The 144,179-nt window shown below is 36.0% G+C and overlaps 1 protein-coding gene across 2 annotated transcripts; it reads right to left on the minus strand.

Annotated features, from left to right (window-relative positions):
- Positions 1-61,750: 61,750 nt before the first annotated feature.
- On the minus strand, positions 61,751-120,175 carry ScsbetaA (Succinyl-coenzyme A synthetase beta subunit, ADP-forming). Of its 2 annotated transcripts, none has more exons than XM_081769550.1 (9): positions 119,991-120,160; positions 91,304-91,566; positions 83,764-83,926; positions 81,203-81,305; positions 79,255-79,416; positions 77,689-77,832; positions 76,258-76,418; positions 72,444-72,563; positions 61,751-66,385 (listed from the first exon to the last, which is right to left on the minus strand). In XM_081769550.1, exons 1-9 carry the CDS (start codon positions 120,054-120,056, stop codon positions 66,221-66,223), a joined length of 1,347 nt encoding a protein of 448 aa, XP_081625676.1. In that variant the 5' UTR covers positions 120,057-120,160; the 3' UTR covers positions 61,751-66,220. The 2 variants fall into 2 exon arrangements, with proteins under 2 accessions (XP_081625676.1, XP_081625675.1); XM_081769549.1 differs by lacking the exon at positions 61,751-66,385 and adding an exon at positions 68,216-68,677 and having other exon boundaries at positions 119,991-120,175.
- Between the last annotated feature and the right edge of the window lie 24,004 nt (positions 120,176-144,179).

The raw sequence follows: 144,179 nt of genomic DNA on the forward strand, positions 1-144,179 counted from the left end.
GTCCTAAAACAAACATGCATAGGAATATTTTAACAAAAAGTTATCATTCTTTCTCACACTTCTGATTCTAAATCAAGCATATTAGCCTTGGTTTCTTCACTGCATACACATCAATAGTTTAGTTTACGTAATCTTCAGTAGATTAGTGCCGTGTCGTGGAAAATCAGCGCTTGGCGCGAGAGTATACGACGGCACCCCCGTATATTTGAGTGAGGTCGACAGACCAGCCGCGAAAGGTGAGAAAATTTTAAAAAGTAAACCCTGCTTTTCCTTGATTTTGAGCACTTTTCATTACTTTTTTCCTTTCATTTTATGTATGTGCACATGTGCACATGTGTTTGATTCCTCTGTTTTTCTTTCCTTTTTTTCTTTTCTTTTTCCCTCCCGAGTTTTGCGCCCCTTACTTCGGCTTCCGGGGCCGTCGCCTCGCTTGCCCCTCCCCCATGGCACGGCACTGAGCAGGGTCTTCATCACCTTCAATAACAATCTTTCACTTATATACTACTATCATGTTGATAAATTCTATATAAATCTCTAACCCAGGAGGGATAACTGTTCCTTCCTGATCCTAGGGGTGTTCCATAAGATTGAGGACCTATCGAACTTCGGGAGTGAAAATTTATCGAGTTGTCATCGGTTACTCGAAACCGATCGAGTATTTGAAATTATCGAAGTTTCGGGTATTATCGACATTTCGAGTGTTATCGAAGTTTCGGGTATTATCCTTTCCTTCTACCTCAAACGAGGTTTTTTTTTTTTTCTTGAAGGCACAGATCTTGCATCCTTGATTGCCTATATCCTGGAATTGAGATAATAAAATTTATTGTTAAATAGTATGTTTAATTTTTAAGGTTGAACACTATATGACTGTGTAGTGATGGACAGTTCGGTTCCTTCACCTCTCCAATGATTCATTCTTGCAGCCAAACTAGTCAAACAACTTTTTTCATCTGATAAGATATTGCAAAGTTGTATTTGTCGAAATCATATGTAAAATTTATTTTTCTGTCTGCCCCGTTATTGGCTCAATCGGCAAAATGACTATTAGTAGCCTAATGGTGTCTTGGATTCCAATTCCATTCCGGCCGGTGATGCATGTTTTCTCTTAATCTTTCTCTCTTTTGACAGACTGATTAATACTTGTACAGATTGTGGGGAAAAAACTTTTCCTTCACTTCATTGCTAAGGAGAGAAGTTTTAAAACGAACACCCTGCATATATCTAATACATATTATATACAACTATGATAACCTCGAATACATTGTTTCTTCCGAACACTCCGATAATCCCAAACTTTTCAAAATATTCAAGCGACTCGACAAATGCGATCATATTGATATATTTCTGTATTTGCTGGTTTCAAACAATTCGAGACTCTCGAACAGTTTGAGTGTCTCGAAGTTGTCTAGTGTTTCTTACATTTCGAGTGTCTCGAACACTTCGAGAGTCCCGAACATTTCGGAAGTCTCGAACATTTCGGGAGTCTCCATCATTTCGAGAGTCCCGAACATTTTGGGAGTCTCGATCATTTCAAGAGCCTCAAACATTTCGGGAGTCTCGAAACTTCGATAATTCGATAAAATTAAAATTATCGATAAAACGGTTTTGAAATTTTATCGAATTCTTATCGATTACTCGATTATCAGAGCAGCCCTACTTGATCCCTCTCAATGACGCCCTCTGAATCTCGCCCTTTAACTGAATTATTTTTAATTAAAGAAAGGTGTGTTTACTTTAACAATCGTAAAACACATTTACGTCTGTTACTTCCGATGCGAGAAATGGAATTTAGGCGCCCTATTTCAAATAATGCAAGGACTGTACATTTTCAAGAACTGAAGTCTGCTGAATCAGAGATCATATGGAATGATCGTAAGATCTTCCCTATCTTTCCTTTCCTGTCAACAATCTGTGCTAGTGCTACCTACTAATATGTAATATAGGGCGAGAGTATAGTACCTACTAAAATACAAACCTTTCTTCAATAGTTAACAATTTCATGTTCTGCCAAACTCGGTCATAGTGTTAAGAAATACAAGTTTTATTGACTATTTAGTATTCTACCTTAGATGTTACATGTTTAATATTTATATAGAATGGGTCTGCGTCATTTATATGTATATTGAGCGATCGGATTTCGTCTGCACGTGCACGGAAAGAAAGCAAATAATTGGGTGAAGTAATTTCTACATTTTGTGACTGAAATTTTTTGAGTTTCTCCGGGGGGCAATGAATTTTCTTCGGGGGGGAGATTCCCCCCGGGCTACCCCCTGAATTCAACCCTGCAAACAAGATGAAACATGAATTTTCCTCTTCGCCCCCCTTCGTCTTCATGCATGCTCAGTCATCTGTATTCATAGTGTCGTTATTCTGTGTTGACCAGCTATTGGAGTAGCATGTCTTTGAGTGCTTATGCATCAACTATGTATACCAAGAAAGAATACTTGTTAAATGTGGAATATGGTCTTAATTCAATGAAAACCAAATTAATTTGTATTGGACTGGATAGTGATACATTTGAGCCAGCGATTCGTGTTGGTAAAGCACTTGTGTTTGGAGTGGAGTTAAATTTGGCTGAGTGGGAAAAACTTGTACAAGGTCTGTATGATAAGTAATGAGACTCGCCGCGCCGCGGCGCGCGTGTCGCTGGAGCGGGTTTGTCGGTGATGGAGGATGTAGGGGGGGGGTCCGAGCAAAGCAACGCACCGCGCGTCAGTTGGCTCCGAGCCTTAGTGGAGCGCGGACAAGCCTTGGACAAAGCCCTTGTGAACATTCTTGTCACGGCGGAAAATCAACAAACATGGAGGGTTCCATCGAACAGCGTTATGCGATCAAATTTTGCGTTCGCCTGGGGAAAACGGCTACTCAGACGCTTTCTCTCATCACGGAGGCCTACAAAGAGGAAGCCCTATCCAAAGCCCAGGTGTTTCGTTGGCACAGTGCGTTCCGGAACGGCCGGGAAAGCGTTGAGGATCTGGAGAGGGCTGGACGCCCGACAACAGTGACTACGGACGAAACTGTGGCAAAAGTGAGGGATCTCCTGAACTCAGACCGTCGATTATCGTTGAGATTGATTGCTGATGAACTCGATATGAACCACACAACAGTGCACAAGATTGTGACGGAACAATTGGGAATGAGAAAAATCTGTGCGAAACTGGTGCCGCGAGTGTTGACTGACGAACAAAAGCAACGACGTGTTGATTGTTGTCAGGAACTGTTGAACCTCATGAACAGTGACCCTAACTTTGAAGATGACGTCATAACAGGTGACGAGTCGTGGGTGTTCCAGTACGACCCTGAAACGAAACGTCAAAGCGCGGAGTGGCACACTCCTGCGTCCCCGCGCCCCAAGAAGGCCAGAATGTCGAAGTCAAAGGTGAAAACAATGTTGATTGTTTTTTTTGACAATGTGGGGGTGGTCCACAAGGAGTTTGTACCCCAAGGACAAGCCGTCAACGCCGCCTTCTACAAACAAGTCCTTGAGAGACTGCACAGGAGCGTCAAGCGGAAAAGACCGGCGATCGCTAGCCGGTGGAAGTTGCATCACGACAATGCCCCTGCCCACACCGCCTTCTTAGTGACCTCCTTTTTGACCCGGATTGGGGTGGAAGTCCTTCCACAACCACCCTACAGCCCAGATGTGAGCCCGGCCGACTTCTTCCTCTTCCCGAAGCTGAAGCCACGCTTGAAAGGAACCCGTTTTGCAGACGTCACAGCCATCCAAGCAGCCGTGACCACATTTCTAAAGGACATGCCGGCTGCTGACTTCCAGGGGGCGTTTGCAGCGTGGAAACATCGATTGCAGAAGTGCATCGACGCAAGAGGAGAGTACTTCGAAAGCTTTTAAGTCCCTGTACAGATCAGATCAATAAAACAATGTTTCCAGACCTGGTCTCATTACTTATCATACAAACCCTGTACATTTGACCCCGTTTGTTACGGACTATTTAAATTCTCAAGTGGAAATTACATTTATAAAATCTCTTGGCCGAAAAAAATGAACTGACGGTACAAAAACTAATGGGTGAAAAATTAGTGATGTTATAGAAGAAAGGAACACTTCATGCTCCTCGAAACACTGTGTACTAACTTCAAGTGATTGGCTTTATTTCTTGGAAAGATTACCGTGCATTGAACATGCTGTGAAAAACAGTAAAGTTTGCAGTGTTGTGCTACATGAATATTTTGACTTGTGTACAGATACTATTCGTAATCACGTACAATCGCAGTGTATTACATGCAGAGGACTTGCCGGAATCCATACCTGTGCAGATGAACAGAGTATTATTAATGGTATGAACATCAGTTTTCCAAGTGTCCCTCTTGATAAGAACAGTGATGTGAACATTGATTGTGAAAGATTAAAATTGGAAATGAAAGTATTTTGCAAACAAAAGCTCATAGATTCAATTATGGCTGATTTATTTGATAGTGTACAGACACAGCCATGGTGGGGGGAAACTGATACTCAACCTTCGGAGGGTATCAACGAAGTGAACGTCTCTTCATAAAGAAGAAGAAAATTGATTTGTTTTTATGTATACTAAACAACGTAATAATAAATGTAATAAAAATATATATAGTGAAAGTGAACTGTTTTATTTTGTTTTGTGTTCGTTTCATACATCTCAATATGATAGGATTTTTAATTAGTGTACTAATTTTCTATGATAAGAAAAAAATCCTAACATTTTTTCTCGTATAGTATAAGTGATATGTATAATAATAATAATGAATTCACATTCTTGAAATGAATGCTAAAATGAAAGTTAGTATTTGAAATTATTATTATAGAACTCTGTCTTAAGTATGATAGGACTTTTATTTTTTAAAAAAGAAACTAAAATAATTATTAAATTTTTAAAAACAAAAGTCCTATCATAATAATATTGAATTCACATACCTCGTTTAATTTACGAAAGAATAACTGATTAAGTATGTGAATTCATTATTATTATTATTTAGTTATGTATTACATCATTGAATTAAAAATCAGTTTTAGATTTTTTTAAAAAGCAGTATGAAATTCTTTAATTCAATGAGTTTAAAATATGTTTTATGATATGTGTATTTAATTACATAATTGATCATAAAACATATTTATTAGGAAATGGAAAAAATAATAAATAAAACATCTGTCTTCAAAGATTACAATGTATAAGAATTTTCTTCTTTGTAGCTATCCACAATTTTTTAACATTTGAAAACGATGCAGGATGTGAAGGATTGTAGTAAATCTTGCTTAACTGTTTGTTTAGGTTTCCATCTTGACCATAATGGACGTTTATAGGCACGTTTCCTTTTCCTTATAGGAGATACTACTTTTTCCTTTTCTTCTTCTTCTTCTGCTTCTTCTTCGTCGCCTTCTGGAAACGATTTCAGAGGTATTTTTTCCCTTGACGATTATGCTGTTGGTGATGCTTTAGTTCGTCGGAAAATATATGACAAACGTTTTGGATTTCCAATAAGTTCTTAAGGTGTGTTATTAGAAGATAAATAATTACAAAATTTCTCCCATCCCGGTGGATTTGTATGTTTCCGGGGTCGCGACACATCAGAAATTAAATCTACAATGTGAGATCCTTCTAGTTTATCACCTCTCATGTAAACAGTGACTTTATTATCCCACGTGATATTATCATCATATTTCATTCTATGTAATAGTAATTCAGCTCTTTTGCGAAACATTTTGGGTATAGATAATAATACCTCTTCTTCTACTTCACGCTTCTCTGATTTAGTTGACGTAATCGAAAGTGTCACAGGTTATTCTTGTTTTCGTATTAAATGTAAATATTTTTGAAGAATATTATTATATTGATTCCACTTTTCTTCATCATTAAGCGATGATAACTAAAATCTCTTGCATTTCTTGATCCAAATTAGATTCACGTTTCTCCAGGGCTGATGATGATGATGATGATGGAGTTTGTATACGATTAAGAACTTCAGGTGGAACTAAAATCATCATCTTTGCGTGTTCCATTGCACTAACGAAATAGTAAACTTGATAATGCACCAGTTAAAATAGGAGCTAATAATGTCGGTAGGAGTCCACCCTGCTGCTGCACTAATAAATGCTTCTTCTTCTTTTGGATGTAGTTTCCTTTCTTCACAAGATATCTAAGCGTCCTCTTGTATCGCTTTAATCTTGCTTTCTGTGACTTTGTAAGAGGTACATTCCCTTTTAATCAGGGTGGATTGATTTAAATCAGTCTGATTTAAATCACGATTTTAATCAAGATTTAAATCACTTGATTTTTTTAATAAAAATCGTTGATTTAAATCAAATTCCGAAATGAATTAATTTAAAATGAAACTAAGTAAAATCCCGTTTCTCTTCTGTTATTTCGATTATGGAAGATAATAATCATAATACAATGAGACTCAAATGTATGTAAGCACAGTATGAAAACGAGTATTATGTAGGGAACGATCAGGGAAAATCCCGTTTGAACGGGTTACGGGTGAACCCTGCTTTCTTCTTTTTTTAACACAGGGTTTTGAAATTTCTATTCCAACGGGGGAATCACCATGGACATTTAAGATGAAAACTCTTTTGTGTCCACGTCTATTTGTTTGTTTCCAGATAATATGGGCGTATTTAGAGGGGTCCGATCCCCTCTCCTAAACAAAAAAAATTTTAAATATAAAAAAATAGATTTTAAAATTTTGGGCGAAATTTATGTACTAAATACATAGAAGTTCCTCGGGATAGTAATACGACAAATTTTGGATGCGTTAAAATATCGAATAATACTTTTGATAAAGTGGATACTTGACCCCATTGCAGAACATGCCGAGATCTGCGATGTGATCGCAGAAAATTTGCCGCGCCTGTGCAGGAAAAATTGTCAGAGGAAATAAAATAGCCAACAGAAAAGTATAAAAACGTGCCTGCTATGTATAGATGTCTTCAATGCACGAACAACTCGCATTTGAACTGTTTTTCACGTCACATAAAGCATATTTTTAACAATCACAAGTGTTTCTTCTGCTGGAACTGATCTTGATTTTAATTTTTTTTTATTTTGGAATTCCTGCAGAAAATTTTTGACTTACAAAAGCTCATCGCATAAAGACAAAGAAAGTTCTGCCATCGGCTAATGTATAGGATCAGAAAACGATATTCACGAAGTAATTAAATATAGACTAAAAGCAGGGAATTCGTGTTATTATTCAGTTCAAAATCTTTTATCGTCGCGAATTGTGTCGAGGAATTTGAAGCTTTAAAATATATAAAACGATAATTATGCCTTTTGTGCTGTATGGTTGTGAAACATGGTCGCTTACGCTGAGGGAAGAACGCAGACTGAAAGTATTTGAGAATAAAATTCTGAAACGAATATTCGGAACCCAAAGGAACGGAAATGAGGAATGGCGAAAACTTCATGATGAGGAACTGCATAATTTATACCATTCACCAAACATTGTTAGGGTCATCAAATCTTGGAGGCTCAGGTGAGCAGGACATGTAGCGAGAATGGAAGAAAGTAGGACCCCTTTCAAAGTTTTAACTGGAAGTCCAATCGGAAAACGACCATTAGGAAGACCTCGGCACAGATGGGAGGACAATATTAAGATGGATCTCGCAGAAATAAGAATAGAAAATAGAAACTGGATTCAGTTGACTAAGGATATAAGTCAGAAGAGCTTTTGTGAACATGGCATTGAACCTCCGGGTTCCATAGATCATAGAGTGAATTAGTTAATTTTAGGCGAAATTTATGTACTTTATATTTATTTCGTGCCGCTAGCTAGTTCCAATTGTTTAAAAATATGCCCCTGCCAAATATCAGTAACCTTCGTGAAAAGAAAAGTGTCATGTTGATATACATTGCTGTACTTTTTCCTTAATGCTTAAGAAACATTGTTTGGGATTGAAATAGGTTAACGATTGGGAATTAATTCAAAATTAAAACCCAACACTTTCACTTAAATGGCATAATTAACATTTAATGCTAATTCCTAATGTTTTTTCTTCAGTTCGCGACTTGTATTATACGAAGAAAAAGATTTGATTTAAATCAAAAAAATCGATTTAAATCAAAAAAATCAACAAAAATGATTTTTTTGAAAAAAATCATGATTTTTTTCCACCCTGCTTTTAATACATTATAACAACATTCGCAAATACTTCGAATCACTGAAGAGTCTGCATTGACCACTATAGCTTTACGTAATTTGGTATTTGCTTTGCTCTGCGTACGAAGATATCCTGGTTTTACTCTTGGAGACATATTGTCAGAATGAACAAACACAGTTTAAAACTAACATTATAAACACATCTATTTCGTTGGAACATAAACGTAATGATAAATATCATCAGGAAATATATTTGTTTGAAAACGGAGTTCATCTGGCGTATTCTGTTTTAAATCAATAAACAAATATCCATATGGTAACTTTGTTGCGTCGTTGAAACTTTCTTGAAGAAATTTTGGATTCTCAGGAGTTTGTTGATAACTCAAATGTTTAATTTGTGATTTATCTCTTGGGTTTTTAAATAATACGAGATAAGAACAATTCAAACTCTAATCTCTGCTTCCTTTTCCCTGATGAAATATGTTTTGTCTAATAAATAGTACACTAAAATTTCTATGATGAGAACCCTTTGTAAAGAAATATTGCGGTTCACTTCACACATTTGATCATCAATAATAACAAGATGTGGTCCAGTTTCAGGTAAAAGGTCTTTTGTTCGAGGTAATCCTTCAATAAATTGTATTTTTGTCGAAATTTCTCTGTATGCATTTTGCCATTCTGCATAGTACCAATAAATATGAAGAAACAATGTATTAAACATACGTGAAAAATTGGACAGGAATCGTATTACAAAGGAAGTTTTTCCACATCCACTTTGTCCGGCAACTATACATGAAAAGGGATGTTTCCACGTCGTATCCATGTTAAAGAGTATGATCATTCTTTCTTCATACGTATATTTATAAAGGGCCTTATTACATTTCTCTTCTTCTTTTGCTGGAAGTAGTATATCCATATGGAAGAGTATTATATCAATTTGGTATTCTACGACGTTTTATATAATTTATCTTATAAATTTTTGTTTCGGGCATGCTGACGATAGTATGGTCTTTCCTGCGGCAAATTTTTCTCATTGGTAATTTTGACTTCAGTGGGACGAGATTCTTCTTCTTCTTCTGCATCCTCTTGATTATCTACTATCATTTTCTTCATTACATCAAAAATTAGGTGTTTTGATGATTCATAGTTTAATGAAAAGCCCCGTATCTTGCATACTTGAAACTCCTTCTTCGTACTGGGATCAAAAATATGTAACCCATAGTTCTTGGGTCCAGCCGAGACGTATTCTGAAATATAGGCCTCTTTACCATACTCGAGTAGTTCATTTGTTAAATCGCCTAAAAAGTCACCAGTTGGAATTGTATTTTCACCAGGTTTTTGCGTATAAATGACTGAATCAATATCAAAATACAATACTCTTTCTTGCAGCTGATCTAAATACTTGTACAATTCTAATCTTGCTTGTGCTGTTGCGTATGCGACTATGACGACGTTTACTGTTGGTAGTGAAACAGGAACTTCATCTGTGTATTGCCAATATACTTATATCATATCATCATTTACTGGAAATATTTGATGAACGTCTATATCATGAGATGTTAATTTCTCATATAATTTCTTTGGATCAATAAAAATGCTTACATGACCCATGTTCTCAAGTTGTTCCAATCTTCCCCAAAATGAATTTAGCATTAATTTAGCTAAACTCCTAAGTGCTGGATTATGTTGAATTTTATTTTCATCTAGACGTATTCCTTCCTTTCCATAAAATTGCTGAATGTACTTCTGCTTTAGCTCATCTGTTTCACAACATGTTGGCCATCCACTAGCTTCCGTTTTTGCTTTCAGGAAGGTGTTTATATACTCTGAAGATAAGCCGCCACTTTTTGTTTCTTCATCATATTGAACAACATCATATGTCCAGATTTCATGAATATCTATTATTTTTTATCCTTTTTCTAATAGTTTTCTTACTTCATCTGCTACCCAGGTACCATGTAGAACTCGGTATTCATCTCTGTGATTACAAGATGACTGGTTTAATTCATCACATGTACGACAAAGTTGAAACATCAATCTATCATTTGATTTGTAAGGGAGTACTGCGTGTAAGCGATTTTTTGTAGGTAGAATACTTAGTTTAACTAATCCTTCTACTTCTTCAATGCTGGGAATATTTGAATCTCGAGGCAGATAGATAGTAAGATGACGAATTGGAAATTTCTTACTCTTACAGATATATGGATAAAGTGATATAACATCCTTGTATCCTATTGCTTCTCGTTCAGATTCTTGTGCTTTATGATACAAACGTATGGCATTCACACGTCCTCCATAAAATGCGTCACGAGGATTTAATGGTGTTTCCTTTGTGTATGGATGATTACTAATATACTTCTTCATCTCTTCATTTCCTGCCAATTGTTTTTTAAATTCACACCCCCATATTTCGTGCACTTCACAGCCAAAATCTTTTAATTTTTGAATTTTCTTCTTTGTTGCTTCATATCGAAATTCCATGGTATCTGTAGCATTCTTATAGATGGGTTTATCTCTGTCGTTAGGGTAACAGAAGATACAGCCATGGGTAAAATCGCCCTCATATTGCCACACGTGTACTCTTCCTGTGTTGGGATCTGTCCATACACCATCTACTTTCATTGATGCAATTCGTGCAGCATTGCCTTACTACGTGCAGCATTGGTAATTTGTATGTTTCTTGTTTTTTCTTCCCAAACTATCCATTGTACTGCTTCAACTGATTGGACATCTCTCCATCGATACCCGTTCTTTGGTATGATACCAATCGTATTTTCCTTTAAGAAATTTCTTCGATACACCAAATTACATGCACTCACAAAAAACATGCTGTCAAGCTTTCAATGACGTTGTAATCGTTATCTACGAAGAGTAAGTTTAAAGGTGTTCTTTCATTATCACTTGATGGTGCTTCAAACATAACATCACTTCCTGAAAATACCCTATACACTGTGATTTTATAATCCATTAAGTATTTCTGGAATTTACGAATTTCAGGAATTCCACCACCATGACTGAGATCTACATTAGCAGATTCACATAGGTCTTCTGCTTCTTTTTCAAATATTCATTTATATTGATTTACATATCTTCTGTATTCGGCTTGATTTCTTCCCTTGTATTTTTTTAATCCAATGCCAACGACGATTGCATGTGCTAAACACCTTGTACCTTTATTCTTAATTGTAACAATACCACGTTTTGCCTTTACATATTCCTCAGTATTCATAATATGTTGTTTTAATCCACCTTGTACTCTCGGCATGCGTACATGATGAAAATTCACAATGGAATCCTCACTTATAAGAAAAGCCGCATTACTTTGCAGTACTTTCTCATAACTTGTTCATAGAACTTCTGCTGAGAGACTTCTTGCTTCTCTAAACGATAACCAAAAAGGGCGATGTCCTTCTCTTTCGTTTGTGATTGTTATTCCTACGTAATCATTCTGGTCCACATTACGTAGCAAATAATCCATTAAAGCCCGTAGACTTGTTTCAATTGCAGTAAAAGATTTTCACCTGCACGCACGGGGGCTAGGCAGAATCTTAACATTGTACCCTCCATATTGTATCTTCTGTATTGTCTTCTGTGTTCTTCTATTATATGAAATCTATTGTTTCCATAATTACGCCTGTTATTTCCAAATCCTACTTGTACATTTGAGTTTCGTTCTGCATCAAAAACGGATAGCAATTCGTCCATTCTTTTTTCTATTTCGTCTTAATCGATTTCTATTTCTGTATGTTCTGTATTAGCCTCTGCTAATATTTCCATAATTGATGGATATATTACTTCTTGTTCTTCTTTTTCAGGATTAGGAAATAAATTGTTAATCCATTTTTCTAGTTGTTTCGTAGCACTCATCTTCTTCTATCTTCTCTTCCACATTGTAAGTCTCTCCTATTATTTGGGAGAACGTAAGATTTAGCATTTCTTCTTCTTCTTCTTTTGTTCTTTCTTCGACGTCTTCTTCTTCTTTTGCTCCTTCTTGTAACCATTTTTTAATTTGGGCAATACGGTCGGATGCTTCCTCCTCTTCTTCTTCTTCTGTTATTCTATTATCTGCACTTTCCAATATTTCTAATAGTTCTTCTTCTTCTTCATATTCTTCTTCTTCTTCTGCAATTTGAATTTCATTAGCTGCATCTCTTTCTTCTTCTTCGGTATTGATGATCATCTCTTCTTATTTTCTTCTTCTTTTATGTGTTCTTCTTCCTTTAGTGTTCCTTTCTTCCTTTCATCTTTTTCTTCCTTCCTTTCATGATGGTCTTCTTCCTCTTCTTCTATTCCGATTACGGCATCTATTTTTCGTAGAAGAACTTGCGTGTCTTTATTTACTACGATCTCCTCTTCTTCTTCTTCTTCTATGCCATTAATAAATGCGGTAATCTATTTTAATAAATCTTGTGTACACTTGTTTTCCATTTTTACCCCCAGATGTATATACGTAATGCAAAAAAAAAATCCAATATGGATATGTAAATAGTAAATAGAGGATATATAAGTATTATTTAAAATGGAATATAAATAAAAGTGGTTTAAAAGAATATAAGAATAAATAAAAAGGGGTATATATAAGTAATTAACAAAGGAATAATAATAACAGTAGGGATAAGGAAAGAATGATACACGTATCTTTATTTGTATTCAATGTAAAATAAAAAAGGAATGCATATCGTTACTTATAAATATAAACTCTCTCTCTCTCTCTCTCTCTCTCTATATATATATATATATATATATATATATATATATATATATATATCAATTCGTTATATGGAAAAAGCAGAAGGTTCAAGGGGAAAAATAGCATACCTTTTAAGTAGTTAAAATGATTTGTAACTTTTTTCGTATTCCATGGGAGTGAAACAAATGTATGTTCACAGTTTGCTTCAAGTGTGTCGTCTAATGTATAAACGTTCTGTACGTGAATATTATACTTATTCTTTCAGAGCTTCATCGACCACGAAAAATATGTATTTGACACTAATGACGTCCATTATGGGGTCACAGGTTCAAAATCCTGTTCCCACCAAGAGAACTTTGTGGTGGACGAACATCGTGTACGTGGATTTCCTCTGGGTTCTTCAGTTTCCTCCCACCTTCTTCATTCCAACATTTCATTCATTTCTCATCATTATCGTCTCCAATAACATAGCCGACAAAACTGTGGGACGTAAAACTTAAAGATTTTCCATTAACATAATCGTCATTGGCATTGGACGTAAAACTCAAAGATTTCATTTCATTGTTTCTCTCGTTCCATATTTTTTATTCTATCATCATTCACTTAGGGAGACACGATGGTTTAGTACTTGGTGGTCCTTGATTCAATCTTAGCTCGAGGGCATTGTTTCTGAACATATTTCGACGCCTTTTCATCAGGGGCCTCTGTGACTCAGTGATGGAACGTCCACCTCTGGTGTATGGGGGTCAGAAGCTCAAAATCCTGTTCCCATCAAGTGAACTTTGTGGTGGACGAACACCGTATACGTGGAGGGTCCCAGGTTCAAACTCCTGTTCCCATCAAGTGAACTTTGTGGTGGGGATTTCCTCTGGGTTCCTCAGTTTCCTCCCACCTTCTTCATTCCAACATTTCATTCATTTCTCATCATCATCGTCTCCATTAGCATAACCGACATAACTGTGGGACGTAAAACTTAAATATTTTCCATTAACATAATCGTCATAAGCGTTGGACGTAAAACTCAAAGATTTCATTTCATTGTTTCTCTTGTTCCATATTTTTTATTCTATCATCATTCACTTAGGGGAACACGATGGTTTAGTACTTGGTGGTCCTTGATTCAATCTTAGCTCGAGGGCATCGTTTCTGAACATATTTCGACACCTTTCCATCAGGGGCCTCTGTGGCTCAGTGATAGAACGTTCACCTCTCATGTATGGGGGTCACAGGTTCAAAATTCTGTTCCCACCAAGTAAACTTTGTGGCGGACAGACACCGTGTACGTGAATTTTCTCCCACTTTCTCCGTTCCAACATTTCATTCATTTCTCACCATCACCATCTCCATTAGCATAGCCGACATAACTATGGGACGTAAAACTTAAAGATTTTCCATTAACATAATCGTCATAAGCGCTGGACATAAAACTCAAAGATTTCATTTCGTTGTTTCTCTCGTTCCATATTTTTTATTCTATCATCATTCACTTAGGGGACACGATGGTTTAGTACTTGGTGGTCCTTGATTCGATCTTAGCTCGAGGGCATCGTTTCTGAACATATTTCGATACCTTTTCATCAGAGGCCTCTGTGGCTCAGTGATAAAACGTTCACCTCTGGTGTATGGGGGGTTACAGGTTCAAAACCCTGTTCCCACCAAGTGAACTTTGTGGTGAACAGACACCGTGTACGTGGAGGGTCCCAGGTCTAAACTCCTGTTCCCATCAAGTGAACTTTGTGTTGGACAAACACCGTGTACGTAGATTTCCTCTGGGTTCTTCAGTTTCCTCCCACCTTCTTCATTCCAACATTTCATTCATTTCTCATCATCATCGTCTCCATTAGCATAACCGACATAAGCGTGAGACGTAAAACAAAACTTTCCCATTAACATAATCGTCATAAGCGTTGGTACATGGAAGGTCCCAGGTTCAAAATCCTGTTCCCGGTGGACAAGCACCGTGTACGTAGATTTCCTCTGGGTTCCTCAGTTTCCTCCCACCTTCATTCCAACATTTCAATCATTTCTCATCATCATCGTCTCCATTAGCATAACCTACATAATTGTGGGACGTAAAACTTAAAGATTTCCCATTAACATAATCGTCATAAGCGTTGGTTCATGGAAGGTCCCAGGTTCAAAATCCTGTTTCCATCAAGTGAACTTTGTGGTGGACAAACACCGTGGACGTGGATTTCCTCTGGGTTCTTCAGTTTCCTCCCACCTTCTTCATTCCAACATTTCATTCATTTCTCATCATCATCGTCTCCATTAGCATAACCGACACAACTGTGGGACGTAAAACTTAAAGATTTCCCATTAACATTATCGTTATAAGCGTTGGTACATGGAAGGTCCCAGGTTCAAAATCCTGTTCCCATCAAGTGAACTTTGAGACGGATAAACACCGTGTACGTGGATTTCCTCTGGATTCTTCAGTTTCCTCCCATCTTCTTCATTCCAACATTTCATTCATTTCTCATCATCACCGTCTCCATTAGCATAGCTGACATAACTGTGGGACGTAAAACTTAAAGATTTCCCATTAACATAATCGTCATAAGCGTTGGACGTAAAACTCAAAGATTTCATTACATTGTTTCTCTCGTTCCATATTTTTTATTCTCTCATCATTCACTTAGGGGGACACGATGGTTTAGTACTTGGTGGTCCTTGATTCGATCTTAGCTCGAGGGCATCGTTTCTGAACATATTTCGACACCTTTCCATCAAGGGCCTCTGTGGCTCAGTGATAGAACGTTCACCTCTCATGTATGGGGGTCACAGGTTCAAAATTCTGTTCCCACCAAGTAAACTTTGTGGCGGACAAACACCGTGTACATTGTGGCCAAACACCGTGTACGTTGTGGACAAACACCGTGTACGTGGATTTCGTCTGGGTTCTCCCGTTTCCTCCCACCTTCTTCATTCCAACATTTCATTCATTTCTCATCATCACCGTCTTCATTAACCTGGCAGGCATAGCTGTGGGACGTAAAACTCAAAGATTTCAAACCATGGAACGTAAAATTCAAAGATTTCCCATTAGCCTATCTGGCATAATTGTGGGACGTAAATCTCAAAGATTTCATTTCATTGTTCACGCATAGCCTAGCTGACATAACGTGGGACGTAAAACTCAAAGATTTCATTGTTGGCGCATTTAATGTTTGCTGCCCCCGAGCACATACTAAGGACAGAAAGACAGACAGGTAGTCATGATATTGTCAAAATTAAAACACATACTATAGCTCTTCTTTTTATAATATTATTTTAACGTTAAATTATGTGATATGACTTTTCGTTCACTGTCTGATTTATACAAGTCTCCAGACATTTCTTACGTCAGCTGTAATCTACTTGCAATGCGAGTCAGAAAACATTCAAGAATTCCATCTTATCATTTTCTCAGAATTCAACGTGCAACGAGCAGAAGCATCATACATCATACAGGCTCGCTTATATGTATGTGTTTTTTAACGTTAGAATTTCATCTCATTATCAAATACGGAAACGCAAAGTAAATACACTGTCTGGAGTGCATTTATAGTTAAATGAAGACATAACATATTGTTTTATTCTATCAGGGATAATCATAGACCGTAATATTTTTAATAATATATTTTTTACTTACCTATTTTAATAAAAACGTCTGATGATAACACTTATTCACAGCTCTAGTCATCCAACGGATCAAACACACACAAAGACACACACACACTATTACAAATATGAAGTGAAAAACAACGAAGACTAATTACAACTTCTCTCTGCTAACTCTAACTTACAACTATTCTTTTTTCAGGTCTACACACACACACACACACACACACGTGTTTGCTTTAGAGATTCATGTCAGAACAAGTTCGATCATGCCTACCATAATCGTGATCGCATACTAGTCATCGAAAACAAATCTCGTCACGGTTTCAATACATAAGATGATATCTTTCACATCAAGACCTGGGAAAATCATTTTTTATTTTGTTTATACAGGCATATCTATGAGAATATGACAGATTTTCATCCTACGTTGTGAAAACATTATCAAATGATATAGGAAGCTTCCGTTATTAGATTATGTTCATTCAATGGAATCCAATACGTTTTAAAACATTCATATCCATCTTAGCACCCCAGGGAACGTTCCCAGGGCTAAAATTTCGCACCGTGATCCAATCACTTAGCAACATGCATTTAACAATTTTCATATGTAATACAAGTATACCCTGTAGAGTATGTGTATAAAGATTTTCATCCTACGTTGTGAAAACATTATCAAATGATATAGAAAACTTCTGTTATTAGATTATGTTCAATCAATGGAATCTAATACGTTTTAAAACAATCATATTCATCTTAGCAAACCCAGGGAACGTTCCCAGGGCTAAAATTTCCCACATGGGACTCTAACACTTAACAACACGATTTTGTATGGGTATGTGTTTCGATATGAGACTCATAAAGCATTTCTCATCCAACGTTTTTTTTAAAAAAAAATATGAAATATAATATTTACCTTAGCAACTAAGACCAATTTCATACAATCTGCTGAGAACCTTAGATCATTTGAATATCACGTCTTCAGTTCATAACCTACAGGCATTTCGTGGAAATAGGACCAAGGAGCTAAATCGCTTATGCTCTTCGGCTTTCCAGGAGGAGCAGGGGTGGCGGGGGTTCAAATAACTAGACAATATAAGACGAGAAGACAAAAAAGGCATCTTTCATCTTGTTTCTATAACTGGTAGGCGTCCAAGAGTATACTTCCTTATTCTAGCATAGCAATATATTGGTTTAGGCCTCTGATAACGGTTTTAGGGCAAAAATTTTCCCACGCTGATGAACGCCGGGACATCTACTAGAGGCATTAGGCCATAATGTAGAGGAACTAGCAATAAATGGGTCTTCCATTCACCGATGCTGAGAGAAAATCTGTAGTGAAGTTGCACAGAATTACCAGAAACAATTTCAGAGTGCATCAAGTGCGTTAGTTGTGCATTGGAACGGAAAACTACTGCTGAATTTGACTGGCAGAGAGACTGACGGCAGGTTATCAATAATTATTACAGGAGATGGTCATGAGAGGTTAATTGGTGTTCCCATTTTGTCGTCATCAAGAGAAGAACATATTGATTCTACTATAGTACATTCGTTTCAAGAATGGAACTTGGCAAAGTTCGTGCAGGCAGTTTATTGTGACACTACTCCTTGCAATATGGATCTTGTCAACGGTGCTTGCATTCTGCTAGAGCAGTAGCTCCAATATAACCTTCTACACCTTCCTTGTAGACACCACGTTTATGAATTGGTTTTAAAATGTGTATTTGATAACTGTTGTGTTTCGTTTGCATCTGGACCGGACATTCTTCTATTGAAGTGTTTTCAGAACGAGTGGTCTAGAATAGATTGCACTAACTTTATTCCAGAGTTTGATGACGATGATGTAACAAACAATATTTCCGATGTAAGAAATGAAGTGTTGAATTTTGCTATCAAACTTGTAGAAGCAGGACACTGCAGAAAAGATTACGGGGAATTTTTAGAACTGACCATCATATTCTTGGGTGACATACCTCCTTGAGGAGTTTTCTTTTGTTTGCCTGGAGCAATTCACCATGTAAGGTGGATGGGAAAAGCAAGCTACTATTTAAAATATTTCTCTTTCGCCAACAATTTCGTTTAACGAAGCAAATAGAAACGGGTCTTCGGAGAGTATGCACTTTCTGATCCGAATATATGTTCACAGTTGGCTTAAATCCAAACATCCCATTCACCATTACAAGATCTACAATTTTTGAAAGATTTGTACAGTTAAAGACAAATAGATGCTGAATTATCTGAAATGGCTCTTTCTAAATTTCCACGCCGACTATGTTACTTGACGGAGGAACACGTAGTATTGGGGTTTTTTGATGATGGAGTTACCATAATGGAAAAGCAGAAATGGTTGAAAGAATTAAAACTATAAGGGGAAACCGTGAAGCAGCAAAGAGGCTTGACGCAAGAGATGATACCATAAAAAATCTTGTGAAAAGAGAAATCAGTGATTTTGTTACAACAAACAAATTTTCCTCGAGAGATTTAAAATACCCAAAGGGTTTCTTGAGTGTGATCCGACTTCATGGCCAAATAACAATGACTATCTTCAAGGAAAGACAATAGTTTAATTCATCCACGTAACAAACGGTGTTCAGAAAGGGAAGTGTAACTAATAGAAGATTACAACAACGTTCTTACGAAAAATGAGGAGCACAAACAGTTTCCTTTGCAGATAATAAAGGCTCACAGACAATCTTTTCCTATATGCGACAAAGTGAAAATATATGCGACTTTCCTATATGCGAACTATGCGACAAAGTGAGTAGCAAATAAGATTCATAACTTACCAAAAAGATACTACATAAATAAGGGATATTTCAATTTCTTCCAAGTTATAATTTTTCTTTTTCCTCATAATGGTCTATGAATCATCTTGATGAAAAAAAAACTTATTTGTAGTTCAAAGCGAAACAAGCAGTTTGTTTCAGTTTATGTAAAAGACTTCCAAAATTCTTACATATCTGTGTTCCATAACTGCAATAAAATAACATTACATGAAGCATTTTGTTTTTCACACGTAATAACTCTTACATAAATATAGGTAACTTGAAAATAATACCATATTTGTGCATCTGGTGAAATGCTACTTCAAAAAGATATGTCACATGACCCTCTTCCTATTTAAAAATTTTGATCTGAATTCAAGATGGCGGACTTCAAGACGGCCGCCATGATAACGTATACAAGAGTAGTTGGTCTCTTCCTCTAGTTCCATTATCCGAGATATCTTTTCATTCCCTTGAGCTGTTTCTAAATTACGAGAGTTTATTCCAGTTTTTCCCCATAAACTATGTATTGTAAACGCATTCAAAATTTTAGGTCGTTTGGGGCACCATTTAAAATTATTCAATGGATCTAATTTTTCTCCTGGCTTAATTTGGTTCCATATGGAACCATTTTAGGGGGTAAATCCAAAGAAATTCCTAAATTTATTTTCCCCATATAAATTTGGACCATCCTAATATATATATATATATATATATATATATATATATATATATATATATATATATATATATATATATATATATATACAGTGGTAGGTAACTCCACGGACCAACTTTCGGAGGCGGTTTCTTATATGAAATGAAAGAAAAAAGTTCTAATAAACATGGGGCAAAAAATGTCTCCTTTCAGAGTTATGAACCGCCGAAAATTCGAAAAATCATGTTTCGAAACGCCCTGCCTTAGAAACTATAGGACCTATCCCAAGCGGCTTAAGAAATTACAGAGAAATTAGTATGCGATCTGTCTAAATATCCATGTTTTACCACCCTCCGTTATCGGCGAAATGAACGCGCCATTAGTACTTAAAGGAATATCCCTATACCTCAACTTCCTTTTTACAGTTTGTTTTGCCGATAACGGACCATGGTAGAACATAGATATTTAGATAGAGCGCATACTAGTTCCTTTGTAATTCCTTAAACCGCTTGGGATCGGTCCTGTAGTTTCTAAGGCAGAGCGTTTCGAAACGTGAATTTTCGGCGGTTCATAACTCTGAAAGGAGATGTTTTTTGTCTCATGTTTATTAGAACTTTTGTCTTTCATTTCATATAAGGAATCACCTCCCAAACTTTGTCGGTGGAGTTACCTACCACCCTGTATATATATTATGCCTTATATCTGGATTACTACTTATGGTGTAGCCAAACCCAAACTATCAGTTAATTCAGGATATGCTTATTTCGTAGAAAATACGAAAACTCGAGTTAGGGCCGTTGAAAAATTTTGTGGCCTCTGATCCTATTGGCCCAAAAGATCCAATACATTTCAATCAAAAAGTTTCTTGTAGACCTGGAGAATTACATATAGTGTAGCCAAACCCAAACTAAGGCTAGTTTTAGACGGAAGCATTTATCGAAGCATTTCTCATAGTAGATGTGCTGCCACAAATCTCGTATAATATTCTATGGCATCAAAAGTGTATGGTGCTTTTACACGGTAACATTTTGATAAGCATCTTGTCGTGACGTAGCAAACAAATCAATGGAGAAGAGCGTAATTATGGCTCCGAACAAAGCCCGCTATTTCTTCTAAAACCCGTTGTCGCATTTGCTTATTATAAAATAAAGGACTTTTAACTTTGTATATACATCGCTTTGCTCACTCTCTTAGCTTGGTTGTTCAAGATACTTTAAGAAATGTGACAGGCTGTCGAAATGTCCTCAACCTGGTTAGGGAAATAATTGTTTTTGTAAAACATTCCCCTAAGAGACTGGGGGCCTTATGCAGAGTCGTTCTGAAACGTGATTAGTGCCACACTAAGGAGTTCGACTTATATATGTTTCCTGCAGTAGTCAGACTTTTAGTATGTCTCTAATCAAACGTCAAAACGACTCTGCATAAGGCGGTGGCTTTCTTTCAACTGCAAAGTGAAAATGATAAGTCGATTAGTTTACGACCGTTTTGTCCAACAAGAATGACAGTACAGTATGTCTCTCTTCAGTCGTGTATGAGCTTATGGATTTCATGTCAGAGCAATCTTTATCAGATAAGTCAGACGCTGGTGACAAAGCACATGACTTCCTCGTTCAAATGCACTAGTTTGATTTCTTTTTTCATCTCGCATTCCTAATGAAGCTGTTTTGTCACATAGATAGCGCAAATACATCAATACAAAAGAAAACTTTATGTATTCAAGACGCTGTAAATATGATTTCAAGCCTACAGCTCACTTTGTAGAATTTCCGAACAGATACTTCCTTTGACACGTTCTGGGCAGATGTAGTAGGAAAACGAACTTGGGCTTTTAGACAGCTCTCCCGCGACCAAGAAAACTTCCAAAACGGATCAATCAAGGTGATAATCCCCATGAATATGAAAACCCACAGTAGCTATATCGTCAACAATATTTTGAAACTATTGACACAACAGTACAGTGTTTAGAATCACGGTTTGATACTAAAAGAAAAAATTTTCTAGGGCTCTGTGTACGGTTTATATTGGTGAAACAAATTATGTTAGTGCTATAGATGAATTTTACAAAGACGATATAGATATCGGACGACTCAAGCTGCATCGTGATATGCTACTTGATATTCGCAAAACACAAACTAGCTCCCAACCTTTCCGAAATTTCGCATGTGTTCTTGATTCTTAATATATTTTCAAACCATATTGCCAGAAATCGTTAAGTTCGTTCGATTATTTTTGACGCTACCATCCACTACTTGCACAGCGGAGAGATCGTTTTTTTTTCTTTTCTTTAAGACGACTAAAGTTCTATCTACGATCTACCATGGGACAAAAATGGCTCAACGCGTTAGCAATTTTAAATTGTCATAAGAATTTTTTGCAGCACTCGATCTTGATCTTATTTATAATGCGCACTGAAATTCGCAGGCAAACCTTTGCTATGAGGTAATTCTCTGTTTGCCACCTACAAACCTGAACCTGGATGAAAGAAAATCAACTAAATACAAGTAAGTTAATATTAACATAATATTACAATTTAATAAGAAATTTAAAATTTGGTAGTAATATCTTACTCTTTCATCTATTTTATTGTCTTATTGTATCATTCAAACATTGCAAATATTCAAACTTTTTTTTTGTGCCTCCCAGCAAAAATGTGTGTATTCAGTATTGTTGCGGGAGAGAACATTCCCTTTTACAGATACCTTTCATATACGAACAAATAGTCATGCCCCATCATTGTTGCCACAGTCCTAGCTTCGGAGTGGGCTGAAAAATAGTACCAGATTGAAACAAAAAGGGCTGAATTCATTATTTAACCAGTGTAATACATGGCTCTATAACATGGAACTAAAAGAGGTAAAGTTCTAGAGCAATCCTCCCCCTTCTTCCAAGAGTTCAAATCAAGAAAGTGCTCTTTTTAAAAACATCCAAATAGGAGGACCCCGAACAACCGTGGAAGTCGATGAAACTTTTCTCGCATTTAGGAAGTATAACCAAGGCCACAAATTAAAAGGGAAAACAGTTATCATCTTTGGTGCGTATTGTAAGGAAACCAAACGCGCCTCTATTTCAAAGTGACCAATAAACCAAAACGGTATTATGGCCATATATGAAAAATATATAAAATGAGGAACAAATCAATCATCTCCGAGTTCCTGTGTAAACAGTATGTTATAATAAAATATTAGTCTAAAATATAAATTATTGCACCTTATTCTAGCTTATTTCACGACAGAAGGAGGATAATAGACTGTAAGAAGTATATTATGCTTCTTTTTGATTTTTTGTTTCTTCTTTTTGTTCATGCTAAAATTTCCACCACACTGCTTCTTTCTCGTCTCCTTCATGTGCGGCGCAGATGCGCCCATCTAGCGTCATTTGTTCCCCTGCGTATTTCGAATTACGAATTTTCCACACAAAGTTCCTAGCGTTATGCGGTGTAATATCAGGGAATGAATGTTCAACAGCATTTTTTTAAGTCGAAAACATAGTATGAGTAACGTGAGATGTAGGAAAAGTCTTACTGACGTTTTTAAAAGTGTGACAAGTATTTGTTGAATGGTGCTGAATTGGGTAGAATCAGTGTTGAATTCAGACATTTTCGCCCGGGGGGGAATGTGGACTCCTCGGGGGGAGGGTTGTTTTTCTGTATTTTTGCAAGAAAGCAGCATATTTAACAATTCCATTCACATGCACGTCTTACCTAGTATTGAGACTAATTGCTAATAAATATTCAATGTGAGATTATCATTTAAAAAAAAGCAATCGTTTAATTTTATCTAAAACATTAAATAAAGACTGGCAAAAATATTTTAGACTAAACTTTAGCTGCTATTTACAGTAGCTACTTTTGTTATTATTTCCTATTAGTTACTGTTTGTTACTAATGTAGAAGTTTTTAAAAAGATTTAAATTAACTCAAATATTTTTTGAGTTAATTTAAATGTTTTTAAAACTTCTGATTCTAAATCAAAAAATTCTTTCTCATACTTCTGATTCTAAATCAAGTATATTAGCCTTGGTTTCTTCACTGCATACACATCAATAGTTTAGTTTACGAAATCTTCAGTAGGATTAGTGCCGTGTCGTGGAAAATGAGCGCTTGGGGCGAGCGTATACGACGGAACCCCCGTATATAAGTGAGGTCGACAGACCACCTGCGAAAGGTGAGAAAATTTTAAAAAGTAAACCCTGCTTTTCCTTGATTTTGAGCACTTTTTATTTTTTTCCTTTCATTTTATATATGTGCACATGCCCACATGTGTTTCATTCCTCTCTTTTTTCTTCCCTTTTTCCCTCCCGAATTTTGCGCCCCTTACTTCGGCCTCCAGGGCCGTTGCCCCGCTTGCCCCTCCCTCATGGCAGGGCACTGAGCAGGATCTACATCACCTTCAATAGCAATCTTTCACTTATACACTACTATTATATTGATAAATTCTATATAAATCTCTGACCCAGGAGGGATAACTGTTCTTCCCTGATCCGTCTAAATGACGCCCTCTGAATCTCACCCTTTAACTGACTTATTTTTAATTAAAGAAAGATGTATTCATTTTGATAATCGTAAAACACATTTACGTCTGTTACTTCCGATACGAGAAATGGGATTTAGGCGCTCAATTTCAAATAATGCAAGAACTGTACATTTTCAAGAACTGAAGTCTGCTGACATCAGAGATCACATGGAAAGATCGAAAGATCTTCCCTATCTTGCCTTTCCTATCTCAATCTGTGCTAGTGCTACCTACTAATATATAATATAGGGCAAGAGTATAGTACCTACTAAAATACAAACCTTTCTTCAACAGTTGGCAATTTCATGTTCTGCCAAACTCGGTCATAGCGTTAAGAAATAAGGTTTTATTGACTATTTGGTATTCTTTCTTAGATGTTACATGTTTAATATTTATATAGACTGGGTCTGCGTCATTTATATGTATGTTGAGAGATAGGATTTCGTCTGCACGTGGACGGAAAGAAAAGCAAATAATTGGGTGAAGTAATTTCTACATTTTGTGACTGAAATTCTGGGAGTTTCCCCAGGGGAGACAGAATTTTCTTCGGGAGGAGATTCCCCCCGGGCTACCCCCTGAATTCATCCCTGGGTAGAATTGTACCAACTTTTTCACAAAAGGGGCTGAAAATGCCAGCGTGGTACCAACGGGCCGATGAATGACAAAAGGGGTTGAATTTGGTACAATTGTACCAAGTGTGGCAACACTGTGTCCCATTGATGTCCGTTACTGAGGGGTTTTATACTTGCAGAAATTAACTGAACCTACTATTATGAGATAAAAGGCTAAACAGTTTATTGGTTATAGTGAATTTTTAGCCACTATCGTTTCTGAATTGTTGCAACTGTATTGTTGATTTGACTTGATTATCACTCATCGTATCTTTTCAGCAGCAAGGCTATATGAGACGTGGATCTACAATTTAAGCTGAAATCCGACCCACTGTAGTTCAATGCTCTCCCACCGGGAATCGAACCCGGGACTATGTGCACCAAATGCACGCGCGCTAGCCACTAGACCAGTGGAGAGGGCTGCAACTGTATTGTGACGAGCTGTCAGTAGTCCATTATTGACGCACAAAAATGGGGAACGTAAATAGTGAGAAAGTGAATGAAAACTGTTAACCAGAACGAAACGGGGGGGGGGGGGACTTAGGCTATAAGGTGTCTAAATCCACTCTGATTAAAACCAGTTCATTTTCAAACAACTAACGCTACATGCATTGTTCCTATTTAAAGTAGTTGAGCACCCCCCCCCCCGTCTAATGTTTTCTTCGTGTCGGCGTGTATGTTTATACCAGAGATGCAAATAACGACTTGGCCGGGGCGAGTGGTTCATCAATGCCGGTGAGTATTTAATATCATACCGAAGGTAAGTAAATGATTTCTATTGTGGGATGTGGGCTAGTAGCTTTTTTTGGGCTAGTAAAATTTTGTTGCTTATTTGCATCCCTGATTTATACTGTACATTACTCAAAATAAAAGACTGCTATATGCTACCATACACGAACGACTTTTTAAAAATTAAATAGCATCACAGTTACTTTTCGTAATTAAAATGAATGGTCCTTACTGTAATACGCTAAATGCATTTCAAATGTGTAGGAATACCCAGAACTTTTCATATGGGTTTGTGTGAATGTAATTAAAGCTAATCTGCCCTTTTATATATAACATTTTTACGTTTTATTGAGTTTTCAGCATTTTAAAAGAAAAAAATATTTCAGTTGAAAAATACAGATAACATTTTAGAATATATGGCAATTGAAGGGAAAAAAATAATCACATAGGGTGAACACTGGTATATCCAATATATACTCCTGTGATTTTGTTCCTTGGATTTTGTCCTCGTCAGAATTTTCCTTGAATTTCAACTGCTTGGATTTAGTTCCCGCCCTCGTTACTACAGCTATCTTATACAAGAGTTTCGATCAGCATACAAACACGCTAGGAGTCAAGCTTCTCAATGCTGCATTTCCCTAAAAAATTCCTCCTCGCACAGAATTCTCTGTCTCGAAAGATTAGGTAGAACGGGTATTCCCCCTTTACCTAAAGATAAGATCATTTAAAATATTTTCTACTGGAGTTCCATTAGGCAGAACGAGAATAAATCTTTTTTAATATTACACCCCCCTACTGAGGGGGTGTAAGGAATTTATTTCCAGGAGGGTGTCCGAAAATTTTAGGGGGGTGATGGGGGGTGTTAGTGGCGTAGATAAATTACTGATTTTAGGTAATTAAGAAAACATGAGAAATATATACTGGGTGCTTGAAAAGAACACCGACAACCTTTGCGAGGTGATTCCTGACACCAAAATAAGACAAAAAGTATAGACCAACTTGAGTGCACAAATGCTTACTTTTTGAGTTATAGGCTGCCGAAATCATGAAAAATTGAATTTTAAAGGTCCATAGCTCCAAAACTATGGGACCTACCGAAGTCGGGTCAAGACTTCACTTAGGAACTAATATATGCGCTATCCAAAAATCCATGTTTCAATATCCTCCGGTACTTCCGCAACAGTTTTTATAGAGGGAGTCTGGCTGGGGGCATATAATTTGAAGTACTCAGCAACTACCTCTATAAAAATTGTTATGGAAGTACCGAAGGACTCCGAAACATGGATTATTGGATAAGGCACATACTAGTTCCTAAGTGAAGTCTTGACCCGTTCCGTCCCATAGTTTTTTTTTTAAGCTATGGACCTTTAAAGTTCAATTTTTCATGATTTCGGCAGCCTATAACTCCGAAAGGAAGCATTTGTGCACCCAAGTTGGTCTATACTTTTTGTATTATCTTGGTGTCACGTTGTCGGTGTTGTTTTGGAACACCCTGTATATAATTCGTAGCTAAGACATTTTCAACTGATCTGCAACGAACAAGGTATGTTTCATACGACATGAATGGTGATCATACCAATGTTTATGACTCTTAAGACTCTTAAGACTTCAAGGTAACTGTGTACAGACAATCTACCTTAACTAACACTATACTTTGAAACTAAAGGGAGTGCGACCACTTCTGGACCACCCTTTATATTTTTTCTTTCAGTTTAAGTCCTGCCATGTTTTATTAGTCCTATGGTTACGCTATCTTCTCCACTGCCTTATTATTCTTCAGTTTATTAATAATATCATCTATTTCTTTTTTCGATGGTGTTGCTTCAACTTCTTCCTCAGATTTTCCTTTCTTGTGTGCTTTAGCCATCTTATATTTGTCTATTTGCTCCTGTTGCTACTCTTCCACCTGTGCCTGAGAGTTCAATAATTTATTCTTTAAAATAGTCTGTCCATATTTCCATTACTTTTTTTCTTTATCTCCTTCTATTTCTCCTTTCCCGTTTTTGTATCCTTTCATTTCTGGCTGATACCCTCTTTCCATTCTCTTCATTCTTGCGTAACATTTTCTAGTTTCATTTTCTTTATTTAAATTCTCGATTTCATCTACCATACCTTTTATCATCTCTTTCTTTTTTATTTTACAAAACTTTTTCGCCTGTTTCCTCAGCTCTTTATATTTTTCGTAGTTGCTTCTTGTCTCTCTCTGTAGCATTTTTCTTCTGGTTTCATTTTCCCGGCTAATTATTTCTTGAAATTCTTCATCAAACCATTTTTCTTTAGTCCAATTATTTCCGTCGCAGCTTCCTTTATTACTGTTACAACTTCGTCCCATCTCTCTTCCATCGTTGAGGTTACTTTTTCTATCATTTTTTCACACTTACTTTCAATCATGTTCAATTTATCAGCTTCTTCTCTGATTTTTAATATGTCTGTATTCCATTTCTCATGTGTAACTGATTTCTGTTGTTTTCTGCATATTCTCTGTCTTAATTTTGTTTCAACTAAAAAGTGATCAGTATCGGGGTTTGGATCCTTTCGGCTCTTAACATCTATTATGGAGTGTGTATATCTGTGGTTGATAAGGACCTGATCTATTTGATTTATCGTGTTATTATTAGAAGATTTCCAGGTTCCAAAATGTATCTGTTTGCAGCCGAAAATGTTTTAATTAGTGCATCATAATCTAATATCTAAAGATGGGCACGAGCGAGTTCGAACGAGTTTTCATTGAAATACGACTCGACTCGAGAACTCGGTTCGAAAAATTTCCTCCAACTCGACTCGAAACTCAACTCGAATTTGCCTCGAGTTTCGAGTCGAGTCGAGCCAAAACGAGCCAAATCCTACATAGACAATATAATTATTATCAATGATACTACTACTTCTATAACATTATTATTATTATTATTATTATTATTATTATTATTATTATTATTATTATTATTATTATTATTATTATTATTATTATTATTATTATTATTATTATTATTATTATAACACTGTGTATAAACATGAAAGATAGGTGGTTTGTATCTGAATACTAAAAACTAGTTGACCACTGACCTCGGTGGTCGTGAAGTGTAGGAGGCAAGGACATCGTTCACGAGGTTCTGGGTTTGAGTTCCGGAGGAGCAAGTATCCGGGCTCGAACCAAAAATCGTTAAAAGTTAGAGAGCGCCGGCCACACATGTTCAAAACTGCTTGGTCCGGGTTTACGGTTTTCAACGGCTCGAGCGGCTCGGCTCACAACTCATTCCCTATCGAGCCGACCAAAAGCTCACCCACCCAAACCGATACGAGCCGAAAGAAACCAAGCTGATGGCTCACCCCAACCGAGCCGGCTCGAGATGATGGCTCACCTGAGCCGAATCGGTGCCTTATCTCATCCAAGCCGGCTCGAGCTATTCGCTCAGTTGAACCAAGCTAAGCCGGTTACAGGGGCCGACTGGCAACCATAGGGCCCACCCTGCTAAACTGAAATGAGAGCCCACTGTATAAAAATGTAAAAAATGTACTTGGCATTCTTCATATGTGTTACATATAAAAGTCCATCTTCGAACCCATAAATAGTATCCCATATATTCATACAATAGCAAAACATTAATTACAAAAAATCTGAAGTATCAACATTTTAATAGTAACTCATACAATGTGTAATTGGCATTATCATTTTTTATTGTAAACACACACAATACCAAAATTGGTGCTTTCAGTTATTTATATAGTGCTATTGTTTTTTTATGTAATGAATTTAAACCATTTATTTAAACAAATGAATGTCATGTTTTAGAAAACCCAAAATATATACATGTGCAATAAGTAAAAACTAATCTCAAGTCAACTTCGAAACACTAAATAATTAAAGCACTGACAGCAATAATGTAAATTTCTTTCCTTATAAATCAGTTCTAATATCAAATTGGTTGAAATTTTCTACTGAATTGCATACTGTAACCTAATATAATATAATATTAATATGAATGCCAGAAATGTATTCTAATATTATCTTCATTATGCCCAAGTTACACTCACAATTTCAAATATCTACCTAATTCTTTGGAGCTAGATACAAGATCGTCAATCACTTTGTCGTAATCAAACGTATATGATCTTTCTATGTATAAAAGAATAAAGTCTTCCAACAAATCTTGTTCAAGTGATGAACGCAACCGATTTTTGATCACTTTCATAATCGAGAAAATTCTTTCACATGATACTTGGGTACACGATAGAGTTAGAACATACGCTTTATACAACGATGGAGTTCAAAAGCGTTCCGGCTCCATCTCCACTTTCCATAATAACAATATCTACGAAACTATTGTTTCTTTAAAACATTGCCACTCGCCGGCTTGTAAAAGGACCGGAGTAGGCAATGGTATTCAAATCCAATAACAGCCTGAAATCTACTGTGTTTCTTATATTTAAAAAAGTAGTAGTTAACGTGCTCGTTTTTAACAGCTGCTGTATCACAAACCCCGCAATGTTTTAGGGCCTGATTGTCTCATAGACGGAACCTTTTCAAGTCGATAAACGTGAAGAAGAATAAGGTCTGTTCATGAAAGTTTAACTTTACGTGTTTTTTTTATGCAAAACACAAGTTTGCGGGAGTTACCCTGCCATATTTTTGATGCTGGTAGGTTTAATTGAGCACATCTTTTTAAAATTGGTGGAGGGGCCCACTGTTTGGGGGGCCCACCCTGCATTTGCAGGGTAGCAGGGTGGGCCAGTCCGTCTCTAGCCGGTTAACATCCATCCCTACACGGGTTGGGCTTCTGCTTCGGCTCAAAACTTTTACCGTGCAGGTCTCAGCCTTGGTGGTGAGAACTTCAGTATATACTTATGTTAGTGCTCACGACATTTGAGGCTGTCTCGTTATAAAAATCCATTGTCGTCTTGTTAATCGAGACGAGGCGAGATGCGAGCAGTGTCTCACCTCGTGAGCAACACTAAAAATATTCCACATTACTGCTTACATTTCTCATAGCTTTCGCTTTCCAGTCTAAACAGGCAATGATTTCAAAACGAGTTAAAACGAGCTAAACGAGCGAGCCATTTTTCAAGGTCGACTCGACTCGAAACTCGACCTCAAAACAGTGACTCGGTTCGGAACTCGACTCGAGAAAATTACCTTTGACTCGACTCGAAACTTGACTCGAATTCGCTTCGAGTTTCGAGTCGAGTCGAGTATAAGCTCAACTCGTGCCCATCCCTACTAATGTCGATGAAATATTATTTTCCATTGACAAGATTGCAATGTTGTTGAGTGTTTCTTGCGAAAGAGTAGATCGTAGGTAGGTTTTTATTAATTTTAATTTTGAAAATCTTTGCTCCGCCGATGCTACAGACCATGGTATTGGCAGAAGTATTCGCAAAGCTATCCACTCATTTACATAAGCGTCTGCAGATCTAGGTTCTAACAGAAAGTTCAGCGAGGTGTTTTCCCGCCTAAAATCAAACAAAAAGTAATTAAAAGACTGCTTTTTAATTTTGAAAGTTAAAAAAAAAAAAACTTTGAAAAAGTAATAATTTTGTTTGAGCCTAAAACAACTGTGAATTAACCAAATAATAAATCAAGATGATAATTTTTTTTTTTTTTTTTGGTAGCTGAAACGTTAAAGTAAAATATACCTTTATTTGGCATGAGGTTTTAAATAAAGATCAGTGCTCGCATAACTCAGCTCCTTTGATGTCACTCATGTTCATCTGAAAGGATGTCTTCTAAGTCTTTGTATTTAACAAACAAGTGCCCTCTGTTGGGCAATTCATGAAATTTAAAATGGAACTTAACTTTTGACATTTTCGCCTTAAGCTGTTCGAACCTCGCTTGCGCAGCCATTTAGACAGTATCAACAAATGTATATAAAAAATCAACTCTAATACGCTCTTGGAGGCCAATCGGTGCTTTATCATTAGCCTCGTAATCAAACTGATTCTTCTTCCTTTTAACCCGGGATGTTTTGAATTTTCCTTCGACTTTTAAATCTTTAGCCAACTCTTTGGCTTTCACTAAACAACCAACAAATCCATTTTCGTGAAAGTCTGTCAAAAAATCGCCAACGGGCTTCAAAATAGCTACAGCTTGAGGTAAGTTGACGATCTTTGATTGCAATATTTTACTAGTAATGAATGTTTATTTGAAACAGAATATCATACCATGCAGTCAATGGCATTCAGAAACTCAAATCTTCAATTGTTTCGAACAAGGAATTTGCCTCACTTCTAACCTTGTCTTCACATGATGCATCCTTCGTGCAGGTCCCATAGTGCTTATCGGATAATGTTATTAACGTATTCGGTTTGCATTCAATATGTTATAATTTAAATTTTTACCATATTTATAAAAATATTTTTTCTCATTTCGGCACCCCTCTCAAAATCGCATGTGTGCGACCACACACGTCGCACATGCCTTAGGCCGGCCCAGTGTCTGTATGTGGTACTTTATTTCTCGATGACTACTAGCTGGATCTGAAACATATTCCGTGCTCTAACGTCTAAGGAATCAAGATCACTGTAGTTGGTAGCCGAGCTCCAACAGGGACAGGCTCGTTTTTTTTTTTTTTTTTTTTTTTTTACCATTATGCTTGAAACGTTTCATAAAATTTTCGAGACCGGTATCTATTTCTGCCACTTATCAAATTACTTTTATACTAAGTTTAACTATAAAATTTTCTTCTATTGAAGTCGATGACGACATTCTCACTTCCTCGCCGATTAATATATAGATATTTTTTTTCTTATTTTCAATTATAAAGCTGTATCCTTTTTTCCTTACCTAAATCCTATATCTATCCACCGACATCATGAGATTCTCTAGCTTTCAAATGCTTTTGCAAGAGGAGGGGGGAGGATTTAACACTATCTAGGCAACAGTAAGTTCCTTTTTGTGTTTTTAATAATGATACACTTTTTCGAGAACTTTTCAGCATGCTTTCCTCTCATTTTGTTCTTACAGCTACTCTCAAAGAGATTGGGTTCCAGTTCAACGAATAATTTGACCAAGTCAACAAATGTGCCTTATGTTAATCGAACCATAACTTCAAATAAGAGATAGGAAGATGAAATGCGTATATATTGTTTTATGATAAGTTAATGTTCGCGGTGTATCTTCTATGAGCATATAACGGAAAAATGGGGTGTGTTAACAAATCTCTGCGCATTTCACGACACTTTCAATTTCGCACAAAGAGAACACACGAACCCACCCATAATATAGACGGATGGGTGGGTTCTTTCAATTGATCATCATAAGCTTTTCGTCTTGCAGAGACGGTTACACATGGGCGCCCATGCAAGGAAGAGGAAGAATGAGGCTGGAGCCCTGTCTCTGCGGCCCTCGATTAGTATACGTTGTTCTGGGTTAATAATAAGGCATTTATTCCGAAGTTGGGCGTCCGCTTTCGCCACGTTTTTTCGCTGTTATCTCCTTTCCACACTTTCTGCAATTTGTTATTAGGTTCATTAATCCGCGCTCTTCACAAACTTTTAAAATATTTTGCTCGTTATCAACGTATTGCTTCACAAATGTTAAAACTGTTAGTTCATTGCCCTTGTACATTTGCCATGTTGATAATATAAATACTCGTTTCTTTCCCACAATGCAACTGTTCGGTTACCTTGCGCCAAGTAGTTCCCTCCGCTCGCCGTATAGTCCCATGTTTTTAACCGCTTATATGTAACAACAGATTTTTCGACACTCTCATATATTATCAAGCACACAAACGATCAAATTATCCATATCTTTCCTGTAAATTTTAAAAATTTTGCTGGAAACGGACGCCCAACTTTGGAACTTAACCCAATAATAATTAAATTTTTCGTTGGTAATTGTGGAATAAATAGATTTGACAACGACCATCATGGTATGTAAACGAACTTACATATTGTGTCTCAGATTTACGCCAAAATAGACTGATATATTGAAAATATAAATTAACTTAAAGGCTTCGAACATTCTTTTCTCTGTTCATGTCGTATCTTACCAATATATTCACTAGTAGTACTTTAAAAAACAGCTTTAACTATATCTGATAAGATTGATTTCTGGCGTTACCTTCCAATAATTCTTTTTTTTTAACTTCTTTTCGATTATAATGCCTGGCGAACTGAAGCTTAGTTGGGAGCGAATGCTTGATAGTCCAGTCCCTAGCAATACCTCTGTAGGAATTTCATAGTTGACGACATTTCTCATCATATTCATGGAAAACGTGTTTATTTGAATAAAAAATATGAAGTAGACATCCCGGGCATAACTTCAGAATCAGCCATTTTGGAAAATGGCCGATTGACGCCCGTCAAAATTCGCAGACATGCATTTTAGCGCCTCTTATAATTATCCGATTGTTATAAATAATACATCGTTTGAAAGCGCATAAAACACAGATTCAAACGATATATAACTTGTGCTCATACTGTCTAAATTTTAGAAGAAGAAAAAGAAGAAATCTTAAAATTTAGGAAAAAATATGTTTTTTTTTTTCATTCTTGGGCAGCTGGCAACACTTACGCTTACCGTACGCCGACAAAAATAATCCAGAGTTTACGTTAGATATTTATGTAAAACATACGCAACAATCATGCAGATCGGTGTAAACAAAGCAAGAAAAAATCAGAAATCAAATCTTGCCAATGAAGCACATTTATTATTTGGCTTATCGAGCCCCCTCCTCTTTCCGTACTCCGTACTTCTCCACTAGCATTACGCAACTGAAACTAATTTGTCCATTTTTACTATAAATGTTGTAGCGTCATATATGAGGAAAAATTTAACATATAACGTATGATATAGTTCACGTATACATTCGCAGTAATCAAAAGTTTGTGACACGTGATCTTCATTTATTGTCCTTATTAGCACAAGTCATAAAGCATGCACAAACTGAACAGGATATAAAATTTTTACGTTTACAAGCACATCTCATATTCGAACAACCACATTTTGAATTGGAATACACTTCCACCACTTTTACACACGTAATATTGGAAGATTCTGTCAGGAATGAAACTAATGTTCTGTACAGACATTAAAACCCCATCGTCCAAGTACCATCCATATTCCACTGGATTTAGCCTGTGATGATTGATGCGCAAGGGTGAACAACATAGTAACAACGATTTAGATGAGTAGACGGAGAATATGATGTAGGAAGCAGTTCATTTACTGATTGCAACAAACTTTTGTTGTACATGTAGCATCTCCACTCACCTCATGTTTTTATTTCACACTTTGGTTTAATAACTTTAACAAGGAATTCTTCAGCTTGAGAAAAACTCTTCTGATTCGGTGGAAATGACAGCTCTAAATCTTGTAAATAGAGTTCTGGATGTGCTTTTGAGACTGAAGTTTTAGTTCCAATCTTACTAGTGACATTTGAACCAGTTAATATATGAAGAGGAAGTAAATATTTACACAAACGTTTACCCAAGCGTTCGGCTGTTGTAGGAATGAGAATTGTTCTAATGATGACTTCATCAACCAAACTTCCTGCATTCCATAATAAATCACCATCTAATAAAAGTACAGAGGCAGTATGGCAACATCTGCATCAGATGACATTACAATGTTTATCGATGCAGTGTGATATAATTCTAAGATCTGCATCCTCAATGTCAAATTCCAATTCAAAATGTGATTTTATTACAGAATTACAAATGGATATTGCTGGGGTCCTTGTAGAATTTGCTATTGTGCCACTGATGTATAATACCTAGTATGTTCAAAATTCTAATTCTTATGCCTTTGCAATTATCTATCTATTAAAATGCTACAATAGCAATTAAAAACGCTTAAGCTCCAACTTTGGCTTTCAAATCTTTCATTTACGGTTATATATGATTTCACGTTTAACGAAAACAAACATTTTAAGTATGTGTACTTAAAATAAATTATTTATTAAATAGATCTTTTTCATAAAGTTTATCTTTTAAAATTATTGTTCAAAGTCTTTGTATTTTAATAAGCTTTCTCCAAAATCAATCCAAATGAATTGTGCATCCATCTTTGGAGTTGCTTTAGACTACATGTTTGTGGACGTTTATATGTTTGTGGCCAATCATTTCGACAATGAGATCTCGGAAACTACAGGCTTTAGAAAGATGACATTTTCCCTAGTCGATTGCAAATTTTGCGTAGATTGTCTAGTTCTAATTGAATATTTTTAAAAAATACATGACCATTATTTCTTTATTACATTTTTACGGGTACACTGGAAATGTTGGAATTAAAAAAAAACTAAATCACCATATCCTACGCATTATACATTCCAACACCACATAGTTGTATGTTGGGGTTGTATATGTATCAGGCGATTGTTTCATGACCAAAGGAAGGATAACCATTTCTCCAGTCTGAGATGAATATTTGTGGAGTTTTTTGTTCAATGAACACCATATATAACTGACATTATAATTAATTGTGTATGTAATGTTTTTGCTTATTACATACTGCACGCAAGAAGAAAAAAGCACTGATCATACATGAATTAGAAACTCCTACACAAAGTAGGCTCAAATCTTGTAAACGGTGCGAGATATTGAGAAAAAATAATCGAAATCTCCCCTTTATGATACCCCTTGGTGATATTTTAAAATCAAGACATCTTTCACTTGTGACTGTAAAGGGACATGTACAGATGTTGCGAGGAATGAGGAGATTTATGCTCTTATAGAAATGATGCGCTGTGTAGAGAGCGCAGGTTCATCTAGTTGTATCTTTAAAATACTTTTGCAGTAACTCTTTGTTCCTAGAAGACGCCCAAAATGTTTCAATCTGCACAGGACAGTATGTGGAGCTATCAATTGTTAAGAGTTCATTGTATCAGCCACCTTTCTTCTCTCTCTTGTTTCTTGCTTTAATGACCCTTCTAGGTACCTGTCCAACACAAAGTCTACTCGACATGGTTTCCTTTTCTTTATAGATATATCCAAGACCGTTGGACACATTTCCTGGAAAGTTTTAATTTCTTAGTTGCTTCATCACATCAACAATACAAAAAGTACAGTAGCTGGTACAGTAGCAAACATACAATCATCAGCAGGGCCCGGATTTTGTTGACAAGTCAACTTTTTTCTGTTACGCATAAGACAAGGCAAGTTCTAATAAAAACGTTATCCATCAACTCTAGGTTCTAAAAATATATTTTTTTAGGGTCAACTTTTGGTCACTTTTTGCCGTTTTGAAGTTTCAGGTCATTTTTTAATATTTTAAGGTAACTTTTAGGTCACTTATGGTCTTTTTATTCTTTTTCTTCTACATAAGGAAATCTTTAAATGAACACTGTTTACGGATGTGAAAAAGACGAAGATAAATAAATCTCTTTTCATGCTTCCTGACCATTGGGGTGGAAAAACTGCATTCTTAACAAACTAATGAAAACTAAGCTGTAGCCGGTTGACGAAAGGTGGAGGTTGGTAGGTGGCCGAACGGATAGTTTTGGTTTGTTGACCACAAAAGATGTGATCATATGAATAACTAAAAATGGATTAGAAGGCGTACAAGGATTTTAAACAGGGTTTTTATCTATTATTCTCATGTAGTCTACACTTGCGAACTTTTATTGTTTAAGAGTGCTTCCTAGTTTCAACTCGGGAGTGAATTGACGCTTTCAGTACGTACAATGCCGTACAATGGACTGATCAACGAACATAAATGATCAATGGACTTCAACTAACTGAAACAAAACTTTTTGAATATGAGTGACAAACGATAATTAAAATCCAATGGATATTTAAAAAAATTCAATATTTTACAAAACAAACATTTAAGAAAACGCAAGTTTTAAGGTCAATTTTTGTGAATTTTAGGGGCATTTTACAGGAATTTTAGTGTCATTTTATAGGTCACTTTCTAGAAAATTTTAGGTCAACAAGATCCGGGCCCTGATCATCAGGTACCAAATTCTTGAGTAGCTCAGATAAGAGTGTGTGTTTCGCAGTTGCTAAAGTAAAGATATCTGAATAATAATTTAAAAAAATGAACATTGGAAAGTGTGATATCGTACTTCAAAATCACGTCAGTATCATAGCCTCTTTTCTTAGTAATTTCAAGAATCCTCTAGCATTTTGTGTTTTCCTTCAAAGTTAGTTTTTTTTTTTTAACCCTAAGATTGTTTATCTTACTCGTTGGTCTCGTTTATATCTTGGTTCCTTCAATCTTACAATAGGATCAGACAGCAGTTTAGATTTATTTACAAATCTATCAAGACGAAAATCTTCGTAAGCCTTGACACCTCTATCTCTTTCTCTCTATCTAGAAAACTCAAAATTAATTCTGAATCTTCCGAACTTCTTCAGTGTAAAAAGTTACGCAACTTTACATTTCCAGAATGTGGTTCATACGGATTGCCACAGGGAGTCTGCATAAATCGTAGAATAGACTGAACGTGAGATTCAAGCTGAACTGCAAGACTTCTTGTCAGTTCATGATGTAAGTCAAGCTCGTAAGTGATCAATGTGGTGTTAGTCAATTCCCTAAAAGTATTGCATACGGACAGAACTTCGTGGTATACTAATTCCCATTCTGCAACATATTCTTTTCGCCGACTTTCTCTAATTATCCCATCACTGATTTTTTCACTCCGGTTTATAGTTTGTTCTAAAGTCATACCAGTTCCACAGCGCTGAATTGAGTATTTGCACGCCGAGCAACAAAATGATCTTCAATAAATTTGGTGTAGTTGTTTGGATGATCACTGCTCATCAAATTCATACTTCCCAAATACAATGAACACGATCTGACATAATTAAAATATAATTGAAAGTTCTAAATATTGGTAATAACTGTTGTACTATCTCAAATGTAGTAGCCACAGTCCTTCCCTGTCAGCTCGAATGAGATTTTTTTTAGAAGTGTTACGTGCGAAAATACATTTCAATAACGAGCCATTTAATTTCTTTTCATGCAATCTGAGACAATGGGCCTTATGTAGAGCCGTTCTGACACTTGATTAGTACCATACTAAAGAATTCGACTAACATGCTTCCTGCAGTAGTTAGGCCTTTAGTATTACGCTAATCATACATCAAAATGACTCTGTATAAGGCGGAAAAGCTCTTAATTTGTGACGAAGGTCAGAAATTAAATCATTCAGCTTTTGATGCTCTTGAGCATAAGGCTTGTTCCTATTATGCACTTTATCTAAAAGGATTTTTGCCTCATTTTTTAATTTTTAAAACTGCTCTCCAAACTTCTGAAAAAATAATTTCCATTGTATACGTTCAATAGATCTGCTACCATTAAAAGTGCTTTTAACGAGCAATTGTAGTTGTTATATTTTATAATTGCTGACATGATGTTGACACTGAATACCCTTCTCTGTAAAAGTATGTTCAGTTCCAGGTCCTGACAAATACTTTCCAATGCATTTCATAACAATTTTGGACATGTGGAACGATCCTAACATTAAAATACTATCTTTAAATTCATCTGGGTTCAGGAGTTCTACACCTAGTTGCAGCAATATAATAGATTCCTTCATCACAAACAGTTGGTAGTGCTTCTTGTCGCAGCAGTTTCCTTATATCTTGGAAATTCTTCATAACTCTATACACAGCTGCCTCATTTGTTACAGGATATGGAATAATTGGAAGAAATCCTACTTTTTTCTTTGGAACGTTGGCCGAAAATATAACATCATTGAAGCTATTCTATGTAGGCACAGTGTCGTGCCTTGTCCTCGACATGAGGCAAGGCTCGACACAAACTGATAATTTTCTCTTTGTTACTAACTTGCTCTCTTCATATGATGTTCGCAGGTTTTCTGGAAATTTCATTGTTTCTGGGAGATATAATATCCTTTCAAGATGGTGATAATTTCTAAAGATTTGGCATGGTAGGTGCGTTGGCATTCTCTTGCTTTTATTATCTAAATTAATGAGTGAAACACTTGGCTTTGTCGGAAGAGTCTTAACGCATCTTGAAAGAACACAATGATAATGTCGTGTGTTCTATGTAATCCAGATAAAGTATCTTTCTTATGATCAAAATTTCATACTTGACGACAATTCTCTTCATATTCATAGAGATCATGATTGTTCAAATTAAGATATCTGAAGTAGATATTCTGCGTACCGGGCGTAACCTCGCCCATAATGGGAAATTTTGATTACTGTGAACTATATGTTAAATCCCCCCCCCCCATATATAACGCTACATTATTTATAGTCAAAGTTGAATTACATATAGACAAATAGTTTCAGTTGTGTAGTTGTAGTGGAGAACAGTACGAAAAGAGGAGGGGCTCCATAAGCCTATTAATAAATGTGCTTCATTGGCAAGATTTGTTTTCTGATTTTTCTCTTGCTTTGTATTACACCGATCTGCATGATTGTTGGGTGTTTTACACAAATATCTAAGGTAAACTCTGGATTATTTTTGACGGCGTACGGTAAGTGTAAGTGTTGCCAGCTGCCCAAGAATTAAAAAAACAACCTTTTTTCCCTAAATTTTAAGATTTCTTCTTCTAAAATTTAGACAGTATGAACACAAGTTATATATTGTTTGAATCTGTGTTTTATGCGCTTTCGAACGATGTATTACTTATGACAATTGGATAATTATAAGGGGCGCTAAAATGCATGTCTGCGAACTTTGACGGGTGCCAATCGGCCATTTCCCAAAATGTCGGATTCTGAAATTATGCCCGAGACACAGAGGGCCTTATGCAGAGTCTTTCTGACGCGTGATTACTGCCATACTAAAAGTTTGACTAATGTTTGTTTCCTTCAGTAGACAGGCCTTTAGTATGACGCTAATAATACGTCAAAACAACTCTGCATAAGGCCCAGAATGTCTACCTCATATTTCTTTATTCAAATAAACATGTTTTCCATGAACATGAAGAGAAATGTCAACTATGAAATTCCTACGCAGGTATTGCTAGGGACTCGATTATGAGAAATTTCCGATGTAATATAGAAAATATTGCCTTCTTGATTCACGTCACAGCAGAATTAAGCGGTCAAATTTGCTATAAAAGTATAAATATGCTGTATTTTTTCTCTTTCAGTTAAGACATACAATTCTTTAAATTTTAAAGGCATGACCAGGGCCAAAAGTGTGTGGGATTGCGTGAGGATGCCATTCTCCCACTTCCAAGAAAATATATATGGTGTTCCTTCACTTCCTAAAAATTACAATGTTAAAAAGATTGTCACGGAGTACGGTGTGACGCCATCCGTCCCTCGACCTTTTCAGATCCACATTTACCCGTGGGCATGTATTTTTTTCAGTTAAGACATACAATTCTTTAGATTTTAAAGGCATGACCAGGGGCAACTACTTTAACATTTTTTAGCTTAAAATATTTGTTCGGATTCACCCCCCTTACCCCTCAACGTTGGATACGGAATACAGAAACATATTTAGATTTTGATTATTGATTCCAGTATATTTTAAGCGTCATTTCACGGATCTAGGCCCATGCGATATATCGATATTGCCACATATCAACATTCGATATCGCAAATATATCAACATCGATATATATCCATATCCTAAATTTTCGATATCGATCTTGGGGGGCCCCTAAGACGCGATGGGTGACGAAACAAAATTTAATTTTTACAATAATGTCTTTCAATGACAATTTCTTTATTACCACAAATAGCAATGTAAATAAATCCTCTTGCAAATTTGCAATATTATATTCTGTAATTTCTTAGGCGCCAAAACTTCTCTTCCTGAAAACGAAAAAAAAAACGTCAAAAACAAGTGCTTCGAACTTTGATCTAGAATTTATCATAAGTAGGGCCCGGATAATTATGTACTAAAAACAATGAAAATATGTACACCTTGTCTCAAAAAGGTTGAGCGCATTCTTTATTGGTGTTTTGAGGCAAAAATTTTCTAAGTCCAGCTTCGGGTATCTTCGGGAAAAAGTAAGCCAGGTTCGAACCTCCAAGCCAGCCTTTGCAATCGGGAAAAAGTTTGCAGATGTGTTTTTCTTCTTTTAAATATAATAAGACTTGTTACCAAATGTTTAAAAAAGCAACATTGATTGAAATACTTAATGATACACTATTTCGAAACCTTTGCACAAATGTGAGCACATGCTTGTTTGTCATTTAGCTTTCTATACGTAATGGAACATTTAAATACGTTAAAGAATCTTTCCATATGTAAAAGAATGCTCAAAGTTAAGAAATAGAACATAATTATCGCCTGAGTACTAAAAGAAAAGTCAAAGTAGAACAGAAACAGCGTTTGTAATGGATATGAATGTCATAATTATCTTGAGATCCGTTATACATCGCTAGAAGCTTAGTTGTAGAAGTCCTTGTGTTAGCTCATTGGTAAGCTATCGGATTTCAAATCATAAGGTTTTGAGTTCGAATCCCATCTGGGTCAATAGTTTTATTAAAATTATATTTTCCGCAATGCATGAAAAATTATATAAAATAATTACATTAAAATACATAAGTTGTTTATATATAACATAATAATTGCAGAACATAGTAATTATTATGTTTAAAATATAACATCTGAGATAATTTTCACAGTAGGTCGTTATTATATATGAGAATGTTAAATACAAATTAGGAAAATCGTTTAATAGCAATAAATAAGTTATGTAGTGTATTTATTTGCAGCTATTTGTCATACAGATTTAACTTCTCAATATTCTCATTACAGTATGTTATTTATATTCGTGAAATACAGCATATTCCTACGGATATAGAAAGTGTATAAACAGAGTATCCAAAGTCGTATCCTGCTTCAAGACACATAACTTTTCCCGATCCCCCTAACGTCACGGGAAGAAACACAAATTCTCTTTTGAACGGAATGTCGTTACTTAGAGTCTCATTCGAATACGTTGAATATGCTTTTGTGTATTCATCTCTCTCTCTCTCTCTCTCTCTCTCTCTCTCTCTCTCTCTCTCTTTCGCTTTGTTTATGTGTGTGTGTGTGTGTGTTGCGGAATATCCCAAGTTGAATACAACATTTGAAAAGTATATGAGCATCATTGTCATCGAATACCAGAAATTGAAAGTCGTGTTTCTTCAGGTTAGGTTTGCGTGTTCATGTTAGCTCACTGGTAGAGTACGGACTTGCCACTGAAGAGGTCTTGAGTTCAAAGCCTACAGCTAATTATCATTCTTTTGTTAGTAGGATTGCACAGAAATCGGATACAAGGAGTGGTTTACTTCTAGAAATATTTTCAGAAGCGTTTAGGTAGCCCTGAAAAGGGCTGTTTTCGGGAGTTAAGGCGGGGACATTAATATTGTGTCCAAGACCCTTATGAATTTATTACACGCTCCATTCTTCTGGGCATGGAATCTATTACATGGGTGACAAATCTATCTCCTTCCCCTACCTCCAGCCATGATTCGGAAGCAAGATGCCACAGGTCATCCTGAGTTCTTGGTGGATCTTCCTCAGGCCAACTTTCCCTTAGAGTACGCTTCACTTCTGCCCACATATTTTCCATGAGATTGAGGTCTGTTCCACGAGGCGGCCAGTCGATTAAATCAATCTCAGGGTGCCCTGCGAACCATTCCTGAACCACACGGGAATTATGTATTGGCGACTGGTATTGCTGGAACTGAATTACACCATCAGGCTGAAATACTCGTACAGATGGCACCATGATATTACTGATAATGTCTAAGTACTGAGCATTGTCCAGATGTCCTTCAATTCTATGAAGCTGTCCTGCTCCGCGACTGGAAATCCAACCCCAACATAAAATAGATACATGGCCACTGCGATTGCAAGCAGCCACATATCCATGGTCATATCGGGTGCCTCTCGGACGATACACAAAACGGCGTCCCTCCTTTGATGTTGTGAATATGGATTCATCTGAGAAAACTACGTTTTCCCAGTTGAGACCCACATTCGCCTGTGCAAACGCGAGACGGTAAATTTTGTGGTCGTCTGAGAGTTTTTCCTTCACGGCAGCAACACGGCCACGTAACCCAGCATGACGAAGCCTTCGCAGAGCTGTATGCTTACTACCAGGAAAGAGAGAAGCTTCCCTTATCTGTCTAGACGTCCTTAGTGGGTCTAACCGGGCTTCGTTTACTAATCTCGCATCTTGGGCTTCGGTTGACACATGCGGACGACCAGGAGATCGTAAATTACCAGTCTGACCTGTAGCACCATATTTCCGAATCCATTGCCTTCCTGTAGAGGCCGGGACACCTACTCGCCTGCTAGCTGCAGTTGCAGAATAACCTTCCAATTCCCATAAAGTAATTACTGCTGTACGTCTATCCATAGTTACCAATGTTCTGAGCTGTGAGAAGAAAGCAATAGGTAAAAGCTAGTACCTGACGTGTGATTGGTTACTTGCACGACACGCCTATTGTGGGGAACAGCGTTGCCAGATCTAGCATAATGATGCTAGATCTAGCATAATTTGCATGTCTCTAGCACCTAGCATCTTGCTTTTAGCATCCTGCCCAGATCTAGCACAATTTCTGCAAGCACAAATTCAAAAAGCCGTAAAACCTGGAGAAGTTGGTCGTGGGAAGAAAAAGAACGGCAGAAATGTATCCTCTTCCATTGATTCATACACTCTGTAAACCATACAGGCAGTCTTATTTTCCTAAGTAAGTTCGGAACGGCTTTGGGCTTTTTTTTTTTTTTGTGGCTCCACCCAGGGTTTTCTAATCCTTTAACTCCGAGGCATGGGCGGAGCTATGGGGGCCATTCTCCCCCCAACTTTTTGACAACTTCACCATCTTTACTTCTGACTTCATGATCATATTTATTCCTGAAATGACAGCTCCGAGACCGACCAAAAATCTTCCACCTCCCCCAGCAGACGATTCCCAACTCCGCTTATGCTGCGAAGTAATTTTCTTTCAAAATATGTAAACAAAAACTTTGCATTCATTTATACGATATATACGCCATTGAGTTTGGCAACGACTGCAGTAATTTAGTTGAGTTAAAATTTTGGTGCGTGAAGTATTGAGTTCTATCCATGAGTTCTATTCTTGCTCTCTGTGTATTTTAAGTTACGTTATTGTATCTCAACTTTGTTTTTTTTTTAAACTCCTGAATTAGTAATTATGAGGATCTAGCATAATTTGACCGAATCTAGCATAAGTTCGATCAGGTTTTGGAATAATTCCGAGCTGTGAGTCTGGCAACGCTGGTGGCGAACGACTTGGTCAACGACTCGCGAAAGAAATCTGAAAATGGTGCGCCGTAATAGTAATAATAAAAACAGTTTTTATAAAGGAATATTAATACATACGAAAAGCTGTTTAAAGAATGAATTGTTATACTGACTTAACACGTATAAAAACATATACCATATACCAAACAGATTGAGCGATATGATTATAGCTGTTTTGAGACGAACACTTTCGAAGTCCAACTTCGGGTGTCTTCGGAAAACAGTAAACTAAAGCTGCTGGTTCGAACCTCCAAAGCCAACCTTAGTAATCGGGAAAAGATGTACAGATATGTTTTTCCTTCTGTTAAATATAATAAGACATGTTGAAATGGTATTAAGTGTAGAAAAAAAGTAACATTGATTGAAATACTTAATGATACAATATTTCGAGACCATGTATTCACACTCTCGTTTCATCATTGTGATTTCCATACGGAAAAGAGCATTTACGTATGAGCTCAGTTATATTTCAGAAGCAGCTTCCGAAAAGCGGTCATGTTAGCTCAGTGGTACACCACCGAGCGTTTAAATCGTGAGTTCGATACCCGTTCAGGTGAGATTCCTTTATGATATTCTACTTTCCTTAATGCATGAAAATTATGTAAAAGAGTTACATTACAATTCATCAGTTGTATATATATTTTCATATCATCAGTTGTATATATGAGTTGAATATATATATTCATATCATCAGTTGTATATATCAGGTGAATATATATATTCATATCATTTCACGACATAAGTAATTCTTATCTTTAAAATATAACATCTGAGGAATTCACAGAACGTCGGTGTGTTATGTGTGAATATTGAATACAAATTTAAAAAATCGTGTAATAGCAATAAATAAGTTATGTAATATATTTATTTGCAGCTACTTTCATCGCAGATAACTTCTCAATATTCGCATTACAGCATTTAGATAGAGCATATCGAAAATCGGATCGTGGTTCAAGACAAAAAACTAGCTAGCCCCAAACTGTCACGTAAGAAATTCACGAATCGCAAAAGTAAACTGAAGAGATTGAGAGCGGTAATTCGGTAATTCCTTAATCGCTCTCTCTCAAATCTCTCTTATCTGCATTTATACATATAAAAGTGTATGTATGTATGTTCCATCATAACTCATGTATGCTAGAACAGGGTTTCTCAACCTGGGAGTCGCGGCCCCTAGGGGATCGCGAAGATAGGCGGAAGAGATAAATATAGTTAGAATCTAATACCAGAAATTATTTTTAAATATTATTTTTAATTTTGTTCTGATAGGCATACTTTTATTTTTTATACACACTGTAAAGAACAATAAAAAATAAGTCTACTGAACATTTTCAAAGGGTGTAGAATTCGTGTTACTATTCGGTTCAAAGTCTCCTGTCGTCGCGAATTCTGTCGAGAAATTTGAAGCTTAAAATATACAAAACGATAATCATGCCTGTTGTTCTGTATGGTTACGAAACATGGTCGCTTACTCTGAGGGAAGAACATAGACTGAAAATATTTGAGAACAAGATCCTTAGACGAATATTCGGACCCAAGAGGAACGGGAATGGGGAATGGCGGAAACTTCATAACGAGGAACTACATAATTTATACGGTTACCCAACATTGTTAGGGTCGTCAAGTCTAGGAGGCTTAGGTGGGCAGGTCAGGTAGCTAAAATGGAAGAAAGTAGAACGCTTTGAAAGTCTTGACTGGAAGACCAAACGGAAAACGACCATTAGGAAGACCTAGGGGCAGATGGGAAGACAATATTAAGATGGATCTCGCTGAGATAAGAATACAAAGTAGAAACTGGATCCAATTGGCTAAGGATAGAAGTCAGTGTAGTGCTTTTGTGAACGCGGATTGAACCTCCGGGTTCCATAGGCCATAGAGTTAGTTAGTTAGTAGAGTTGTTTAAAAATGAATTTAAATCAAAGAGGTATGATATAAAACTAATGAGAACTGTATATAGAAATACTAGAAAAATACACATGAAACAAAACCTGCACATTGAAATACAATTAAAATTAAAACCTAATGAGATACCTAAGCATGGTGTAATTTCACTAGTGCAGCAATGCCCGGTTTAATCTTCATGACGAATATTATCAAGCCATTTTCAACTGATAAGCGATTTCTTATCTTTGTTTTAATGTTTACCATAAAAAAAAAAAAACACTTTCGCACAAGTACGATATAGCAAATGGAATTATTACTTTTAAAGCAGCAATCACCAGACCAGGATATTCTTCTCTCCTCATCAGGCAGAACTTGTCCAAGTCTTCGTTACAGAAAAACGTTGCAAAGACTTGTCGCATGATCATTCTATTATTTGGTCAAGAAGTTGTGGGCTTAGATCGGATACGTTAATGGCCTCTTCAATGAAGGAGTTTAACATCCACCTTGAACCAGCACCTTCGTCGTTGGGAATATAGATATTACAGTTACTGAATCCACTGTCAGTGCCGGGCGCCGAAAAGAAGGGCCACACATTTCGGAGGAAGTGTGTTACTCAAGTTAGGAAAGTGCATGTGCACATGTGTAAAATAGAAGGAAAAACGTATTAAAATGTGCTCAAAATTAAGGAAAGGTAGAGTTTATTTTGAAAATGTTATTGAGCTTCGTGCCAACCATGGTGGCGCTTCGTAGCTAGTCTGTCGACGTCACTCATATATACGGTGACATCGTACTATACTCTCGCCCCGAGCAATGATTTTCCATGGCACTGTTCACTATAAACAAAAAAATGGATTCTACTATTATAGAAATAGGTATGTTAAAAATCCAACACAAGCTTATTATAAAACAAATTATAAAAGGGTCACTGGCAAGAGCGTGTGATAAAAGGGGATCGTGATAGGAATTAGATTGAGAACCACTGGCCTAGAGTAATTTTAACCACATTTCTTATAGTTTCAAAAAGAGTGCTGTCGGGTTACCTATGGTGAATGGGAGGGGGATACATATAAAAGATTGCTAGAAAATGATCGATATTAGATTCATAGTTTTCGGGGTCGCTTAGATAAATAGTGAGACTTTCAATTTCGCTTAACTCCGATTAAGCTCTCATTAGTAGGGATGGGCACGAACGACTTTTCTTTGAAACTCGACTCGACTCGAAACAGACATCTTTGAGGTCTACTCTTGGACTCGGCGCGAAAAATATCTTCCAACTCGACTCGGATTAGAGTCAAGTCGAACCAAAACGAGCCAAATCCTGTGTGTAGTCCTACCTAGACAATACATGGACAATAATTATTCTATCATCAATTATACTACTGTTACTACAAATAATAATAATAATAATAATAATAATAATAATAATAATAATAATAATAATAATAATAATAATAATAATAATAATAATTATTATTATTATTATTATTATTATTATTATTATTATTATTATTATTATTATTATTATTATTATTATTATTATTATTATTATTACAACACCGTGTACAAACATGAACGATAGATGGTTAGTAAAGGAATACTAAAAGCTAGTTGACTGCCAACGTCGGTAGTCATGAAGTCTACAAGGCAAGGACATCGTTCATTACCCTAAGCTGTAAGCGTCGGTGGACTACAGATGGTCAACTATTAACCTCTCGCCAGAAATTGGTGGCCCCGCAGCGACGATCCGTGATGGCCCAAGTTCCATTTTGAAAACTTTACTACCAGCGGCAGAGACGCGATGAAACGCCAACGAACCACAAAATTACTCTCCCAAAATATGTTAAAATGCCTATATGTGTGATTTGTTTATATTTAGGTGAAACAAAAAAACACAAAACAAATACCCCGGGGTGGACGCGAACTATCAATATTACGATTACTAGGCACGTGTTCTTCTGACTTCCCCACGGAAACGATCATAAAAAGCTTGGTTGTTGAAGGATAAATCATTGACGTCTTAATTTAGCCAATCAGACAAACCCCTACACCTCGAGTTCTAGGAGGTCATACCGTGAACCGTTTCAGATTTATTGCTTTCTGGTGGAGTACTATCCATGCGCAAAATTTGAGCATAATAGCCGACATGCATCTTCGGTGCCTCTTATCTTTAGTACAATTTTAACCAGAGATGGTGTGGGTCAATGAAAATTTGATCCACGACCCACTATGACCCACCACCCAAATGACCCATTGGCCCACTCTGACCCATCAACAATCGTGATCCACTCTGACCCACCACCAACTATGAACCACTCTGAACCATTGCGACCAACTCCGACCCACCAAAACCCATCGATATCAACTCTGACCGATGACCCACGTCCTCCTCTCCATTGACTAAAGAGATTACACTTGTAATAAAACAAGACTGTGAAATTATCACTTATCGGAGTTTGAATTTCTACCGTCATTGGCTCAAGCACCTCTTTGTTACAATACTGGTGGGTCTGACCTTTACGATATATAATGGCAAAGTGTTTCTCATCTTCCGAATTAAAATGAATTTAAATTTATCATATGTAATTATTTCTTTGTTGCCTTACAGACACATTTCAGTAGAAAATAGGGTGAAATTTAAAAGTTTCGAATCAAGGAAAAGTAGACCAACGTAAAAAAAAAAAAAAAAAAAAAAGAAGAAGAAGAAGAAGAAGAAGAGAGAAACTAATTTTCTATATAATTAAGTATGCCGTACTAATTGAAAATGCCCATGTAATTAAGTTTAGAATACAAATTTTATGGCCATTTTTCTCTAACTTTATGGCTTGATTGCCTTATGCTCGGAACGCTCCATATATTAAACACCAGCTTCAGCAATTATAAATAGAAAGCAGTGGGTATAAAATTCAAAAAGAACTTTAGTTTGCATTACTCAATTTTTTTCTCAACTAATATCAATTGTTTTCGATTATTTTTACAAATCAACCCACTACCAATTTCCAATATATAGAAAATGCACCCCCGTCCCCCCGCTCATAAAAGACAATTTTAAAAAATGCCAGGGCATATTCTCTTTATTTTTAATAAAGAGTTATATGCTGAATTTCAGCTCTCAGTTGAACGGCTTGTGAGATACTAAATTTTTCGCAAAAATTCGGACTTCTACTCCCCCTAAGGATATGTATTATAATGAAAGTGACACGCGTATGATAACTTCCCAGTTGGGATTGGAGCCTGATTATATACCAAACGTCAATTCATTTGACTTTGCAATTTGACCGTGATGATTACGCAGACATAGTTACTTTCAATTTTTTATGATACATATCCTTATTTCATATGTTACAGATGATTCAAAAATATTTTTTCAAGCAGTTAGCTCCTCTAGAATCTCACAGGCTGCATCCCAAAATCCAACTCCTACTATCCTATGACAATCCAAAAGTGACTGAACTTTTTTTATTAGGAACAAATGACAAAAGAAAAATGGAGATCTTGAAAGTAAAATGTAGAAAAGCTCGGTGCCCCCAATAACTCCATATTTCTCCGCCCCTTCATTCCGAACTTAAAAATAAAACTTAATTCGAATATGGTTAATTAGTGAATTTATTACAGTTAAATTCCACTCACTACATGCTACAGCTACAACTATGTAAGAAAAAATAACAACTGTGAAACATGTTCTGAATTACTATTACATTTCTTACGCTATTATTAAACATATTAGAATAGTAAAAGAGGATTGTTCGTGAAATAGTATATTTGCTCATGATTTTTAACTTTTTCATACGGAAAAAATTAAAATATTATTCAAGTTTTAAAATTTGCACTCTGCAAATATGTTGCCCTCTAGGCCAGCGTTTCCCAACCGGTGTGCCGCGGCACACTGGTGTGCCGTGAATGGGCTACTGGTGTGCCGCGAGGAAATCGAAACAAATTATTAATTCTATAGGAATCAAATTGCAAGACATAAAAAAATGTATATTTGTATTTCACATTTACTATGAACATCTACTATGAATCTACAACTTTAAGTTTCGTACCGTGTTACTTTTTTGTATATTTTTAATGTTGAAAAAAGTATTTGTTATCATTGTTATGACTATTATTGCTTCTTTATTGTTGCAGACTATTTCGTAGCTTGAAATTTTAAAATATCATTCAATTATTTCGACAAAGCAAACGCATACAAATTATCTACACTTGTGTTTCAAAACCAAAAGAGATTTGTTTGTTCATTCGTTATTTAGTGATCTTTCTTCTTAGTGAAGGTTGAATACAGTTTTCGAAAAAGAAAGCATAGTTTTAAAAACCTGAGTCCAGTATTTCATTGCAATTGTTTTCTATTTTTAAATTAGAATGTAAAATAAGCATAATGATTTACCATGGGGGAAAACCAGTGATCGAGCTTTCTTCTCTGTGAGATCAGTAATCCCAGAAAAAAATACCACGGTGTTTCATATTTACAAATAATACTATCTATGAGTGTGCCGCGAGAATTCAAGTTACACTCGTAATGTGCCGCAAGTTGAAAAAGGTTAGGAAACGCTGCTCTAGGCAATGGGACTAATGTGGACTAATGGGAAATGCTGCACTGTTAGCGGCGCTGAAAACTTACGATTCGATTCTAATATCGGTTGATTTCGATATCTTTATGTCGCTACGTAACCACCCTGGGTGCTAATGGGAGCTTAATTGGACTTCAATTGAAAGTAGAGCTACTCACCTAAGCGACCACGAAACTATGGATTCAATAATAATATCGACCCGTTTCTAGCATTTTTGATATGTATCCCGACAGTACTCTTTTTCCAGACTGTAAGAAATATAGTTAAAATTGCTCTAGATATATCAGAATTATGTTGAAACACACACATAAATCCACTTTTATATTCTGTATAAATAGAGAGAGAGTGAGCGAGCGAGCGAGCGAGAGAGGGCGACTCAAGGCATCACCACTTCCACATTGCAAAAGCATATATCAGGAATTGAATTGAAAATCCATGTAAAGACTTTCTGCTGTGGCATGCTTCATAAGGACAATTCCAGTCTGCTCACGTGACCTTTGGGGTTCATGAATTTTTTTGCGAGCGTTCCGACTTTGGATTCTCTGTTTATACCCTCTGTTTATGCATCGAATAACTTTTCAAGAACATAAATGACATTCTATATTATGAATGTTGAGAATTACTCTCTATATGACAAATAGCTGCAAATAAATACACTACATGATTTATTTATTGCTATTGAACGAGTTTCTTAATTTGTATTTACATCCTCATATATAATACCGACCTACTGTGAAAATTATCTCAGATGTTATATTTTAAACATAATAATTACTATTTTCTGCAATTATTATGTTATATATAAACAACTTATGTATTTTAATGTAATTATTTTATATAATTTTTCATGCATTGCGGAAAATATAATTTTAATAAAACTATTGACCCAGATGGGATTCGAACTCAAAACCTTATGATTTGAAATCCGATAGCTTACCAATGAGCTAACACAAGGACTTCTACAACTAAGCTTCTAGCGATGTATAACGGATCTCAAGATAATTATGACATTCATATCCATTACAAACGCTGTTTCTGTTCTACTTTGACTTTTCTTTTAGTACTCAGGCGATAATTATGTTCTATTTCTTAACTTTGAGCATTCTTTTACATATGGTAAGATTCTTTAACGTATTTAAATGTTCCATTACGTATAGAAAGCTAAATGACAAACAAGCATGTGCTCACATTTGTGCAAAGGTTTCGAAATATTGTATCATTAAGTATTTCAATCAATGTTGCTTTTTTAAACACTTGGTAACAAGTCTTATTATATTTAAAAGAAGAAAAACACATCTGCAAACTTTTTCCCGATTCCAAAGGCTGGCTTGGAGGTTCGAACCTGGCTTACTTTTTCCCGAAGATACCCGAAGCTGGACTTATAAAATTTTTGCCTCAAAACACCAATAAAGAATGCGCTCAACCTTTTTGAGACAAGGTGTACATATATATGCACATAAAATCTCAAAAATATGTAATAAAACCCTTCCAAAAGAGCAAAATATGTAAAATGAAAATACCAGCATTTTCTATTACGTTTTCTACATTTAATGTGGTAAATACACTATTTATTCAATTACAATGTTTACTACCTGTTACTTTTCCAGCATGATCTCCGCAACACTAAGAAACAGAATGAGTTTCAAATTTTCAGTCAGAAAACTTATCTTGTTATCGCGTATAAAAGAGTTTCTATGCACTAAATGGTTGTTTCACTTCACACAAAGTCTTGCTGCATATTTATACTTTCAGAAATCATCCAAAGATCGTTCAACTATACATTACGGGAGAATTCTAGAACACTGGCCCGCCTACCTGTACAATAGATACTAACCTAACCTAACATAGCCTAACCTCTCTAATCTCTAATTAACCTTAATTAACCTTATTTAGGAAGGAATTTTTACGAAAACTTTGTTTATGCCATTGTACTTCTAATGGGCATGCAGCGTTATAGAACCTTCCCGTACATTACACACACAAAACATTTTAGTAAAAAATATCGTGAAGAACAAAACATTCTCAATTAGTCTCTTCACTATTTCAACAGACAATCTCTGTAGCAGTAAGGAACGAAAATGTGTTTCAAATTTTCAAACACAAAACCTCTCCTGTTATCACGCAACAGAGATTTGTATTGACTAAACGATCGTTCAACATCACACGAAGTAATTGGTGCATACTTAAACTTGCACAAATCAGAAGGTGTGCATTCAATAGCCACGACATCGGATTTAGCTTCATTTAACACTCCACTAATAGCACTTTATTGTGTTATACCCTGGACTTTTCTCCAAAACGAAAGCTACCTTCTTATTCACTGCATCCCCAACCGATCCTTTCGCACCTACCAGAGAAACAACTGTTGAGCTAACAATTTCAAGATTGTCTGAAAGGCTAGATGATGATTTCTCCAAGGATTCAATAGTATTACTGAGACACGAAAAATTGCTCTGAATGTAGGCAATACCATGCTTCAACTTCCCGTCATCACCCGTCATCAAACATTTGTTTCGCTATTTCTATGGAAGATGCATCTTCAGAATCAAAATATTGTAACGCTTGTTTCACTGCATCAAAGTTCGTAGCATAGTAACACACAGCATCAATACAGCTTCCCCACCTCGTTAGTACCGGTTGAGGAGGAGGAGGTAGTTCAGGGAACAGTTCTTTAAATTTCTCAACTCTACTGGGAGCCTTCAAAAATACCTTCTTTGTATTTGAAATTAATGCATCTACATGTGGAAATCTAGAACGCACACATTCTGCAACACGATAAAATAGCAAGACAAGTTAGATGTAACAGCTTCGGATACAATACTTGCAACGCTTCTGCAGCTTTGCATAGGTACGGTGCTGCATCAGTCACTAGAGGGAAGACATTGTTATGCTTGATACCATCAGGCCACAAAAGTCCCATAGCATCATTAAAGAGTTTTGCAATGGCTTGATGGTTGCATCGCGGCAACAAATTACTAGTTAACAGGATAGGCTTGCTGACTTCATATCTTTGAACAAACCTATTACAACATTACCAACATGTCGCCCCTCTACATCAGTTGTTTCATAAATTGCGACCCAAGTAGGACCATCACCGATTTCCCCACGAATAGAGTTCATTGTATCCACATATAAATCAGGCACGTAATGCTTTCTGCTTCTAGATTCATCTGGAACTATTTCGTGTGTGCATTGTTGTAGAAATTCACGAAGTTCTGTATTGTTTAGTTTCCAAATAGGGATATCAGCACATACCATAGCACGGCACAGATCACTTGAAAACTGAGACTTCCGTGGCCCTGAACTACTTTGAGCTTGAGATTCAGTTACTAGCAACTGCTTTTGTGGTTTAGGTTTTGAAGCTCGGGTCTGATTGCGTGATGTGGATATGTGTTGCACAACTTGGGAACGTTGAGCGCATGAGACACCCTTCTCACAAACTTGGCAATAAAGCACTTTTCCATCGGTGAAAAAAATGCTCAAACTCTTCCGTGAAATACTTAAATCTTATTGACAACGGGGTTTTGGCATCTTGGAAACAGGATTTGCTGACAGCACAGGAGATTAAATATTCGATAAAATAACTCACACTTTCCCTACGACATGCGTTGTGGCGGCAGGCGCTTCACTTTTGTCAATCAAGAGTTCAGTGTTACGAATTGCGTGAATGCAAACTTCCCCATCTGATTTAATATTTTTCGCCGAAGGAAAATATTAGTGGGGCGAGTTTGCGATAACAACACGATAGGCAATCGTAAAACTGCGTTGCGATAGTAATTCGATTGAATTATTAATCTCACGTAAGGATGTGGGCGCTACTACCGCGACCGAGAGTGTAAGATTGCTAATCAAATCAGGTTGTGTACAACTCTCCCTATCAATCCGCCAAACTATGCTTCAATACTATTTTAAAAGGGTGTAACGCAGTGAAACAATAAATAAATAAATAAACAAAAACTAAAAATTAAAAATAAAGAAAGCACTTTGAATTCAAAGAGAGGAGAGTGTTTTCTTCTTTTCACTCTATTGTTGAACAGTTTTTGTATGAAAAATTTCTATAAAACATGAAAATATCAAGAAATATGTAAAATTATGTGCTCATGAGTAAAATATGTAATTATATGTACATAAGTGTAAAATATGTAAATATATATACTTTCAAATGGGTGTTTTTAGGCACTATGGGTCACAAATGACATTATTACACTGATTTGGTATAAAAATATAACCCCTACAAAAATATGTAATTAAATATTTATCCGGACCCTAATCATAAGAAAGTGTTTTTGTTCCTCTCTCTCTCGGAGATTTCCATCTGCTTTGGTCGTTGAGACCGCTCATTGGCAAAAACTGCACACATGACTGCTATTTACAGACATGCTCTTAGGCAGAATCAGAGATTGGGAAAGGAAAGGAGTTTTCAATAATAATAATAATAGTTAGGTTTACAAGTAGGGTCTCATCTGTTTACCTGCATGGGAGGCCTGCAAATCTGCTACGCTAATGGTTCCTTAGTCTGTTTACCTCTCTTTCCGTTTCCTGTGCTGTTAGGCTTTTATATTGAACTTTTACATTATGTAACCTATTTTCTTTTTTTCGAGTTTATTTTGAAAAAGGAAAGAAACTACTTTCCTCTGATATTTATTTCTTACCATTCATCTTGTTTCGAATGCTCAAGTAAGATCATTTTGAAAACTTTTTTGTTATCCATTTCTCTCACTATAATGAAACCGTCATTCTTAACAATTTACTTTATTCTCTGTTTTGCAGTTTGCCACACTGATATATTTTTAATAGAATTGAGGTCTGGTCCAACGCCTTTCGAATTCTCAACCAACAGAACGACCGTGCTTTTGGGTTGGCTACTATTGCAGAAAAAAAAAGGGTTGTAGGTGGTAATGCACTTTTGGAGTTGTGTATACGAGTAATTGTTATTTACACAAAACTTATCATGTAAGTATATAATAATATGCATGTATGATACAGTACAACATGTCTTGACACTGCAAACTTGACTTTTTTGTTTGAAATAACAATAAACAACATAAGATACAGTCAAGAATATATTGCCAACTCTCCCTGAGACCTATTACTATCAGTCCTAAAATGAAATGAAATCTATGTGTTACGTTCCATGGTTATGCTGTCTAGGCTAAAGGAGACGGTATGATGAGAAATGAATGAAATGGTAGAATGAAGAAAATGGGAGAACCCCGATGAAAACCACGCACCCTATGAACCAGAGATGGACGTGGTCCTTTCCCCCCCCCCTATCAGTCCTAATACTGCCAACTCGGAGACATATTTACATTTTTTACACAGAATTCTGTTTTGCTTTCAGTTCTTGAATTTGTTCTACGAGAGCGTCTTGTTTTTGTTTGTAACATAATACCATTTGTTTCTTCTTTGCTTCGAATTTCTTAACTTATGCACTTAGTTTTCTATTTTAACCTTTGATTTATACTTTCCTCTGCACTTTTGATTCGTTTCTGTTTAAGGTTTTCCTCATAGCGTCTCCGAGCTGAACGAATTGAGAGAAGCATTCTTCGATCAACAGTAACAGCTTCTACACTTCCACAGTGCATAATTGAATCATGCACTCGCCTCTGTGCTACCAGAGAATGAAATGAAATGAAATCTTTGAGTTTTACGTCCCACGGTTATGCCGGTTAGGCTAAACGAGACGGTGATTATGAGAAATGAATGAAATGGTGGAATGAAGAAAGTGGGAGGAAACGGGAGAACCCCGAGAAAACCCACGCACACGGTGTTTGTCCACCACAAAGTTCACTTGGCGGGAGCAGGGTTTGAACCCGGGACCCTGTGCTACCAGAGAGTCTTCGATTTGGTTTTATACAAATAAGTGTCTTATTGACTAAGAACCAGCCCTCGACTGAGACATTACCGTGGGATGAAATTAAACATTTTCACAGGATTCCACAAATCAGAATATTCTTGTTTCTTGGACATTGCCGTTGCAAAGAAGCCATCTAACCTGCTGCTGCCCATTTCTTTTTCGTATTCTCTGTCATGAGACCCCTGAATTTCAGTACAGAAAGACATAAATTGACACTTTGCTTTTCAGCTACAGAATCAGATATTCTGTTATGCTCACGCATAGTTTGTAGGATGAGTTTCATCCCGGTCTGAACAAGTTCTGGATTGTTCTTATGTAGCCTGGGATTAAAAGCTGACAGAGAACATACCAGTTTGTACTTCAGAGAGCTCCTTTCCACAATCTTCTTGATTGTGCCCAGCAAAATGTTTCAATAGTCAAGCCTAAAAGCTAGTTGATCTTTATCTGATTGTTTCAGTATTTTTCTGTCTTAAAACCGACGTCCACGAAGATGACAAGTCATACTTCGATTTCCGCTTTTATATGATCAATTATCCCTCCTCTCTGTCTCTTTCTCTCTCACTTACACACGCACACACAGAGTACCTCACTCCCTCAGCACGAAATAGCAACACTGCATAATTGTCATCATGGTAATGCTGTATTGTGGTCCTCTTCACATGTCAAACTGTACCACTGATAGAGAGGAAACAATGTTGGATTGAAAAACAACATGTTCACTTGCACATTTACGTTCCCTGACTTTCCATGACATTTTACGCAAAATGCATGATTTCTCTGATTTTCCAGAATGTGGGAACCCTGTTACTTATAAAGTTAATGAAAACACCTGACGCTGGAAAGAAATGAAATGTCTGGGTTGATTGGTTGCTGCTACTGTGTTAGCGCGAACTCCATACTACGTGAGAAACAGTAGAATGGCAACGTGTATTGAACTGAGCAGACAGTGATAGTGCAAATGGGCGAACTTTATGATTTCTGAAGAGAGCAGATTCTTGGTGCTCGGAGAGGGCAGTGGCTCAGTGGTAGAGCGGTTACCTCTGGTGCGTGGGGTCGTCCCTGATTCGTTCCGCGACCAAGTTTATGGTGGACAACGTAGTCTCCGTGGGTCTTTGAAAGACTATATTTTCAAAAGTATTACACGTACAAACATAAGAAATAACCACAAACTCTCCACGTTTGTATTGTATATTTCAGGTGGCAGCACGAGTTTAGTATATATCCAAAATGTAGGTAAAGAAAGGAAAAGGTTTTTGTGTGCTAGAATATACCAGATGTTCTGTTATAGCAGTGCAACGCGTTTTTAGAATAGAGTAAGGAAAATAACTGCCATGTCAAGGATGCAGAGAACTTACTGAGTTTGTAGTTATTTTCATATGAATCTCACGTTTGTACATATAATACTTTTGAAAATACAGCATTGTGAGAAAGAATGAATCATTTATAGTAGCCCTGCATTTCTTGGGGTCAGTATTCTTAACATTCTAGAACGTCAATTACTTTCTCTGAAATGAACATGTTGAAAAAAATAAATATAAGATTATTAACAAAAAATTGGCTACTTACCAATGAATCCTCCCTTGAAAAATTTAAAGGTTTTGACGCTTCGGAACTCTCAGCTGGTTCCTTCCTCAGTGGCAAGGTAAAAAGGATTAATACGGAAAGGAGAAAAAAGGAGTAAAACCAGGAATGCATACCACTATATAAAAGTAACGTACAAAAAAGATCCTGAGATGGATAGAGCAGAATGAAAAAAGAATGAACTGAATAAAAAAGAACGTGGTGTCTATGTTAGGCCACTATTGCCAGATCCAAAGTATGCAACAAAGGTAGGTACCCAAGTTCGATTAATGTTGCCAGTATCAAGGTTCAATGCAGGTTTGTATTTATGAATAAAGAACGATTCTTTAATTTCCCATTGTTTTTTGATTTTGCTGAACCTATTACCTTAACCTGTTTTATATTATGTGAATGTTGTTTTAGATGAAGCGCTAAGTCCAACATGCCTTCTTCATGTGAGTTTTTTGATTGTCTAACATGTTCCTTCACACGCGTGTTAATATTACGTTTAGTTTGGCCAATGTATGAGGAATCACATTCGCAATGGACACGGTGAACGCGCGCCCATGTAATTATAATATAAGATTATGTTTACTTTACAACTAACAATATACTTTAGCAAAACATTCGTACAGGATAGATGTAAGTTTTGTATACGTATAATGAGGAGAAAACTACTTGAAATGAAAGATGTCGAGCCTATGGTTAAGAAAAATAGTGGCGATAGTGGTGTGCTACATAGGCGTTCCCTAACACAGAATCGCTGGCTGGTCGACTTCGTGCAAAGTAGTTTACTTTAGAACAATTTTATAAATAAATAATGGGGTGGTATAATTTTAGCACCAAAGGGAAAGACTGCACATAGCCAACATTAACATCTTTATTTAACATACTTCATTAGAAGATACTGTTCTTGCAAATCATCAGAAATATCTCAAATATGTTATTTTTAGCATGTAATTCAGCTGAAATTGATCAACCTACAAAGCTGAATTAGAGAAATATGATTTTTGGATTCTTTCTCTGAAATTATGCAAGTTAGATGACATTTGTAGTTCGACTTACCTTATTTAACTTTAGAAGTCGTTGAACTAACTCCGATTAATAAAACTGACCTTTCTTCATCCAATTATATTAATTTAATTTCTTAAAATGCACCTTCCTGTACATCATCATCCAACCATCTTGAAAACTCTAATCTTTCAAGCGCTTTTTGAATGAAAAGAGCATGCAATAGCGTGATAGGTCTAGATCAGAATAGGGTAAAGATTATTAAACTTCGTGCTTAACTGATCTAATTTCTCCGTTGTAAGACGAGGGTGTTGAGTTTCAGAAAGAAAAATAGTTTTCTGCTGTATTTGGTCCCGAAAGCTAAATGATTTGAAAGGTCTCATATTAAATACTAAAGTCGTACTTAGGAAAAACACCCAGAATACAATTCTACCATGAGCATTTCGGCAAATGGATATTGTCACCCTCAGTATGGATCCTTTGAGAAACCTAACGTTGTTAGATGAACTACATCACTGTTCGTCAACATTTCATGTATACAAAAATTTAAGCACTTCCAGTAGTAATATATCATTTCTACATCTCATATTCCTATGCACTTACCAGTATCTTGGGTTTTAAAGCAGATATTTCATTTCTCATGTACCGGTAAATTAACATGTTCGAGCACTCGTTTTTACAGATAATGTCTTCATTCCAGTTTGTTAGTGAACAATGAAGAAACACCTTTCATTTCGAAGTTAAGAAAAGTAAGGTGCTAGTGAGGCTTTCTGCTCGTAGTCTGTTGGTCGCGGTTGTCGGAATGAAACGAGGAGGACATCAGAGAGAGTTGGTCAAACATGGGAACTGGAAACAGTGTTAAATGGGTATGCTTTACGAGTCGAAATTGAATACATACACTAATAAAACGAGAACAACATTGTACCAGCCATTCGGTACAAATGTAGTAATTAGTACAACGGTGGTTCAACAAATTTAAGAAAAGCGATCAACCTTTCCAGGCCACACTACAAACGGAACATCCACAAGGCATACGTAAACAACTACTGAGCTCAACAACATATAAGAGACTGGATTGGAGTTAAGCGTCCTCTTCAGCACCGACGATATAGACGTGGGCCTATAGTTTACGATGAGATATCAACCACCGTAATGCGTTCAAATCTTATGCCTCGTCCACCAGGAATCTGCCTCGGTACCCTGTGCACCAAAAGCGTTCGCGCTAGCCAATAGACTATGGGACAGGGCTATTTGGAATTGAAACAAGCACTCTATTGCCATGGGGAAGCCATTCGCTAACACTTGCATCAGCTTCGGACACAGTATAAAGTGAGACAATGGGTCCCAGATGAATTCATTGCATATCTGAAAATGACATCAGCAAAGTCCTATGTCTCTTTCGTGTCTCGTCAAGGAATCCATTTCTATGCGAAGTTCTGGCATTCAAATGAGAAGTAAATTCTTTATAAACCTACCTCCGAATATCTAAAACTAGCAGCCTATGAACAGAAGATGGTGCTCTGCTCGGGGTTTTGTGAACTTCAAACTACTGCTACCAAGTCAGACGATCTATACAACCATATAACTACAGCACTTTGAACGTGAACACAAAAACTGAAAATCTTGGAATCAGTATTTGTAAATTGCAGTTTTAACTCTTCTCCAGGGCAACACAAAGGCACATATTTTTAATGTCACGCGTGAAAACACTATCCGAATTAGCTCAAAAAAGCTATTTCCCCATATATTCTCGATAATGATCTGTACGATAGCCATTTGTTGTATTCGTTAGACAACCAATTTCGAATCATACAAGAGGTGACCCACGACTGGATACACTTCTTTGGTTAACGATTCGTTGGCATCATCTACCATGGGATCCAGTCTGCCAGGCAACTGACATGTTATTAATGCTGGGGATTATTTCTGATTTCCAAGGCTCGCCTTTCTTTTTGCAGAATCAAAATTCGATAGAATTATTTGGACATTTCATAAAACTCAGCAAGTAGCATTTTATACTTAAAATTATTTCCCTGTATAACTGAAAGACTGAGCACATGAAAAAGCAGCCAAAAAATAAAATAAAAAATTGAATAATAGTTTTTATCTATTTTTGTTAAGGATTAATGTTTTCAAACCGTAGGTTGTCGTCATTATACAATTCATTGATTTCAGATACAATTACTTAGATGTTGACAACTTTATCTACCTTCTTACAGCGTCTATCTGGTCTAATTTTTAAAAATTTCTTGAGCACATACAATAGAACGGTAGCAGTTATCATGAGTATTAATGATATCAAAAGCTCTGAAAATACTGATATGTTTTCGATTGCATCAGAGTCTATATAGACTCAAACAACAATTAGGAAAGAACACTTGAGTATTACGTATACAATCGATACAAATGTCACAGTTTTTTTTTTTTTTTTTTTTTAAATACACATTTATTAATAATAACAATTTCAATTCTCTGTAATCGTATAGACTTGTCTTTAGCAAGTAATTTTTGTTTTACAACTGTCTTTCGTAAGAATTATACTGCTCACGATGTTCATAAAAAAGGGACTATAATAATACTTTCAGAATATGTGTTACCCATTCCACAAATAGAACAACATATAAAATAACAAAAATTGAGTAAGATGAATAGCTGACAAATTCATCTAAAAGTATAATTCTGTTAAATTTATTATATCTGTTAAATCTATTATGTACTGTACATCTTTGTAACAGCATACAAAACAATAGTAATTATTCGGATTAACATTTAAAACATATATAAATGTACTTCATTCGTATTTAGTTCCCAGTTGAGTTTCTAATTTTCATGTATCATATCTAAACAAATAATTCTTGAACTAAATTCCGGTAGAAATTTAATACGAATGTAGTATGTAATTTTCTATTGCACTCTCAGGATCCATACTGTACATACTTAAGAGTTCAATCAACAGCGAAACAGGACACCCGTAATGTTCAAAATTCATTAGTAAAAAGCTTTCATTAACAATTGAGGACGGTAGCAAACATATTTACTACACTTCGTTAGTGATGTTAGTAATGATAGTGTTCGGGAGAAAAGTTTTTTTTTTTTTTTTTTTTTTTTTTTTTTTTTTAATATCTGTACAAATTCATTTCTCATCCTAAAACAGCTATCAAGCACATTACACATTTGGTACAACTTGAGAAATTCTTGCTTCAAATTCATTGTCCAGCAAAAAAAACACATTTTGCTTTGTTAATTATGCAAAAATACGACGTATTATTTAGGAAGAGAGGTGTATGCCGGTTAAAAACAAAAATCTACAAACCTATTAGATATCCATTACCTTCTTTCAGCTCAGGGTGTACGCATTCTTTTCATTATCGAATAAACTGACACCCTTCTTAAATAGTTCAAAGTATTCTACTCATTTAATTCTTTATTTAATTGTTGTCTTTTTTCAGCTCATGATAAAATATACACCTAGTTTAAAAATCAGATCTGAATGCATACACTCACTGAGAACTGACATGGGACTACGCGCATTACCACTTTCGAGTCTTAATGAAGCGAAATATTTCAGTTTTACGTCCCACGATATGCCGGCTAGGTTCAAGGAGACGGTGACGATGCGAAATGAATGGAATAAATAAAGTGGGAGGAAACGGGAGAACCCTGAGAAAATCCATGCACACGGTTTTTGTCTACCACAAAGTTCACCTGCGTGAGATGGCATCGAACCAAGGACCCCACACACCAGAGGTGAACACTCTATCACTGAGCCACCGCGGCCCTCTTCGGAGTCTTAAGTTACTAATCTACATCACCACCACGAACGCGAGAATGTTATCTATAACTTTCAGAAATAAACTTAACAAGATTTTCGAGTTATACCAAACGTATTGCAATGCTTCTAGCATCTGCTGGCGATATATTTTGATTTTGTTTTATTTATGCTTATACAGTATTCTAGCACTTGACAAAATATATAACAACTGTTTTCAGTATTGTTATTATTGCACTTACTCAAAAATAACAGACAAAATTAATCATAATTGAGGATGTTGCATAAAATTGTTAGAATTGTGCTCCCTTCACATCAGCATTGTCACAAATTTTTAGTTCCTTACGAAAAATCTTGATTTTCCCATCATATGTACATGAACACATTGAAAAGAGTTACAGTTATATATGTATCTACAAACTATCACTAATATGCAAGTAATGCTCTAAATTATGCAATTAACTAATTAAAAAAAAGTTTCGAAAATATGATCTTTTTAAGTTTTGAAATATTACTCACAATTAGTAAATTGCATTTCTTTTACATTAACAGTGCATGAATCTACAAACACATATATATTTATATACCTAAATATATACAGCAGAACTCAGTATTAAAAAATAGTACGGCTCAGGGACAGAAACAACAATCTTCGTATGTTCCAAATACAAAGAGGGTGCGTTTCAACAACTGTCACACAACGAAATAGCCTACATGTCAAATCTAATCAACTGTATTACCACACAAAAGAAGTACATCAATTTGGAAACTGATCTACAGTCTGCTATATCTCAACAAATGCAACTACAAGTTGTTTCAGTGATATGTTACACTGGTGTTATCTACTGTTATACTTGCTGAAATATTTAGATATTAGTAAAGTCTGACTTCATTCTAAACACAGACACTATCTTCTGACCGATAGGATGTACTGAATCAACATCCAACTATGGAAATTAACTCAAATTACAAGTATCTAAACGAAATTATATCTTAAACATGTAGCAGTGATCAGTAAAACTATAATCAACCTACATTTCCTTTGGTCAAAAACTTCCTGAAGAACAGATTTTGCTAGCATACAAGGATTATGCTCTGTCAGCATTAAAAGAAAGATGTCGACCTGCTTCGAAGTTATTGAGAAAAAGAGCGTTGGTGTATTTTCTTGCAGGTAATTATGCATTTAATGACTCATAGAGAGAGAATGGAATAAATATTACTACATAAAATTAATACTAATCTTTTTTATTTTTAATTTCTAAAGAAATAATTTTCACCTATTGCAATTTATTATTTTTTTGCAGGTAACTGCGAATATATTTATCCACTTCCTGAAGTAATCTTCAGTCTCCTACATGCATGAGTGCATGAAGGAACTGAATATTTACACTGAAATCGAAGCTTTAAGCAACTGAAAATCTTATTGCTGAGTATGTTCTAAGCCTCTACAGTCCTTGAAATTGCATACTTAATAAAGTATCAGAAATAATGGATATTATTTCTTTGGAATACATAAAAAAGTCAGTACTAATTTTACTTGACTATGCATTTGTTTGACAGGTCTTGTCTCAAAGCACAAAGCTAACAAATTGAACTACAGCTACCTCTGAAACAGAGCTCTATTTCAAATATGCTGATTACGGGTCTTCACTACAGCGAAATTAAACTACCGCTAATTTTAGTTTTTCTGTAATATCTTCAAAACAAATAAAAATATTCAAAAAGCATAAACGTCGTGAACTAGACAATGCGATTTTGCATGTGATATCGTTATCACAACTCATCTATCTGCTTTTGATTTGCAACTGTAGACAGATTTAGCATTTTTTGCGGATTCTGTAAATAGCGGCATACCAAAAGCAAATAGGTGAACTGTGGTAAAGGTGTCACAAGCAAAATCGTATTGTTTAGTTCAGTACGTTTTTACTTTTCGAATATTTTTATTTGTCTTGAAGATATTAAGAAAAACTCTAAAATTAGCGGTAGCTTAATTTCGCTGCAGTGAAGATCCTTAAACCCTTTGCTAGTTGTGACAACTACATCAACAAATTCGTAGTAATATATCGATAGTAATACAGGTTCGATGATTATGATAGTCCGAGATGTTCTCTGGTCCATATCTACTTCATACTATGAACTATAGGAGTCGTACGGTCGCATTAGCTATGATTTTTCACCATAAGATGAACACACCTCAACTGATAATGTTTTCTAGGTTGTGGCGATGCCAGTCATTTCCCAGACACATTCTTTTTATTCTCCGAAATTCTTCGGACTCATGCTTTCGTGTGAATAGTCATATTTCTGAATTTCTCAGAGATCCTGAAAGGCTCCCTATCGTTTTCGAATGCTTGAGGCATGATTTGGGAAAGTGATGAGGATTTTATAGACACTAAAAGCTGGCTTGTCCCCGCTCGAGAAAACAGTCACTACGTGAGAAACGACGCGTGCAAACGAAGAGCTTAAGAGATTAATATGTTTTGATTAGATTCGCGACCATAGTACGCTATTTTATTTTGAGACAAGAAGTTGAAAACACCTCAATCACAGAACTACGATAGTACTATCTTCTTCAAAGATACAACCACAAAAAGTGACTAGAAATGAAAACTTTATCCGAAGGACAAAACCAAATTCTCATACTTCATGAAATCATTAAATCAAAATGATCACATAATAATACATCAGACTTGATAAATTACCTTATTACAAAATAGGGAAACCGAAAACTTACTCTAGCTACAATATTCTTTTTCTTTTTTTTTACAAATATACACATTTCTACCACATTATAAAGGTATCTCAAAATTAACATCTACATGGGCTGATTTAGCAAGCGACACTATACTAGACAACTTGACTACAAGACGCGCTGCTTCATCCAAGTTATCAGCTGTTATTATCTTCAAACCAGAACTACCAAGCAGCACTTTAGCTTCGTCAACGTTCGTACCCTGCAATAAACAAGAACGGGTCATTTATATTAATCTTCTCTTTACAACTAATTTTAAAAATAACTACGAAATGATACTAATTTTACTTCTAGAAAATCTAGCAATAAGCACTGGCTAAATGACAACATTATTGTTATCAAGTAGTATGATACATTATCCAATTACTACGAGAACAAGATTTTTTTGCGATAAATGCTGTAATAAATTATAATACTCGTATTTCGTTTACATTTTATGCGACTATTTCTCATTTCTTTACACAGAGGACAAACAGGGTGCTCTTTTTCTTTTAAGTGGATACACATATTTTGTAGGAAATTCCCTGACTGGATCAAAAGGTTGGCAAAGAAAACGCAGCGAGACCAAATACTTCTCAATGGCCTCAAATGACCTTATGAAAAGATGATAATATAACAAAAAAGAAAGGGGTTCACCAGATGACATGCAACGATTATAATGTAGAATGGTTTTTAGAATTGAGAAAGAAAGAAAAAAAAAAATAACATGATGGAGTTTGGAAGTATAATAATAATAATAAAAAGAAAAAGTGTTCGGAGGGACTCTGTAATGAATATTTCATGTGTATCATCGAAACACGTATTTCATTTTAATGTAATATTAGCACAACAGATTACATCAAACAGCAACTTTCGGAAATCGGCTAACCAACCCATATCATCATCTATCTGGATGATTCCTCCACCCTCTTTGAGTACATACTCTGAGTTGACGACATTGTAGCAAAAGAATAGCAGTTCCCAACGGGAAAAGAAGTATGGCGAATGACTATGTAATAGTGTGTTTACACAAATTTAAAACGGAATGTTTAAAATTAAATAAATAATACTTTGGCTGACCTGTGTTTAAGTTAATTGACGTCTCAAAGGGAGTCAGTTGTCTTTGAAGTGTCAGTTGAAATAAAATAAAACACATACCGGCTGAAGGTGATGGCTAGACGTAAAAAGAAGACGAAAACATAATATGGCATTTAACCTACAGGACCATGTTTCGGCGCTTGGGTCTGGTAAAAATATGATGATGTGACAACACCGCATGACGCACTAAAGGTAAGTATCCAATAGAAAAAAAAAATAACATTGGGTGGAGTAACGAGCGTAACAAGTCATTTTCATTACCAACCACGCTAAGCGCTCTACAAGAGTAACAACTGAAGTATTGTACTTCACTCAGTGTTGTATTCTTAATTGTATTTTTTTTTTTTCAAATTCTATATACATTAAGCTAATGTTCTATAATTCAGACATAATGCAAGAAATTTAAACAGGGTTATGTACACGAAACCAAACTGCACATCATTCACTCTACTTAATTCCTAATTCCTTTAAAAAAAAAAAAAAAGTTTAGAAATAACAATTCGTAACTTACGACTCTTTTTTTTAAACATTTCTACTGTTTCAAACATTATTCGGAATTGTATTTCAACTAATATCTTTCACTGTAAACTACCTACGTCTATCCTATTTAGCTAACAACGAAAACACAAACATTACTTCAAACTGTGGTTAAGTAATTCTGAACGATAGCATCTTCCAATAGCACCGTTACACAAAGCACAGCTACATTTGTAATATTCTACCCTATATTATCAAGTTAATGTCAACTTAAAAAAAAAAGCTTACCAAATTTGAAGTTCTTGGAACATTCCATATTTATGCCACAGTGTATGATTAATTATTGTGATTGCCTTTAATTAAATTTTTATTATCGTTTTCTTTCCGTACAAACAGTTACTCATTAACTTTACTACAAAATTATAATAATTAATTACTATTGATTGCAAATTATCTACTTCCGTAAATAAGACATCAATGGCAGACCATCTTCATCATTTATTCATTATCCATGAAGTTTATGACGGTTTATTTAATACAAATAAAATTTACATTTTTTTCTTATTTATCAAATATAAATTATACATTTAAAGTCAACATAAATATTTCCGCAATTTTGTTTCGAAAACAGTAGAGTAAAAGTAACGCCGATAGAACGAAATAGAACTATAAATTACAAGTTCTTGTTTCTGATGCTATTCAAGGCAACAATTACAGTTTTAAAAATCAAAGAAATATATTCAGTCATTTCGAATTCTGCGAAAAATTATTCTGATGCGGCTGGAATTTCAAAATTAATTTCTATTGGTATAGATCGGGCAAGAGTGACGATCTGGGCTAATTTTACAATGAGAGCCGCTGCATCTTCAAAACCATCATTAGACAAAATTCTTAGGCCTGAACCTGAAATCAAACGCTTCGCCTCCTCAACATTTGTTCCCTGGAAATATTATGAAATTTTATTTAATTATTCACCTTAAAATTACTGTTACTTAAAAATATCATCATAGAGCAAGAAATATCTACTTTTATTGAATTTTTATATTATTTTATGGAAGATAACAATACAATGAACTGAAATTTTTAGTTTAACGTCCAACGCGATTAGCCTACAAGTTAAAACTTTTTTATTTATTTTAAGGAGTTACATTTCTGGGTACTGCCAGCACCTGTTTTAACCTCTTCTTTCTTCTCTGTTTTATCCAATATATTTCTCCATACATCATGTACATTTAGTCCGCTATTCCAATTCATAAGTTTCTCGCTTCCTTTCTTTCTTATCCATTCTGCCTCTTTCCATTTTCTTATAATGCTTCTTTTCTCCTTTTCCAGCCCCTCTACGCCTTCCCAGTCTATTTCATGTCCTGTCTCCCTTACATGTTTATATATAGCGTTACTATCTCTCTTCAATCGAACGTCGTCCCTGTGCTGTTTAATCCTTTCTTGTAACCTCTTTCCTGTTTCCTCTATATAACTTATATCACATTCTTTGCATTTAACTCTATATACAACCCCTTCATCACTTATTTGAATCTCTGTTACCTTTCTTTTCCTCGTTCGCAACGCATCTAACATTCTTCTGCTTTGTTTGCTGAAAAGTTTGTTTTTCAAAAGTGAAAGTTATTCATACACAGGTGTGCCAATTAAAAGTTTAGCTCTTAAGTGAAAGTTGATCATTAAAAGTTGCACATGTATTAATTAAAAATTGTTAAAGGAAAGGACGAATATTGGTTCATGGAAAGACCTCCTCTCATTTTAAGAAGTATATAAGCTGTAATCGTAGAAATTGTATTTCATAATGTGTCTGATGAAGGCAAAGTTAATTTGCCGAACGCTATTAATTGTTAGTTAATATACGCTTTGGTCAGAATTTGTCTGTTAATTTAAAATTACAAAAACTGTATATTTTATCTCATGTCCGCGCAGAACAGTAAAATACATAATAATAATAATATCCTTTCCTGCCGAAAACGCTACGCAAAATTTATATTAAAGCAGTTTGGACAGAGATAATGAATAAGCAAACTGGTATTTCAATATTCGGTGCAACCATGCAATCTCAAGACAGTTTCACAGCTGAAACTAGAGCAGTTACGTTAGTGTAAAAGAAATGTCGTCTTCTCTTTTTTACTCAAGCTATGAGTATAGCACTTCTTTAGTAGCAGTCGTTTGGGTAATATTTTCGCCAAGAAAATATATTTTAAAGCATACTGAAAAGTTCTAACTATAAATTACCATTAGTTGCAGTACCCGCTAAGTTAATAACGATTTTTTTTTTTCATGTATACTTTATGAGCTTTGCTGATTTGTATATACTTAATTTTCACATGGTTCTGCATAGTATGTGTATGATTCTGCTTTAAACAACTTCCATCCCTTTGCTTTCTGTTTGCACGAATTCTAAATTGGTTTGTGATTAAAAAAGAATTCAAACAATATAAAATAAACTGAAAAGCTTTGTTACCAAGTTCAGTTCGTGCTTTTATCTGTATGACATTTTACACTAAAACTGTCTTGAGATTGCATGGTTGCACCGATTATTGAAATACTAGTTTGCTTATTCATTGTTTCTGTCCAACATAATCACCAATATATATGAATAAGCAAACTGGTATTTCAATATTCGGTGCAACCATGCAATCTCAAGACAGCATTTCTGGTATGATATAAAAAGTTTAAAACAGAAAAGATGTCTTATGATTATACTCCGAAGCTAAGGGAGATAATGATGTTGAGACGGCAAATAATGGTGGAATGAAGAAAGCTGGAGGAAATGGGACAACCCCGAGAAACTCATGTATATTGTGTTTGTCCACCACAAAACCCACTTGGTGCGAGCTGGTATTGAACCAGGAACTGCACACACCAGAGGTAAGCGCTCTGCCATTAATCCAATGCAACCCCCCAAGAAAGGTGCTCCTAAAATGTATTGGATCTTCACACCAAGACAAAGATAACATTCGGAATATAACACACAGGGTGTATGCAAAAAAAAAGTGATTCATGACGCAAAATGCCTCACTGAAATTTTAGGGAATGCGAGAACATGAGACATTTAAATCATTTAGCAAGTTAATTTTTGTACAAAATTTATTTAATTTATAAAAGAACGTTTTTAATAAATGTTAGATTATGAAGAGGCGATGGGGTTGTTATAAATGAAATTCACTGTGAAAGTTGGAAGTTGAAAGCTGGAGTCTCTTTTTGAGGACTCAGGAAAATTAAAGAAGAATACATCATGGATCTTGAGGGAGTACGCCTGCTTAACAGATGGTTAAGAAAGTATGGTAAACGAAGATATAACACGTTGCCCCTCCTCCCCTTCTTTACAAGCAGCATTTGAATTCGATTTTCTATATATGAAATTAAGTGAAATTTTAGATTAATGTTACTCTGTCATAGCCTTTAGCTTAAAGATGTTTGTACTCTCTCACCGGGAATCGAACTGGTACCACGTGCACCAAAAGCACTAGATCTGCGAGGAGAGCATTTATATATATAGGTCTCTTTTTGTGGAGATCTGTGTTGAAGTGGCCCTCACATCGTGAGTTGAATGCGAATGGAGATAAGGCGAAGATCAGCTGTTGGAGTGGGTATATCCAACATACTACCTGGTTGTGACAGTTCAGTTACACCGTGAACTTGCGTAAGGAACATCGGACCTCCACAGAGCGTTATAAAGGTGTGTATGTTGTGCGAGTTCAAACTGGGGTCAAATACCGCTGCAGCGGGGTGGAAGACATGCCAAGGATTTGGTGAGGGTGTTGTGACTACGTGGAGTGCGGCGGTGGTTTTTAACAAATTTAATGACGGTGACGAAACGCACCACGTGCCGGAAGACCAACACATATACAAAATGAAGATCTTCAGGCAGCAACTGATGCGAACAGTGGGCAGACATGTGAAGAACTGTGTGTGCCATTCGCCAGCATGTCGATGGGTCCCACATGATCTGACTCCGGACCCGAATGCAACGCGAACAGACAACTGTGTTTCTTTGCATACTCGTCTGAAGAAGAAGCTGTTTCTGGACAGAGTGTTAACATATGATGAGAAGTGGGTCCTATACGAAGTTCCACGGCGCCGTCATCGTCGGTTAGCACCCCATGAACCGGTTCTGAAACAGCCGAAACCAGCACTGCACCAGAAGAAGGTCCTCCTGTATGTTTGGTGGACTGCTCGCGGCATCATGCATCGGGAACTGCTACCAGCTGGTCACAGTATCAATGCAATTGTGTATTGTCAGCAGTTGAGCCGTATTCAAGAAAAACTCAAAACTCTGGAGCCAGCACTTCTGAATCGCAAAGGGGTCTTTTGTTACAGGATAACGCTAAACCCCACGTGACTGAGATGACCCGTGACACCATTCTACGCCTTGGATGGGACTATTGCACCGTCTGATTATTACCTGTTCCATTCCTTGGACAATCACCTTAGAGGACGCCAGTTCAAATCCCATTAGCGGTGCAAAATGCACTTGATACCTTCTTCGCTTTATGGACTACCAAGTTCTACCGCGATGGAATCCATGGCCTTCGAGAACGTTGGCAGAAGGACGCTGATGGAGACTACTTTTGATCTTTGAGGCACGTCTTAGGTGGTAGAATGATGTTCGCACGTGGTGAGTGAAAAGTGACAGAACTTTCTTTGTTACCTTTATATATATACGTATGTATGTATGTGTTTATATGTACGTTTGGACTTACCTGTAATCGAACAACAATAGGAACACGTAAATTGAGTTCTTTGGCTGCAGCAATAATACCTTCAGCAATTATATCACATCTCATAATTCCTCCAAATATATTAACCAAAATAGCATCTACCTATAAAGAAAAACAATAACATTTTATTAAAAACAAGGATGTTTATTACCTTAACGGCACACACCAATTGCGTATTCTGACTTACTTACATTTTATGTTTGGGTGTTTCACAGTGATATTTGCTGGACATGAAGGATTTGTAATTTAGTAATGCCATTGATTATTTCATTTCTCGGTGAGAAAGAATATAAACATTATTGGAAAAACATAGAGAAACATGACCTAAAAAAATAGGATTGAGGGGAGATATGTTCCTAATTTCCCGCTTATTTAGGTGGCTACTCTACCAATACAGTTTCTTTACCACTGATTTCCCTGAACTTCCAGGACTGAGTGAGCAAATTTTTCCTGACCCCGAATAGCACGAGCAGTGTTTCATTTATGATACGTTTAGGGAAAATAATAATAATAATCGGCCCCCACCATCCCTCAGATGTCCAGCGCTTTTCTTTTTTATATTTTAAATACAATATAAGCTTACTTTCTTAATGTAAACGCTATTATGAGCAGCCATACTTCATGTATCTTGAGTACATAGAACACTTGTACTTAACAATAATTATGCATTAACGATATCTTAAATACACTCATAGACAAACAAATAAGCATATGGACACCTCCATATCCCTGCAGAGCTCAGGGCTCATAGTATCTGGTCTCTTGTAAATAGTTGAAAAGTGACCACAATCTCATCATGTCCCTTTTTCCTTTGTCAATTTCTCCATCACCTCTCTCTTTGTTTATTGTTTTGTTTCATCTTTTCTTACTTCTTCTTTTTGAGCTTACTCCGTTCTTAGGTTTTCTAAGTATGCTTTGTACTTACGGTAAACAGATTTAGAAGATGTAAGAAGCTTCTGAGTAAGTGGAACCAGTTCTGGCCTATTTCCGAACTTCTTCATCCTAGACATTATATTTAACTTAGCATTGAGAGCTCTCAAAACCATGAAATATTCAACTTCATCACCTACTCTCAAGGAGAACATATAAGAAGCATAATACAAGACGAACATGATTACCCCCCCCCCCCCCCCACACGCACACACACATGTTGAGCGGAGCGTTAAGTATTACGAGAGAAAACTAAAAGGCTATTATGATAGAAGAAAGAATAAACACAAGAGTGCTCTCAACCCCACCTTGAGAGCTTAAGCATCTACCAACCATCCACTGTGCTTTAGAAAGAATAAAAACTGAAGTGAGAATATAGCTGACTGTTTCACATGAGGCAGCAAGTACTGAAGCTTTCAGATGAGTAATGAGTAACAAGTTTCTGCCTCTTTCCATTTATTTTTATAATATTTTACTTAGAAAACTGCCAATACAAAACATAAATCACACGGAAAAGTCACTTTACCTCCCCAAAAAATAACTTTTAGTGACAAATTTGGAAAAAAGGAACTTGTAGTGACCAACTTGAAAAAAGTAACTTTTAGTTAAAAAAGTGACTCACTATGAGTCCTGAGAGCTTGATACGCCTCCATGATGTTGCGTACCTTTTCAGCCAAAACGGGAAAGTAAGCTGCTGATTTTGGCTTCTTCATGCCACTTTTAAAACAAATTTGTCCATATAAAGAAAAATAAATTCATTACTTTTTAACAAATAAAATAATAAATTTCATGTTTGATACTGAAATTCAACAATCTGCATACCTGAAACTGAATTGTAGTAATACTTTAGTTTATAAGTAACATCACTATGATTAATTTCTTAGCTACATAATCCAACAAAACCATTAATTCCAACAAATTATATACTTATCCATTTGATACCGTATCTTATTTTGACATATATATATATCACCAATTTCATTCCAAAGGTAAAAATGTCTGCCAGTTTCTAATTCTTCCAGTAATTCACTCACTAATTTACTCATTTATGGTTTAATCACATACACTTGGTTTGTAAGTTTCACTTCAAAACTCTGATATTACATTTTATAAATAACACGCCTAGGTTATATCACAATCATAACTTTGAAAGATTCACTTTTTCCTATTAAACAATTTAGAAAACGTGTTGGTACTTCATTGTTCGTACCACAATCTGACGAACCGTTTCGCTTGTCTTCTCTACGTAAAGAATGCAGATGGCAGCACTTTACTGACTTATTAGTAGCTACAAGGCTGAACAGTCAAGTTTAAGGTCGTCACCTTGACAACTTACAATCAGATATACCAGTACGCATATTTTTCTATGACAATTACATAAAATCGCGTAACAATGTCCTACTTATCCACTTTAGCAGTTGCGGCTACACAAGCTGGGAGCCCTCAAGCACACTTGCCTGCAGAGCATTATTGTCCACGTACCACTTCTTCCTGATGTGTGATTTGATGATACTCCACAGGGCACTGTCTAGTGTCGTAAGGTCCCGACTTGGAGGATATGATGATGATGAATTTGGAGACCCACATTCCATCCACCATCCAGGGAAAAATGTGTTCAGGCTTTCACAAACAGCATGTGAGAAATGGGAGGGAGCTTGATCAAGTTGGTAAACAACCATGTCGTTGATGACCAGATTCTACAGTTGTGAAGAAGCCAATGATTCAGCATCTCCAAATAAGTAACCTGGGTCACAGAACCCTCAAAAAAGTACGAACGAACGATGTGTTATTCAGTTATTCGCGCCCACAGCATGACGTGCGGAGGATTGTTCTCAATTTCTTGATAAAAAATATGAGTTTTCCTTTGCTCATATGAAGACGTTTCTATCCCGTGAACTCCAATAAATAGCACATTCATCAGAGAAAAGAATGAACTTCCGAACAGGAATGAGTGGGAAGGCCTCCAACAAGATCCTGTATGCTTCCTGCCGGCGGTTTAAGTCACTGTCGGTTAATTCATTGATGGCTTTTGGCCGGAATGTGAGCAGGCCTAAGTCCATTGCCATGTGGAGCTACTTTGTGCTCCTTGCAATTTCAAGTTTTACAGAATGCTTTCTGATCGACTTGAGGGTGAACACATCACTGACGCACTAACTTTTGGTACATGTTTTCTTTCGGGTTGATGGACGACCAGCACGAGGGGCACCCAAAACACTTCCCAGGCGAAAAGTTTTTTCACCCACGTGATCAAAGTCTGAGGACTTGGTGGCTCCTTACCGACGCGTTCACGAAACCTATCCATCACCTGTGGCATATTTTCATTGTTGTGCTTCCATTTATGGAACCACACACTTGCAACTAACTGCTACTCCAAATGAAGTCACTGGTATGTGCCACTGTTGTTCACCAAACACAGAAAGACGAACCAATGAACTAGTTCATGCACAGACTTTATTCTCCTCTCTCCGCGGGTAGTTACGCCGTAATCAAGTGAGGAGCACTGTTGGCATATCAATGAATAGGATGGGAGGTTCAAATCTTAAAATATCTTAACATTTTACATTGTTACACGTATTTTGTTCGGGTGTAAAGGGACTTTCTGGTCCACACTGTACTTAGTATATTAGGTACTCTAGTATATTTTGAGCTCCACAACAGCATAAGGCCCACCAAAGTAAGGAGTGTAGATCAGAAAGATATGACTCGAAGTCTCTAGTAACAATTTACGAAGCACAACCATTTACAGAACTTAAGGAACACTGATTTAAGTTAATTTTACTCATCTCCACGCTTCAGAAGCATTTAAGTATTTAGCTACTACAAGGAACATAGATGTGGGCAAAGTTAATTTATGACGTATTTTTACCTTTGAATCTGATGTTATGATTTTAAATGCCTCCTTTACTTGAGATGCTGTGGCACCTCCTCCGACATCCAGAAAGTTTGCAGGATCTCCACCGTGCAACTTGATAATGTCCATGGTAGCCATTGCCAGTCCAGCTCCGTTTACTAAGCAGCCGATTTGTCCTTAGAGAGAGAAGCAAAATAAGACCGTTAATTTGTGAAGTTTTACAATGTTTCAACTTTAGCTTTCATTCATTAACACATTTGAACGAAAAGGTGCGATTTTTATCATTGTACTGAAGCGATCAGTATGAAATACTGACTATATTTTGTGTTAAGTAATAATGAAAGAAAGCGATTATAACATGAAAATAAGCTACGTATGGTATCCTTCTGACGAAGTAAATATTGTCCGCTGAAACCCAAGATCAAATTCTTTTGCAAGGAAGCACAATATTTCCCGTTAAGAACGACAAATTGAAGTTTTTCCTGCTTATCTGTCCGTATCTTTATCCTTCAGAAGTGATGATTTTATGTAGACAATTTAACAGATTGCTGTAATTACATGTATCTCTTTGGTTTCGATACGAAGTAAAACAACACGAACCTCAGAGCTACGATTTATCATTCAAGGATTAGAGTGGCCGCAGCAAGGAATAAACCACTAATTATGACATACAATTGTGCTACTTACATCTGAATATTATAGAAGTTTTATATGAACAATAACGTTGTTTTACAAACATTTCTACGGTATTCATGTACTAGTCAAAATTCATCTTAATTCTTTAACATTCTTTTATTTTTTGAACTATTGCAGGATTTTATTTCTTTCTTACAACGATTTACAACCTTTCTCAATGTGTTTCATGTTGCATACACGGAAGAAACCGTAAGTTTTGCTCTAGCACGGTTTTTATTATTGCACATAGTCTTGCGAACTGGCACTAGGTATACCAATTCAAATTTTTAAAATTACTGAATAAAATAGTAAACAACACATATGCATGTATGGATGAATACTATGTAAGCCAAGTTCAGTACTGGATCGTGGCACGATGATATTAATCCTTTCATGACCAAGAGAGATATTTGTCCCATTTCTTTAAACTGTCCTAGTGGACCCACGTAGCGTAGTCGCTAACGCTCTCGCCTTTGATTTCTATTACACGTAATCATAGGTAACAACAGTTAGAACATCGTATGCCATCACCATTATTTTTAGTTTTATTATTTCTGATTAACTCAAATATCACTCCAATTGCCTCATAGTGCTGGATGAAGGTTCAAAATTGTCACAAACGGGAATCCAAGTTGGGACCATGACCTAAATAGTTGAACCTGGGCGACGATTATAATTGTTCACTGATTGACTGAATGTTGAATTGAAACAAATAAATAAATATATAAATAAATAAATAAAACAGCAACCCCAATTGTATATGTAACTCACCATCCAAAGCAATATAGTTCAGGTCAGACTTCGCAGCTTCTACTTCCTTTTCGTCCTCTTGGGTCCAGTCTCTCAGGGCAAACAATTCCTTTTGCCGGAATTCAGCGTTGTCATCGAATCGGAATTTTGCGTCTAAGCAAAAATCTATTAGGGAAACAAAGTTAGATACAATTCTACACTTAGATTATGATTAAATTTATGCTTTATTTTTCAAAATTTATTTTTTATTTATTTATTTTTAGAAAAAAGAATCTATAAATTCTTTTCAGACTTGGATGAATAGTAATAAAATGATGGAACCTCATCTTCTTGAACTACAGACAGTTTTTTAGTATGATGGTATTTCAGACCGTCGAGCAAAAATTAAGATCATCCTGCGATATAACAATAGTAATTCGTGCCATTGCCAACAATGTGTCGGAAAACATAGTGTGTTAATTATGTAATGGAATAGAAGTAATAGAATGTGAATGTCGTGTTCAGACGTTCCAATTTTAACTAAAACCTAAAAATTATAAGAATTCATTAGCATATTATTCATAATTATTTCGACTTACCAAACGTAACTTTCACATAGCTATATGAATTTTGAACTTGTTCAGGATTGTTCTCGTCTGATTACTCTAGTAAAATCATGGGAAATGTTACGGAAAGTGTAATGCTATTGACCATATTTATAGCATACTATTTTGGAAGAACATTTTTATCTATTTTCGACCTGAAGAACGTTACCCAATCTAGTTACATGCATTCACAAATATTAGGTAAGTGTTACTGGCTATTCCTAATATAGACTCTGTGCGCACTGCGAAGTTTAAGGTAACACTCTCTACACAAAAACTATCACAAATCATCATATATATTTACTCATAGCATATAAATGATCCCAACAGCAGCATAGAAGAGTGATAATGACTCCCAGATTGAAGCCGAACATTTTATTAAGAGTACCTGCTTCAATATTTTATTACGAGTATCTGCTCCACAGAACTTATGTTTTTAATTAATAACGTTGCCACCTCCATTTAATGTAGCTACTAGCAGAATTGGTACCGGACAGATATGAAACTGATATATATTTAACATGTAGAAAAAGTTATCTTTGAATACGTGTAGTTTCAACAAGTACTTTTGTCTTTGTCGGCGGCTTTGAAACTGAAGGATAAATTGCATCATACAACTACTGGTACAACAGTATTCTTAATCTGGCCAGTATCAATAAGTAATAAAACATGACATTGTTATATTATAGGATGCGATATTAAAGTTTACAGCAAGAGTTTCAAAGTTGCCGAGGAAGACAAGGCTGGTTGAAAATGTACGGAAACGGAAAATGTACATTTCGAGGTAATTTTTTCTAACTGGTACAGTAGTAGTCTGAACCAAAATAGCACACACTCAACCAGCTCCTACAATGGAGTGTCAGCTTAATTAAGCCGAAGTTAATAAATAGAATAATTCATGCCCCCTATTATTACATGTATTGGAAGGAAAATTAAATTTCTGACAATTTGTATTGCTCTTTGATTCTTCTAAGATTAATGAATTATAATAAAAACCACTTACAGTTTCCTGACGTGTCTTCGGCATAAGGATTGACTTCCACCAGCAGCGCGTCTTTTTCAAGGAAGAGATTGTAAAGTTTCAGCAGGATGTCCGCTGTCTGAGTCTTTTTCTCTTTTAAGCCCATTTTCTCAGCGATTTTTTCTGCATCTTTCTTTGACAATCCTGAAAGAAAACGGAATAATGTCAAAAGGAACAATATTTTGTGAATTTTGTCCGTTGGTAATGGAAGAACAACCTTCTGTTTGGCTTGGTAATTAGTTCAAGTTTGCTGGATAACGTCGGATCTAATTCTAGGTTAAGATGATCCCTTTTGGCTCCAAAAATTTAAAATACTATGTAATTTTGGTGCTTGCGTTACAGGATGGGTACATCTTATTGAAATTACTTTTGAAGCCAGAGGCGATTCACGTTTCCTAGTATTTATCTCATCACGTAGTAATATCCTTTTATATCTTTCTTTAAAATTATGATGTGCATGAAACGAAATTTGTGCACAACGACCCGTTAGAAACTATTCTCATTGTAACCAATGATTTTAAACTTGTATTTGTTTCCATGTCTTGTGTCTCGCTTTTTCTGTCAGTAATACTACTCAATTTGTCGGAGCCAGTGGAGTGATTCTGCAAAAATGAAATGAAATCTTTGAGTTTTACGTCCCACGGTTATGCCGGTTAGGCTAAAGGAGACGGTGATTATGAGAAATGAATGAAATGGTGGAATGAAGAAAGTAGGAGGAATCGGGAGAACCCCGAGAAAACCCACGAGCACGGTGTTTGTCCACCACAAAGTCCACATGGCGCGAGCTGGGATCGAACCAGGGACCCCAAGCACCGGAGGTGAACGTTCTACCACTGAGCCACCGCGCCCCCGAGTGATTCTGCAATCCAGCTGTAGGTTGAATACGGCGGGACGGCCCTGTTCATCCACCAACTGCACCACATTCAAATCCCGGTGGTGATTCGGAGCCTATGTTAATAGTAGGACTCTGTCCTTCATAAATTCGATGTTGCTTATGAACGCAAAGCACAAAATCTCGTAAATACACAATTACAAATTATGTACAGTACACTACAGGCCATTACGATACGATATAACAGCATATAGTAACGAACAGGTATATCCTTTACATAGCAAACATGCATATTCATATTATTTCTCCCTTCATAATTACGATTCATAAACTGACCTGTAACCCTGCTTTACAAACACAACTACCTTGTACTCTTCAGGAATTCATCGTTTAACAACCAATTACTTATGTCTATTACATCAACATTTTAAGAAGTAATTGCTGATTTAAAAAAGTCCTAAGTTAAAGAACATGTAAACATTCTCTGCAAAGCCGAAGCTCTTTATTTACCATCTAGCAATAGGAAAGAACAAGATAGATTGCCAAAATCGTAATCAGTTTGTGTGTGCTGAGGTTTCATTTGGAATACTAATTATACGCATATAAATGTATTGTAAATATTTTCTAATGTCAAACGTACATATTTATATTTTTGCTTAATTTTTTATAGTAAATATTGCTTAAATAAATGATTATATATATATATATATATATATATATATAGTTTTCAAATTTGTTAGTATTTTTTGTAATTACACACCATTGTACCTAACTGAGAGGCTACTTTTATATAAAGATTTTTTTTTGGGGGGGGGGTCTACTACTACGATCGATTGAACAGCTGCTTTTCTTTTCACTGCAGGGAAAAGACTGACGTCTATTTTGAACTAGATACAAATGGCTTACTGCAAGTGTTTATTTACTTCGTCTGTTATGTGAAACTATGTAGTAAAAGAAAACGAATTTGAGGTATATATAGGAACTTCATCTACATATTTTTTAGTAAAATAATAAACTGTTATCTAAAATAAGTAGCTTGTATGTACATGATAGAATTTCGCATTGCTTCTACAGAGCTACAAGATAACGATTAAGTACCTTTCATAATGTCAATAGGCATGGTAATAATTGCATCTGGATTTTCCGCTGCCACTTCTTCGATCTCTACTCCTCCCTGTGACGAAGCAATCAACACTGGGCCCTGTAATTAACAAACACAACTTTGTTAATTAACACTTATTAGTTGCAGTTGATACCTGATATAATCTATATACATAAATCTCTCTCTCTCTCTCTCTCTCTCTATATATATATATATATATATATATATATATATATATATATATATAATCTTCAACCAATTCCCTACATGTAATGTTTACATATATACTAATCTTTCATTTACATATTTAAGAATTTCTTGCTTCGGCTTTCCCCCCGTCCCACCCACCCACACAAATAGTTGCCATGATTTCTGCAGTGATCCTAGTATCTATTAAAATTTTAGACACGTTTAACAAAAAAGTATAAATATTAACTTTCAAACAAATATTCCTACTTTTAAAATGTAGTACATAATCTTATCTTTTAATTCATTGCAAATATTTCACAATACACAACAGACTTACAATCACAAACTGTCGTTATTTGGCACGCGCCGAGCAGAAATACATTCGCTGTACACGACTGGATAATCACTAGTAATATAGATTCTCTGTTGATATGCATCAAAAGGGATGATTCTCATGTGACATCAATGCTACTGAACTAAGTAGTAACATGGTTCAATTTACTGTCAATTGGAATTTTCACTTCAACTTTCGCCTATCTTTTCGACCAAAATACCTCCACTCTACTACATGTCCCCAAAAACAAACCTCTGCTTACAAAGCCACACATTAACAGAGACACAATTGAGTCACCGCCATGTGAAATGAGCCATTACACTTATGGAATTATGAAACAGCGGTCGACAAGACACGGTTTACCGTAAAACCAGCAGCCTACGATGAAATACTACGGCATATGTGTCATGATGTGGGATGGAATTTGGAAAGGTGGAACCTCATTTCTGCAATAGACATATCAATACTGCTGAATACATCGAGATAGTGCAAGATTGATCGTTACCCTTCTTTGAAAATGCAAATTTACATGATGTCTCAAGGCAAAGTTGACTACCCATTGAAAGAGGCGAAATGATGTTCAAACTTTTTGTTTTTTAGTTAAATATACCACGATTGTGTGCTGATGCTAAGGGAAAAGGTATGATGAGATGGATGGTAATGATGAAAGGACGAAAGTAGGAGGAAACGGGACGTATCCGAGAAAACCCATGCACGCGGTGTTTGTCCACCACAAAGCTAACTTAGCGAGTTCACTTAGGGACCCCAAGTGAAAGAATAAGTTCAAACTTTGTTGGGCTCTAACAATCTCCGAACACGAATGCTTGGACAACTAAAATTGCACCAATGTCCACACAGACCCGCAACAAACAATAGCTATTTCAGGAACTCTTATGACAAATGGTACCATTTGCAACGATGCTATCGATGATTTACTGGATACTATGTCCCGTAAGACTGAAATTTTACGTGCTCCCAAAGGAAGATTCACTATGAAGTAATAACGCCATCAGGAATGGCATTTTCTGTGCACTGATAGTAGCGATGGCACACGTTCATTCCCAAGGATGTCTTACTTACTTATGTCAGAGTCAGAGTGGTAAATTACTTTCAATTTGGTAAACAAATTGCTAATTAGTAAATAGTAAGTTCATCATCAAACAACAAATAATATCAATATTCCCAAAACTGAGAAAGCTTAAAACTTACCTTGTACCTCCGTCTTTTTCTTCTAACTAAACATTTCCTTCCTTTCTAAGAGCGTCGTTAGCATCATTTTACCGGATCCTTCCCTTTCCATCTCCTATTGTATTATTTGCTATCTTGTACGGAACAATTTGTCCGGAATATTACGTGGGCCTAATTTCGGTTTTTAAATCCTCTAATGTTCGTCACTATGTTTTAGCAGTTCACTGAGTGTTTCTGTGAAAGTATTGTTCAATTTAACGATTCACGTGAAATTCCACCATCTTGTTTTGTTGTCATTAAATTCACTTTTTGAGTGAGTGAATTGCTAAAATTCATTGACAAACATTTGGTGAGTTACAAACCAAAATTAAGGCTACAGAATATCCTGATAAACTGTTCTTTATATGACAGAAAATATTATTGTACAGTACAATAGGAGACGTAACGGAAAGGTTCCGATAATGCAGCAGATATGGTACTGACTACATTCCCACAGAGGGGGGAAATATTCAATTAAAAGGAAAAGACGGAAGTTGTTAGTTTTGTTATAACTATGTGCCCTATTGCTTCCATCAGTGGATATTTTCGTAAAAATGCTTTACCAGACAAGAAAGAAAACAAAATAATACAGAAAAAGACCAGTTGCAAAGAAGTTCCTGAATTTAAGCCACAATGACATTCAATGAGTTTTTATTTAGTTATTTATTGTCTGCATATTTTTAAGTAATGTCTCTCGGTTATTTATTAAAAATTAATAGAAGTAGAACTGTGTCTTAAATATATATTCTAGATATTAAAATCTTAAAATTTACCAGGTCTTCATTAGTCATCAGAAAATAAACTTACTCCGAAAGATCGCTCCATCATTATAGCCATGTAATATTCTTTCCTCGGGAATTTGCGTTCTGTAACCATGACAAGATTACATATTCGTCCTTTCTCTCCTGTTTGTCTGGTAACCAAATATTGTCCTATCATCTTGCTAGCAATATCCTTCGCTTCTTCTGGGCTAAAAAGAGAATTAGTTCAATTAATGCCGATTATCATCATTATTATATATATATATGAACACTAGAACGATGAAAATCTAACTTTGTTACGTACTTTTTCAGAAGTGATTTTTTTTTTTTTTCCAGAAGGGTCATTGAATAAAATTAAATGAAATTTTGGTTAACATCCCCACGGTCATGCCCTTTAGGATCAAGGGGACAGTGATTAATGAAAAAGAATGATTGTGAAATTAAATTGTGTTCTTCCACCGGGACCACATGCACCAAAGGTACACGCACTAATCACCAAGCCAGTGATGAGGCCTAGAGTGTTATTGAAGTCATTGATGAAGATGTCAGCGAATATTAAAGCCGTATGAAAGAAGTTTTAACTCTCCGGATATAAGGTAAAATCATCTTTATTTGAATTATTCAATATGCATCCTACAGTGACTATGAATACTTTATAGCACTTAGGAGACAAAAGCATTCCGGATAAAATAAATTATTACTTTTAGGTTTTGCAAGTAATTGTTTCATTGCCAAAGTACAAGAGAAACAATTGAAGAAAAGCGTGTATCAATTTCACACTGTTGGTCGTGTTTGTAGAGCCTGAATATTTTGGCGCAAAATGAGAGCAGGTCAGTAGGCATGGGCGCTCGAATACAATTTGGGGGGGGGGGCTTAAATCACTCGTTCCTATATTACGTTTGGCATTTTTATTTGTATTAAGAAAATCTTAAGAAATTTAACAAATTATCGTGACCGGGGAGGGAAGGGGCTCGAGCCTCACCCTGCTCTCCCCTTCGGACGCCCATGTCAGTAGGTGTACAGATATGAGAAAATATGCAGGAAAGAAGAGGGCTTGTGCGAAGAAAGTCACTGCAGAAAAACTGATATACATTATTAAAAAAAAAAAAAAAAAAAAAAAATCATCGACAAGACACAAAATCTGCATACAGTTTCAAGGCACTTCTCCCCTCTTCAATCATCAGTTTACTGAGTGATTCATAATTCACGGCCGTGAACTGACTCTCAGGTCAAGATCGTCTACTGTGTGTTTGCTATTACGTTGGTGTGAATGAAATGATGGTTTTGACGCGCCTGGTGCGAAAGTCACCTCAGCAACAAAATACACGTATGAACTCAGGTCACGCGTATAATATCACAAACTCTGTACACGTCCTACGAACAGGCTGGTGCGCTCAAATACCCAGGACGCAGTGAGTTGTTGAACAGAGTCGTATGAAAGTGCATTACAGAAAACACACAACTGCGTGTTACTTTATTTTAACAAAAGAAACACTGACCAAAGCTTAAAACATACTTTATTTTAAATTATAATAACGGTTTCGGATATCTAATGTATCCTTCTTCAGACAAGGATATTATGTGAAGAAGGATATGTTAGATATCCGAAACCGTTATTATAATTTAAATTAAAGTATGTTTTAAGCTTTGGTCAGTGTTTCTTTTGTTAAAATAATCAATCCAAAGCCATGGATAGTCTTACTTTATTTATCTATTTATTATTATTTAACGAATTCAAACGGGACCTTTTGCACATAAGAATCACAAAACAAATTAATAGTAAATTTTGGACAGGAATGACGAATGAACGCACTATCCACCGTGTATTTGTTGAATTTCGTTCCAGTGACATAGCACAGCAAAATGATCCTCTCGGGCATCGACCAAAATCACATTCAGTTGAGCTCCTCAGGAACATCATAGAAGCGGACCGTCGGAAAAGTACTCGTGTCATTTCAGACGAGTTACGCATATATCGTACCACTGTAGTTCGGCGGCACCGTGCAATTGGTAAGGTGACAACATTAGAGTCATGAGTCCTGCATGAAATGATACTGACCGACAAGAATCGCCGTCTACAGGTATGCAGTTCTCTCAGTGTAAGGAATAACTGGGAAAGTTTCCTATATCAATTTGTCACATCAGATTTAAAAAAAAAAAAAAAAAATGTTATGACAATCGTAATGGTGAGGACAATGGTTGGATCATGATTAATGTTTAGGACGGCTTCCTAAACTAGCTCCACCAACAGGTATTGTTGCTGGTAGTTTTGTTTATGGTAGAAGGAATACACTGTGTCTTTCTCAGGCGAGGTGAAGCACCAATGTCGATCGTTCAAGTGATTGACTTAATTAAAACTCGCACGCCACGTTTACCACGTTACCAATTACCACGTTTTCTGGCATCTCGATCACTTCATCGGAGAAAATATCCGGTCGGTCAGTGCAGAATGTGGTTGAGAACTTACAGAGTTCTTAGGACACGGAATCCAATCGTTAACTAAACGATGGGAAAAGAGTATGGTTGCAGATGGCGACTATTTTCATTAACCATATTTTCCTTTTACTTCTTTTCCTCTTTGGAAATTATGTACATGGAGTGAGTTTTAATTCTCATCAACCTCATTTTGTAAGCTTACATAGAAATGCATAGAAAAGATTTTCATTACATTTCATTACATACAAAACTGGAAGAGAATAATATCTTATTATCAAATTTTAAACTATTTCAACTTCAAGTTAGAGTAAAGTGCCTATTTTTAGCATCGCAAGTGTATTTGCCTACTTTTCCCACGTTTTTAGTACCTAAACATCCAGTATATAGTTTGGTACACTCCCAGCATGAGTTTTCTCTTGTGAACCATTTTAAAAGGAATGAACGAATTTTGATAGTTTTCTACTATGTAACAGAGACTCTCTCCTCATACGTGCATCCTCGTACATGCTCTCAATCTCTCAACCGATTGAAATCTACACTCACTATTCATAGTGACAAACGAACATGTACGAGGATGTAGACCCTAGAAGATTTGAAGTTCCTGTACACTTCTGATCACGAAAAACCTAGACTCCCTTTGAGAAACTTACAAAAAACCTAGACTGCCTTTGAGAAACTAAGTCCAAAAAAATGAACCTACACCTTTACGTCCTTTGGTAGGATAGGATTTAGATTTCTGGGCTGTCGGCATCTAAGGCCATTTAGCCCTTCACGCTTTTTGAGGGATGACGACCCTCGGCGAGCACACAATCCGGGGAAAGGGAAAGCAGAAAGGATTGGGGAAGGAAGGAAACGGCCTGGAACCTATAAGTTAGGTAGCACACGAACAGCGTGGTGTTCACACTTGGTTCATGGTAAATGTTGTTCGGGTCAATAATGGACATGGTTGCCATGGCGGCCATCCTGGAAGCCGCTATCTTGGACCAAGCTTTGGATTTTTAAACGAAAAGAGGGGCATGTGGGTATCATTTGACACTAGCTCGATCTCAGGAAAACAGTCGCGCAGTCCATTTTCACCTAGTGTTATTGGTTGAGAAGTTATTGCGTCACAAAGGGTGAAAATCTGGCATTACAGCATGTTTTTCTCTGTTGATCCACGTGATGTAAGATGTCGCTAACAATCCCAGAACGAATCGAGATCGTGAAGAAGAGTGGTGAACGATCTGCTAGGGTAATTGCGACTGAGTTTAATGCATCCCACCCAGAGAGGGAGAACATCTCACACGTTGCAGTGCTAACGTTGTTGACGTTTCATGAGACAGGCTCGGTGTACGACAAGGATCGATTCGGACGCCCACGGACCGCTACTGCCGACGACAAGGCGACAGAAGTGTTGGCTGCTGCTGTGAAAATCCCAAAACGCAGTTCTCGTCGTATGACATCCATAACAGGAATCAGTCAGCTATCAGTGCTACGGGTGCTGCATGTGAAGAAGTGGTACCCATACAAGATGCAACTCCAGCAGCACTTAACAGAGGATGATCCAGACAGGTGGGTGCAGTTTGCTGAATGGGCCACACAAAGGTGTGAGGAGGATCCCATGTTCCCACAACGTGTTCTTTTCAGTGATGAGGCATTAGGTTTCGTCCACGGAGGTTAATAGACAAAATTATAGATACTAGAGTGACACAAATTCAGATTGGCGTCAAGACAGCAAAGAGGTGGGTGGGGAAAAGGTGATGGTGTGCTGTGAAATCTGGGAGACGCGCATTATTGGACCGGACTTCATTCACAGCATCTTGACTGGTGAGAAATATCATAATCTGCTCGAGGATGTGGTGTTGCCTGCTCTCTTGAATGAAGACGGAATTTCCCATCCTTTTTCCAGTAAGACATGGCTCCACCTCACTATGGGTGATATTCACGCCAATTGCACGTTAGACGATTTCCAGGACATTGGATAGGGCGACGGGGACCAATAGAGTGGCCACAACGATCCCTGGATCTTAGACCAGTAGACTTCTTCCTCTGGAGCCATTTGAAGAATCTGGTTTATTAAGGACCCATCCGTGATATCCACCATCTGATGCAGCGAATTCTGCAATGTTGTGAAACCATCGACCATGTTGCGAGTCCATGTGGATTGGCAGAGGCGCCTTGCAGTATATCTTGCCTAAGAAGAGCAGCACATACAGCACATGCTGTAACGCCAAATATTCACTCTTTGTGACGCAATAATCTTTGAACTAAATACGGTAGGTGAAAATGGACTGCACTACTGTTTCCCTGAGATCGCACTCGTGTCAAAAGATACCTCACATGTCTCCCTTCCCATTTAAAAATCCAAAGTTGGATGCAAGATAGCGGCTTCCATTGCAACCATGTCGTGCAATATGGACCATTATCCATCCGAACAACATATACCATGAACTAAGTGTGAACGCCAAGCCGTTCGTCTGCTACAGGGGTGTTAACCGACTTACGCCTCACCCTGTAGATAGATGAAAGTCAAAACCTAGGATACTGGATGATACGGAATGATTCAACCTTATAGGGGACAGGATCACCAGAAAAGCTAGATACACACAGATGGACCACTTACGAAGTTATGCTTTTTGATTTGGTTCTTAGCATCACGGAACTCTATAGAGATGCTTGTTTTAGCAATGGGTTCGAATCTTGTCTGCTAAGAACTATTTTTTACAGGTAAAGAATCTGCATTTTATTGCAGAGAACAGTCATGTTTCATGTTGGATATGGATTTAAGAAAATTATAAATGCATCCCAGCTACGTAATATTCGAAATTAAACCATTTATATTAAACCAAATCATAAATCCTTTTCGTCTTGCATCTAATGTGCACATGATCCTGGGTTCAATTCTCGGTGGGACAAAAAAAAATCACAATCAGTTACTTTCATTAATTATCCGTCTCTTTCAGTCTAGAGAGCATAACTATAGGCCGTTAAACCAAAAAATTTCATCCTTTCTTTCTTTCTTCTTACTTTCTTGTTTCTAATATGTATTCTTGAATAGAAAGCAATATGGAAAAATATTAATCAAACTACTTACTCAGTATTTCGAATAATTGTTAAACATTTCATTATGTAAGAAAATAAATATAACTGCTAATTTATATCTACATTATCGGTTATTTTAGCACTACAAAACTTGTCAGTTACGTTTACTAATGAAACGTTGGCGTTACTTGCTACCTCTTACACGTTTGTAAAGAAAAAATAGGTTTTGAACTGAAATTCGACATAAGTAGCAACCTAGTTTTGTTCTCTATGTTGATTTACTTATAATGGAAAAAAAGGCTCAGTAATCACCATTTGATTTATCAATGCTTATTATTATTATTATTATTATTATTATTATTATTATTATTATTATTTGCAAGCGAAAACAATATTGAATATTTAAGATGCCAGAAAACTTTTAAATTGTCCAAGAAAGTTCAAAATCCAGCTATATTATCCAATTTTTAATACCGACGAACACGATAAGTTTGAAAACCCTTCTCGTTGATCTGGTCGCTGGTATCCATACATGGGTGTCTGTGGTGCTTGGCTGCAGATTACAAGGTGGAATTTATCCTGGATTTTATATTGAAGCATGTGCATTTTTTAAACTGCTTTCGGTGTTTCTGTGTGGTATCTGTCGTTTCCATAATACGAAAAAGCAGAACAAGGGTCAATGTGTGAATGTATTTGAATGACTCAAATTTCTCTCCAGAATTGTGTAAAATTTAGCTTAAAATAGTTTTATAGTTCCCTAATTTAAAAACAGAGAAACTCTTACTTAGTCTAACTTTCCACGATTATGCACCTAGAAAAAAAGAGACGTGATAATGAAATGGATGATAATGATGAAATGAAGGAGGGAGGAAACAACAGAACTTCGAGAAAACCCACACTCATCGTGTGTGTCCACTACAGTCTTTATGCACCAGAGACAGAAGTAATAAACAATTCATTATATTTCTTATAAAGATTCATAATTTTAAAGATTTGTATGTTTATTTTGAATATTAATTACTGAGTTACTTGCTGAAGGACTTTACAGAAAACAACTTACGAAAGTTTTTATCGATTTTCCTCACCCCCCCCCCCAAATCGTTTTAAGTGCCCAGCTTAAAAAGAAAGAAAGGAAAATAACTCGCCTTATGTGCAGCAAAAAATATTATTAAGCTTTATCGTCTGCGAGGTTGTAATACCGGATTGCAAGTAAATGTGATTTTACTTTGTTACTTGAAATATACAATCCTCTTAGAAACAAAGACCAGTTTCCTCTCAATCTCCTACGCAAAAGACGGGTCAGATGAATAACATGTTATACTAGAAAACAAAGAATGTTTTAAAATATTCTTGCTTTTATTCTGTTGATTTCGATGGGTTTTTCATAAATTACTTCTTAGCTTTGGTTCCAACGAAGATAATCGGACAAAGATGTGCTTTAAAGACTCAAATACGCAGAAAATAATTAGCAAATCGTGTGAAGCAGATGGTTAACCATCGTAGTCTATTTGTAGTTATGAAATTTCCCCTACTTTCATAACTTTTCTTTAAGTGTTCTAGACTGAAATAAAATAATGTCTCAAATTTGCGATTAAAAATTACCTATATAGTAATTTCCTGTATTGTAGCTTTTACTTATTTATTTATTTTTATCTATAACGAAATTATTATATGCATACTGCAATATTATCATTCAATTTCCACCCCTGACTGTGGCAAAAATGCAGGGAAAATGAGCCAGACCTAAAAGGAATTCATAAGGATCTATGGTAATTTTTTCGGACTTTAGTCCCTGGAAGGCGGCCTAGGTTTTTGTGACCAGAAATATACGTTTATTTTTGGACACGTTTCATTATGTTAGGGCTGACTTTAGCAAAAATATGATACCACTGTCTTTATATAATTGATCCTATTATTAAACCGATTATCCACACCATATCAATTTTTTTCGATATTAGCATTGTATTTAACGAACGTTAACATATTTCAAGACGAGGAAATTTTCGCCATTGTAACTAATAATAAGGTAAATTTATGTTCATTTTTCATCAAGTTTTACACAAAGTAATAACAAAACTATTTCTCCCTGTCCTGTAAACAAACACACTGTCTTTTAGTTAAATACTTACGTATAAACCATCCTGACACCACCTTTAAGACCATTTTTGAAGGAACCCTTCCCTCGTCCTCCGGCTAACACTTGAGCCTTTAACACGATGTCTTTCGCATTCAAGGCCTTGGCATGTTTCGCCGCCTCATCAGGTGTTTTGGCCAATCCAAATGGAGGCACAGGGACTCCCGCTTGTTTCAACAGAGTGTAACTCACGTGTTCCTGGACATTCAGGTCCCTCTCCTGTTGTTGCTGCCATTTGGTGGAAGCAGCGGCCAAAAGCTGCAAAAGATATAAAAGTTAAAAACCAAAAATAACAAATTTTCTAAATTGATGATCTAAAGGTTTATCAAGATTAACCGCACAAGCTTTAATTACCACCATAAAGTAGAGCTATCTAGGTGTAATTTGTAATGAAATCTTTCAGTTTAACGTCCCAAGATTATGCCCTTCAGGCTAAGGGAGACGGATGACTTATCCAAGTAAATAATGGAAGAACTGGTGGATGAGATGACAAGAAACGGGAGTAAACCGAGAAAACCCATGAACACGATGTCCACCACAAACTTACTTAGCCGAAGATATAACTACGGACCCCACGCACCACAAGTAAGCGCTTTATCACTGAGCCACCGTGCTTCCTTTCCGGATGTAATTGTATTGGTATAATCAACTGATCTTTATTTTCAAGATGTTGTATATTAGAGATACATATATCAACTGGTTTAGTTTCAAGACACGATAGATATGGTGCCTTCCGTTTCAACTCAGGCAAAAATAATAATAATAATAATAATAATAATAATAATAATAATAATAATAATAATAATAATAATAATAATAATAATAATAATAATAAATAAAAATAAAAAAAAAATAAAATTGAAAAAATAAATAAGAAATAAAATTGTACCATCACCATCTCAGATATTGTTGAAACTTTTTAATAGCAACTAGACATGCTTTTAAAAGACCCAAATTTTTTTGTTTTGTCGAAAAAAAAATTTCCCGCCAAGTAATGGGCCATCAAAGACGGGGAGTATATCATGTGTCATCAGTACCATAAATAGCAACCATTTTTATCATTTTATGTAAGGGGTCTCAATTACCCCTTAAATTAAGGTACTTGTACGAGCTTCAATTTTGTCATGCAGGTTTCTGATATGGTGCCTTCCATTTCAATTCAGGCAGAGCATGTACCATCACCATCTCAGATATTGTTGAAACTTTTTAATAGCAACTAGACATGCTTTTAAGAGACCCAAATTTTTTTGTTTTGTCGAAAAAAAAATTCCCGCCAAGTAATGGGCCATAAAAGGGGGAGTATAATTTATGAACTGTAGAAGACATGGAAAATGGTCAACTTCGGAGCCTCACCATTCTGCTATGGAGACAGGTAGAGTTATAATTCTTGTTGTGGTATGTACATAGGGATATAAATAAACTACATTTTATTATAGTTTGGTTTGCGCATGAGTATCTTTCTATACATAAATTAACAAATGAACGTCAGTTTATCTGAAAAGTCGAAGTTTGCGAATTTTTTTCCAGCACTTCCGGTTCGAATTTTAAAATTCTGTTTTCACGGTTGGTAAGACCTAATTACCCGCTTTGAGAAAAAAAAATGTATCGCTTCTGTGTGCTAGTTTTGTCGCAAAAAATTCGAGAAATTATAAAATTTTCAAAAATCGCCATTTTCTCGAAAACACCATCTTTTAAAATTCTGAAATTTTGTCGATGGTTCAACTTTATATGAATAATAAACACACCAAATACCATTCTCGACCAGAGCTCCTCCGTGGCTAAGCGGTTAGCGTACGCGCCTTTGGCGCAGGAGATCCGGGTTCGATTCCCGGCGGGAGCTTATGTGGTTCGGATTCCACGTTAATCAGTAGGTCCACGTCTCATATAGCCTCGCTGCTGAAAAGGGACGTTAAACTCAAAATCAACTCAACAACCATTCTCGACCAATGCTTCATGAATTAAATGCAGCCTTTTAAAGTTAGTGAAGTTTCGTTAACTTAGATGTCACAGTTAGAAACACTGGGAACAATAAAAATGCAATGATTTGATGATGTTTATGGTTCACATTCATATTAAATGAAGAATAAAAGGTTTTCTTGACTGCTTTTTATTATTTTGATCAAAAAGGCTCTCTGAAATAGTAAAATGAGCCTCTCCCCTTCTTCTTCGTTTTTTTAAACCGAAGTAATCTGAGATGGAAATTACGATTACGAAACACACAAATTCCAATTTACTTTCTTAAAATGGTCTTTGGATTTTTTTTTTTTTTTACATGGACCAACAATTTATTTGCTTGGTTGGTGTCTTCTTCGCTAATGGCATGTAACCGTGCAGATGCTCCAATAGGTGTTCGTTCACTCACAACTCTTCCAGGGGTAAATTTAGGAGGACAATCGCCCCCCCCCCCCAGAAGAAAAAACTTTATTTTATATATAAATAAAACCTATCCCAAAGTTTGGAGCTCTTAAAAGTAGCTCTAAGTAGCAGTATTACACCCCCACCCCCCAGAAGTCCGTCCTGGATCTGCCCCTGCGTAGCACATTGTCGATAGTCACAAAACACTTATTTTCACTTCTTTTATGCTCTTCCGGAAACCTGTACCCTGCTGAAGGTCCATGTGAAAGCATAAACAGCACTTCAACTTCACGTAATTCATGACTTATTCATAATATTTCTGCTACGCACCACTGGTTATCGGGTCCATTTAGTTGTAGTGCGACATCTTCAAATTCGAATATTAACTAGCTCAGAATTTTGTCCAATTTTTGTCCATTTTTGTCCACCCAAGAAAAAAATTTGTACCATTAAAATAAACGAGGGAGGGCCATTTCAAAATTTGGGGCACTTCGATCACCTGTAGTGCGACATCTTCAAATTCGAATTTTAAGTAGCTCAGAATTTTGTCCAATTTTTGTCCATTTATGTTCACCCAAGAAAAAAATTTGTACCATTAAAATAAATGAGGGAGGGCCATTTCAAAATTTGGTCGAACCATTTAGCTGTAGTGCGACATCTTCAAATTCGAATTTTAAGTAGCTCAGAATTTTGTCCAATTTTTGTCCATTTTTGTCCACCCAAGAAAAAATCTTGTACCATTAAAATAAACGAAGGAGGACCATTTCAAAATTTGGCCGAACCATTTAGCTGTAGTGCGACATCTTCAAATTCGAATTTTAACTAGCTCAGAATTTTGTCCAATTTTTGTCCATTTTTGTCCACCCAAGAAAAAATTTTGTACCATTAAAATAAACGAGGGAGGGCCATTTCAAAATTTGGGGCACTTCGATCACCTGTAGTGCGATATATTCAAATTCGAATTTTAAGTAGCTCAGAATTTTGTCCATTTTTGTCCACCCAAGAAAAAATTTTGTACCATTAAAATAAACGAGAGAGGGCAATTTCAAAATTTGGAACACTTCGATCACCTGTAGTGTGACATCTTCGATTTCTAATTTTAAGTAGCTCAGAATTTTGTCCAATTTTTGTCCATTTTTGTCCACCCAAGAAAAAATTTTGTACCATTAAATTAACGAGGGAGGGCAATTTCAAAATTTGGGGCACTTCGATCACCTGTAGTGCGATATCTTTAAATTCGAATTTTAACTAGCTCAGAATTTTGACCAATTTTTGTCCATTTTTGTCCACCCAAGAGAAAAGTTTGTACCATTAAAATAAACGAGGGAGGGCCATTTCAAAATTTGGGGCACTTCGATCATCTGTAGTGCGACATCTTCGAATTCTAATTTTAAGTAGCTCAGAATTTTGTCCAATTTTTGTCCATTTTTTCCACCCAAGAAAAATTTTGTACCATTAAAATAAACGAGGGAGGGCCATTTCAAAATTTGGGGCACTTGACCAACTCGTTTCGAAGAATTAACAATATCAGTGTCATTTACGAGTTTTGCACCCTCACAAAATGTCGATATTTCATTTTGTACCCTCACAGTTAATGAGAAATCTAAAAACAAAACGCCGAATTACCATTAACTTGGAACGCCACCAATTCGTATTAAAGAATTAAGAACATCAGCGTTTTCTACGAGTTTTGCACCCTCAGATAATACCAATATTTCATTTTATACCCTTACAGTTAATGAGGAATTCCGAATTCAAAATTCCGAATTACCATTAACTTGGAACGCCACCAGCTCGTTTCAGAGAATTAAGAAAACCAGCGTCTTCTACGAGTTTTGCACCTGCAGATAATGTCGATATTTCATTTTGTACCCTCACAGTTAATAAGAAATTCCGAATTCAAAATGCCGAATTACCATTAACTTGGAACGCCACTATTTCTTACTGAAGAATTAAGAACACCAGCGTCTTCCACGAGTTTTGCACCCTCCGAAGATGTCTATATTTCATTTTGAACCCTCTCAGTAAATGAGAAAATTAAAATTCAAAATGCCGAACTACCATTAACTTGGAAAGCCACCAATTTGTATTGAAGAATAAAGCACACCGATGTCTTCTACGGGTTTTGCACCCGCAGAAAATGTCGATATGTAGTTTTGTATCTGATAGTTAATGGGAAATTCCGAATTCAAAATGCCGAATTACAATTAACTTGGAATGCCATCAATTCGTATTAGAGAATTAAGAACAACAGCGTCCTCTACGAGTTTTTCACCCTCAGAAAATGTCGATATTTCGTTTTGTGCCCCGATAGTTAATGAGAAATTCCGTATTCAAAATGCCGAATTACCATTATTTTGGAACGCCATTAATTTGTACTGAAGAATTAAAAACACCAGCGTCTTCTACAAGTTTTGCACCCTTAGAAAATGTCGAGAATTTATTTTGTACTCTCACAGTTAATGAGAAATTCAAAATTCAAAATGCCGAATTACCATTAACTTGGAACGCCACCAACTCATTTTGAAGAATTAAGAACTCCAGCTTATTCTACGAGTTTTGCACATCGAAATAACTTTGAGCAAACAATTGGGTGTAAAAGTGAAGGGGAACGCAAGTGGACGCCGTTACCCCGCTTCCAAAAACTATCTATGGCGTTAAAAGTTAATGACAATATCTATGGCATTCTCTACTTCCGAAAAAAAAAAAAAAAAAATACAATTGACAAAGATAGGCATAGGGAACAGCGAGACCTCATGTATCCTCTTCCTTTTCAGATCCACTTTCACCTATGCTAATAATAAAATAATGTACTTTATCAGTATACTTAGTCATATTTTAACGCAATTAATTGAACTATCTTGTAACATAATATCTACGTATTAGTACAGTTTAATTAATTATTCATTACTAAACTATCCTTTTGCTAAAATATGTTTTTTTACTGTAGACAAAATGTGATTTGTGACATGTTGAATTTGAATTCCTCGTTAACTGACAAGACACAAAACGAATTATCGGCATTTTCTGAAGGAGCAGGACTCATAGGAAACGCTTATCTCATTTCTTCAAAATGAGTGTGCTGTTTCAAGTTAATGATAATTAGGCACTTTAAATTGAAAATTTCTCATTAACTGTAAGGGTACAAAATGAAATATCGACAGTTTCAGAGAATATAAAACTCGTAGAAGACGTAGAAGTCTTCTTAGTTCTGCAATACGAATTGGTAGCATTCCAAATTAATGATTATTCGGCATTTTGAACTTTAAATTTCTCATTATCCACATTTTCTGAAAATGCTAAAACGGCAGAAGACTCTAATGTTGTTATTTCTTCGAAATGTGTTGTTGGCTTTCCAGGTTAATGTTATTTCGGCATTTTGAGTTTGGAATTTCTCATTAACTGTGAGGTTACAAAATGAAATATCGACATTTTCTGTGCGTGCAAAACTTGTAGAAAACGCTGGTATTCTTGGTTCTTCAATACGAATTGGTGGCGTTCCAAGCTAATGGAAATTCGGCATTTTGAATTAGGGATTTCTCATTAACAGCGAGGGTACATAATGAAATATCGACATTTTCGGAGGGTGCAAAACTCGTAGAAGACGCTGGTGTCCTTAATTCTTCAGTACAAAATAGTGGCGTTCCAAGTTAATAGTAATTCGGCATTTAAAATTAGGAATTTATCATTAGCAGTGAGGGTACAAAATGAAATAGCGACATTTTCTGAGGGTGCGAAACTCGTAGAAGACGCTGGTGTTCTTAATTCTTCAGTATAAAATAGTGGCGTTCCAAGTTAATTGTAATTCGGAATTTCTCATTAACGGTGAGGGTACAAAATGAAATGTCGACATTTTCGGAGGGTGCAAAACTCGTAGAAGACGCTGGTGGTGTTCCAAGTTAATGGTAATTCTGCATTTTTAATTAGGAATTTCTCATTAACGGCGAGGGTACAAAATAACATATCTACATTTTCTGAAGGTGCAAAACTCGTAGAGTACGCTGTTATTCTTAATTCTTTAATACGAATTGGTTGCATTCCAAGTTAATGGTAATTCGGCATTTTGAATTCAGAATTTGAAGATGGTCACACTACAGGTGATCTAATTGGCCAAATTTGAAATGACTCTTCCACGTTTATTTGAATTTTACAAAAGTTTTGTTGATAGTAAAAATTCACTAAGTTCTGAGCTACATAACATTCGAATATGATAGTGTTGTCAACGGCTCGAGCGGCTCGGCTCACGACTAAGTCTCTACCGAGCCGAACCGAGAATTGAGCCGAGCCAACAGATCTCAAAACCAAGCCGGTCCGAGCCGATGTCTCACATGAGCTGAGCCGGTGGCTCGTCGCAACTGAGCCGGTTCGAGCTGATGACTTAATTCCGTCCAATAAAACCGAGCCCATGGCTCACGTGAGCCAACCGACCCAAGCCGTGGCTAACTTGAGTCGAGCCGATGGCTTATCGCAACCGAGATGGCTCCTGCCGAGCCGAACAGGTTGACATCACTATGAAGATGTCACACTACAGGTGTTCGAATAGGCCAAACTTTGAAATGACCCCTTGATGTTTATCTAAATTGTAGAAAATCTTTTACTGGTGATAGAAGAAAGTACAAAATTTAGACAAAATTGTAAGCTTGTTAAAAGCTTTAATTTAAAGATGTTGCACTACAAATAATCCATGTGGCTAAAATTTAAAAATGTCCCTAATTCGTTCTTTTAAATATTACAAAATTATTTTTGGTTCTACAACAACGTACACGCATCGGACAAAATTATGAGTTAATTAAACTTAGGATTTAAATATTGTCGCACTACAAGACATCGAATTGGCCAAATCTTGAAATGACCCTCCGTCGTTTATTTGAATGGTACAAAGTTCTTTGTGGTAAAAGAAATGTACTTAGTTCTCACAAGTCACTTAGTCAAAATTCGAAAAAAAAAAAAAAAAATCGCACTACAGGAGATCGAACTGGCCACTATTTGTAATTGCCCTCCATTGTTAAATTAAATGGTACAAAATTTTTTCATGGTGTTACAAAAATGAACAAAAGCTACACTAAATTTTGAAAAATTAAAATTAGAATTTGAACTTTATCACTACAAGTGATGTAAGTGGAAAAATTTTGAAACGGCACTAGAGACAAAAATTGGACAAAATTCGAAGACGAATTGGACGAATTGGACGAAGTGTCCCAAGTTTTGAAATGGCCCTCGCTCGTTTATTTTAATGGTACAAAATTTTTTCTTGGGTGGACAAAAATGGACAAAATTCTGAGCTAGTTAAAATTCGAATTTGAAGATGTTGCACTACAGCTAAATGGTTCGACCAAATTTTGAAATGGTCCTCCCTCGTTATTTTAATGGTACAAAATTTTTTCTTGGGTGGACAAAAATTGGACAAAATTCTGAGCTAGTTAAAATTCGAATTTGAAGATGTCGCACTACAGGTGATCGAAGTGCCCCAAATTTTGAAATGGCCCTCCCTCGTTTATTTTAATGGTACAAAATTTTTTCTTGGGTGGACAAAAATGGACAAAAATTGGACAAAATTCTGAGCTACTTAAAATTCGAATTTGAAGATGTCGCACTACAGCTAAATGGTTCGGCCAAATTTTGAAATGGCCCTCCTTCGTTTATTTTAATGGTACAAAATTTTTTCTTGGGTGGACAAAAATTGGACAAAATTCTGAGCTAGTTAAAATTCGAATTTGAAGATGTCGTACTACAACTAAATGGACCCCTGGTTATTATTATGTATAGTTCCTTTTTGAAGGTTTCTTAAATCTACACTTTGAATTGCAGCAGCTCGATTTTGGGGGAAGCATGAAGTTAGTTCATGGTGACCCGTTACTGCCATAAAAACTTCGCCATTTTCCGAAAGCCAAAGATGACTTCGTTGAATACCAGTTACCGGTCGCATACTTCCCATTCTTTTCTTCCGGAAGTCGTCGAATTCAGTTCCAGGCAACAAAACAAGAGTAATACCCGGAGTTTGTACTTCCGCTATACTCACAAATTCTTTAATACTGTGTATGTTTTTGCCTAGAGTTATGCCGCGTTGCCACATTCTTTACCCCCTTCCCTCCCCAATACCGTCGCAGAGACCCTTACATGGCCGGTTTCACTGAAATATCACTGCTTTATCGACCCTTCTCTAATCTCGAACATCTGAAAGCGATTTTTAAAGTGGGATGCAGCACCATCAGAAATCACTGACACGGTTTGGGAAATTGTAGACACTTATTTTCACGTATTCAAAGTGAAATATACATTTTTCTATAAAATACATTTTCGCTTTTCTTCGAGTATTTTTAGAATCTTGTCTATGGCTATGAGTACATGAGCCGAATCGTGTGTTTTATCGTCGTTTATTACAACAAAACTCTCAGTTGTTTCATATTCCGGTGATAACTCTGAATTTCACTTTGCAGAATAACACTCCAATTTTCAACGAAGTACACATGAAGTAAAATAGAATTTGTATCTTGAAATTTTATACGATGCTTTTCGGTAGCAATTAATTCTCTTTGGATTTTCTTGATGTTGTCATGAATTACAATTCTTACAGTTAAACCAGCAATGTACGATACGAAAACAGAAAGTGCCACAGTTTTTTAACGAGATCATTGTTTTCCCATATGTCATACGTAACACTTTCATTTTCATCAGGATCAATAATTAAAGACTCCTCACTTATTCCTTCCACTCCAGGACATTCACCACATTCTTGAAGAAGATAGCTGTCATTTTCTACGGATCATACTACTAAAGGAAATAGGTCATTTATGACAGCTTCAATACAGGCTGCACCTTTGATTTGTAGCAACGCAGTAGCAGCTAACTTAAAATTTGCACAATACACACACACACTTTCCTCGCAGGTTGCGGACTGACCCACTTTAGTCGAATAGTATAAAATTCCGAGTGACCCATTCTTATGCTGGGATTGTTCTGTATAAAAAGTCAATAAATTTCTTTGGAACGCGTAAGAAAACGTTTCGATTTTTTTTTTTTAAAAAACTTTTTGTCCTTTTTCGATCAATGTAATGACATCGCACTTAATTGAGACTTTGTCTGGAGCATTCCAAATCATCACTGAGGTAATAGTTAAGGCTTTTTATAGATCATCAGAATTTATTGGATGGCCATTTCAAGTAAACTTAAAATTTGTGTGTTTCGTAATCGTAATTTCCAACTCAGATTACTTCGGTTTAGGAAAACGGAGAAGTAGGGGGAGGTTCATTTTACTATTTCAGAGAGCCTTTTTGATCAAAATAATAAAAAACCTGTCAAGAAAACCTTTTATTCTTCATTTAATAAGAATGTGAACCACAAACATCATCAAATCATTGCACTTTTATTGTTCCCATTGTTGCTAACTGTGACATCAAAGTTAACGAAACTTCACTAACTTTAAAAGGCTGCAGTTAATTCATGAAGCATTGGTCGAAAATAGTATTTGGTGTGTTTATTATTCATGTAAAGTTGAACCATCTGACAAAATTTCAGAATTTTAAACGATGGTGTTTTCGAGAAAATGGCGCCCAAAACCGGCGATTTTTGAAAATTTTACATTTTTTTTTTTTTTTTTTTTTTTTGACAAAACGGTTGCACACAGAAGCGATACATTTTTTTTTCGGAAAGCGGGAAACTAGGTCTTACCAACCGTGAAAACAGAATTTTAAAATTCGAACCGGACGTGCTGGAAAATAATTCGCAAACTTCGACTTTTCAGATAAATTGACGTTCATTTGTTAATTTATGTACAAAAAGATACGCATGCGCAAACCAAACTATAATAAAATATTGTTTATTCATATCCCTATGTACATACCACAACAAGAATTATAACTCTACCTGTCTTCATAGCCGAATGGAGAGGCTCAGAAGTTGACCATTTTCCATGTCTTCTACAATTCATAAATTGTACTCCCCGTCTTTGATGGCCCATTACTTGGCGGGAAATTTTTTTTCGACAAAACAAAAAAATACGGGTCTCTTAAAAACATGTCTAGTTGCTATAAAAAAAAAAAAAGTTTCAACAATATCTGAGATGGTGATCGTACATGTTCTGCCTGAATTGAAATGGAAGGCACCACATATCAGAAACCTGCATGACTAACAAAATTGAAGCTCGTACAAGTTCCTTAATTTAAGGGGTAACAGAGACCCCCTAAATAAAATGATAAAATGGTGGCTGTTTATGGTACTGATGACCTATCATATGACGTTGTCACGGGATGGAAAAGATGACGCAAACAGGACATATGTCCATCACAGGTGAGTAATTCAAGAGTCTATCAATTACGGATTGGGGACCGTGGTGGCTCAATGGTACAGTGTTAACTTACGGTGCATGGGGTCCATGGTTAATCACAGCTCGCGCCAAATGAGCTTTGTGGTGAACCAACACCGTGTGCGTGGTTTTTCTCGGTGTTCTCCCGTTTTCTCCCACTTTGTTCATTCCACCATTTCCTTCACTCATCATCACAGTCTCCTTTAGCCTAGCCGGCATAAGCGTGGGACGTAAACTTCAAGATTTCATTGTATTTCATTTTTTTTTTTCAATTACGGACTGAAGTGAAGAAAGTGAAGGCCTTTGTCATCAAAGACAGAGCAATAAAAAGTTGATCTCAGTTTTCAGAATGTAGAAAAATTAAGTACGGGTAACGGCATATATATCTAAGGCTTGTTATAGCGAGGGTTAAACAAATCTTTGTACGTCTCCTATGATGAATACAACCTACAAACCAAACAAACGAACAAGGAAAGAAAACCTTCACACAAAAGATTACGGTAGGGAAAACTTCAAAGATTAAGGGAGATAAATCTGTTATATTACCCGACATTTGGGGTCTGACATAGTGTGATTCTAATTAATCACCTTCATAAAGGTCAGACCATCATCTATTCTTTGGGAGAAAAATGATAGGAAATGATTTGCAACAAAAGTACTGCAGTATGATCAGCAAAGGAAGCCGACTTGTTTAGTCGAACTTTTGTCAATCATATCCTCTACTCGCCTGAACTCACCCAGAATTCTTTCTCTTTGCTGAGACAAAGAAGCCACTTGAAATCAGCGATCTGATAATACAGATAATGTCGTTTTGGAAGCGGAACAGCGATTCTTGGACAATTACTTTTTTCTTTTCTTTTTCTTTTTCTTTTTTTTTTTTTTTTTTTTGTATTGATGAGATGTGAACCGATAAGAAACGTTGTTATTTAAATATAGTGCTACAGAGCAACTACATGGAAAAAATTTAAGCTCAATCTTCCACATTTAACTATAAAGAACGAGTTTACTTTTTATTGGGTTATCGTTTTATTTGCAGCCCTTGTATTTTATTCATACTTCTGCTGTGAGCTTTCTCAAATATCTTGGGACCAAACCTTGAACTCTCTCTTTCGTTGCATCTTTGTTTTATTTTTCTGTATATGGTTAAGTACGAATACTCTTTCAAACAGCACATATCAAATTAGAACATTTTCTATGGCCATTCGTGACATTTGCAGTGACTCTCTCAGTAAGATCTTACTTTGCACAAATTCGGACCAAACAGCAGTGTTCGTACTTAAAATGTTTATTATATCACGAAGCTCCGTAAGATACATGAAATTCTTAATATATTTGTAACAATCACTCCACGGAGCAATTATTATTCTTTATACTTTTGAGACCATTGAAACATTTTTTTTTTATATAATAAATGTTATTTGGGAAAGCCAAAGTATTTTTTTTAGTTAAACATCCCTTCTCTTAATCTCCGAGAACCGTTTGCCAGCGAGTTCCAGAAAATACGATTGGTTGTATTCTATTCCTTCTTGGTTGCACCGACCACCCACATCACTGAAAAAGGCCAGAAACGTTCCTTCGCACTTTGGCTACGAAGAAAGCACACCGCCCGTTAAAAAAAAAAAAAAAAAAAAAAAAAAAAGTGGACAGTGGTCTCCAGAACTAACTGTCATCTAGTTAAAACAACGCCACCCTTCCAACGGACTTTTTGGAAGAGGGACATAAGCCACCAATACAACGACGAGTTTGCACTTTTAAAATAAAAGAAGAAAATTGAAAAAGAAACAAACGAGAGAAGGCAGTTAGTTCGAACTCCGCGGCACTAGAGGACTAACACGTGATAAGAAAACTACACACACATACACGCATTTTTTTTTTTTTTTAATTGTAGTTAAGTGAAGTGCACAGCCAATATGAATGGCTAAATAGCTTTAAAGTGGTATCCTGCGAGAGATTCATTCGGGTGCCGACATAATTAACATATACAAACTCTACACAACACATATCTATATATATTTATTCTGCTAGCGATTTTTTTTAATTCCTGTAAATGAAGAAGGAAATTAACGTGGTAGTGGCTCGTCTTCTATTTTGTGTCCACATGTTTAATGTAAGTGAAATCATCTGTATATCAACTCAACTCAATCAAACGAGGTTCTCAGTGATGTGGGTTGGAAATTTAGGAGGAACGAAATGCAACCAGGATATTAATACCGGTAAAAGACCAGAGACAATGAGGAGACTCCTGTTTCGGGATCCGAGATGTAATGGTGAAGCCCAATTTCCTAAGAAAGAAGTGGGACGACTAGAGGAAACAGCCAGCATCATATTCATGCAACATCAAAAGTATGTAAGATTTGTGAAGATACTCAAGGTAAGACGTTTCCATTTCCTTGTATTGAACAAACTTTTAGACGTGCGATGGACATCACTGTGTCATTTGCCCACAGTTATTACTATTGATTCCACTACCTTTTTGCGGCAATTCCACACCAAATCATGTGTTGGCGGAATGACCTCCAAGTTAATTATTCTAGAAATCAATGAACATTATTTCCCAGGACGTGAATTAAGTATTCAATAATTTTTTTTAAAGTGCAAAAACTATAAACTTGCTTATATCATTTAGATTTTCAAAGACTGTGATTTTTTTTTTTATCTAACTGATTTATTCTATAAATGGACATTAATTTCCACGGATCATGTAATTGTATTGTTTCATTATTATTTTTTTTAAATATCAAATTAAAAACTATTATTTTCATCAGAGTTCTGAAGAGTGTTATGTCTAATCCAAACAATTTATTACAAATATTCTTGTATTTTTTTATTAATTACTTTTTTTTATTTGTATACTTTTGTCCAATATGTATATATTTATTTCCTGTGCGTATCGAAAACATATTTAAGCAATTTGATATTCAGTGATGTTACTTAAATTATATGTATATGTGTTTATGCTTAACGAGACAAATTTCTATCGATTCAAACTTTAAATCTCTTCTTTCATATGACTAGTCATTACAAAATTAAACACCATTCTAAATTTTCCTACTATCCCTTAAAGTCTCTTCTCATAGATAGCCAAGGCCGAGGCAAAATTATTATTATTTATTCTAATAAATCAACTGGTTGTTCAAATCATTTTTAAAATAATTTAGATAGATTTGACCACTTTGTATGCAAAAGAAATTTACATTTTTGGTTTTAACAAAAGAAATCGAGACCAAAAGCAATTCTAGACAAAAGCGTAAAAATGTGATATTTCAGTTTAAAAACAACAAGAGTATATTTTTTAAAGTATCACTAAAATTATACACTTTGTGTGTTTTCATTATTTATTTAAATGTTGTAAACTACTTGTGGCTTATTAGAAAATCATTCTAAATAATTATTGTTCGTGTACAGAAAGGAGGAAAGGGAGCTTGAATCAGCTTTTAATATTTAACAAGATTAAATCTTTTCACGGCCATAATATATATATATATTTTTTTTTAATCCAAAATTAATTATTACTATATTAATATCTGTTGTAATACTAGAAGCGGTTCAGTATTCTTTTTCATTGGTTTTAATGCTTTGTTGTTCTAACTTCAATTTGGATTATTAAATTTAAAGTTTGTTAAATTTCAAATTCATATATATAAAAGTGAGATTTGTTGAATTCGCTTTCAAAATTGCCTTTCTCTGAAATTAAATTTTAACATTAAATTTGGCTGTTAACCAAAAAGGGTGTCTATTCATTTATGTATGTCAATATTTCACCCATTTCATTTCATGACTGGAAATTAGAGAACATTATCTATATTTGCATTACAAGTATGTAATCAGAGTGATCTTCGGAAATTCAAAATTTCTTTCAGTACATTTATTATTATTATTATTATTATTATTATTATTATTATTATTATTATTAGTGCGTATTCTTATCAGAGACGAGAGCGTTTAGCTCTACGCTCGTGATAAGGCATTTCCGAAACTCACTCTGATCACCGCCTTATTGATTGCATTTCAGCTACGCAGCATGTGTTGTATAAAAGAAGATTTGGAACGAAGCATTTTCTTCCACTTGTACTTGTAACTTTTTTTTTAATTCCACTCTCAAGACGTTCCGTTCTCTAAAGCCCTGGAATCCGTTGGAGAAGGGTGGGTCTTAGAGTGAGGTAGAAGACGATATAATTTTTTTTGGCGCGCCGAGAGAACGAAATCTCGTCTCCGTAGCATCTTTTTTTTTTTTTTTTTTTGGCTGAACCGAGGTTCGACTCCAGACGGACTCAAACCCCGGTAAGGCTGAGTGATATATTTTACAAAGAATAGCGCCGCGAACAGGAACTCGAATGTTATTTATATAGTTTTCGCGCCAAACAGCTACACGAATCATTTGAAGTAGGGTTATGTTAAAGAGAAAAATAGCTTCCCGAACACTGACCCCAATTATTTGAACTATTGGTTCACATCCCGTAGAATCTTATTCTCTCTCAACTACGTAAATGGTGAGTGTTATAGCACTCTTGTCATTGGTATTTTATTTTCAGTATCTTAATTTTTTTTTTTGTATTGATAACGGATACATTTTCAGAAAAACAAAACAGAACGAAATAGGTAGTTAAAAAAAAAAAAAAAAGTCACATTTTCTTGCCTCTGGGATTTGTTTCTTCTGAATATTTGAAGAACTAGAAGGAGCAAAAGCAACCAGGTCAAAAAGAAAATTTCGTTAAAGAGGGTCAACAATAATACTTGCCCACCGAAAAGCAACAGGGGGTAGACCGTGCGACCGTCTCTTAAAAAAAAAAAAAAAAAAAAAAAAAAAAAAAAAAAAAAAAAAGTATTTTCAACTATCTGTTTGTTTTGTTTCTTTTGCCTGCAAAAAAAAAAGAAGAAAGAAAGGTAAGCAAATTAGGATGAGATAACAATCCAGATTGTTTCTTTCCGTTGGGTACGTATAGCCTATATGTAAAATTTTATATCGTGTTTTCGCATATACATTTATATATTTCTTTTAGAGAATTCATGAATGTCTTATCATTTTTATTATTATGATTATTATTATTATTAGCGCTAAGTATGTTGGATAAGTTAAGTATTTTAGACTTATTGTATTTTTTTAATTTAGTAAATATGTTAATTCCGTTGTAACGAATAATAGCTATAAAGAGTTGTGATGTGTGAGTTGTGTTGTCACCAATGGGTGACCTCCAGCAGGGTACCACATTTTATATGCATAGTAAATAAATAAATAAGCGTGTGTGTGTAAGTTTTTGAAGTCGTCTTGTGGTCAGTGAAATTAATTTTATGCAAGTCAGCATAACCAATTGTAGGGTCATTAGAACTAGATGTTTTGTGTCCATTTCTTTTCCCATTGAGGAGGATTTAATCTATCATAGAAGCTGACCTTTTTGAGTTTCAGATGCCGAGACTGCGTGCTCAGACACTGGAAATAAGATCCCAAAATGCTGACTGGAGAGGAACGAACTTGCCCTGATTGTGGCAAAGATGTATGGGAACAGGATGTAATCCCATCTTCTCCTAATGCAGAGTGTGTCACATGTAGCGCTGTCAACACAGCAGTGGCGTCAACCAAGAGAAGACAATCTCCAGCAACCGAAGAAACGCCAACGAGAACAGAGCAAGCAGATGCTTCTAACAGAAAGTTTGCAAATACTGATATTGTCGTCATGCTACAGACTCTTATAGAAGAACAGAGAAAATGGCGAGAAGAACAAAAAGAAGAATGGAGAAAATGGCGAGAAGAACAAAAAGAACGAGAAGAAACTTCTGGAAATGCATCAAATAATGTTCAAGATGTTGAGTGCGAGCAGGAACTGCCAAATGAAATTATTGTGGCCAGAGAAAGTCTCCAGAAACAGGAAGACAGAGAATGCACTGAACAAATTTGTGAAAAGGAGCAACCGATTGAAAAGGAGGAGCATATTGCTACAGGGCTACATAATGTAGATCTAAAGCAACTGGTAGCACCACCTCAACCGCTGAATTTACTTTCAGCAATTCCGGTGAGTGTAGATAGGCATACTAAGCAGCTTGCATGTAAGGCGACCAATAGGCAGCGATTGAAGAAGAGGAAAAGAACTCATGAGAAGCTAAATGGCAACCATAGAAAAAGAGTGCGAAAGAAACGCATACGCATAAAGTTTCTGGTAAAAGACAACAACATGGTCGTGAGACCAACTTCCACCGATGGATCAGTGTACACGCGAAGAGGGAGACAAGTACATGTCAGAGAGATTTCCAGACAGGAAGCACCACCTGACAGAGGCGAAGACGGCCGGATCTCCGATGACGACCAAAGCCATGTAAATTATTAGATACCTGTGACTCCAGGGTTTGAGTTTATGATCAAATTGAGTGCCAAAGAAATAAGCCGCTACTTGTCATGTGAGAAACTTGCGCCAGGAAGAGAAAATTCATAGTAATGTAGATCGATTAAAAAAAAAAAAAAAGACTATCTGGTCGAGGTGAGCAGCGCTCTTGTAACAACAGAAACAGCGCGCCCTCCCAAAGTTAAAATACATATCGCAGCAACTTTGTTCATACAATAGAAAAAGAAAAATAAGGAAAGCACAAAAGTCAAGTTGAAAATTGAAGTTAAAATTAATGGATAATTGTCGGAAGCAAGGTAGTAACGGAGAGATGTGACATTGAAGACGGAGGAGCAAAACTTGAGGAAAAATTTAAACATGTAAATGACCACGCATTGTGGCTGGCAATGAATATGACACTTGTTGACTCGAGAAAAATGAAAGTTAGAGCACTCGGTTGTACTACGGTCCCGATTGAGCTCCGAAGTAGAACTTGCGTTAGAAGCACTTGTTAAGAAGCTCAACGCAACCTTCGTGTTTGAGGTGTAGACTTTCTGTAGGACTTAACGCGCCGAGCTTGAGTACATACTGCTTGAAGCAGCGAACTTCCTCAGAGTCCAGCAGAATTATAAGTTTGTTCCTACCCAGTATGGTAGAAGATAGAAGACGTCCTCTTATTTTATTAATTGTTTGTATAGACGAAGTCCAAGTGGATCATGTAAGATTAAAAGAGCATGACAGGAGTTCCAAGCTTAAGTACAAGTAAAGATGTTAACCTCGCAAAGAGATAAAAGCTCCAATAGCACCCTCCGGACATACCAGGACGCATCTCCAAAGAACCAAAATAATATATGATACATTAATGGGTAAATAGTAAAGAACCAATGACCTTGCATTCAAAATATGTTAAAATTGCTTAGAAAAATTAATAATAATTTGTTGTGATATATTTGTGTCATAAATGGCGCCAAAAATATACAAAATGAAGCGAACATAAATAGCACTCTGGCGGCTCGTCAAACTGTGATCGGACTCGAAACCCTACAATGTGTTACGCTTTTACAGAAAGAAGTTTTCTGCTAACCTTTAAAAGAAGAATGGCGGAAGCAACATCAGAGCCAGGATTTTTATGTACTTTTTAAAATTATTTTTTTTTAGGGTTCGGATTTTTAGGGACTTACATTTTGACTTGAAATTCTTATAAATGTAATGTAAACATCGACTCTCTCAGGATGAAGCAGAGCTCCAAAGATTTTGCATCTCTAGCTTCATCTTAGGAGGGGGGTAATTGTAACAATCATTCCACGGAGCAATTATTATTCTTTATACTTTTGAGACCACTGAAACATTTTTTTTTATAATAAATGTTATTTGGGAAAGCCAAAGTATTTTTTTTAGTTAAACATCCCTTCTCTTAATCTCCGAGAACCGTTTGCCAGCGAGTTCCAGAAAATACGATTGGTTGTATTCTATTCCTTCATGGTTGCACCGACCACCCACATCACAGAAAAAGGCCAGAAACGTTCCTTCGCACTTTGGCTACGAAGAAAGCACACCGCCCCAGTAAAAAAAAAAAAAAAAAAAAAAAAAAAAAAAAAAAAAAAAAAAAAAAAAAAAATGGACAGTGGTCTCCAGAACTAACTGTCATCTAGTTGAAACAACGCCACCCTTCCAACGGACTTTTTGGAAGAGGGACATAAGCCACCAATACAACGACGAGTTTGCACTTTTAAAATAAAAGAAGAAAATTGAAAAAGAAACAAACGAGAGAAGGCAGTTAGTTCGAACTCCGCGGCACTAGAGGACTAACACGTGATAAGAAAACTACACACACGTACACGCATTTTTTTTTAAATTGTAGTTAAGTGAAGTGCACAGCCAATATGAATGGCTAAATAGCTTTAAAGTGGTATCCTGCGAGAGATTCATTCGGGTGCCGACATAATTAACATATACAAACTCTACACAACACATATCTATATATATTTATTCTGCTAGCGATTTTTTTAAATTCCTGTAAATGAAGAAGGAAATTAACGTGGTAGTGGCTCGTCTTCTATTTTGTGTCCACATGTTTAATGTAAGTGAAATCATCTGTATATCAACTCAACTCAATCAAACGAGGTTCTCAGTGATGTGGGTTGAAAATTTAGGAGGAACGAAATGCAACCAGGATATTAATACCGGTAAAAGACCAGAGACAATGAGGAGACTCCTGTTTCGGGATCCGAGATGTAATGGTGAAGCCCAATTTCCTAAGAAAGAAGTGGGACGACTAGAGGAAACAGCCCGCATCATATTCATGCAACATCAAAAGTATGTAAGATTTGTGAAGATACTCAAGGTAAGACGATTCCATTTCCTTGTATTGAACAAACTTTTAGACGTGCGATGGACATCACTGTGTCATTTGCCCACAGTTATTACTATTGATTCCACCACCTTTTTGCGGCAATTCCACACCAAATCATGTGTTGGCGGAATGATTTCCAAGTTAATTATTCTAGAAATCAATGAACATTATTTCCCAGGACGTGAATTAAGTATTCAATATTTTTTTTTAAAGTGCAAAAACTATAAACTTGATTATATCATTTAGATTTTCAAAGACTGTGATTTTTTTTTATCTAACTGATTTATTCTATAAATGGACATTAATTTCCACGGATCATGTAATTGTATTGTTTCATTATTATTTTTTTTTATCAAATTAAAAACTATTATTTTCATCAGAGTTTTGAAGAGTGTTATGTCTAATCCAGACAATTTATTACAAATATTCTTGTATTTTTTTATTAATTACTTTTTTTTTATTTGTATACTTTTGTCCAATATGTATATATTTATTTCCTGTGCGTATCGAAAACATATTTAAGCAATTTGATATTCAGTGATGTTACTTAAATTATATGTATATGTGTTTATGCTTAACGAGACAAATTTCTATCGATTCAAACTTTAAATCTCTTCTTTCATATGACTAGTCATTACAAAATTAAACACCATTCTAAATTTTCCTACTATCCCTTAAAGTCTCTTCTCATAGATAGCCAAGGCCGAGGCAAAATTATTATTATTTATTCTAATAAATCAACTGGTTGTTCAAATCATTTTTAAAATAATTTAGATAGATTTGACCACTTTGTATGCAAAAGAAATTTACATTTTTGGTTTTAACAAAAGAAATCGAGACCAAAAGCAATTCTAGACAAAAGCGTAAAAATGTGATATTTCAGTTTAAAAACAAGAGTATATTTTTTAAAGTATCACTAAAATTATACACTTTGTGTGTTTTCATTATTTATTTAAATGTTGTAAACTACTTGTGGCTTATTAGAAAATCATTCTAAATAATTATTATTCGTGTACAGAAAGGAGGAAAGGGAGCTTGAATCAGCTTTTAATATTTAACAAGATTAAATCTTTTCACGGCCATAATATATATATATATTTTTTTTTAATCCAAAATTAATTATTACTATATTAATATCTGTTGTAATACTAGAAGCGGTTCAGTATTCCTTTTCATTGGTTTTAATGCTTTGTTGTTCTAACTTCAATTTGGATTATTAAATTTAAAGTTTGTTAAATTTCAAATTCATATATATAAAAGTGAGATTTGTTGAATTCGCTTTCAAAATTGCCTTTCTCTGAAATTAAATTTTAACACTAAATTTGGCTGTTAACCAAAAAGGGTGTCTATTCATTTATGTATGTCAATATTTCACCCATTTCATTTCATGACTGGAAATTAGAGAACATTATCTATATTTGCATTACAAGTATGTAATCAGAGTGATCTTCGGAAATTCAAAATTTCTTTCAGTACATTTATTATTATTATTATTATTATTATTAGTGCGTATTCTTATCAGAGACGAGAGCGTTTAGCTCTACGCTCGTGATAAGGCATTTCCGAAACTCACTCTGATCACCGCCTTATTGATTGCATTTCAGCTATGCAGCATGTGTTGTATAAAAGAAGATTTGGAACAAAGCATTTTCTTCCACTTGTACTTGTAACATTTTTTTTTAATTCCACTCTCAAGACGTTCCGTTCTCTAAAGCCCTGGAATCCGTTGGAGAAGGGTGGGTCTTAGAGTGAGGTAGAAGACGATATAATTTTTTTTTTTGGCGCGCCGAGAGAACGAAATCTCGTCTCCGTAGCATTTTTTTTTTTTTTGCTGAACCGAGGTTCGACTCCAGACGGACTCAAACCCCGGTAAGGCTGAGTGATATATTTTACATATTATAAAGAAATAATAAGTATTTCTATATTCACATTTCTAGTATCTATGATTTCGTTATCTTGAAAGCTGCATATGAACGGAGAAACGATGAGTATAGTTTTCGGTTAACGAGGATTTTTGCTGAATCTTAATGAACTACCATATTCAATTTCAATCTCATTCTGTTCATGGTGTAACTCAAACTTTAACATTAGTAAAAGCGTCTGTTACTCCACATAATAACTCTTGAACGAAAACCTATTTTTGGATTCTGTTGCTTGTAATGTATAGCGAGAGAGATTATCTTGCCGAATTCGTTAATGGCGTCAGTCCGTTAACATCTTTATGCGCAACGGTAACTTTAACGGTGGGTATCCATATTCCATGTATGGAAATATGTGCATCTAGCGTATGATCCTTTTTACTGTCTTTATCAGAGCAAATTTCTCATCCAACACTCTGTGGTATCATGTGTGGGCAGTTTGATAAGTAACGTGGATTGCATACTAATAAATGGCGCTAACGTCACATGTATATGTTATCATAATGTTTCATTTCTATGAATAAACAATCTGTGGTTTCTATGTGTGTGTGCTAAATATTTTAACATGTGCATATTACTGCATGTGCATATGACACAACGTTATGGGAATCTAAGGTAAGAAATGATTTAGATGTGTGTCCAGTTCGACGACCTGTTTGAGTGTTGATATTTTTATTTTTCAATCATTCTTCTGGGCTAGTAAACACCTGAGCATTAGCCACCGGACTTCGAGATCCTATATTTTTAATACATTCGTAAATTTGTGACATGGGCTAGAGAAGACGTAGATAGGGAAAGAACCAAGACCATTTCAAGTCTGAGTAATTGCAGAAGTAAGGCTATTGAGACAAAGTTTAAATATCCACATATGTATATTTATGTAGACTATTTGTAGTACTAGTTCAATCAGTACCAGTCACGTTCTAAACGTATGTTCCGGAACTGTGCTCAAAACCGAAGTACGCACTCGAACCTCGGTTCCCTCCACAACTTTTTATGGATAATAGTAAGTAATTATTTTCTGCTTTTTTAAGTACTTTTATTTTCCACTTTCTAACGCCTTTGTTGGTCAGTTAATATTGTTTAAAAAAATGTATTGTGCTCTCCCATCGGAAAGTGAACTGATGACTGTACACCAAAAGCGTACGTGCTAGCCACTAGACCAGCGGGGGGGGGGGGGGGCGTCAGTCATGCACTCTAGCCACTAGACTATTGAAGTGGGCGATTACCATTGCAGTTCGGAAACATTTCCTTGTATTACGCGTAACCCAAGTAATAATCTCTACGAGTATTGTTCTGGTTGAAGTTTAGGGTTCCTTTACCCGTGATCCTGATGACAGAACTTTCTTTGTCTTTCTGCGATGAGCTTTTGCAAGTCAAAAATTTTCTGCAGGAATTCCAAAATAAAAAATCAAGACGATCAGTTCCAGCAGTAGAAACACTTGTGATTGCTAAAAAATATGCTTTATACGACGTGAAAAACAGTTCAAATGCGAGTCGTCCGTGCATTTAAGACATCTATACATAGCAGGCAGGTTTTTATTCTTTTCTATTGGCTATTTTATTTCCTCTGGCAGTTTTTTCTGCACAGGCGCGGCAAATTTTCTGCGATCACATCGCAGATCGCGGCATGTTCTGCTATGGGGCCCTATAGTTTAAGGTGCGATTCGATACACCGTGGTGCGTTTAAATGCTCTCACACATGTGCTAGCCACTATATTTGTAGAGTTGATTGTTTCAGTATCCGTAATGAATGTTAAAAACATTAGGAAATGAAAATAATTCAGCATAAGTACAACCAAACCCAGTCAAAGGGCTAAATTGTTTCAAAATTTGAATTAATTGAAAACCTTTTTCTGCACAGCCACCCGCCCCTTTTACATTTAGATATGAAGATTACTATCTTCGTTGTGTAACATTTCACAAACAAATTTTACACAGGGGACACCAAAATCTTGATTTATCAAATGAGCCTGTATGAAATACACATGCAACTTGTATCTTCCATAATTTACATACATAATACAAATAATAGAACGAATTTCCACAATACTGAATAATAAATTTAAACCTGCAATTTGTTCAAAATATGGGGCACCATATCTCGCACTGAGTGAACTAGTATTTTTTACAAATTAACGCATAATGAAATCAGATACCAAAACATCGCGAGAAATATGGAATCAATTTATGTATAGGAAGTGTGTTCATTTGGTCAAGTTGTGATAGCTAACCAAGCCGGAAACTACGACACTGACATCTCTGCATTGGTTAATCACGTAAGACTTGAAAGAATTTACGAACACACATTTTCTTTCCAACTGGGATAATCCCTTGACGAGAAAGAGTCAGGTTCAATTTCAGTAGAGTAAATGTGATTCCAATCACTGACTTGAAGCAGGGGCGTCATTTAGGAGGGGCAGGGAGGGGTAATTGCCCCCCCCCCCCGACTTTGAGATTTATATAGATTTATCAATAGAGTAGTAATAAATGAATGAAAAATGCGAAATTTTACTTATATCATGGGGTTTTGCCCCCCCTTCAAGCAAAATCTGAAATGACGCTCCTGACTTGAAGGTCTCATATGTTTACTACAGCCTTGATATTATTAAGTGCTGCCTTATATTATCTTCGAAATTTAAAATGATTTAGCAGAAAGTTATTTAGTCATTATTACATTAATTGAAGTTAACAAGGATTATAAGAGTGTTCCGGGAATAAACTGACAAATTTCGTATGACCTATATATTCAGGGCCTTAAAAGAAAAAAATACACCTTTAATTTGGTCGGAAACGCCTAATTACTAAAACAGTGCTAATTTACGGTAATTAGTAGACTGGTCGTAAAGTGGCTACACTGGAAAACAACCGACAAACACTCTGCGCGTAGGGTCTGAATCTCAATACAAGAAAAAAATAAGTTAATGTCAGATTTTAGTCGGGTATATCTACTTACACACAATGACCAATTAAAGTAAACCACCCTACGTTCAACTCTACTAATTGTCTTAAATTTGCCGCAAATTTCCGTCCGAAGTTCCAGATAAAAGTTTTTCTCGGATCTAGGTCCTAAATAAGCATCTAAAGTTTGTCGCTTGTTTTATTCAGTGCAACCATCCTAGGACCAATTTCACTAATTACCCCATCTCCGTAACTAGGCGTTTCCAACTGAAGTCGCACATAAACTTTTTTTTCATATTCAGATCCTGATCACGTATGCGAAGTTCGTCGGTATGTTCTAGAAACTCCCTTTATAATGTATAATTTGAACCTTAAAATATATAAAACTATAATTACGTCTGTTGTGTTGTTCAGTTGCCAAACTTGGTCCCTTACTTTGAGAGAACATAGATTTAAAATAGTTGAAAATAAAATCCTTAAGCGAGTACTCGAAACCAGGAGGGACGAAAATGGCAGAATTTTTAGGTTTACCTAACGCTGCTACTGTCATGAAGTCTAGGGGGCTCAAGTGCGCACGTCACGTAGGCAGAATGGAAGAAAGTAGGAACGCTTTCAAAATTTTAACTGGGAAACCTAATCGAAAAAGACAATTAGGAAGGCCTACGCAAAGGTGAGAGAACAATATTAAAGATGGATCTCGCAAAAATTGAAATACGAATCCAATTGGCTAAGGACAAAGGTCAATAGAGATATTTTGCGAATGCGGCATTGAATCTTCGGGTTCCAAAAGCCATAGAGATAATTATATAATACCTAAAGCTTCGTGGAACTAGATGGTGGTCCCAAATTCGATCCCGCTATGGAAGCACATATTTTGGTGTTAAGCTCGCATTGAGAAGCGACTGAGAAGCTACTTGAATTAAGACGACTAAAGACAAAGAATGCATATTCTAATAGAAAATCATTACATACGGTATACGTTTATCCTTCGGATTAAATTGACACACAGTTCCTTCATACATGATATTTTAGAGGAGACAATCTATTCCTCGGTGCAAGTTTACTCAGAAAGACGGAAATCATTATGTTGATAAATAATTTTAGGAAAAAATTTGGCCCAAACTGTATAAAAAATGTTATCCACTTTTACTAGGGTACTTTGAGAAGAGCATTGGTTTCGTGACTTACAAGGAAGTTCGGTTACCTGAGAAATTGCATACAGGCGAGTTACACGTACACATTTTGGGTTCTACTTTGTCAATATTGCTTCAAAATAGGCAAACATGTATTTAACGTACTTTGTTTTTCCCATGTGCCTAGCCTTACAAACTCACACACACACACACACCAAAAAAAAAAAAAAAAAAAAAAACTTTCAGTTCTTTTGTTTATATAGCTACCTCCTTTGTTTGAATTCAGTGGTTCGCATCAATTCCCTCCTTCTTCTCATTAATAATCATGCATTCATACTCATAACACTTCACTAACAGTTTAAAATGTGCGAACTTCAACATAAATAATACTTTCGAACAGAAACAAGGAGTTAACTGCCGCAAATGGAGGCGCCGAAATACGAAATTGAAGGAGAAATAACACAATTAGATGAAACGTAGGCATGAGAATAATAATAATAATAATAATAATAATAAATAAAAAAAAAGAAAAGAAAAGCTAATACTGGTCATCAGTATAGGATGATTAATTAGGAAGAAAAACGAAGTTAAATTCTGGACTGTATGAGTTCGTGTATTGATACAATATTAGGTAAACAGGCAATAGAGCATAATATGGCAGTGTTTCAAATCCACTGTCTTATTAAATAACCTAGGATGTGTATGCTACAGTAATGCAGGGAAATCAGAAACGTACAGCAGAAACTAAGAGGGGAGTTGCATCATAACCAATATGGTGAAATGGGTCAAAATTTTAGATGCTTTTTCATTTTATGGAGGCATAAACTTGTAAAACCCACAGAAGAAATACGTTACTTGATTTTACAAAAGGGTTGTACAGGTAATCGAAATATACCGATATCTCACCTGTTGCGTGTATAACAAGGTAGAAATACAAAGTTCTTTACCATGTAGTACTCCATACGAAAGACATGATTAAGTGAAGTGCTATGTCAAGGCAGTGCACAAAGTGTAGACAGAAGTGTCGCAAAGCTGTGCCATACACAAAGCATGTGTTTTTCCACTATTCGCCTTTATGCGTATACCACCGTCACTGATGTGCCTGCTCCATACAGATGCAACCCCTCGCTATAGCTCGGGATCTCTTGCTGCACTCCTGCCTTGATTCGGTAACATAGCATTCGTGCTTTTTAGTGACCACCTTTTTACTTTTTAGTAGTAAGTTGTTTTTACGTTAATTCGTGGTTTATGCACTGCAGTTTTTATGCCATACCTGCACACGCTGTGTTTATACTCAGTCCTCTTGAACTCAGTTTGCATCCGTTAATGCAACTCTTTCCTTAAGAAACACTTTTTAAGTCAGCAAGAGCACCTTTCCTGCTAAGAGAAGGTCTATTTCATGAATATAAGAATAGGGGACTCCGCTCTCAATCCCCCCTCTAAAGATCTATTTACCAGTACATAATATTGTAATAGTGTTGTTTATACTGCTGGTTGGAAACTAGAAGAGACCGGATTCATTGTTTTCGTTACTTCTGAATGGTGGATAGTTTGCAGCACTTAACAGTTGGAAGGCATAATTTTGCGAAGTAATAGAACACAAGACGCTAAATATCTAGGGAAGAGCAAAGAAAGCATGGAAATAAGAAATGTTTGCAATTAAACGGCGTGACAAACATTTTGGCATTTGAAGGCGGCACTCCAAGTTCCCTTTAAACGCTGCTACCAAATGAGAGGTAAGCGGTATTGCCATGTTTATTTTGTACACATCCAAGTCTATCCTTTGCCACCTGATCGCGCTGTAGTTCGTCTGCTTAGCCATAACCACACCCTTTAGCATTCGGCAACATCGCGTCAGAGCTTGCGTTTTATTCGTTTCGCTGAAATGCCAAGATGTTTGTTACAGGCTTTAATATTTAAGAATGAACGAACGACGGAAATGATAGAGGAGTAACTCTAGGTAAAGTATATTAAAATAACAAAGAAATGACAATACAACGTTCAATAAAGGTTAATGTAAATCTAATCCGGGACTGCCATCTACGGAAGATTAAACGAAAAAATTAAATTACACTCATGCTTACCACTGCACATTCCTTTGCTTATAGAAAGATCGTATGGTATTTAGAATCTTCCCCAACTCGTTTCATGGCTCTAGAGCTGAGTACCTTGTCTTTGTCTAAATTGAAATGAAATATTTGAGTTTTACGTCCCACGATCATGTCGGCTAGGCTAAATGAGACGGTGATGATGAGAAATGAATGAAATGGTAGAATAAAGAAAGTGGGAGGAAACGGGAGAACCCTGAGGAAACCCACACACACGGTTTTGTCCACTACAAAGTCCACTTGGCGCGAGCTGTAATCGAACCAGGGATCCGAAGCACCAGAGTTGGACGCTCTACCACTAAGCCACCGCGGCCTCCTTTTTGTCTAAATTGTGATAAAGGTAGAAAACAAGCCCTGTGGGTCTTCTAACCCCCTTCACTCGCTCAGCTATATTTCATGAAGTAACACTGAAGATCTCATATGTGCGAGATGGGGGGAGAAACCAAAAGATACCCGAAAAAATCCACGGATGTTACAAAATAATTCTTGGAAGAACCCAACATAGCTACTCAGCGTTTATTTTTTCACTTTCATATTCTTCGCTATCACTTACCTTCCAGAAATGTTGTACACGTAAGTTACGGAACTTCGAAATTTGGGTACTCTTTCCTTCTCGTGTAACACGGTTTCAAAATGTGTATGGGTATTTTTCAAAAACCTGTAAGTTTGGCCACTCCATCAGCAGGTTGTATGTAGATGTAAATACTCCGCTCGAAAGTATGTATATTCTTTTATTTATTAAGTGATGTGCAAAGCGCAAATTTACCATTCTCCTTGAATCCAATGAGTCTCTCTTAGGAAAAGTACGTATATTGAACTCTACATTATGCTTGTTTGGGAAACAAGAGGTGTAGAACAAAAACGTAAAACATTTATTAAGAAACTCAGCACAAGTTCCAGACACAGGTTACTGTAATTTCCACGTATTTCGATTTTCTGAATTTACCTTGTACCGTACTATATGTTTAAGTGCAAGGATAATTTTCGTAAGTGCTAATTTTTTTTTGAAACCTAGTAATAATATTCATACTTTATTCGTCGATTATCTTACAATTTCAAGCTATTACTAGCTTCTTTAAATGAAAGGAAAAAGTAGCAGAGTATGGTCCCCTTACAATGAATGTACATGACTTGTTTTAATTACACTTACTAGATACGAAATTGGGCAGTCTCAGCATAGGAATTTGATACCTTACATAATTGCTACTGATATTTTTAGTTACATCAAAATAGATAGCATTTTAAATATTCCACATTTTGTTTCCGTAATATTAAAGTGATCAAATCTCTTTCTCACCTTTGTACCGCTTCTGCGGGATAAAGTTTCCACAAGATTTATTCCCTTCAAAAGTAACGATGCCATCTTTAGGCGATTCCTTTCAATTGCTTATTTGCTTTCCTTCGTTTCTACGAGTTTCTACTGTCTGTTGTTGACCTACAACTTTAGTCAGTTTCGCTATATAAAATCATCCCAAGGTTAATTAGTATATACAGGAATTTTCTCACATTATGAAACATAGAAAAGCATTTTAACTTCTTAATTCAATGTTGTTATATGGTAATAACCTTAGATTGGAAATTCAATCAAATTGAATTAATTCCAACTATTATCAGTGATTGTCATTGTCATTTTTTTTTAAAACACGATTTGCTCAGTTCTTATTTTGCTATAGCCTGCATAAGGGAAAAATAAAATAAAAATTAAACGTAAATCTGATTTCAAAGCGATCTGTGAACAGACCCAATAACCTCATAAGCAAGTACCATGTTTTTAGTAAACATTCTTTGGAAAAATAAATAAATAAACAATTTCGTCAGAGGATGCGTGGAGAACATTTCATATTCCGACAGGAAAATTTACGCAAAGCTATTTCAAGTATTAAAATATTAATTATAAAAATAAATTTTTAAAAAAGTGCTGAAAATTAGGCCTATACTATTAAGCTTTAATCTTCACCAAAATTTATTACATTACAAAATTCACTTTTAGGCTATCGTAAGCTTTTAAATATTGGGGGAACATGCCACATTTCGCATCCGCAAATTATTTGAATTGCACAGTATAGTTTGCTTTGGTTCAATTTGATAGAAAAGATTTAATGATTTATCGCAAGTCATGCAGTACAACGACAATAATAATAATAATAATAATAATAATAATAATAATAATAATAATAATAATAATAAATAATGTACGGATTTGTATGTAATTACATATTTTTTCCTTCATATTAGGTTCGTCAAATCCTTAAATGTTTGTGATTCACGCCTGTTGGATGCTTCAACTCAAGTTTCATATTATATATTTTTACATATTTTGACCAATATTACATATTTCTATGGTTTCTACATATTTTTTTTTTTTACATAAAACTGTCTTAAAATTTTGCGTTGACTGAAATTTGAACTTAAAATAAAACAAAATAAACTCTCCAACTGCAAGGCTTCCATCTAGATTCAATTTTGTCATGTCCATCTTTTCGTTTCTTTACCGAAAGAGAAATCTCTCTCTCTCTCTCTCTTTATGTGTCAAACCATGTTTCGCAGAATTTTTTCCGATAACAAAAGAAATATAAGAAGAAACAAGTAAAAATCCTCCCTCCGAGGTACATTAGCAGCGCCCTTTATTCTCAACTCTGGAGGAAGACAGATCACGTGCCTGACAGGCAACTGGCCAGGAAATTCCTAAAATGAAGTCTATTTGATTGTTATCGGAGGTCGGACGGGAAAAAGATGAAAGCAAATCCTGCAATTCAAGTTAAAACTATATGCTAGTGTGCTTCTAGGAATTTACTGAAAGAGTTCGTTCCAAGAAGTTGGCGACAATGACAATATCATAACAGGTAACATAAGCTTTCAAAGAACTTCGCTTGTTCAACTGAATGACAGGAGGACAGTATTTTAGTATTGCAGTTGCAAAACGCACGTGTTCTGTATTGACCGTCGAAGTTAGAAATGGCTCCGGTTGCCTCAACTTTATCCGCGAAATTGGGGTCGTGGGTAACTATCGATGATGTGTTTACTACGGATGGTAAAGTGGTGTTGTGCTAAGTGTGCGATAAAAAAATAATAATTGGATGTTCAATGAAATCTCAGTTAGAACAACATGTACGAAATGTACTTCATGCAAGAAATAAAAATTTGCGAACTGCAAAAACACAAGTACTCTTGACACGAATGCATCAAGATACTTCAGTGAGTGAGTTTTTCAAAGACTTGTGCCAACCAATGATAGCAGCAAACATTCCTTGGAACAAAGCTCAAGTGCCAAAATACCATGCTTTTCTGGAGAAGTACTGCGGGCGTCGAATTCCTGACGAATCCACTCTTCGAAAGTGTTGTCTCGAAGTTTGTTATAGGGAAGGTATAGATACCATTAGGGCAGAAATAGGTAGTTCATACATATTTGGATTTCTGTGGACGAAACAACAGATGTTTTGGGACGTTATGTAGCAAATTTAGTGACTGGAAAGTTAAGTGAAGATTCTCCATCTAAATCCTATCTTATTGCGAGTAAATTGCTGGAACGCACAAATCATTGCACGATTGCTCGCTTTGTAAACGATGGTCTTAAAGTGTTGTAGTCGGGAGGAGTTCAGGAAGAAAAAGTCCTTGTTCCGTATATAGACAGTGCAGCGTACATGTTAAAAGCTGCTAGAGCACTTAGTTTTTTTTTTTTTTTTTACCCTCACTTAATTCATTTCACCTGTATGGCCCATGCTCTTCAGCGTGTTGCTGAAGAGGTGAGAGACAACTTTTGCGAAGTAAATCAACTAGTTTCTTCCACGAAAAAAAAAAAAAAGTTTGTTAAGGCGCCACAACGTGTTCAAGTTTACAGAGATCAACTGCCAGACGTGCCACTTGCTCTTCTCCAGAGCCTGTGCTTACGCGATGGGGCACTTGGATACAGGCAGTACATTTCTATAATGAACATTTTCAAAAAATTAAGCCTGTTGTTCATTCATTTCCATCGGAGTCTGCTGTGTCAGTTGGCATTGCTCAGAAACTGTTTGTCTAGTGACTCAAAAGTAGCGTGTGATATCGCATACATAGACAGCAATTTTGGTTGGTTACCTACAAGCATTAAAAAGCTAGAGACTGGTGGGCAGCCTCTTCCGGAATCCATGGAAATCATAGAGGATGCAAAGAGACTGCTGCAAGGTGTGTGTGGAGATATAGGATAAAAAGTTCGAAAGAAACTAAATGCAATGCTGGAAAGAAACCCGGGTTATGACAGTCTATTAGCAGTGTGTGAGATTCTCAGTGGTGAAACAAGAAACCCCCTTAAGATATTTCCCCAACTACATCCTCCTGTTGAAATACGCTCCTGTTACCTCATGTGATGTGGAGAGATCATTCTCTGCATACAAGAATATTTTATCCGATCGCCGAAAAAATTTTACTTTTGATCATTTGGAAATGTACCTTGTAACCCATTGTGCAACATCACACAGTTGAACTCCAGGCACATCTTTTGTAAGTACTTTATTTCAAATTTAAAATGTTCATTAGTGGAAATATTCTTCAATCTTAGTTCAGCTGGTATTGTTTAAAAGATATAGGACTGCTTTTCCCTGTATGAAATAAATATATAAAACAATTATTAATATAAAACAATTATAATATATAAAACAATTATTATCGTCTTAAATTGCTTTCAGTATTTAAATATGTATATTGCGTATAATTCATTTCAAGATTGGGCCGTGGTGACGGATGCACAAGTAAAAGGTTCTAGATTTGCAACGGGACCACACGACACCACATGAGATTTCTGACGTACAAATGCCGCAAGCATTGCTTATCTCGGGACTTTCCTGTTTCTCACTAGCCGATTCATATCTTCTTTCATTCGCGTCTGATTTTTATTATCCTGAAATCAGTTATGTCAGTGACGTATGGCTGTCTCAGCTGATCAAGTATTTCACTTCATTGGGGGACTTGCATTAAGCAGGATAAAGTGTAGTATATTTTCCTTTTTATTTTCATAATTCGTTTAAATATTGCATACTCATACGCGTTTTAATATTACGTTTTCATAAATATGTAACATACGTAATATTACATATTCTTATATTACATATTTCTTACATTTGTAAGCGATTTTTGTTACATATTTAGGGGGTGCAATTACATAAAAATCCCGACTCTAATAATAATAATAATAATAATAATAATAATAATAATAATAATAATAATAATAATAATAATAATAATAATAATGACTACGATACACAAGTACAGCGGGAGATTTTAAAATGATAATAATGATAATGATAAAAATGATAAAAAAATACCTATATTAGTGTCGAATCTATAGTTTTTGGGGTCACTTAGAAAAGTGACACTCCAGATGTAATTTAAATTCAAGTTCACCCCATTAGCACCCTGAAGGGAGGTGTGAAATTGTGACATGTAAAAGTATTTGAAAATTAACAATATTAATATAGAATTCATAGTTTTCGGGGTCCCTAAGTTGATTTTCGACCTCCCTATACCGTAAACGGGGATGATCTGATACAGATGAAAAGTTTAAAACGGTATATTAATGCCTTATCAAATTATATTCCGGAACTTTTTGTATACATTCGATCGATCATACTGTAAGCTGCCACAACTCTAGTCTAATGTTGATTGGCGCTTATATTTTGCAAGTGGAAATTAAATAATAATAATAATAATAATAATAACGCCCGTTATGCAGAGTCGTTTTGATGTATGATTAGCGAGATACTAAAGGCCTGACTACCGCAGGAAACATGTTAGTCGAACCCTTTAGTATGGCACTAATCACGCATCAGAACGATTCTGCATAAGGCCCATGTGTTTCGCTTTACCCTACCAAAATGGGGATGTGAGGCAGAAGAGTTATTTATAGGTATGGGACGTTCCATGTCAGATCAACAAGGCATCAGACTTGATCATCTCAGATTTTTGTAAAAATTGGTGTACAGCTTTATTACAGTGGGAGATGAAAAAATCCCAAATATTACTTTCCCCCTGAAAGTGTCTCCATACAGGGCGTTCAAAAATGTCAAAAAATTGCATTTTTTTTAAAATTACAGTGATTGTTAAAAATTGTCATAAAATGGTTAATATGTGCACTAGAGACGTGAAACAAACGCCATTGGAAAGCTTAGAGATTACTCTACAAGTTGTGCTATATAAAAAAACTGTAAAATAAAAAAATATCACTTCAAAACTTCAAATTAAGATTTGAATTTGGCATAGAAATGTCCCTCTGAATTTATTCAAAATTGTTCAGATTGTAGTCTCATATTTGTACTAAAACACCACAAAGTTGTATTTTGGGCACTCAATGGGATCCGATTCAAAATTCGACATAAATCAAGCATTGCACGATATTGACCATGTGAATATCTGGGTTCAGATCGATAACCATTTGCCTGGAGTTATTTACCTGCAGCATCAAAGGAATTTATATTCAATTTCATTTGTTTCTTGATGTATTCATTTGAATTTACACCTTCTGAGTTATTTAGAGAGGTATTACGTTTCCGAACAGTACTCAATACGAGTCATTATTCTTGTTAGTCAGTATGGATGTTTCTAAATTTATATTGGCTACATTGATACATGTTATTTCGATTCCTTTGTTTCAGGATTGCTGTCACAGATATGTGGAAGTGAATAATTGAAATAGGAAAAATAATTTCTTGACTAATTCTTTCTGCTGAAAGTGTGTGAAGTGATTGTGAGCAGTGTCACTGTGTTTCGTAACACATCTGATACAAATATTGTGAAAGGGAGGAAAATATATCCCTCCCTTTCATAATATGTTCTATTATTATTAAGTACTGTTTGGAGACGTAATACCTCTCTAAATAACTCAAAAGGTAAATAATTGTGTAAATTCAAATGAATACATCAAGAAACAAATGAAATTGAATATAAATTCCTTTGATGCTGCAGGTAAATAACTCCAGGCAAATGGTTATCGATCTGAACCCAGATATTCACATGGTCAATATCGTGCAATGCTTGGTTTATGTCGAATTTTGAGTCGGATCCCATTGAGTGCCCAAAATACAACTTTGTGGTATTTTAGTACACATATGAGACTACAATCTGAACAATTTTGAACAAATTCAGAGGGACATTTCTATGCCAAATTCAAATCTTAATTTGAATTTTTGATGTGTTATTTTTTATTTTACAGGTTTTTTATATAGTACAACTTGTAGAGCAATCTTTAAGTTTTCCAATGGTGTTTGTTACACGTCTCTAGTGCACATAATAACCATTTTATGACAATTTTTAATAATCACTGTAACTGAAAAAATGCCGTTTTTCGCATTTTTAACACCCTGTATGGGGACACTTTCAGGAGGAGTGAGGTAATATTTGGGATTTTTCATCTCCCACTGTAATAAGGCTGTGTACCAATTTTTACAAAAATCCAAGATCGTCAGGTCAGATTTTGCCACTTCATTGGTTGATTTCACATGGAATGTCCCGTATATATCACATCAAAGCAGAAAGGGGTCTACTGAGGCATAGTAAAAGGCTGCAAAAAATAATGAAATGTTCCAAACTGTATTTCGGTTATACGTGTGAATAATTTACATATATTTAAAAATGTATTTCGGTTATACGTGAGATATAATTTACATATACATACAATGCTCAACCAAGTGATCTGTTTTTCAACGGAAACACTATTTCTTCTCAGAGAGGTGTACAACAAGGTGATCCCCTGGGCCCAGCACTTTTCGCTATAACCATTCACTCTTTAGTTAAATCACTGGATACCGAATTAAACATTTGGTACTTAGACGATGGAACAATTGGTGGTGAACCCGAGATAGTTCTTTCATCTTTAATAGAAATAAATAAGAAGGCATCACTTCTTGGCTTGCGTCTTAACTTTTCTAAATGCGAGGTGGGTTGTCTTAGAACAGATGAAACCGCATTCGACGAAATCTTTAGAAGATTTAATGAAGCTGCACCAGGCATACGCCCTCTAACAATCCAGAATGCTTGTCTTCTAGGTGCTGCTCTCACGTCGGAAGCACTCACTAACGTGCTATTGAATAAAATATCTACTTTAGAATTGTTCTTGTCTCGACTTCCCTGAATTTCAGCCCATTCAGCATTTTTTCTTTTACGAGCATCTTTATCAATCCCTCGCTTAACCTATTTTTTACGATGTTTTCCATCTTGGCATTAGAGTTCTTTGCTGGAAAAATATGATACTGTCCTGAAAACTGGCCTTGAATCAATTCTGAACTGACACCTCTTGGACACAAGCATGTTTACCTGTTGGTTTGGGCGGTCTTGGTATTCGACGAGCTGTGGATATGGCGATTCCTACATTCTTAGCGTCATACCACGGATCTCTGCGTTTAATCGAAGCTCTCCTTCCACAGGGTTATTGTTTGGACCCAGATGGTTCAGTTCAAGAAGGCTCTAATAAGTGGGCAAACTTGGCAGATACAAGCCTTCCGGAGATTAAGAAAAAGTGTTATCAGTCATCTTGGTATACACCAATTGCATGTCAATTACATAATCATTTGTTACAATATGTTGTTGTTCCGGAAGATAAAACCAGGCTTCTTGCTGCCTCGTCTCCCGAAGCGGGTACATGGTTGATGGCGATACCTTCTCCGTCTTTAGGCCTTCATTTGTCAAATGAAAGCTTTCGAATTGCTGCAGCCTTACGTTTAGGCTTAGCAGTTTGTGAGCCTCATCGCTGTCCAGCTTGTGGGGATGAGGTTAACCAACGTGGCCTGCATGGCCTTTCATGCATGAAGAGCGCTGGTAGATTCGCCCGACATTCCTTTGTAAACGATATAATACTACGAGCCCCCAACACAGCTGGATTTCCTTCAATACGGGGACCTTCTGGTTGCTGTCGTTCGGATGGAAAGCGACCGGATGGGATGACACTAGTTCCATGGATGAGAGGAAAATGTTTATTGTGTGACTTCACATGCGCTGATGCATACGCTCTTTCAAGTCTCCCTCTGTCAGTATTGAATGCTGGAGCTGTTGCTAATCGCAGAGAAGCTGAAAAGCAAAGAAAATACAACCACCTTCTCGAAAAGTTTGTTTTCACTCCAATCGCTATTGAAACAAGTGGTGCTTGGGGTGCAAGAAGTCTTGAATTCATTAGGGAGGTAGGAAGACGCAATTCTTGTGTTTCCGGCGAAGTTCGCTCCACATCTTATTTAATACAGCGGATATCCGTTTCTATCCAACGTGGTAACGTCTCGTCGGTCCTGGGCACTTTACTACCTGGCAAGGAACTGGATGAAGTGTTTATACTCTGAGGGGCTATAGTTTTTCTTTTGACGTTATAATTACATAATTATTTCTGATTTAATATTTCTTGTTTCCGACCATGAATCGACAATACAATAATTATTATATTTATTCTCGATCACACAATAATTAGTTACGGACAATATTATGACAAAATATTCTGTTATTTTGATTTTGTCAGTAGATTTATAGGCCTATTTTAGTATGTAGTAATTAAAAAATTGAATGTACTGACGCTGAAATAATAAACACACATTACGTCATGTGAAAAACAAGACCATATTGGAAAAAATAATAATCAAATAAAATATATTTCTTTCATGTATGTAATATTAACTGAATAAATGAAAAAATCCGAAAAAATGTACATATATTTAAAAATATAATATTAATCTTATACGATATATTCATACTGTTATTTCATGAAACATTACAAAATTGTCCTAACAACTACATAAACCTACTAATACCGGCCTTTTTTTTGGAATTCACTCCAAAATTGATTTACGTGTAATGAAGTTTTACGATTTTAAGCAAGATTTAACGATAGTGTAGTACCACAATCGTTTAGAAAAGTATCTCGGGTACTCTATTCCTTCTCGTGCAGACCGAGAAAGCCTGACAGATGAGTCTCTGTCATGCTCTCCTAGAGATGGCTCTGGGCTTCCTAGAGATAGACGAGAACAAAATAGAATGAGAAACACTACTCGGTTTTAGACTAACACGGCAAATCTAGGATAATCAACGCAGGATATAAACGGGATATTCTTGGAATATTCTGTACTATGTGTGTAATACCAATTCTGAGACTTTGGCCCCTAGACCATAGGTCAGGATAGCACAGTTTAACGTTTTAATGTTTAGGTAAATGCTTTGAAGATTTATTCAAGTTTCAACAGTTTTCTTAGTGGGTGGTTGTAAGTTTGTTATATATTTGTTTCAGTGACACAGAACCATACAATTTTAAGATTCCTGAACCATTTACAACTGATCGGAATCATTGAATTTGGTAAGTCTTTTAGGCAAGTTGGTCTCAGGCTGGACGATTGATGAAGGGATGAATTGGTGGCACGGAGAGAGTGGGCGAAAACGGGAGAACTGTGAGAAAACCCACGCATACGGTGTATCTCCATCACAAAGTCCACATGAAATAATCAAAGATCAAACCGAAGATCCATAGCACCAACGGTGAGCTCTACCATTGAGATACTACGGCTCTACACAGAAATCGTCTAAGATCTTATCGTTACGAGAGAATTTTCAATTTATTTGTTTGTCTTATAGGAGAAAATACTTAACCGAATCAGGACTCGAACTTGTGTCCTTGCGGTACTATTTTAGAAACCAAAGGCTTTAATGATGAGCTATTTTTACAAACTCATATGACCAAGATTTGTCTTTTTGAAAAGCAGGGGATTGAGTCACGCTAAGTAAACTATTTTATTATACATTATTGATATGAGATAAGGAAGATTACAATGTCGTAGGTTAGTAATAATGAAACAAACTTTTTGCTTGCGTAAGGAATGATATTTATTTCCGTCTATTGTTGTTGTAATCAGTGGCGGCTGGTGACAATTTATTAGGTAGTGACAGAACTATATTATTATTATTATTATTATTATTATTATTATTATTATTATTATTATTAATCATAATAATAATAATAAGAAGAAGAAAATATATAGAATTTCAATTTAATTATAATCGATTGTACTTACATTATCAGCAATCAGGTAGGTACTGGTTCTCTTGCTCCTTTCACTGAAGTTCTATTCTTCTTCATGCCAGTCAGTTATATATTGAAGTGAATTAAGAAATAAAATTTGCGGAATAAATCTTGAGATGCTCTTATTTAACTAAGTTTATTATTTATCTTGTTAATAAAAATATACATACACACTGATATTGAATAAAACACGAGTACACTGTTAAAAAAAGAAACACTTCACTTGCACTGTTTATTCTCTTCGAACTTTCAACTGAACACGTTTGGTTGATTTTTTTTTACGATACTGAAACTCCATGCGACGATTCTTTTGCTGGAAAAGACGTCAATAACTCTCATTAACGAATGTCTTTTCACATGATAACATGCCTAACGCAGTTAATCTTTCCTCTTTCATGGTATTTCTTAGGAAAGTTTTTATTCTGTTCAACATCGAGAAATATCTCTGTGCTTCTGCTGTTGACATTGACATAGTTATCAATAACTTTAAGAGTTTAACTGTTTCTTGAAACGTGTCGCACAATTCATCGTCTATAATGAACATTAAGAATGACACCGCGCCAGACACCGTTCTCAGTTCGCTTTTTAATTTCTTTTCCTCCAAGAAGGGATACTTTTTAACCATCTCACTGAGATAATTATCGGGGAACTCCTTTTTGTAATTGTCAAATTCTTCTACAACAAATAATCTCGTAGCTACAAGGTGCTCAGTGAAGTGAAATCTAGATTTGATCTCCACTAGGATTGCATCACAAACTTCTAATGCTTGTCTTTTTTTGTCGTTATAGAACGCCTCACTTCGCCATATTTTTGCACATGGTTCGTCTCTTGCAGTTTCTACTTCCTGAATAATGTTGTCAATTTGTTCTCTGACAGACTGCATACCAAGTTCAAAATTATCCAGATGTTCTCGAACCTTGACAGGATCAGTACATTTCTTCTGTAGTTGGCTGAAAATAGTTTCTACGTGTGGCATAATCTTGTGGAAAAAAGTCAACCAAAATGCGAAATTTTCTTCATTTAATAATAGCTTGTACGCGGAAACTTGAGTTAAGGTGGTTTGTAATGTTATATCTTCACAGTTTTCTATTGCTAACATAACATCAATTAGATCTTTCCGATACTCGTAAACTGTATTTACTCCACGAGACTGAAAATTCCACCTGGTGTGAGAAACCCGCGGCAACCTTCTTTGAACAATTGTATCTAGAATATGTGTCCTTTGCGATGAATTTGAAATAAAGGCACAAATTCCGCCCAAATTTGAAAAAAAAGATACGTACTTGCCGGTTTATTGACCCCGCTTTAGACATTATTAGGTTAACCTGATGAACATAGCAGCGTATGAAATTCGCATACTTATATTTGTCTCTTATTAATTTTTGTACTCCATTTAATCCTCCCCTCATCACAGAAGCACCGTCAAAACTCTGCGCAATTTGTTTATTCGGTGTATTGCCGATTAATGGCTCAAGTTCAGCTAAAATACAGTCCGCGATTGCACGAGCGTCATGACCTTCGGGATTCAAAAACTTCCAAAATCTTTCTACAGGTTTCCCACCAATGATGTAACGTATAAGCAAAACTAGTTGAAATTGAGATGACACGTCCGTTGTGTCGTCTGCAATGATTGCTACATAATCTACATTGTTTATTTCTTTCCTTACTTCATCGTGATACACTTCCAGCATGCACTGAAGTAAATCATTTTGTATTGTTTTTGATGTTCTTGCAAACGCTGATGATTTGCTCAGATGCTCTTTTAAGTCCTAACTTGCTAACTTGCTTGTTATGTTTCGCAATGGTTTGCTGATAGTGGGAACTCAATTGAGTTTGTATGTTTACTTTCCCCAACACAGATAAACTCATCACATTATTCATATGCTCTTTTGACTTTTCGTGTTTTGTCATTTTCTCACCAAGATGCACAAGATCTGTAACACCGTTCTTAGACCAGTAAGAGTCTCCTTGAAAAAGGTATACATGAAAAACAAACAAACAAACAAAAATGCATTCCTTTCGTCACAGCCTGCTTTCCACTTATTTTTCTTGTACACTTCTGGGTTGAATTTTCGTCACCTGTCAAAATTCGCACTCTGTTGTTAACTTCGAAAATGGAGTCTTCACAAGAGCGGCTATTGAATTCATTTTATAATTTTAAGGATAAAACTTCAAACGCGACAACACTCACTTACACAGCAAAAAGCTTCATTCCTCTATAACGGCGCGGTATGAACACTTTTGTCGTCCCAAGCAGTATATATGAGACCGTGAAACATCGGCTGCTTTCGGATTCTGCGTGACAAGCTTTCGTTGTCACGAGCTAGAAGCAGCGTTGCCAACATGTACGATAATTATCGGATCATACGATAATTTTGCATCAAATACGATGTACGATAGTCTATGCACGATAATACTAAAATGTACGATAATTTAGGAAACCCTAGCAACATGTATTTTTCTTATTTAGATTTATGGAAAATTATTGGAAAAATGTTTCTTGTCTCCGAGGTTACTTGTCCTTTCCTTCTTGATTCGGATGGAAAGAAAATTTTACAATGCGTGAGGCTAAGTGTAAAGAGAAAGTTCTTAAAGGAGGCTGATGCAAACTCCTTGCTTGTTGGGCTCCAAGTCCCCAAACGAGTGAAGATTTCCCCTTATGAAAACAAGGATAGCTTTAACATGTGGAAAAGGTCGAGACCTCTCATATTCCCTTTTATCGTCGGTGGTTAATGGCATGTCATTTCTGTGGAGAAAAAAAAAAAAAAAGACCTTTCAATGTATAACACTCGACCCTTTGCCTCTTCCTGTTTCTACCAGAACTAACACGGGTTCGTGGCCAGAAAAGACAGAAGGCAATAAAAACATAAAAGTGAAAATTGGTTATTTTTGCAACTCAAGCATCTTCCTGAAATAAAAGATGAGCGACTACTAAGACTTCGGTTGTTGTAGAATATGCTTTGTAGATAACCGCTATTGTACTGATTTTTTTTAAACCTGAACGTGTATAGAAAAATACATTTGTATTTCTTATTTAGTTTGTTAGTTGCCTTCTTGGTTTAAAGATAAGAAGACGTGTGTCGTGTGCGGTAGTAATACTTTCTTTCGTGAAATTCGTATTTCGTATGTTTTGTTTTGTTTGTTTGTTTTTTTTTTTTTTTAAAGTAAGCCATTCGTAGTTTCGGCGCGATTATACGATACAATGAAGAGAACAATAAAAGACTTGTTTCAGGCATCCAATGGACAAAAGTTGTCATCAAATTTGAACAGTGCTGGGAATAGTCACGACAAAATACCAGTGAAGAGGAAAAATCTCGGTACTCCCGAGAAAATCAAGCAAAGAAGAGGCGAGTCAACAGTGAAACATGAGCACAGATCACAAAATTACAGGCAAGAATGGGAGTCCCACAGTGATTTTAAGGGGTGGCTTGCCCCTGTTAGTGGCAATTCCAAAAGAGCGAAGTGCATCGTGTGTAATACAGAATTTACAGCGGAACTAACCGTGATAAAAAATCACGCGAAAGGGAAAAAGCACATTAATAATAAACGGGGTGTATCATCTGTTCAAAAGAAAAGTATACTTTCATTTATTCAACCCGCGGATACACAGCAAACACAAATAAATGAAGCGGAATTACGGATGTGCGGTTTTATAGCGGAACACAATCTTTCACTTCGAACGGCCGATCATTTAAGTGCTATGGTACAGAAGAGTTTCCCTGACTCTAAAATCGCTGCTGGAGTGTCTTTAGGACGCACTAAAGCGACAAACATAATAAAACATGTTATTGGGAAAGTGCACTCGGAGGAATTAGCACAATATTTGAAAACTCGTAAGTTTAGCATAATTGTAGACGAGTCTACTGATATAGGCACTATTAAGACTATGTGCATTTGTGTGAGATTTTTTAATGAAAACGAGGGGGTTGTTCAAACTCGGTTTTGGCGTCTAGTTCAGATTTTTTCGGGACAGAACCCAGAAGCTGCTAATGAAGGTGCCACTGCTGACAGATTATTCACTGGAATAATCAAATCATTTGAAGATGCCAGTGTCCCTCTTGGTAATATAATCGGGTTTGCAAGTGACGGGTGCAACACAATGATGGGTAAGAATAATTCAGTGGCCCAGAAATTACGTGATATCCTTCCTGGTGTTACGATACAAAAGTGTGTGTGTCATTCCCTTCATTTGTGTGCAAGCGAAGCTTGTAAACAGCTTCCGAGTGAATGCGAACTTCTTGCAAGAAACATTTATTTCTTCTTTAAACATAGCAGTAAGAGGCAAGCACAATTGCAAGAATTTCAGGACTTTTGCAACGTTGATCCTCACTGCATTTTAAGGCCTTCCCAAACCCGCTGGCTGTCATTATTGCAAGTCGTGCGACGAATTATAGAACAATGGGAGCCTCTAACATTGTACTTTACTAATGCTTTGTTAGTAGATCACATAGGCACAACACAAGCCATACTTAGTGCCTTGAATGATCCTATTATGAAGCTATATTATTTCTTTTTGGAATGGATCCTTCCAAAGTTTGTGACACTAAATGAACTGTTTCAAAGTGAACAGACTTTGATTCCTAGTTTATATACAAAAGTGAGCCTTATATATAAAGAACTTCTCTGTGTGTATTTAGACAAGCACTACGTTGTTCGATCTGATCTCGAGAAGGTCGATCCAACGAACAAAAATTATTTTTCACCATTAGAGAATATATATCTAGGGGTCAAAGTAATGCAAATCCCAAAAATTAAATTCCAAAGAGACAAGAGAAGCTGTACATTCATTTAAGACACACTGCAGGGATTTCTTGGTTGTGGCATGCTCTGAACTAAAGAAACGTTTTGATTTCTGTTCAGATTCACCATTTGCAAAAATGACATGTTTGCAACCAACTGCAGCATTAAATAAGGATGATACAAGGGTGGCATCACTTTTTTCTCTTGCTGCTGTTGTACCTAGAATTCTGCCCCCAACAGACATCGATCTTTTGCAGAAAATCGATGATCAGTGGAGAAAAATGCCCCTCATCAATATCACGCATGAAAGCCAACCAGATAAATTTTGGGCACATTTAAAATCTTTGGCAAACGACGATGGTTGCAATGAATTCTTCGAACTAGCTCAGTTCGCCCTTGATGTTCTAGTGTTGCCTCATTCTAGTGCATCGTGTGAAAGAGTATTCTCAAGGGTAAACTTAAAAAAAACCAAAACAAGAAATAAGTTGCACACAGAAACTCTCAATGCCCTATTACTTTCATCTCAATTGGTCACAGCCAATGGCGGATGCAGTGACTTCAAACCATCAGAGTTCATGCTCAGGTCAATGAACAAAAATAACTTGTATCCATCTTCTGTTAGTAGTGACACATGTGCAGAAAGTAGTGATGGTGATGATGATGATGATGATTTTCAAAATTAATTTTGTGTAACATAGTGTATATAATGTACAGTGTATATAAAATGTTATCGTTAACTGCACAAACAGTGAACATTATCAGAGGCATATTCATAATTCAGCATCTCGCTTGGTAAGTACAATTATTATATTGCACTACTTTTTATTATTATTATTATTATTATTATTATTATTATTATTATTATTATTATTATTATTATTATTATTATTATTATTATTATTATTATACTATTATTATTATTATCATTATGCTTGCAATGATGATAATACTAGCTAAAGCACAGCAATACTTGAAATTTCTAATACAAACAAAGATGTACGGTAATTTTATGTAAAAAACGATAATTTTACTGTGCTCGTACGATAATAATGTCGTGGGAGATTGGCAACGCTGGCTAGAAGCAATGGAAAGCCTTTCCCGTACACAGCTGGTAGGGCGCGTATATGGTGATACCATCATTCCAAGCAACATTCAGAAGCAAGGGTCTGGCGACAGTCACCGAAGCAGAGTTGTCACCGTCAGGTCTTTCGCGCTAGGTCTTGCGGCTAAATAGATACGGCAGCGGACAGAAAAAGGAAGAAATTCAGAAGCAGTTATGATATTTAACTCGCTTTCTTTTAATATTCTGAACATCTCAAGGCAGTGACATGTCACGGCGTCACTGCCTCAGAGGCCGCCACTGGTTGTAATAGAACATGCCTGTGAATGTTTTTTCTAGGTTTAAATCCAGAATGTATGTATATTTTTATATTTGTAAAGGAAGTATATCAGTTCAGTTTGTGAAAAGCTTTCCTTGTGTGTGAAAATTTATTAAAACTATTTTTATTATTGTGAATTTCCCTGTGTTAGTGTTGATTTGGGGATGATGACATAGGAAGTTATTTCTTGTTTACCATTTAGAATGAACGGGAAATAAGCTAACTTATTTAAATTATGTAAGAGATATAATACTTGAAATAACAAATTAGATTTAATATGAATTATGTCCATGTATTTCAAATATGAAGGAATATTTGAATTTGTGAAGTGTGTGTGTGTGTAGAGCGGTTAAGTTAATCCTACCAGATTTTGATAGCGATATTGCTGAACATTATACCACTGATAACAGATTTAAAGAAGGGACACATATTTGATGGCTTTTGGATTTTTTTTTTTTTTTTTTTTTTTTTTGCATATAGATGACGACGTGGGCCTGCAGATACAACCTTTTGGAACGTTAGTGGACTTTTTTTTTGCGTTAACGACGTTTTTTGATGGAGTTTTAAACGACCATTTGTAAACTTAAGTATTTTTGGAGTAACGTGGCTTTTATTTTTTGGATGACTTGTATTTTGCTAGTTTGATGTTGCTTGTTATATTTTACTCCGTCACGCAAATTTTGCGTCGTTTGTTGTCGACTTTTTAAAAATTTCTTTTTATTAACTTCCTCCGACTTCCTTTTTGAGACTAGCAACCTTCTGGTTTTGTTTAGCTTTTTCTCTTTTGGATTTTGCTTTATTATTATTATGTCAGAGGCGTGATGTTCCTTTTTGAAGAAGCTTTTTAGTTTTTTCATTGTTGATTAGTGAAAAATTTTTTACAATGCCTATGTTTGCGATGCTGGCAGTTTTTACATTTTTGAAATTGTGTTTGTGTTAACAATTATTTACAAAATTTAGTTACATAAATTTTTAAAATTTTTTAAAGTAATCATTATTTTAGATTTTCTTTACATTTGTTACAATAATGTGCCGAATTATGTTTTTATGCCAAAGTTATATAATCATTACATAAATTTAACTACACAACTTGTAGCTTGTGAAATGTTTTTCTTATTTAATATTTTTTAAATATTATTTTGCTAAAATAATTCAATGGGTAATTTTTGACTTTTTAAGAAACAAAAATAATTAATTAAATAGAAAATTAAATATTGAAAATATAGTGTAAAATTTCTTGGGTAGAACAATAAAATGTACTCGGGATTTGGACTTTTCCCTTCACCTTTTTATTATAAAAACTTTATGTACACAAATTATTATAAGAAATTCCACTAGTATTTAGGTAAGATTAGATAGGAGCCCGGTGACCAAGTGTCGTGGGCTTTGAGGTGAGGTACTCTCGGTGACCAAGCGTCGTGAGAGGGGTGTAGATTGGGTATCTCTCTCTCGGTGACCATGCGTCGTGAGAAAGAGGAAAGGAACACGATGACCAAGCGTCGTGGGTATAAGGATGGGTACTTCTCGGTGACCAAACGTCGTGAGAGGGGTTTTAGGAGTTTTGATCAATCCGGGAAGATTGATGATGGTCGAGGAGTGCAGTTCCTTTTTATCCTGTCTTGTCGGCTTCCTTCGTTGATTCTCGTCCTTCCGACTGTTGGCGATGATGATCGACTCCTCTTCGGGACCGTCGTCTGTTTGTTTTTATTTATTACTAACACATGTAGTTCACACGTGGTTATTGCATGACGTGTAGACATGCGGAACCTTATACCCCCGGGGCATAGAAAAAGTAAGCCACTGGATTATTTTTTGTGTTTGTGCCAGCATGTGGAATCTGCATATTGGGCACAGTATACATTGGAAATCACTATAACACTGAAACACAAAATAGAGTTAAAAGCACTGGTCACTGATATCACTGTTTGAGGCACTATCACATAAGTAAAGTTTAAAATGAAAGTTGAAGTTGGAGCACTGACAGTTTGTCCTCTTAATCTAAGCAGAATCCGTATATTACGTCGTCTCCCTCAAAGGAGAGGCTACCGAAGCTCTGGTGAGTACAGTTAATAGTTATAACTACGTCACTGATTGTAATGTCCGCAGTATATGTTATGAAGTTCGCACGTTATATGATGCTATTATATAAAAAGTTTCTAATATTGGTCTACTTCTGGTTAGTACTAGTTAATAGATGACAGAACACACTTAGAGAACGGTTAAATTCAGTACTTTGATAAATGTAGTCACGCCGGAAAAAGGTTGCCAATCAAAAGTCCTGATTTTCTGAACACTCTGTATATCTAGGTCAATATGTTAGTGACAGTTCTATGATACGCAGCAGAGAAACGAAGATTAAAAAATGTTGTAGCTGGCCTTGTGAAGTTCGTTCGCTCGAAGTCGACAAAAATGCTGGCTTACAGTTTTGTTCACTGAAGGAAATTGTATGTATGGATGCTTGTTTATATGATAGAATGCAGGTTGGTTAGGAATTATAAGAGTGAAAAAAAAAGACAATGGATCGCTTGCGATTTGAATACTAAGGTAGGTACTAGATTTGGTCACTTCAAATAGTTAGCTGTATCAGATGGTGTATCTTGTTTTCTTCTATTCCATGTTTTATTTCTTGACTCGCTTTTTTGTCTGTTGCTGAAACATGAAGATTGCGCTACGCATGTCGCATGTTTATATCTGCTGAGATGATGAGAATCTTTTTTTCTGTCTTCTTCTTTCTGTTTGGTTCGTCGTCTTATCCGCTGCGTTCTTCATTTTCTTCGTGTGGTATGTGTTCCTCGCCATCATGGTAAAATTTGATTCTATCGATGGAGATATTCTGTTCTCTATCCTTGAAATTATGGGGCATGCGAACTCGATAGAGATTATTGTTTAGTTTTGAGATTATTGTAGCCGGTCCACTGTATCTATCGGTCCATTGTGATGACTCTCCAATTCTTGGAAAGGGAAAGTAAATGAGTACTTTATCTGCAGTGTGAAAAGTTTGTTGTTTATGTCTTTTACCAAAATACTTCTTTTGTTGTTCGTGAGCCTTCAGTAAGTTATGCCGTGTCTTTTCTCGAAGTTTTACGAGTTGGTCCCGTTGAAGCTGTAGCTGAGGGGTAATCTGTAGTTTGCAATCGCTGATTGTCCTGGGTTCGTATCCAAACATGAGAAAGAAGCTGGATTTCTTCATTCCTAATTGATCGAAACTATTTAAACCAAAAGTAATATTAGGTAATAACTTTGGCCATGTTTCGTGATTTTGTTGGACGAAAAATTTTAAGGAATTCTGCAGTGTTTTGTTCATGACTTCGACTAATCCTATGACTTAATGGTTGAAAGCAGGGCAGTACCTAAATTCAAAGTTATTGCTAGTTTTCTTTTTTCTAGTAAATCTCTGCTAGTTTTTGAAGTTTCTTCGCTCTGTGCACAGGATGTCTGTCCAGATGAAGGAAACGAAAGGCGCCGAATTTCAGAATTATTTCTTCCAATAAGAACTGTTCAATTGTGTCTGCCGTAATCCCATTAACAGCCTTCGTCATTATATAACGTGTACTTGTTTCGATGGCGACTAAAACGTATTTTGGTTTCCCTTCTTCATGCGGATAAGGTCCTAAACCGTCAAACATCCATCGTTCTCTTATATGGCCTATCGGGTGGTGAAGGAGTTCTCCCTGTCGTTTTTTGGGTAGTTTTATCAATAGTTGACACTCCCTACAGTTCTTGATTCTGAATGCCAAGTATGATTTCATGTTTGGCATGTAGTATTTGATAAGGACAGTTTTATGTCTTTGAAAACCCAAAATGGGGAGCTGACGGGTCTTTATGAATAGACTCGAACCAATGTTCTGCCAAGCTTTTCGGGATGCACAAAAGATGAAGTAGCCCAAGTTCTGGATGTTTTTGTGTACGATACAATATGTTACCGAACCTTACCGAACCTTACAATAGGCTTTGGGCTACATTATTATTATATTCTTTCCGACATTTTAAGCGAATATTTTCCAAATCTTTCCGCAGAAGGGGTTGTACTACAAGTAAATAATCACATGCCAATTACTAGCTGTTGCTTGTTTCTTGCTACTCACAGCTCAGAGCATAATTCATCATGAACCGACGCTCAGGTGCAATTACGTTATGGCAGTTGAAGGGTTATCCTACAACTGCAGCTGGTAGGCGAATGGAATTTCGGCCCTTGCAGCCAGGTAGTGGATTTGGCAATATCGTACAACAGGTCAGACTGGTAATTTACGGTTTTCTGGTTGTCCTCTTGGTCTACTGAGACGGAAGATGCGAGATTAGTAAACGAAGCAAGTTAGACCCGAATGATGTCTAGACAGCTACGGGAAGCTTTCCACTTTCCTGGTAGTATGCAGACAGCGGTCCAAAGACTTCGTAATGTTGGGTTATGTGGCCGTATTGCTGCTGTGAAGCAAAAACTTTTAAATTTTACCGTTGTATCTGCTTTTACAACACAAATTTTACCGTCTCGCATTTGCATATGGAAATGTGGATCGCAATTGGGAAAAGGTAGTTTTCTCAGATAAATGTTATTCACACCATCGAATGAGGGGCGCTGTTTTGTATATCGTCCGAGGGGCACGCGATATGATCCCGGATATGTTTGCTTGCAATCGTAGTGATCATGTATCTATTTCATGTTGGGGTTGGATTTCTAGTCACGGTGCACGACAGATACACAGAATTGAAGGGCACCTGAACAGTGCTAAATTCTTGCGCATTGTGAATAATATCATGGTACCATCAGTACGAGTACTTCAGCTTCATGGTGTCATTCAGTTCCATCAAGACCAGTCCCCAATACATACTTCCCGTGTGGTTCGGGAATGGTTCGCATGGCAACCTGAGATTGACTTAATTGGTTGCTTGCCTCGTGAAGCTAACTTCAATCCCATGAAAAATATGTGGACAGAGGTGAAGTGTACTCTAAATGACAGTTTGCCTGAAGTGAATCCACCAAGAACTGAGGATGACTTGTGGGGTTTGTTTTTGAGACATGGATGAGTTTAGAGGAAGGAGATAAATTTGTCTTGCATGTAATAGAATGGTACATGTAATACAAGAGAAATGGAACATGTCTGGCAAGAGGAATGGAACATGTAATAAACACAGAAGGGTTTTGAACAGAATACGTATTAATGTCATCTCTCTAACTCGCAAAACAGCTCCTTTTAGGAGTACCTGAACTTTTCTGAAAATATTTCTCGTAGCGATCACTCCTTGTATCATATATTTGTGCAGTTCTACTATTAAAGAAAAATCTCTGCAGGATTTCAACTCAATACTTGATGATCGGGAATCTTGTGCTTTATCAGTTAGCTGAAAGAGCACACTTACAAATCCATTATGAAGAAACATGACTTTGAATTTTCTGACTTCGATGACAATGGTACTCATATCCGTTGCAAATGTATTAAATTTGGAATATTCTGAAACCCCAAAGTTTCGATGTAGTAAATGTTCGAATTTATTCCCTTTACTCAATTAACGACAGAGTTTCTTTGTGGTTAAGCGGTTAGCGTACAAGCCTTCAATTTGGAGACCTGGTTCGATGCCTGGCGGGAGCTTGTGTACTTCGGACCACTCATTAAGCTGTAGATCCATGTCTGATATAGCCTCGCTGCTAAAATGGACACTCAAGTGAAAATCAAATTAAATCCATTAGTGACAGCATGGATTTATATGGCTTCTTTTCTACAATCTTCTCAAACATATATATACGAGACATGTTCAAAAAGTACCGAACCTTATTTTTTCCCGCCCACAGAAAGCGTCAGTCCTTGATAGTCGTTTAACGAGTGAAGACATGTAGTGAGTGGTCATCGGATTTCAGCTCTTTGTAAAATGACAAAAATATTTGAGCATCGATATTACGGCAAATGTTGCCAAAAGTTTGGTGATACCCAAGCGGAAACCATTCAATCGGATTGGTACATTCAATTTTGAACGAGAATTTGGGCATGAGGAGAGTGTCCGCGACGAGTAGATCATTCGAGGGAGAAAAAATCTACATTTTATTACGAAAGTTATCTTATTTTAACAAGGCCGGATAGTTGATAGTCTACCATATTATAAAGGTAATATGAAAAACAATTACATTGTGTCAATTCCCAAATCTCAAAAATTTATTCCATTTTCTTCCTTCTTTAAAAATATATCTTTTTTTATCATTTTTTCGTAATTTCAATTGAGGATTTAATATATTCAGCTGCGAACATGGGTCCCAGTCTTTTTTCTACCCTTATTTTCGATCAAACGCATCCAATCTTGACCAAACTTAGCACAGTAGTAGAATTCAACAAGTTTAGTACCTGTATGAAATGCAAATTCTTATCCATTTAATGAAAACATATGTAAAAAATGCAACTTATCAGATTAATGTAGTGTTGAACCATCTTTCGTCCTCAGAACAATTCTGATGTTACGTAATGGAGTCATAGAGGTCGTAAATAAGTAGCAAGTGGAATGTTTCACAATTTCAGGTGCAGCGCATCACTCAGTTCCGTGAGAAAAGATGGGAGACAAAACTCCACGCCGAATTTGTGGATATAGACGAATCATATATGCTATACTATGAGCAGGTTCGAAAATGGGCGGGCCACGGGAGATGTTCAACTTCATTTCTATGTTCTTCAAATTACGTCAAAATAGTTCCAACTGAGTAAATGCCACATTATCATCCTGAACCATAACGTCATTGGCCGATAACAACATCTGGATTATAGAAAGCTCATGATTCCCTAAAACGGCGAAATAATAAGGGACAGTTACGCGACCAGTAAGCTCAGTACAGGACTCACTGAACCAGAATATTGCCCCTACAGCGTCACAGAGTAGTCTTCGCGTTTATCGTCTCAAATTATCGTCTCGCTTTGGAGATAAGAATCGAGACGAGACGAAAAGCATCGTAAACATTTCTCGTCTTGTCTCGATTCTCGAAGTAGTGTATGTCCATTCTTTAAGTAACAATTGCTCTGTAGACTGAATCTTATAGGCTTTATGTTACTTTGTGTTTCAGAGCTCATTGAATTATGGTGTGTGTAGGTATTTTTGTAGCAAAGCTTTTATAATTACCTCTACATATCCTAAAAATTAGTTTATTATATGCTTTACTGTTGAGTGATATTCAGTTATTTTTATTACAGTTATTTTTTTTAAATATACATTAGAATACTTTCTATATGAAACTTTAGTGGAACGCTTTTGTTTAAAATTGTGGGTAGTTTGCAGAGGTGTGTCTTGAAGGTATGGAACCCCCTCTCCGAAATCCCTACGTTTAAGTAAATATTGCCAAATTAAAAGGGAAACTTTAAAACTTTTAATACCATTATTATTAATTTTATTATTATTATTATTATTATTATTATTTTTATTATTATTATTATTATTATTATTATTATTATTACTATTATCACCGAATTTTAGGACAACTTTAAAACTTTTAATACCATTGTTAATTTAATGGTTCACCCTGCTCCACCCTACTCCGCCTAGTGGGCATTGTTTGAACAAACACCCTGTGTGTAGGTTTTCTCCGGGTTCCACTTCCTCCCACTTTCTTTATTCCAATATTTCTTTCATTCTCATCATCGACGTCTTCTGTAGCTTAGCCGGCATAACCATTACTTAAAAACAAATTTTCTTACGGCTCTTGTGAGTTCTGTATCTCTACTTTCTACATGAAATTTTCCTCGAAACTTTCCGTTTTACCATTTAGCTAGTTATAGGGACGTATACTGAGGGTATGTCCTGATAGTCCTGACACTTCACTCGATTCGGGGCTATTTTGTAACTTCTGCCTAACGCTACGGGCGATTTTACAGATTTTAATACAGTGTGTCCTCATACAGAATTTGTCTTCTATATTATTATTATTGTATATTTGAGATCTCAATATTACGTCCTATTCCAATGCAAATACGCATACTGAAGTAAGAAAAATAAAAAGAAATTTTTGGGATCCTCTATATGGATCAATTGCCTTATCAGAGATACTTTGAAAAGAAAAGAGGGGGAAAGAAGGTGTCAACTGCTGGATAATATGAAAATCGAACCTTCGGATGCCTTAACAGAAACTACTTAGGATTTGTCCTCATCACGAGACATAGTAACACCCTTTATTTGGGTAAAAGACATTGGATTATGTATGCATTATATTAATATTTTAACAAAATATACAAACAAATATAAAAAGGAATAGTTCCTATTTTTCCAATTTTTGTTGAACGAATATTTGGAACGTGTTGAAAATGGCAAACGAAAATATTATTATTATTTCTAGTAAGAGTGGAAAAACTTAAACAATAACAATTTCATAATGACGTTTCAGACAAAT

Source organism: Thermobia domestica, chromosome 8, assembly GCF_964235325.1.
Source record: "Thermobia domestica chromosome 8, izTheDome1.hap1.1, whole genome shotgun sequence".
NCBI classification, from domain to species: Eukaryota; Metazoa; Arthropoda; class Insecta; order Zygentoma; family Lepismatidae; genus Thermobia; species Thermobia domestica.

What these genes read in the sequence shown, in the direction of transcription:
- ScsbetaA (XM_081769549.1), bottom strand. Translation starts at nt 120,056, where the DNA reads ATGGCATCGTTACTTTTGAAGGGAATAAATCTTGTGGAAACTTTATCC. An exon ending in CCCGCAGAAGCGGTACAAAG is followed by an intron (nt 91,567 to 119,990) that starts GTGAGAAAGAGA and finishes TATCTTTTGCAG; the next exon opens with CTTTTGGCCGCTGCTTCCAC. An exon ending in GGTGTCAGGATGGTTTATAC is followed by an intron (nt 83,927 to 91,303) that starts GTAAGTATTTAA and finishes TTCTCTTTTTAG; the next exon opens with CCCAGAAGAAGCGAAGGATA.